The sequence below is a fragment of the Marmota flaviventris genome, chromosome 9, assembly GCF_047511675.1.
Source record: "Marmota flaviventris isolate mMarFla1 chromosome 9, mMarFla1.hap1, whole genome shotgun sequence".
Lineage (NCBI taxonomy): Eukaryota > Metazoa > Chordata > Mammalia > Rodentia > Sciuridae > Marmota > Marmota flaviventris.
Window position 1 is genome coordinate 123,475,107 of NC_092506.1, and position 144,179 is coordinate 123,619,285.

The 144,179-nt window shown below is 37.1% G+C and overlaps 1 non-coding gene across 1 annotated transcript; it reads left to right on the forward strand.

Annotated features, from left to right (window-relative positions):
* Positions 1-90,902: 90,902 nt before the first annotated feature.
* Trnaa-ugc (transfer RNA alanine (anticodon UGC)) lies at positions 90,903-90,975 on the forward strand. Its single transcript has one exon. It is a non-coding gene; the product is annotated as a tRNA-Ala (tRNA).
* Positions 90,976-144,179: the final 53,204 nt, after the last annotated feature.

The following is a 144,179-nucleotide window of genomic DNA, read 5'->3' on the forward strand; positions in this document are numbered from 1 at the left end:
GCACACTGAATTTGAAGCTTGGGTAGCGTGTTCGATTTTTGTTTTGTTTTCTCACCATTTCTTGCAACATCTCTTGAGTGTGATGCTTTTTTTTCTCTCTGATCCTCTAAGCATACTGATTCTTTTGTTTAAGTCTCTATCTTTGACTTAAAGCCTATTCTACCTTTATGCCCTATCTTCTAGGATCTTCTCTTAACCTTTAAAACTGGGTGAAGAGCCTTCCTTCAAGCCCCAGAAGATCCCCATGCTTGCCTCTGTGTTCACGTGTGAGGCCCACAATTGCTAGGCCCTGCTTGCTCCTCCTGTTTCTCAGGGGTATATCTGTGCTCTTCTATCCCTAATACCAAGCCGAGTACCAGACATAGCAGGTAAACATTATTTATTGAACGTTGAATGACAACCGTCTCTTAGGATCTCATAGACTCTCATTCTATAATCAAACAGAAAGATTTTTTTCACTTGTCAAACTGGACAAATGATCCCCAACTTAACGACTGTTCAACTTACAAATTTTGATCTTTACAATGGTGCAAAAGCAATATGCCCTCAGGAGAAACTGTACTTCAATTTTTAGAACTATACTTCCTCTTTTGAAATATGCTTCAAATTCTGAATTTTGAACTTTTTCCAGACTAGCAACATGCTGTATGATACTCCATTGTGATGCCCATTGTATTCTACTGTAAATGTTTTGAGCACACTTAAAGTAGGTGAGTGTAAGATATGGTGCTTGATAGGTTAGGCACATTTGATGCATATTAGACTTATGATTTTTCCAACTTTTATTGTGTGTGTATGTGTGTGTGTGTGTGTGTGTGTGTGTGTGTGTGTGTGTGTTTTAACCCAAGCCTCATGCATGCCAGGCTAATGCTCTACCACTAAGCCAAATCCCCAGCCCAATATTTGCATTTTTAATAGGTTCATCAGGATGTATTCCCACTATAAGTTGAGGAGTATATGCATTTAAATTACCCCAGAGAATCAATGTGATTGGTAAGCGCTTGGAAGCAGGAAATAATTCATAAAGATAAGGAAATTGTTTTTTTCTATGATACTTAAAAATACATTAAACTTTCACTTTTCCTACTTTTGTAGGGTTGCTTATAATACAAAAAAAAGAGAAGTTTCAAAGATCTATTTTAAAATTTAAAATGTTACTAGAAGAAAAAGATCATGCTATTAAACTTTAACATTTTTTAAATGTCTGTAAAACAGAAAACACGATTTCCCTTTCTTATTGTCACACTCAACCTTCTCAATGGAGCACCTTCTCAATGGAGAAGCACATGAAGATAGCTGTCACAATCGCTAAAGGTTACCCTTTGATGATTGGAAAAATACTCTTTCACTACAGGAGTTTAGGTTCCTGAGCAGCACTGCATAAATGCAATTCTCTGTGGTCAAAGGCACTATCATTTCTCTGTACTATTCGGGTTTCCTGACCCTGAGGACTTTGGCATCTCGTTTAGCCTTTGGTTTACTCTGGTTAAAGATTTTCCAATCCTTCATTAGGAAACAAGGCTATGAAAACTCTGCTACTACCCACCCCCAATGCTCACAGGAGCTCACCTCCCAGTCTCCATGTTTAAGCCCTGGAACAAGGCTGGGGTCACAAGAGTTACACATCACTGTTTTAACTAATGCTCTTTTGGCTACTTCTGAGTAGATTTTAAAGCTTTTGGAGAAGTAGAAATGGTATTTTGTGGGTTACCATAATAGTGGAAATGCCAAGAAATAAAATAATGTGTGTGTAAGTGTCAGAATAGGTAATAATGAAGACGTGGCCATCTTAACTGTGAGCCATTGAAACAGAACTGTTTGGTCAAACCATGAATATCAGGTTCAATTCACCCCTCTTCACTCTTCAGTCCATCTGGAATGTCCCTTCTCCATCCTCCCCTCAACTCCATCTCTGTCCCCTTATCCATATTATACAAATTCTCCCTGTCCTCAAGTCCTAGGTCAAGGATTATTTTTCCCTTCTCATAATCCCTCAGTTAGATGGAATTTATTTCTGCTCCATGGCCCCCTAAAAACTTCATCTATATTTCTGTTTGCTCACTTATTTATTAATTTAATAGATCTTTACAGAAGGCTTAATGCACCAATTCTTATTGCTTGCTTCATACTTTTATATAGACACATGTTTTAATCTCCTTTATCAGACAGACAGCTTTTGAGGGCAGTTTTCATGTCTGTTTTTTTTTTTTTTTTTTTGAGCATCACCAAATATTTTTGGTAGGAATATTGTTAGTATTAGTTTCATTCTTTTTCCTCTTTTCCATCAGATTCTAATATAGTTTAGGTGTATCCTCCACTGTGTCGATTTCAACAATGCCTCATGGAGTTACACAATCCCTTTCTGCCCCTTCCTTTGATCTCTCCTTCTCCTGTCTTCCTTCTCTCCCTCCCTCCCCACTATTCCTCCTCATTCATTTCTTTCCTCCTTCAATTTATTCAACAAAATGACAAAACTTTTTCCTGGATGTGATGATAGGAAAAGGAACCCGAACAAACAGCCTTATTCTTGACGGATCTTAGGTTGAGATTTCTAATGAGTCCTCCAAAACCCAAACTCACCTCTTTATAAGGAAATTGAAGGCTTGGGATTAACTGACATGTCAACTTTCAGAAAGCAAGTGCCAGGACAGAGCTAAAAGAAAGGTGTACTTATGTATGTGTGCTTGCACATATATGTGTGTAAATATATTTTAATTTAAATTAAAATCTATAAAAATGAAAAAATTTGACACAGTCCCTCTGCGAACTCTTGTGGGAGGAGGCAAACAGATTCTTAATTACAAACCTCATGTCAAGCACCTTATTGGAGGAATGGAGGAATGTATGGGCTGGGGCATAGAGAGGAGGGGGCGTCCCTGACTCTGTAGGTGAGGGAGTAAGCTCTGAAACAGAGTTATAGAGCAGATTATTCTATAGTTGAATCCTAAAGGATGAGTTGGAAAGACAAGAAAGGGAAGGAGGAGTACTTCAGGCCAATGGTCTGGAGCCCTGTGCAGATCTGGCAACCTCTGGGTGTAGCCGGAGAACAGGGCTGGGCTGCCTGGTAGATGTCTGTGCTGCAGAGTGGCAAAGGAGGAGCTTGGAGTGGTGGTGTTCAGGTCACAATGTGTTTCTCATGTCAGTCTAAGTAGGCGTTACCTTATCCTAAAGATGGTAAAAAGTCTTAATGGGTTTTAACCAGGGGAATAATTAGATTTTAATTTTAGAATATTTTTCTGATAACTGTTGGAAGAATAGCCCCCGAGGCAGGGTAAGCCCAAAGATAGTAAGATTTGTTAGAAAGGTGTTTTTTGATTTATCTTAAAACAACAACAACGACAAACAACACTCAGGCAAGAAATAGTGGAAACAGTTAAATATACGAAAAGAACCAGGTTCATGAGTGAGAAGATTGTTTTTTTTTAAAACATGGCCACAGCAAAATTACTGAAAAATAACTATAACTACAAAAAATTTGTTGAGATATACAATATCAAAAGGTATGAATTATGACATCACAGACAAAATGTGGGGGTGAAGAGGAATTGTAGAGTCATTTTTAAATATGTGATAGAAATTATCAGCTTAAAGTAGATTAATAAAAACTATCCACATAAGCGTTACGGTAATTACAGAACAATACCAGGAATACACACACAAAAGAGGAAGAGAAAGTCAAAGCATCTTTCTACAGAAAACCATCTACTCACAAAAAGAAGAGAGCAGAGAGGAAGAAAGGAATTTCTTCCTTGTTTACAAACAAAGAGAAAGCAATGAATAAAATAGCAGTAGTAACTCTTTACCATCTGTGACTACCTTGAATGTAAATGAGTTAAATTCTCCAATTACAAAATATAGAGTTGCTGAATGACTAAATAAACAAGATCTAACTACATGTTGCCTGCAAGTGAGCCATCTTACCTTTAAGGGCATCCATAGGTAGAAAGTGAAGTAATAGAATATTCCATGCAGATGGTATGCGATGCAATAATAGGGGGCTTCAATACCCCACTTTCAACAATGGATAGATCATCCCGTTGGATAGAGGGAAACATGGGACTTGGTGGACACATTAGACCAAATAGACCTAACAGATATTTAGAGAACAGTGTAATATACATTCTTCTCAAGCACACATAGAACATACTTCAAGATAGACCATATGTTTGGCCACAAAGAAAGTCTGAAAAAATTTTAGATTTAATCACAGCAAGTATCTTTTTCAACTACAATAATATGAACCTAGAAATCAATAACAGGAGGAAAATTCATAAATACATGCAAACTAAGCAACATGCTTCTGAACCAATGAGTCAAAGAAGAAATAAAAAGGAAAAACTACCCTGGGCTGGGGATGTGGCTCAAGCGGTAGTGTGCTCGCCTGGCATGCGTGCAGCCCGGGTTCGACCCTCAGCACCACATACAAAGATGTTGTGTCCGTCGAAAACTAAAAAATTCTCTCTCCTCTCTCTCTCTTAAAAACAAACAAACAAACAAACAAACAAAAAACCAAAAACAAACAAAAAAACTACCCTTGAGGTAAAGGAAAATGAAAACACAACACATCAAAAGCTAAAGGTTGCAGAACAAGCTGTTCTAAAGGGCATATTTTAGGGTGATAAAAACCTTAATGTAGAAAGAAGAAAGATCTCAAACACTCTAACATTATAACTCACGTAAGCAGAAAAAGAAGAAGGATGTGAACCAATATAGCAGAAGTCAAGAAATAATGAAGACCAGAGTGGAAATAAATGGAACAGAACCTAGAAAACCTACAGGAAAAAAGTACTTGGGTGGCGGAACATACTAATAATCCCAACCACTCGGGAGGCTGAGGCTGGAGAATTGCAAGTTCAAGGCCTGCCTGGTCAACTTAGAGAGACCCTCAGCAACTTAGGGAGACTCTGTCTCAAAATTAAAAATAAAAAGGGCTGGGGATGTGGCTCAGTGATAGAAAAGAACAGAAAAAAAATGAACAAAACTCAGCAAACTCTTAGCTAGATTTTTTAAAAATGAGCAGATTCAAACAACGAAATGTGGAAATGAAAGAGGAAACACAAAAACAATTCTTCAAAAATTAAAAGGACCCTCAGTGAATAGTATGAATAATTATACACCAATGAATTGGATAACCTAGAGGAAATGTGCAAATTCCTAGAAATATGCAACCCACCAAGATTGAGACAGGTGGAAACAGAAAACCCAAGCAGACCATAACAAATGAAGAGTCAGAAGTAATGAAATTTCCTGACAAAGGAAACGGACTGGACACCTTCATTGATTAATTCTACCAAATATCCAAAGAATTAATACTAAACCTTCTTAAACTCTTCCCAAAAAACAAAAGTAGAGGAAATACTTCCAGTCTTAACAAAGAAAAACAAAGCTGAAGACATTATACTTCCTAATTTAACATTAAACTTAAAAGCTATAGTAATCAAAATAGCATGTTACTTGCAGAAAAACAGATATTGAGACCAATGGAACAGAAGAGAGAACCTAGAAATCAACCTATACATGTGTGGTCAACCAGCTTTTGGCAAGGGCACCCCATGGGCACCACATAGGCACCAGGAGAGGAATGAAGATGGACTCATCTTACACTGTCTACAAAACATAACTCAAAATGGATCAAATACCTCAATGTCAAGCCTGAAACCATAAAATTCCCAAAAGAAAGCACAGGGACAAAAGTACCTCAACACTGACATGAAAGGCAAAACAAGCCAGTGGGATTAGGTTAAACTAAAAAGCTTCTGCACAGCCAAGGGAATAGCAAAACGAAAAGGGAGCTTACACTAGGGAGATGGTGTTAGAGAATCACATGTTTACAAAGGGTTAATAGCCAAAACATATCTTTAAGAAACACATGACTCAATAAACACACACAAGGGAAAGAAAAAAAAACGACTGGCATTATTTAAAAATGGGTGAAGGACCTCAGTAGATTCTTCCCCAAAGATGACAAAAAATGGCCAACATACATGAAATGATGCTCAAAGTCACTAGTCACCAGAGAGATGCAAATCAAAACTACAATAAGTCATCACCTCATACCTGTTAGAATGGCTGGTATTGAAAAGACTCCCAGGCTCATTGCAGCATTATCTACAATAGCCAAGATATAGAAATAACCCAGTGTTTATGGATAAATACTTAAGAAAATGTGAAATATACATATAATGGAATATTATTCAGCCTTAAAAAGAATGAAATCCTGCCATTTGTGATATCATGGATGAACCTGGAGAATGCTATTATGCTAAGTGATATAAGCCAAATATGGAAAGAAAAATATTACATGTTCTCATTTAAATATAGAATGTAAAAAAGGCTGTTATACAGAAACAAAAAAAAAAGTGGGATTTCCAGGGGCAAGTAGGGTGAGGGCAGCATAGAAATGGGGATCCGTTGGTCAAAGGGTGTATAGTTGCAGCTATGTAAGATGAATAATTCCAGATATCTAATGTATAGCAGGAAGAATATAGTAAATAATATTGTATCAAATACTGGAATTTTGCTAAGAGACTAGATTTTAGGGGCTGTTACCACACACACACACACACACACACACACACACACACACACACAAAGGTAACTTTGTGAAATGAAGGATTCTGAGTTACATTTCACTATGCATGAATACATCAAAATACATTATACCCCTTAAATAAATACAATAAAAATAAAACATTGGTTACATAAGGATCACAACTTCACACTTTTCTACCATATATATTTTTTAATTATTTCTTGGAAAAACTAAATAGTATTTCTGTTAATATGCAGTAAATAACTAGCTGGAGTAAGGAGAAAAGCCATTGAAAATCCTAGAAAGCATATACAGGATAGAGTACCACATTAATATTCAGTACACAGAACTTTTAAAGGAGAGGATAAACATAAAATAACCATGTTGACAATTATTCAATACCAAAGGTTCATGTTAGAACTTGCAGTCAATTTAACTTCTAGTTAAGTATCTATAAGTCACCTGGCCTTGACCAAAAACATTCACACCGAGTGAGCTTTATGTGACAATGTCCTGAATAAGCAAAGCTGGAGGCTATTTATAATAGCTAGCTTAAAGAGGTCCCCATCCTGCTGAATTGATGAAGTTTCCATTCCTGACTAACTTCAGGAGACAGAGGAGGCACAGAAAAATGAACTTGTATTTTTGCAGAAGGAGGAGAAATAATGATTTTTCTTTTCCTTTTTGTCATAAGACCTATCAGACTCTTCAAATCATGGGCAATGTGTACTAAGTCCAGAGATAATTTAATTCTGCTTTTAAGTTATAGTACATTAGGTTTGACCAAAATGAAAGACAAGACTTATAAAAACTCATCTCTCTGGTTAAAAAAAATCCCAGAAAGCTGACATATGGCAAGAAAGTTATGATATGAAGTACTGAATAAAAATATCTTCTACAAATAGACGTGAAGATCAATGAAGCATTGCTCCTAATGGTAAGAAGCTGAGATCCAAGTTTATCAATTGGAGAAGGGATAAAATGTTGTATAGTCGTACAATGAAACATTCAACGGGTTAACATAAATAACCTGAGGTATCAGGAGAGACTGAATGTACAAATGAACAACAGCCAGACCATATATAAAAATAGTACTTTGACCCAGGACCTGCAGCAACCTGCCCAGGAAACCAATCCCTTTATCTCCAATAAACAGCTCAGGAAGCCAGTCTGCTTGAATTCAAATCTGCAGGAAGTCAGATTTCTATCACCAATGACAGTGAGGAAGCTCAACAAAAATCCTCCCCAAACAATCAGCTCCAAATAGCCAACACTTGATTATTACCTCCCAGCTTCCTTAATTTTTGTCCTCACTCTCAATTTAGAACCAAGAAAAGTCAAATATGCCTCCCTAACTAATTATATAAACTGCCCCACTGATAGTTAGCCTTTCCTGCTTCCCCAGGACTCTCCCTTTTAATCTACTATAAAGTAGCAATGTTTTTTTATATATATTTATTTTGTAGTTTTCAGTGGACACAACATCTTTTATTTTACTTTTATGTGGTGCTGAGGATCGAACCCAGCAACCTGCGCATGCCAGGCGAGCGCACAACTGCTTGAGCCACATCCCCAGCCCCAAAAGTAGCAATGTTATACTCAACAGCACTACCACAATATGTGAAGCACACCTAGAAGTGCAAAGTTTGACAAAGCTGGATTGTGGGCACATGGCTATTTTATTTTTCTCCTTAATTTCCTATGTACTCAAATCTCTAATGATATGAAAAAGAGATGATAATAGTAGCTATACAAATTATAAGATAAAAATATTTCCTTCTTTTTTGGTGGGGGGCACTGGTTACCGGGGATTGAACTCAGGGGTATTTGACCACTGAGCCACATCCCCAGCCCTATTTTGTATTTTTAGAGACAGGATCTCACTGAGCTGCTTGGTGCCTCCCTTTAGCTGAGGCTGGCTTTGAACTCATGCTCCTCCTGCCTCAGCCTCCCCAGTCACTGGGATTATAGGCCTGGGTGACTGCGCCCAGCTATAAAATAAAAATATTCCTTATGCAGAAATTGTCATCTCTACTTGCCAGAAAAAACATCTGTAGTTTTGTTTGGTAGTTGGTGACTTTTCAGAGATCAACAGAAAACAAGTACTTTTTGTGATTTGACTTACTTTCTATGCAACAAGGGAGGCAAGATATTGATAACTGCTCCCCTTTTCTTGGCTTTACTCTTTCCATGCTGTGAATGTGAGTGTGCATGCATGCATGTCTTCCTATGATCCCTTGGGACCTTACCACCCCTCTTCCTCATCCATATATTTTCTTCATGCATATTTTTATTCTTTTTTTAAAAAAAATATAGGTTAATTTTTTCCCAAATAAAAGAGTGGTATGTTCATTGGAGAAATGAACCTGAGAATGAATCTGACCCTTTAAGATTCTTCTCTAAGAAACACTGGTATCATGGTTAATTTCTATATTTCTTTATAGATATAATATATTTTTGAAGATACTATATCTATAAAGAAAGACAGACTTACAGTCATACCATTCAATAAACATATTAGTAATTCTAAGGTATTTTTCTAGTAATTGTATTTATATAGTACATTTAAAACATAATACCATGATTTTAGATTTCATTACTATTTTAAAGAGATGCCAGCCTCACATAATTTCTATAGCCAAATATGGCCCTTAGAGTATCTATAATTGTTACCTGGAAGAATAACTTAACATAGGAGAATATTAGGAATAAATACATGAATAAAATATGTGAATAGAGCAATGAGGAAGCATAGGAATATCATTATCTACATCATCATTGATAATTAAAGTATAATAAATAGATATTTTTCCCATTAGCTCTCTAAAGCTCATCTATTTATCATAAGAATTTTTGACAAAATTCCTTAAGAAGGAATTGTTACAAATTACCATGATACCAGTGTTCCTTAGAGAAGAATCTTAAAGGATCAGAATCATTCTCAGGCTTAGCATGAGTAACCACTGCATTGTGGAGACATGTTTCCAAGTCCAATGGAAACCTTCTGATCGTTGGCAATGGTGTATCTTAAGAATTTTGGCACAGATCCAATGTAATTCCCCTACCTATAATTTGATTATTTTCTGAACATGACCTGCCCTATAATTTTTTAAGTCATTAGAAGAAAGAAATCATGAGAGTTCTTTATATGACTCAATGAAAGTCATTTTGATTCAGTGTTACTTTCATAACATTATCTGATATGTCTGTGAGATAATTATGTTTTATGGTTTTAGAAGTTATAGAAGCTAACACAGCTCCAACATAAAATGATTTAAATCAAGAATATATAAAATATAGAGTGAAGGCATTGACCAGGGCAAAAAGTCTGTGATAGAAATGTCTTTTATTACAAATCAGCTACATCAAAGGAAGAACCTGCAGATTTATTCCATATTTAATGCAATACTTCTGGGCAGCAAATCTAATCACCCTGAAGCCTCGTGTGACATGAGATACAAGAATGACCTAAAAGGTAGAGTCTATCACAGTCTAAGTTTCAAATATTGAATTGACTCAAGCATTAGTCCATTTAGTCCAAGGAATAATTACTGTTGGTCATTCATTTTTGTATACAGTGTTGATCAACTCTTGCACGCTACAACACAGGCATGTGGCTTTGGGATGCAAAGGTGGGAAAATCTGGGTCTATCTCTGACTTCTTTTTTTCCAGGTCAGCTACACAACTGCAGATGTCTTAGAGACACCTCCCTCCAACTCAGGGAGCCTGAAACTGAAGGCATTATCTCTTCAAACTCTGCCTTCCAATCTCAATCAATGCCATTTACCTCTTACAGTTTCCCAGCCAACAATGAAATAAGCCCTTCTCAATTGCTCTGATGAGTCCTGTTCCTTTAACTCCCCCAACTTCCATTCTGTCATTGCACATATTAACTGACCTATTAATCAATCAATAAAGTGCATAAACGTCCTTCGAACCCAGGCCCCCCTCAGCTTCTCAACTTCACTTTCCCTATCTCTTCCACAGCCTTAGGTCAGTTCCTGATCATCAGTGAGCTAATCAAGGGCAACAGCTTCCAACCAGCTAAGTGCCTGAAGTTGTCTTTTATAAAAATTCATCTGATCATGAATTAAATATGTCTGTGGGCTCCCTGTTGCTAACTGGCAGGAGACACCAAGCTCTGCATCGTTTGACCCAACCTATCTCCTTAGCTTCATCTTCTGCATGAAGCCCACACTTTACAGTTGTGTGGCCTGGGCCATAGTAGAAATGGATCCTATGTAGGAAGATGAAAATTGACAAATAAAACTTATAAAGCATTAAGTATGCTCCAGTTTTCTGTCCTAGCAAACAAAACTGCTTAAAGTAATTGGAGATCAGGAGTGAATTTACGATTCTTAGAATTCCCAGAGTCCCACATGGGAAATAGAGACACAGGGAAGGAAGGCTCAGTGCTCTGGGTCTGCACCCTACCCACCTCTTGTTCCACCCCTGAATTCCCCATGTGACCAGTCTTATAGGCAATACTGTGGACACCCCTGTCTGATGTCAGAGCTCAGTCACAACATCCTGCAAAGGGCCTCTGACCCCACTTAGGGATTGAAGATGCTTCTGTTCTCTGTGCATTCCCACCCTGCAGGAAACTGTAATGAGGAAAATGCCAAGAGAACTGCCAGCAGAGAGCCAGGGTGTCATCCAAGCACAATGTTCCAGGAGACCTAGAGCATGGACTTCAGGTTGGCAGGTCCTTGGTCCCATAATCCTCTTGCCAGAGTGACACCCCCTAAAGAGCTGGACTCAAGACAGGAGTTCCTATCACCCAAGGCTAAGGCAGTAGTCGTCTCCAGCACAGACAACACACCAGAAACATAGAACACCACATCATTTCTTCTGTTGTAAAGTTTTTCACAAGGAAACTTAGACACATAATTGTCATCTACTTCATTTGTTTCCTTGTTTATTTTTGTTTCTTTAACCCTTGGCTTCCTTAGTGGACCTTGATTCCTCTTTTGTGAATCCCCCTTGCCTATAAAAATGCCTGGTGTCTCTTGATAACAGTCTGATAAATGAAGAGATTAATTAGTGAATTTGTCAATCATTTCCCTATGTACATCCCACTCATTCTTCTCTTTCTCAGTTTCTGTTCTCATTACTCAATGTCTAATCTAACAGGGGTTTTAGGAAGGAAAAATAAAGTTAAATCCTTCTCCATTGGTGGGAGGGTAACAGGCTCTCCCACCTGTTAGGCAATGGAGGGGTAAGAAAACAGAGACAATAAGTTAGGGCTCTAAAGACAGCACTATGAAGAAATCACAAGAATGAGACTTATTCCTGTAGAATCATATTATCATATTATCATAACACATACTTCTTAATTCTCCCATAGGATTAATTCTAGAATAGGGCCAAGTAAAAAGATTGCTTAAATCTTCTTTTAATTTTTCAACATCCCTAAGAGTATACAAAGTATTCATTCCTAAATGAATGGCATAGCATGGCATGGCAGAATTTGGAGGTATATGGCCATCAACCCAGAGTATTACATTTCTGAATTTATACAAGAGAAGTGATAGAGGAACCTTCTTAGTCAATGTAATCCAAACACTTAGAACAATCTGAAACATCATGCAATACAAAAGGGTCAATACCATCCAGTGTTTAGAACAATGTCTGGTACTCCTAAATATAGCTTACCTTATTTTCTTTATGTTATTCTATTTTTTCTTCCCATCCTCCTCTATTTCCTGATTATTATTACAAACATTTGAAGGTGCACTTTCAACACTGGCACTTACACCATACTTCATGAGTTCTTATATAGAATTGTTTCAGGTTATAAAAAAGACTTTAAATTGGAATAACCATGAACATTAAGATGATAGCACGCCAATCATTAAAATCCTCACCAAAGATTATGATGCATGTAAAGAATTTGATGATTCATGTTATAACCATAAAGAGTAGTGAATATTTCTGTTGTCATCTGAAATAAAGGCTCCAAGTATCAAAATCACAACTGCTTTACATTTTGCTTTGCTTGCCAGCTTTGAAATTTATATAGATTATTTTAAAATTAGATATATTTATATTTTAGTTTTTCAAATTTTACACATCAAATGAGATTCTACTAATATTTACTAACATTTAAGTCACACTTTTTAAATTCATATAACTTAAAATTCATAAAATATGATGAGATTGTATATTTTCAGATTCTTTCTTAAATTCTCAACACTTAGGTTATACTGCCAAACATTTCATTATAGAAATAAAAAAATAGAAAGGCACAGAGAGGGTGTAAAGGAAGAAAGAACACAATTTTGGCAGTGATAGAATAATTACTGACCACAGCTGTATCCTCTTCCCCATGAGCACATAGCTGGACACCAGTCTCAGCTTCCTTGCATGTGACTGGCCAAGTCATAAGTGATGCGTGCCACTTCTAAGACTGGCCCTTGAACATGTGCAACTTTTCATGTCCTTTCCCTTTCCATGGTAATGGTGAAAGCCTTGTATCAAAAATGACAAAGTCACAAGATCAAAGAAAGCTGGCTTTCCTAATCATTATTTGGATGATTAGTTATCATTAGTTCATGCCACCCACTAAATCAGGAATACACATTATATGATTGAGAAACTGATTCTTATTGTGCTTTGTCCTAAAGATTTTCAAGTTGATATACAGCTCATGTCTGTTGTACAGTGGCCAGGTTATCTTATCTAATATACACACAGGATCTCATCAGGAAGCATCACTACACTTTATGCACAAATTAATGGCTTATATTGAAGTAATAGGCTTTGGAGTGTTCGGCAGCAAGAGCATATTTTTTTTTCCAATTCTATTTTACTCATGCTAATATTGAAAGTTTACTCGCTTTTCCTTAATCAAAACCTGTGGGATAATGACGTGGTGCAAAGGTGTGCTATATGAGAAGAAATAACAACTAGGTTCTAATACTTACTGAGGAAGCTCTACAACTTGGGCAATTTAGATTAGGAGAGAGTTTCTTCAACCTGAAATACATGCTAGAGGCAAAGATGTGCCATTGGAAACATGCCTGAAGCAGATCTAACAATGACTTAGGAATCATATCATGACCACTCCTGGTAGCTCATTGCAAAAGTACTTTAGCCCTTGCAAAGTACACTTCTTCACAACTTCCAAGAACTTGTGTGGTTCTATCAAAGAGTTGAAAGGAGAGAAGTGTTAATCACCAAAAGGGGTGCTGGGTTGATGATATGCTAATTTATGATGTCATGTTAAGGGGGTACCTTGAACTTGACTAGAAGTACTATTATAAGTAGTACTGTTATGGGCAGCCACACAAGGTGACTTGTATTCTTAATTCCATCATTAAGAATTCCGTGGTAATAGGCAAACAGATATGCCCCTGGGAACCACAGGAAACCAAATGTCAATCTACACATAGAATCTACTCCCATTTCCTCGAGAAAATTGGGAAGACTTACACATCATGGAGATGCTAGAAACAGTGATGATTTAGAGGAAAACTATTATCACCTCTCACAAAGACCATCAGAAACTACGTTTTTAGGTTGATAATACAATACAGTTATATTATCTGAGGTCTCTTCCACTCTTGGGGGTCAACATAGTGACATTTGATACTCTATTTGAAGTGGTGTGTCACCAACTCCTGCTTTTTCCCCCTTCTCTCATTGCCACTGAGCTCATGAATTTTACCTACCAGTGAGTAGTAGGTGAAAACTGAGCGTAGGCGGAAAGGATATTTTAAGTAATCATAATGTTTGAAACAACTAAAGCTTAAACAACAGGGATAGCAAGAATTATAACCCATCCAGTGTACAACCACTTAAGAAAAGGGATCTGCACATTTTAGACCAGTACCTGACACAGAAGACATGAAAGCCACCAAGTAGAGAAGGATTTGGAGCACGGTGAGAAAGATAGCCCTATAGCTCCCATAATTATTAACAAAGTATAAGGTGCACATCATATTCCCCATGTGCAATGTTAGAATGGTTCCCTCTAGTCTCCAAAGGGTCTCTAGTCTGTTCAGAATAAGAGTATCTTCATGGACTTGCCATTATACATGGAGAGAAGAAAGAAGAAAAGCATTGATTGGTTACCAATTAATTAGGTTTGATTTTTCAATTTGGTTTCTGAAATATAAATGCCTATAGTTAATTTCTTATTAAGCAAGAAACCAAATTCCAAGATTTGTACTGATTTCACATGTCAAAGCCAAATCAAATGTGTTCTGAGTAGAGTTTCTTAGACTTTCAGGTAATTGAGGCAAAATCTTTGAGAAAGTTGAAATGAAAGAATGATGTAGTAGCAATTAGTCCTACTCCTTTGATAAAAGACATCTTTTTGTGTCATCTACTTGGTTTCCATAACCCTAAGTCCTACCAGATTTGTGAGAATGGGGGCTGTGCACTAGTCATCTAAGGACCCCCAACCCTTTGTGCGGGGCCAATGTAGTGACATTTTGATAACTCTTTTTGAAGTGGTGTGTCAGCAACTCCTGCTTTTTCCCCTTCTCTCATTGCCGCTGAGCTCATGAACTTTACCTACTAGTGAGTAGTTGGTGATAAATGAGCAAAACAAGACAAGATCCCTGCTCTCCTGTAACTTTCAGTCTAATAGAAGAGAAAATGATAAATAAAGCATGGAGATAAATATACACTTAATGCTCTGAAATGCAAGAATAGGTTTAGTATATGATGAAAGAATAGAATTGAAAGACTGTATTTGGATTGAGAATTCTGGGGAATGTTTCTTAAGAAAGTAACATATCAACAGAGCAGGGGTTGGTGGGTAAAGAGTTGGAAGTGCCAGGCAGCAGAAATATATAGTCCCTGAGCAGGAAAGATGCTGGTGTACTGGAGGTGAAGGTTCACCTAGAGCTCTGGTTCCCAGTTTCTCGAGTATGCTCATGCTTCACCTCCAATGACTCCTGCACTTTCCACCTCTCCCTCAGCCTTTCCTTCTGTGCATACACCTGTCCTCTTCCTACAACTTCCACTGATGCTGAACCAGCTACCTGTGGCCCCGGCTTCAAAAAGTCAATGGCCAATTTTGAAACAAATTGCTTGATGTATATGTAGCATTTTGGCATTTTAGAAATTCTTTTCCTTTGATCTTATCCCTCTTCTTAATGCATCAATTAAATACCACTGATTAAGGCTCACAAATAAAAAAATAGAAATTTTCATTTAAGAAAAAATATTGAAGGAAATGTACAATGTACCCTTGATCTCCTTTCTCAGAGGATGCCCAGAGATTAAGGAAAAATGGTAAAGCAAGAAAAGAGCATTTAGAAATCTAACTGGCTGACCGGCAGGACTCAAGAGCCCCCAAGAAAAGTTGGAGGGTGACATCAGGAGAGGGAAATGTTATCCTTGAGACACAGAGACTCAAAGGATGAAAGTGGTAGAGAGAGAGCTAGTTGGAGACACGGAGGAGTGGTCTTGGTAATGGCTGCCCCTTGGTCTGCATTGTGACCTGTAGAAGGCTGGAAAGGACAGAACATCCTTCAGGATTTATCCAAAGTCATAACAAGAAAGAGAAAATGTCTGCCTCTCAGACAATGGGGAAAAACACTAACAAGAAGCTTTGAGTTCTAATAAAGCTTCATTCTAAAAAGAATGTGTGAGACAGTGAAGAGTCGCCATGTTTCCTTTTAGAAACATGAATGGGATTCGGCCTCTCTCCTTGGAGTTCCCCCTTTGACCTGATTGTCACTGGCATGAGCATGCTTGTCCTATGCTGTTGTTTATTGTTTAGCAAATATCGAGTGTCTCTTAAATGCCAGGGACTGTACATCCTGAGGATTCTGAGATTTAAAAGCCAGCGGCTCCTCCCTAGGTGCTCACAGCCCAGCAGGAAAGAAACTCAGGGGACAGCAGAGAAGAGTTAACTCTAAGGGGGAAAGAGAGAACAGTGGGTAAGCTGGGGAGATTCACAAATGAGGACATTTTAGAGCTGGGTCATACGGGTAAGCAGAATTTGTCAAGGACTTAAAGGAGTTAGAATTACCAAAGTCCAATGACAGAGTTTAAAGTGAGACTATGAAAAGGTCCAGATCTGTGATTTCCTCTATATTCTGAAAAACAGATATTTTAAAACTTAGATGGATTGTTATTTTAAAATCTCCTAATCATTTTTCTTTGACCAATTGTTGAGATTAGTTTGGATTTTGAACATATGGCATTTTCAATATTTGCAGCCATTAAAAACAATTAATTCACTTATTATTGAAGAGGCTCCCATTCCATTTTCTAGCATTCATCTAGAAACTGTAAGTCCATATAAATTTTGCTTCAATCAGTGGTATTCCTGTTCCCAAATGTTTTAGAGGAAATGTTGAAGAGAGTTGGGTTCACCAAAACATATGCAGGCCACAGTGTTCCAAATCCAGTTCCTAGCTTGCAGCCTGTTGTCTAAAATTATTAAGTTTTCTAAAACTATTATAGCTACAGCTCTGACTAAGTAACAGGTGAGCAGCTGTTTGACTTTTGACTATGTTTACAAGCAAATGCACAGTTGAAGAAGGTCTAACATCTATAGCATGTTATGATATAAAGTTCTCAAAGTGTTTCTTTTTTTATTTTGTAAATATGTTTTTTTTATTAGTTGTTCAAAACATTACAAAGTTCTTGACATGTAATATTTCATACATTTGATTCAAGCGGATTATGAACTCCCATTTTTACCCTATATACATAATGCAGATTCACATCGGTTACACATCCACTTTTTTACCTACTGCCATACTAGTGTATGTTGTATTCTGCTGCCTTTCCTAACCTCTACTATCCCCCCTCCCCTCCCCTCCCTTCCCATCTTCTCTCCCTACCCCATCTACTGTAATTCATTTCTCTCTCTTGCTTTTCCCCCCTTTCCCCTCACTTCCTCTTATATGTAATTTTGTGTAACATTGAGGGTCTCCTTCCTTTACCATGCAATTTCCCTTCTCTCTCTCTTTCCCTCCCCCCTCTCCTCCCTGTGTAGTGGTGATCTTCTCATGCTCTTCCTCTCTATTCTGTTCTTAGTTGCTCTCCTTATATCAAAGAAGATATTTGGCATTTATTTTTTAGGGATTGGCTAACTTCACTTAGCATAATCTGCTCTAGTGCCATCCGTTTCCCTGCAAATTCCATGATTTTGTCATTTTTTAGTGCAGAGTAATACTCCATTGTGTATAAATGCCCCATTTTTTTTATCCATTCATCTATTGAAGGGCATCTAGGTTGGTTCCACAGTCTAGCTATTGTGAATTGTGCTGCTATGAACATTGTTGTAGCTGTGTCCCTATAGCACACTCTTTTAAGGTCTTTAGGGAATAGTCCAAGAAGGGGAATAGCTGGGTCAAATGGTGGTTCCATTCCCAGCTTTCCAAGGAATCTCCATACTGCTTTCCAAATTGGATGCACCAATTTGCAGTCCCACCAGCAATGTACAAGTGTACCCTTTTCCCCACATCCTCGCCAGCACTTGTTGTTATTTGACTTCATAATGGCTGCCAATCTCACTGGAGTGAGATGGTATCTTAGGGTGGTTTTGATTCGCATTTCTCTGACTGCTAGAGATGGTGAGCATTTTTTCATGTATTTGTTGATTGATTGTATGTCCTCCTCTGAGAAGTGTCTGTTCAGGTCCTTGGCCCATTTGTTGATTGAGTTATTTGTTATCTTATTGTTTAATTTTTTGAGTTCTTTGTATACTCTGGATATTAGGGCTCTATCTGAAGTGTGAGGAGTAAAAATTTGTTCCCATGATGTAGGCTCCCTATTTACCTCTCTTATTGTTTCTCTTGCTGAGAAAAAACTTTTTAGTTTAAGTAAGTCCCATTTGTTGATTCTTGTTATTAACTCTTGTGTTATGGGTGTCCTATTAAGAAATTTGGAGCCTGACCCCACAGTATGTAGATCGGAGCCAACTTTTTCTTCTATCAGATGCAGAGTCTCTGATTTGATATCAAGCTCCTTGATCCATTTTGAGTTAACTTTTGTGCATGGCGAGAGAAAAGGATTCAGTTTCATTTTGTTGTGTATGGATTTCCAGTTTTCCCAGCACCATTTGTTGAAGATGCTATCCTTCCTCCATTGCATGCTTTTAACCCCTTTATCAAATATAAGATAGTTGTAACTTTGTGGATTAGTCTCTGTGTCCTCTATTCTGTACCATTGGTCCACCCGCCTGTTTTGGTACCAGTACCATGCTATTTTTGTTACTATTGGTCTGTAGTATAATTTAAAATCTGGTATCGCTATACTGCCTGATTCACACTTCCTGCTTAGAGTTGCTTTTGCTATTCTGGGTCTTTTATTTTTCCATATGAATTTCATGATTGCTTTATCTATTTCTACAAGAAATGTCATTGGGATTTTGATTGGCATTGCATTGAACCTATAGAAAACTTTTGGTAATATCGCCATTTTGATGATGTTAGTTCTGCCTATCCATGAACAGGGTATATTTTTCCATCTTCTAAGATCTTCTTCTATTTCTCTCTTTAGGGTTTTGTAGTTTTCATTGTATAAGTCTTTTACCTCTTTTGTTAGGTTGATTCCCAAGTATTTTTTTTTTTTGAGGATATTGTGAATGGGGTGTTTTTCCTCATTTCCATTTCAGAAGTTTTGTTGCTGATATACAGGAATGCCTTTGATTTATGCGTGTTGATTTTATATCCTGCCACTTTGCTGAATTCATTTATTAATTCTAGTAGTTTCTTTGTAGACCCTTTTGGGTCTTCTAGGTATAGAATCATGTCATTCACAAATAGTGATAATTTAAGTTCTTCTTTTCCTATTTGTATGCCTTTAATTTCTTTCGTCTGTCTAATTGCTCTGGCCAGTGTTTCGAGGACTATATTGAATAGAAGTGGTGATAGAGGACATCCCTGTCTTGTTCCAGATTTTAGAGGGAATGCCTTCAATTTTTCTCCATTCAGAATGATGCTAGCCTGAGGCTTAGCATAGATAGCTTTTACAATGTTGAGGTAAGTTCCTGTTATCCCTAGTTTTTCTAGTGTTTTGAACATAAAGGGATTCTGTACTTTGTCGAATGCTTTTTCTGCGTCTATCGAGATGATCATATGGTTCTTATCTTTGAGTCTATTGATGTGGTGAATAACATTTATTGATTTCTGTATATTGAACCATCCTTGCATCCCAGGGATGAATCCTCTTGATCATGGTGCACAATTTTTTTGATGTGTTTTTGTATCGGATTCGCCAGAATTTTATTGAGGATTTTTGCATCTAGGTTCATTAGAGATAATGGTCTGTAGTTTTCTTTCTTTGAGATGTCTTTGTCTGGTTTCGGAATCAGGGTGATGTTGGCCTCATAGAATGAATTTGGAAGGGCTCCCTCTTTTTCTATTTCCTGAAATAACTTGAAAAGTATTGGTTTTAATTCTTCTTTAAAGGTTTTGTAAAACTCCACTGTATACCCATCCGGTCCTGGGCTTTTCTTGGTTGGTAGTCCTTTGATTGCTTCTTCTATTTCATCCATTGATATTGGTCTGTTCAAATTGTGTGTATCCTTCTGATTCAGTCTCGGCAAATCATATGACTTAAGAAATTTATTGATGTCTTCACTATCTTCTATTTTATTGGAATATAGGGTTTCAAAATAATTTCTAATTGTCTTCTGTAGTTCTGTAGCACCTGTTGTTATATTTCCTTTTTCATCCTGTATGTTAGTAATTTGAGTTCTCTCTCTTCTTCTCTTTGTTAGCATGGCTACAGGTCTGTCGATCTTATTTATTTTTTCAAAGAACCAACTTTTAGTTTTGTCAATTTTTTCAATAGTTTCTTTTGTTTCAATTTCATTGATTTCTGCTCTGATTTTAATTATTTCTTGCCTTCTGCTATATTTGCTGTTGTTTTGTTCTTCCTTTTCTAGGGCTTTGAGATGAAGTGTGAGCTCATTTATTTGTTGTTTTTTTCTTTTTTTGAGGAATGACCTCCAGGGAATGAATTTCCCTCTTAAAACTGCTTTCATTGTGTCCCATAGATTCTGATATGTTGTGTCTGTATTTTCATTTGTCTCTAAGAATTTTTTGATTTCCTCCTTTATGTCTTCTGTATCCCATTGATCATTCAGTAACATATTGTTCATTTTCCATGAGATGTATGATTTTTCCTTCCTTCTTTTATCGTTGATTTCCAGTTTCATTCCATTATGATCAGATAAAATGCATAGTATTATCTCCACCCCTTTATATTTACTGAGGGTTGCCCTATGGCATAATATATGGTCTATTTTTGAGAAGGATCCATGTGTTACTGAGAAAAAAGTATATCCACTTGATGATGGTTGATAAATTCTATATATGTCAGTTAAGTCTAGGTTATTGATTGTGATATTGAGTTCTATTGTTTCTTTATTCAACTTTTGTTTGGAGGATCTGTCCAATCGTGAGAGAGGAGTGTTGAAGTCACCCATAAGTATTGTGTTGTGGTCTATTTGATTCTTGAACTTGAGGAGAGTTTGTTTTATGAACGTCGCAGCACCATTATTTGGTGCATAAATATTGATAATTGTTATGTCTTGTTGGTGAATGGTTCCTTTTAACAGTATATAATGTCCTTCCTTATCCCTTTTGATTAACTTAATCTTGAAGTTGATTTTATTCGATATGAGGATGGCCACCCCTGCTTGCTTACAAGGACCGTGAGCGTGGTATGTTTTTTCCCAACCTTTCACCTTCAGCCTGTGTATATCTTTTCCAATCCAGTGTGTCTCCTGGAGGCAGCATATTGTTGGATTTGTTTTTTTAATCCATGTTACCAGCCTATGTCACTTTATTGGTGACTTTAAGCCATTTATGTTTAGTGTTACTATTGATATATGATTTGTACTTCCAGCCATGTTTGATTATTTATCTTTTTTTTTAAATTTGGTTTGTTTCTCCATGATTAGCTTTCCCCCTGCTCTCTGGCTTACTGGGGTACTTCCAGGCGAACGGGAGCCAGAATTCGGCTGCTCTGGGCTCGGTGTGTGTTCTGATAGGAGCAGGCTATTCGCCCCAGATCCACGTTAGCTCAGCAATGCCTAGTGATCTTGAACAAATGGCATTTAGATGATTTAAGACTCCCTATGCCCGCACAGCTGGAGAGGTCAGAGACTTGATACCTCCGTGCCCACCGCCATGTTGGATCTTCTCAAAGTGTTTCTGTTAACAGGAATTTAGTGGTCATGAGCTTCTTGAGGTACAGATGGCCCCCTAATCTTTCTCTGAGGATGTTCCTTCTACCAAGTTCCCAAGTGATGACCATGGACATTCTGATTATAACCAGTATCCCTGGATCTTCCCTCCATTTGTGTTTGACATCTCCTCTATTGGCGCCATTTTGTTTGTTTGTTTTCTTTTCTTTTGTTTTTTAAATCAAATCTAAAATCTTTCTGAGATAGACACAGAATGCTTTCTATACAAAGATTTGAGCTCTCGCAAAAAACAGGAGCCATTAAACTGGAGAACCAAAGTACATTGGGTTCCAAAAAGAGAGCACCAGAAGAAGGTAAAGAGGCAGTACGTGACTCTGTGCCTTGCAGGGGTAAATAACTATGCATGGACACAGGAGATCCTAAGAAGCTGAGAGGCAAAATGTCATCATAAGCTTTCATTGTGCAAACTTGCTAGAGAAGCATAAGAATAATCTAGATGCTTCAGTCAATGTCTAAGAATTTTCCAAGTAAGTGCTCAGAGAGGTCTGCTAAAGAGAAAGGGAAATTTGAAGATATGGCAAGGGTGAACAAGGCCCATTATGAAAGAGAAACAAAAACTTATATCCCTCCTAAAGTGCAAAGAAAAAAAGTTCAAGGACCCCAATGCAGCCAGAAGGTATTCTTTGACCTTGTGCTATTTTGAGTATTGCCCTAAAAGCAAAGGAGAACATTCTAGTATATCCTTTGGTGATGTTATAAAGAAACAGGGAGAGATGTGGAGTGACACTGCTGCAGAGAACAAGCAGCCTTATGAAAAGAAGGCTCCTAAGCTGAAGGAAAAATGGAAATGATATTGCTATATACCAAACAAAAGAAAGCCTGATATGGCATCATGGGAGATGTCAAGGCTGAGAAAGTTAAGAAAAGGAAGGAAAAAGAGGAAGATGAAGAAAACCAAGATGGAGAAGAGGATTATGAAAATTTGATTCAAGTTCAGGTTTTCCCCTTTGTCTTTAGAGTATTTAACCCCCCTGTGTACAACCCACTTTTTCTAAGAAAAGAAAATGAAATTTATGGTTGTGTAAGATTTGTTTCTGAACTGTACACTACAGTTAACATACCACTCCAAGTGTCTTTAGGTTGTCCTGTCCTGGTGGTATTGTCTGCAGCCACTTACCTTGCCTGATACAGTATGGGGGTTGTCAATTGGCAGGGAAATTTAAAGCAGGCTCTTGCTAATTATATATGGGGATGGTAGTTTTTGTAATCTTCATTTGTTCCTGATATAGCTTATATGAAATAACTATTGTTCTGTTAACTGAATAACATTTCGTAATTGCAAATTTTAAAAAGTTCAAATATTTCTGTTGACATTCTGAATACTTGTAAACATATACTATTCTTTAATTTAAAAACAATAAATAAGCAAAAACTGGAGAACAGATGTGCAGAGCATCTAACACTAATTTCAAAGACCTGTAACCCCAAATCCACGAATTGCTATGTCTGTGAATTTGAGGTGGGTATCTTCTTTGTGCCTTAGCTTCCTGCTGAGCAAAATGGGGATGGTAATACTTTGTAGGGCTCTTTTAGGGCTTAAATGTGATCATGCATATAGCTTAGCCCTCAGTACAATACCTGTTTATTTGGTTTTACATGCTTCTTAATTTTTAGTTAGTGAAAATAAAAGAGAATACCATATGTAGTTATTTTAAGTGGACTCAATGTCAAGGTGCTTTAAAATCGACAAATTTCAATTCTGCAGCATCCAATTAACATATGGATTTAAGTACAATGTTTTTCCATATAATTCAAATCAATAAAATCCACCCACCTTTGGGGCTAACAAATAATTTAGTCAATGATTTTCACTTTTAAAAATAAACTTGTTTAAGAAACACATGTGAAGTATAAATAAAAGGTAAAGATATTAAGAACCAAAATAAAGAGAGACAGAGTTAATAGTATGCTAATTCATTGCCTCATTCCTCCCACACAACATGATACTTCCTACTTGCTAATTAATGACATTCTAATTTTTCAGAAACTGATGAAAATGTTCACAGTGAAATTCAACCTTTTTAAAAAAAATATTTATTTTTTAGTTGTAGTTGGACACAATATCTTTATTTTGTTTATTTATTTTTATGTGGTGCTGAGGATCAAACCCAGGGCCTCATACGTGCTAAGCAAGTGCTCTACCACTGAGCCACAACCCCAGCCCTCTTCAGCTTTTTTTTTTTTTTTAATGAAAACTACTTTGGACTTGACCTGTACCACAGGATAACTGAGTCACTATAGAAACTGGTATCCAATTGGCTCTAGCAAGGACTCACTGATACCCCAAACTGCCCCTGTCATTCCTATAACCTGAGGATGGATGGCTCTAGATGTGAGATATAGAATCCATTGTCAAGAGAAAAACAAATAATAACACACCAGACCCACTTTGGGTTTATAAAAATAATTCTCCAAAAATTTTGTTTAAAAAACAGTAGACAATGAAAGATGTCTGTTGGTATTCCCATTAACATTTTCAAAATCTGAAACTAAACGGTCTCTCTTCCCAGTTACATTGCTCATAATTAGTCATAAGTATCTTCAAGGCAAATGATTTGACAAGAAGCTGCTGAAGATGTCTCAAATATAGTAATAGAAGCCAGTAGGATAATTTTTTTCTTGCACTTTTCTTCAACTAGATTTCTAAACCAAGGAAACTATATTGATTTTCAAGACCACTAACCACAATCATAAATTAATTCCATCAATCATAGCAAAATGGGCTAAAAGTTAAGTTTTTTTTTTTTTCATACCAAAGATAAGTTCAAGGGGACTAGGGAAGAAATGGCATTTCATTAGATGAAAGACATGACTCACATGTGAGGCAGTAAAAACCATAAGACACATTTTCAACATGCATTTCTAAGTGGTTCGGCACATATGATCCACACTGATTTTAGTGATAAAAATGTATGATTGAATAAATTGCCCAGAAAACACTGGTGCACAGGATACCCACACAGTACCCTGGAGAACACCTCTGGTCAGCATGTCATGAGCAGGAGGGACATAGTGCATGCCTGATGATGAACCACTACACTTCACATTTCTCCAAGCCATGAAGGTACTTGACCACATTACGGATGACCGGAAACAGGACCAACAAAACCCTGCTAATGGACTGCTCCTGTATTTATGCCCTCAGTAGTCAGTCACAGCTTCTCATTCAAGTTCTTTACTAGTCCTTCATTAATTTAAGAAGTCTATTTTTAGCCAGTGTCTATAAGTTAGAGCTGAATAGAGAGAGGAGTGGTAAGAGCTGGAGCAGGGGAGGTGAGGATGGGCTACGTTTTGAAGGGTTGTGCATTCCTGGCTGAAAAGCTTAGGCTTTTATCAGGGCAATGCATAGAAGTGGAAGGGTTTTAAGCAAGATTTTCACTTAGAAAGATGACAGTTTGGATATTCAGTTGGATGGAATTAGGAGTAGTTTTAGTCAGCGTTTTTGACACTGTGACAAAAAGACCTGACAAGAACAATTATTGAGGAGGAAAAAAGTTTATTTGGTGCTCCTAGTTTCAGTGGTCTTAGTCTATAGAGAGCCAGCTTCATTGCTCTGGGCCCAAGGCGAGGAAGAACATCATGGTGGTAAAACTCACAACTGGCAATCAGGAAGCAGAGAGACAGCGCCACCCACCAAGGGCAAGATATAAACCCTGGAGGCATGTCCCAGTGACCTACCTCAAACCACACCCTACCTGCCTAGTTAATCCATTCAAGTGGATCAATACATTGATTCGGTTAAGGCTTTCAGAACCCAATAATAACACTCTAAACTTTCTTGCATTGTCTTATGCATCAGCTTTAGGGGAACACCTCATATCCAAACAATAACAGAGTGGATATCTGGAAAGTAGTTCAAAAAAGGATTGCAGTAACCTAGGTAGTACGTGTCGATGACCAGCAGGCCACTGTGGGAGTGGAGCTGGAGAGAAGTAGACAGAAGCAAGATATTTAGAAAAGAAAAAGGGAAAAAGGAATTCAGGAGACAAAGCAATTTTAGGAAGAAGATGGTTGAGAATAATGTACTCAGTTTCCAACAGGTTGAATGTGAGGTCAGGAGGAGCCCCTCAGTGGCAGTGGCAATCAGCACAGGGCAGTGACGTAACTGTTGGGAACTCACCAGCAAGCCTGAGGTGGATCAAAATTTGGATGACATCTCTTTCCCCCATTTTTGTTTTGTTTTGTTGTGTTGTTTTTCAGTACTGGGGATTGAACCAGGGGTGCTCTACCACTGAGCTACAGTCTCAGCACTTTTTTATTCTGATATAGGGTCCTGCCAAGTTGTCAAGGCTGGCCCTGAACTTAGGATCTTCCTGCCTCAGCCTCTGGAATAGTTGGGATTCCAGGTGTGCACCACCAAGACATCCCTATACAATGATCATTCAAGCCCCAGGACTGGCAGAGCAAGCATAGGTAGAAAGTATAGAGTCAAGAGAAAGAGAAGCAAAGGACTAGACATTAAGGAATACCAATGTTACAGAAATAGGTACAGATATAGGAAAATAAAGAGAGACTAGAGTAAGAGAGGAAGGGGAAATTAAGAGCATAAGTATGAAGAGAGTCAAAATCAAATATTATAATTTGGCAGTGGTCAAAATTGGCAAATGCCGCCAAGTTGTCAATTGAGATGGAAAACAAAGGAAGATGGATAGTAGGACTAGGATGTAGATTAGAGGAAGAGCGCTTGCCCAGCATGTGCAAGGGCCTGGGTTGGATCTCGAGTGAGGAGGAGGATGAAAAGGACCAGGATGAGGAAAAGGATAAAGACTATGAGATTTTCCTTGTTAGCAGGAGAAGGAGGATAGATAAGTTGGGCAATTGGATTGAGTTAGGATGTGCCTTGGAGATGAGGAATTGGAGACAATAGTGTAAAGAATATTTTTATAAACACTCACAGTCTACTCCTGGAAATGCAAGCTAATGAAAACAAAATGTCAGCTATGGCATAAGCCAGGTGATGGGAAGAAATTAAGAAGGGCATGGGTGTGCAGCCTGCAGGCACCAGCTAATTGGCTTTAGGTTGGCAGCAGAACTCATCCTGGACATGCAGGTTCTAATTAATGGAGCTTCTCCAGGGAATCTAAGCATAGGACACAATGGTAACTCAAGGGAACCATGATGGCTCTCATTACCACACCAGCCATGGCCTAATTAGATCATGGTCCTTGGGAATCTGGGTGCAGAACAGCCTAGAGCATGAGGTTACAGAAGCAGTCCTGGGTACTGAGGGAAAAGCTAGATCTTTTGCAAAGGGGATTGGAATTTTGAAGAAATCCACTCTTGACCTTGTTCTCCATACCTTTCTAAACTTTCTTTCTCTTTTGGATGCATGGCTTCATCATGACCTTCACTAAACAAGAATGTTCCTCCAGGATCTAGGCAAGCAATGTGATCCCTTAATTGTCTACCATGGTCTGAAGAGTCAGCTCCATCCTGACGGTCCTGGCCTTGCTCAAGATCCTCAGTTTCAGCTATACTGGCAAGGCATTTCCTTAAAGACCACCGTCTTTATTTACCTTTTGACTGAAACCCTCCCCATCACTCGTCTTCCGAAAGCCTTGGAAAGGGAACCAATCACCCTGGATCAGAAGACCAAAAAATAAAAGGTGCATCTTCATCCAAATCCAAGAAGAAATAAAAACACAGATACTTCCTCCACCATCTCATTACTTTATCTTTTATTCTTCAAGACTCTTCTGTCATCTCTCCTCCAGGCTTCTTGTTTCTACCAAGTTTCCTGTGCAGAGACTCTAAGAGGTCTTTTTTCCTTGCCAAATCTTTTGAATAGATCATATTTCTAGGAGATGAGTGCTGTGCAAACTATATGAATGCTTTTCAAATCAGATATTCTTTATTTTGTTTCATTTTCAAATGAGATCTACTCAGGAGGCAGGACAGTCTTCTGGGCCCTAAATAGTCTTAACTTCCTTCTTTTTGGATTAGAGGCTTTCTGCCGGTTTTTCTGATTGCTTCTCCACTTCTTCTATCCTTTTACCTATCTTCACACCCATGGAGCAGGCAACCCCTTGGCATGCTTTATTTGGACCTTCCATTGACATCTCCATATACTTCCCTACAGCAGCTGCCAGAAAATGACTCCCAATGCCCACTTCCCCTGGCCCCACTATTGATGCATATAAAATCTCTCTCAAATTCTAACTTGAACAAATGTGGCCATCCCAGAAAGAAAGCTGCACACATGCCTCTGCTCCAAACTTGTATCTGGAAAGTCAGCTAATGGAGGACAGAGAACATAGTGAAAGGCACTCAGTGCAGTCTTTGGAATAGCATCTGTTTATAAAGGGTGCAAAATAACAGGGAAGTCTGAACCACCGAAGGAAGATAAGCCTGGCTTAGTCTTCTCTTTACTTGGTTGCAGACACCATCGGAAGCAGATGTTTTTATCTATCTCCCTTTGCATTTGCACCCACTGCCTATGAACCTCCTCCTACTGGTCTCATCCCACTGTGGTTAGCCATCCATTCACAAGGCTGCAATTTATCACTCTTTTACTGTAGGCTCTGTGAGCCCTTCCACACCTGTCAATCTTGTTTTCCAAGGCTACAGATTATCTGTGGGCCAAGTACAGTTACAAATAGGCTTCACAAGCTTTGCTGGTAAAGAGAATAGATCATCTCTCTTTCTCTTTCAAAGTGCTATAATGTATACACAGGTAAAGCAGCTAAAATTGCTCAGACTGCTCATTAGTGATTCTCCTGAGGGAGAACTCCTCAACAGGACAGAGGACCACTCGCTATTGAAGTCTGCTGTCATTGTCTTCATGGTAATCAATGCTTTGAAAGAGTTAAAATTTCTAAAGATGCTTAATATATGCCCAAGGAGATTCAAGGTCTAAATCAGACATACTGACCAATCATATTATGTTAGCACAAACATTCCGGATAGAGATAACTAGCATGTCAGATAATGTATATCCAAACAAATGAACTCAAATGTTTATTCTATTATTTACTTATTTATATAATATTTCATGAGCACCTACTATGCACCAGGTAATCACACAGATACCCGAGGATGCAGTAACATGAAAAAAAAAATTTTTAATTCCCCATGTTTTGTTGAAAAAAAGACAATAAGCAGATATTGCATTCTAATAGGGAATCCTCCTTCTACCTCAGTCTTAGGGTAGGGTTGTGAAGAATAATATGTGTCAACTTGACTGGAACATAGTGTCCAGATTGACTGGAACATAGTGTCCAGGTCAAACATTGTTCCAGAAGTTTCTATGAGGGTATTACTTTGGATGATAGATACACTTAAATCAGTGGACTTTAATTAAAGCAGCTTGCCTTCCATAATATGGGCAGGCCTCACGCCACAGTTGAAGCCCTTAAAGGTAAAAGCCTGACTTTCCCCAAGCAAGAACACTGCCAGCAGACAGCTGGCTTTTGGCTTGAATCACAACATCAACTCTTTCTTTTCTCTTCCACCTGCTGTTTCATCAAGCAGCCTTTGGGCTATCCAGCTTCTATAGTCATGTGAGCCTATTCCTTAAAAAATAAAATTCTCTCTCTATGCATGCACATCTACATTCTTTTCAAAGTCCACCTGTCACCTGGGGTCCGTCAGGAGGCAGTTCTGTTTCTCTGGCAAATCCTGGCTGATAACAGGGGTAGATATTTTTAATAGCTGATATGAATGGACTATTTTCCAGTACTAGCAGAGTCATCCACAGGGATTTCCATCATGACATCTGTCACATAATTTCCAGAGTTGGCTTTGGAGGGACTATTCATATCTGCCTTTCCCTGGCACCCTTCACGAAATACTCAGGTGGGGCCCTGCCTGAATTAACAGTGATCAAGGAAGTCTGTCCTTGGGAAGCTACAGCTTTGGCCCTTACCACTGGCACCTCCCCAGCTTCCCAGTTCAGGGCTCTAGGGGTCATCACTGTCTGTTCTGGACCAAATACTGATTGATCTCTAGACCTGGCAACAATAGCTTGGATCTTCTACCAGGGTCATGCAATGTCAAAAGCACTAAGAAAGTACCACAGTAGAAAAGGGCACTCAATCCTGCCCCAGGAACATCAGGCCACTTAGTGGCTCAGATAGTTACTAAGAGAACCTACAGTCAATACAAAGGCCTCCCTCTTCTTAAAGACCTGAATTCCAAGGTTGCCATTTTCCATTTGGCCTTGGTCTGTACCCAAGCCTGCCAGGCATTCTGTGTGGCCCCGCTGTTGCTCACACTTTCCCTTTGCATAGAGAACTTTTCTATGAAATGCTTTTCTCTCTCCTATCAGAAAATGAGCCATCCTTCCAGCCTTGCCTTCAAAGACAGGAAGCCTTTACTGACTCCTGCCAGGAAAAAAAAATGTTAATGACTCAATTGTGTTCCCAGAGACATTTTTATTTATTCTGAAATTTAAAAGGACACATAAAAACAAAATCACATTAACCAAATAATCAAACATTGGTCCAATGAGAGTTGTTCTAGAAAAAACTAGTCCAAATAGAAGAAGGTAGGAATTTTATTGGTTTTATTCTAACCTGCCATGAGCCCAGGTATTTACAAATGTAATTTGAAAATAGAAGTTCCCAGCATTGGAAAGCTCAGAGAGATAACCCACAAATGTAAGAATTCTAAAATATAAAAACTTGTTGTCCATTTTCACTGAGAAGGATGGTGGTCCTTTCTCTCAACAGAGCAAGGTACGAGCTCCATAATTATAATTGTTTAACATCAAAAATACCTTCATTTTCTCTATTCATTAGCTCCTTTATCTCTAAGATTACAAATGTAATTGTACAGCTCAAGTAACAATCAATTCATTCCAGTAAAATGTTTTAATCAAATGGCCCCTCTTGCTAGAAATTTCCAGAACTAGCACATGTCAAACCCATTTAAATGCCAGAGAACTTTTTCTCCCTCAAGTGGATTTTAGCACGTATCACATGCTCAGCTTAGAGGTGATTTGCAAATGAAATAAGAAAGCTGATCTAATCATGGAAATAGGTGTTAGACAGGATTACTGACCAGACTGTGGTAAGAACCACCATAAACTCTGATATTTTTTTTCAAAGTTCATCTGTCACCTGGGGCCCATCAGGAGGCAGTTTCAATTTTGTACTTAGGTCAAATTTCAGGTTTCCTATGCAGGCCATATTCAAACACACCATAAAGGGGATGCCAAAATAATCTTAGGGAAACTCCCAGCAATCTGTGTGTTGCTCCCTTCCCCTCCCCACCGCTTCAGGAATGTCAATTTTGGATTTTATTCCAGGCAATCAAACCTATCACTTTTAACAGTTCTGTGGGGGCAGGAATGGGTTGCAGTGGTTTCTGCATTTCCTATTCTTTAACAGTGGGCACATCAGAGGCCATGGGACAAATGGTCAAGAAGCAGTTCCTCTCTAGAGCCTCTTCAGGCACTCCCAAATCCTAGCTGTGAGGTTGTAGGATAGTGGCGGACCCAACAGTCAGTTCTCAGACCCTGCGATTCCTGGTTGCTCAGCAGTGTTCTATATAGTCGATTCCCCTCCTCCTGAAAACCCTCATGCATGTGTTTCCCAAGATGTTGCTCTCTCCTAGAATTCTGCTTCCTCTCTCCAGGTTAGTCCCACTAGATGCCTTTTCTTCTAGACCTTTCCAGAGCTCAGACCTCCATCTTCTCTTATTTCTCTCTACACTCCCACATGAGGTCCTCTCATCCAGTGTGATGGGTTTGTTTCATTTTTAAAAATTTTAATTTGTTGTATACATTGTGATGGTTTTAAATTCATCTTACATGTCAATGACTTTCCCCTGTGTACCCGCACCCTGGCCTCTTCCCTGAGCTTCAGGCTAATCCAGGTACCTCCTCTCTGATGTCTAGTGACATCTGAACACAACAGCTCTAAAATAAAACTCCTTCACATCCTAACCTGAAATCTGATCCCAATTTTTCCTATCAGTAAATGGCACATTGACTTTACTCTGGCAAAAAACTTACATGCAAAACTTATATCCTTGACTTTTATCATGTACTCAGACCCCACAAACTATCCCGTCAGCTGATTCATTCAGTTTTACCTCCCACTCTTGATGACCCCCGGTTACTATCCCACTGTTTCTCACCTGGGCTGCCATTACATCAGCCCCTAACTGCTCCCCCGGCTTCTCCAGTCAGTTCTCCATAGAAGACTTGATGATGTTTTGAAGAATAAATCAAATATCATTATTTATCCACCCCAAATCATCCAAAGGCTCTGGACTACACTCAGAAGAACTTTCGAACTCCCTACCATACCATGGTACTTGAAGACCGAATAGGACCGGGCCCTTATATAATGTTGATGACAACTCTTGCAGTTTCTCAAAGACACAAGTTCATTCCTAAAGCTTTATGCCTTCTATCCTCTGCCTGCACTCCACTTCCCCAGATGGCCTCAGGCTTATGCACTGTCTTCATTCTGCATCATCTCAAGGTCACCCCCATAGGGTGGCCTGTCCTGTCCATAATGGAACCCTAGTTTCTTCCCCATATGGCCAGTCTCCTACCTGGCTGTATAATTTAAATTAAATATTTACTTTTTGATGTCAGTCTCCCCGACTCAATTTAAGGAGTAGGGAAACCGACTTTTACCAACTCATTCACCACTCAAATCACCTAGAGTGGGCTCTGCATGTTCACACCCTGTGCTTACAGAAAAGCATCCAAAAACCACTTATTGATGCCAGCTCTGAAATACAGAAGGGAGGGCAGTTAGTGAAAGAAGCATCTAAATATGCTTTCTTTGTTCAATGAACCACTTGTGAGGATTTTTATTTCCCTTGCTGGGCCTGAAGGATTGTGTAGACATCAAATTAGTAAAAAAAAAAAAAAAATCATTCCAGTCAAAAACTAACAGAAATCCAATTCAAAAAAGTATAAGTGGGAAGGTAGGCAGAAATGAAAGAGAAGAAGGAGGAGGAGGAAAGAGATGGGGAGGGAGGAAATCACCCTACAGGGGTTTCAGGCATGGCTAGATCCAAGAATGTTGTTAAAGTACTATGCTATCTCACCTCTTCCCTCATTTTTCCTCTTCAGGAGAGCTACATTTTCTCCTCCTATGTTTTATATATATATATGCGCTTCATCCATGCATCAAGGGACTGACTACCTGATGAATGGGTCCTTGATCCCAAGCACAAAATGAGATGTTTTTTCATCTCAACCTGCACATAATCTTTAGGTATAGAAGAATCTGATATAATTTTCCTATGGATGTGTATGAATACACCACAAAGAATCTCAACATTGTGTTCATCCACAAGGCTGGGATCCTAATTAGAATAAGATAGATCCTGCATGTGTATAAATATACCAAAATAGATTCTAATATCATTCATAACTAAAAAGAACAAACAAAAAATAGAAGAAAACTCTGGAATGGCACTAAGTGACAAGGTGAGGACCGTCCTCCCTCCCAACCTCTCCTCCAAGCCAGAACTAGATGGATCTTCTACATTCAAACAAACAAAATAAAACAATCCGACATGTGCTTATATACACATAACCCACAAGAGAAGCCCAAATAATCTCCCAGAATATCTGGGAAAACAAAGATCAAACCAAACTCAAAAGTGAATTAAACTGACGAAAATGTCAACACACTTATATTTTTTTTAATCTATACTTTTTCCCCTGGTGTCATCTAAAATCATTGTTTCAAAAATCATTTAGCCACTGATGACCCTCATCATGTATTCAGTCTTAACTCCCCGTTGGGACATCCAATTGCTTATATGTCACCTCCACTCACATGATTAAGAGGCATCTCCAGGATAAGACCTATAAAATGGAACCCCTCAAGGTCTCCATATCTGATGTTCCCACAGTTTCCCTGTGCAGAGGGTGGCAACTCCCTCTCAGTTCTCATATAAATAGCTTTGAACTTGCCCCTAAATCCTTGCTCCTTCATCTGACCTATGCTCCATCCAGTCATGTTAGCTCTGCTTCAGAATATGTCTAGAGCTCACCCCTTGGCATATCACAGCTACCATCTGGCCCAAGACACCAGTCTCCATCACCTGAATCACCTTGGCACCTCTCCTCTGGCCCTTACAGTCCATTCCTAACCCAGCAGCCAGAGTGCTCCTGTACAAAGGTTAAATCGCATCTCCTCCCTGCCCCTAACTCCTCCATAGCAACCCCATATCCTGCAGAGAAACACCAACCAAGAACCCCTGTATGTCCTGGTCCCTGGTGCCTTTCTGAAGCCACCTCCTATGTCTCAGCCCAATACTCACTCTGCTCAGGCCATCACTCTTCCCACATCCCTGACATGCTGCCACCAAAGCCTTTTGGACTAGAAGTTTCTTCCACCTGGAATGTTCTCCTCACATATCCTTACCTTCTTTGTTTTAAAATCATCACATGAACCCCCATTGAACATTTTTTCCTTTTCCCAGTTTATTTTTCTCTTGAGCACATTGCTCCATCTCTTCTCTCTCTCTCTCTCTCTCTCTCTCTCTCTCTCTCTCTCTGTGTGTGTGTGTGTGTGTGTATTCCCTACATCCCCTCTGCCCTCAGTAGAATCTAACCCTCCATGAGAGGACAAAGTTTTTTGCCTGTTTTGTTCACTGCTCTGTCCCCAGTGCCAGTGGGTCAGTGACCAGATCATAGTAGGTGCTCAATGGTATGTTCTGGATTAATCAGTCATCCATTTCCAAATTCCATCTGCCCAAGAAATAAATGACAGACTATAATGGTTTAAAATAAAAACTTCCTGTTGCTTTCTCAAACTCCGACTTCAAGACCTAGGGAAAAAATTTAAGACTATTCACTTCTTGAGCCCCATGAAAGAATAAGAACAAGTTGAAATAAGACATAATGTAGAAAAATTATATATATATATATATATATATATATATATATATATATATATATATATATATATATATAGTGGCTGAAATAAAATCAACAGGCATACGGAAAATCAATGCATGATTGTAGAAGATGAACTTGAGAAGCATTCTCAGAACAAAAAACAGATGAATTGCAAAACAATATGTACAAGGCTATGACATATTTGAATGACAAATCTCAGAAGAAAACCCACCAATAAAATCACAAATGCATGTGTAAGGAGCAATAATCAGAGATGTGAGAGGATAAAATATTCCAAACCTCATAAAACAAACTTGAGATTAGAAATTGAAAGTTTAACATCTTCCAAGAAATTTAATGAACAGAAATAAATATTAAGACACAGCCTCATAAAATTTTAAACTGAAAGAATTTTTAAAATGAGTCCTGGAATTAACCACCAGGATAGCTATTATCAAAAAGACAAGAGAGGGGTTGGGGTTGTAGCTCAGTGGGGAGCCCAAGAACCTAGGTTAAATTCCCAGTACCTACACTCCCAATAAAAAGAGAACAGGAGATAACAAATGCTGGTGAGGGTAAAAGAAAAGGAAAGCCTACCACACTATTTGTGGGAATGTAGACTGGCACAGCCATTATGGAAAATGGAATGAAGGTTTCTAATCAAAATAAAAATATAACTATTTACAAATTCTTCTTTTGGGTATACACCCAAAGAAAATTAAATCACCCCCTTGTAAAAATAAAAAATAATTTTAAAAATCTACACTCATGTTAACTATCTACAATTGTCAAAGGATCAATTGAACCAAACAATTACACACACACACACACACACACACACACACACACACCCCAAAGCACACAAAGTAGAAAATATAAAGGATTAACAAGCTGTAATATCTAGCACACAGCAGATTATAGGTAATAATAGTGCATGGTATTGAGGATTTCTGCTAAATGAGTAATTACAGCAGCTCTTCCACAGGTGAGATAGTGGGTAAGTATAAAAAATGATGGATGTTAATTTGTTCCACTATAGTAACTATTTATATATATGTATGTGTGTGTGTATATATATACACACACACACACACACATAGGTACACACATATATATATATACACATCTATACACACAAACATAGATACATCTCTTTTAATACATGTTGAATATGTTATGTACAATAATTTTTTATTTTATTTTATTTTAATTTTTGGTACCAGGGTTTGAACCCTGAGATGCTTAATCACTAAGCCATATCTCCAGCCCTTTTCTATTTTTTATTTTGAGGCAGGATCTCATTAAGTTGCTTAGGGTCTCACTAAGTTGCTGAAGCTAACTGAATTTGTAATCCTCCAGCCTCAGCTTCCCAATACACTGGGATCTCAGGTGTGCACCACCATGCCCAGCTGCACAATAAATTTTTGAAAATAAACAATTAAATGAACAAATAAATAAAATTAACCAAACTGGGGGGGAAACAGTTTTCCCTAATATCTTCTCTGTTATAATAAATGACAGACAACAAGTCAGTTTAAAGAGCATAGAGGGGGAAAGTTTATGATTCAATGATTTATAAACATATCTGTGCTGTTAATATGCTAGGACAATGTTTAATAACTTATCATGCCTACAAATGAATAATGTTATAAAAAATATAACTAGAAGATGAAAATTTCTCATAAATTTGTGCCCAACAGGTTTTCTACAAATTTCATTAACAATATATTCCAGATCACCAAGAGATGAATAAAACCATGAATTAAAATATGGAACTATATTACTCAACAAAGATAAAAATATCTGTCAACAGGCATTAAAACTGGTTCACTACTTAAAAGTAACTAAATAAATATTTATCACTGAGAAAAAATAATATATTCTCACAAACAAATGATTTTAATTATTACAATAATAGTAATGAAGAATGAAAAATAATACATCATTGAAAGAGAACATTTTGTTTCAACATAATTGTGTAAAATTCAAGATTAAGTTGTTGGGAGAGTGATAAATCCTTGGCAGCAGTGAGGAGAAGAGCGATAGGAAGAAAACAGTAAAGCAAAAGACTAGATTCCATTTAAAATGCTAATATAAGTCCTGTAGAACTTAAAGCACTTTATCTTCTGTTAATAGATAATATCCGGTAATCCATATACAAGGGATAGGCTAGACATGCATGAAAAAACTATAAAACTCTTTGGAAAGATATTAAAGTTTCAAATAAAGAAAGGGTATGTTCCTGGGTCAGAATACTCAATTTGAAAAGATCTCAGTTCTTCTCATAATGATCTTTGAATTAAATAGGATTCAATCAAAATCTAAGAATTCATTTTTAAGCAACTGGACAGACTAATTCTAAAATATATGTGAAAGAACAAAGGTCAAAAATAGCCAAAAGCTTCTGAAGAAAAATAAGGAGGTAGAGCAGGAACTTATAACACAGCATTTAGGATTTTTGTTGAGGTGATGAAATATTACAGTGCCATATTGGCTTAGAGGTAGACAAACAAAACACAATACAGATGCATACAGTGAGCCTCTCACACACGAAAATTTGATGTATGGCAGAGTTGACACTGGAGACAACATGAGAAAGGGGGAAACTATTTGATAGATGGTCCTGAGACAGTTGGTTGTACGTAAGGGGAAAAAAATGGACCTATATATCACACTATATTCATTATACGACACATACCACACAAAAAAGGATAAAGGATTTGAACATAAATAGCAAAACATAAAGAAATTTAAACATACGAATGAATGTCTTTATGGACTCAGGTAGAGAAGAATTTTTAAATAACATGGAAAAAGAGGTAATAAAATAAATGATTAATGTATTTGATTACCTTAAGATTAAGAACTTCCGTTCATAAAAAAAAACCATGAAGAAATGCTTGTACAGGGCTAGCTGGGTTATAATATGGTATAACCACTTTGGAAAACAGTTTGGCAATTTCTTAATACTTAAATACCTACATACCATACACCCAGCCATTTGCACACTTGTGCATTTATCCAGGGGTGAAGGAAATACATGTTTACAAGAAAACTTTTGGAAGTGCTAGACATGTTCATTATTTTGATCATGTTGGTGGCTGATGCTTCATATGTATATATGTCAAAATTTGCTTAATTGTACATTTTAAATATAACTAGTTTATTATATATCAATTGTAACTCAATAAAGCTCTTCTAAAGTAATATCATAAAGAAAATGAAAAAAAAAAAGCCCAAAACTGGAAGAAGATATCTGCAACACATAACCATCAAGGGAATAGTATTCATAATATATAAAGATCTCCTTAAATCTAAGAAGAATAAGGCAAATAATCTAATAGAAAAAGAGGCAAAAACAAATTCACGTTTCACAGAAGAGGGAATGGCAACTAAACATACAAGATGCTAAGCCCTCATTAAACAGAAAAATGTAATTTTAATTTTTAAGAATCATTCTAATATGTCATTATACTTTCATAGATTTATGAACATTAAAAACTCTAACAGTATAAAGTATAGACAAGTATTCAGATCAATAGTCTCACACGTTGATGTAGAAAGTTAAAATGGTGTGCCTCTTCAAAAGGCATGGACATGATGGCACACACTTGTAATCCCAGTGACTGTGGAGGCTGATGCAGGATTGGAAATTTGAAGTCAGACAACTTAGCAAGACCATGTCTTAAAATACAAAATTAAAAGTTCTGGTAATGTACCTCAGCGGTAAAGCAACCCTAGGTTCAATCCCTGATACAGGAAAAAAGAAAGAGAGTAAAAATACAACACAGGGGCCAGTACCTCCATGGTAGAGTATGTGCAGAGCATGTTTAAAGGCCCTAGGGTCAATCTCCAGGACCAAAAACAAAACACAATGCAGCTTTATGTATAAAAATCAAAGCTCAGTGAGTTTTATAACCCAGTAATTCTATTCCCAAGAACATATTTTAGATTAAGTCTTTCATATGTACATTAGTAGACAAGATACAGCAATGTTCACAACAGTATTATTTATAATAGTAAAAAATGGGAAAAATTCAAATGTTCATCAACAGGCGAATGAATGGATGAATAAATTGTGATGTGTTCTCTCAACAGAAAATTTATCATGATTAATATGAATAAATTGTGTCTACATGCAACGTAACTCACAGAAATATATTGTTGCAGAAGAAGTAACAAATTGCAAAGACCACAGAAGGTTATAGTTTTTAATTAAAACATAAAGTAAAAAAAAATAGGAATTAAATGCACATGATATATTTTTTTAAATAATTTCAATGATAACTCTCCAAGTAGGAATAGTGCTTACCAATGAAGGGAAGATAGGGGAGAACACATAGGTGAAAGAATTGTTTGAGGTAAGACATAGGAAGTTGGGAGGTGATATTCTCATGAAATTGCCTTCCAGTTAAGTTGGGAAATTCCAGTTCAGTTGGTATTATGATAATAGAGATTTATTTTCATAACTTATGTGTCTGGTTAATGTTTTGTGTTAAATGCTACATGGTAAAATATTGGAAAGAAAAAAAGTACTGACTTAATACTCAATCTTACAACCAAGAGGCTGTAATTGAAGCAGTAAGTTATTGTGAATTAAATTAATGCATTTTTAAATATTCAGTGTCAGCCACTTTATAACTAACGGAGGTTACTTATAAGACTACAAATGCCATATACTACTGGAACACTATTGAAGAATGAGTTATCAAAACATTTTAGCAATCTAAAATTATTCTTAATATTTTAATCCAGATACCCCACTTTTAATAATCATTGTTTCTGTAGTTTATTCATAAATGTAAAAAGTAATGTATATATTAAATATAACATATACTGAATAAGCCATCATATATCTCCAAAGATATGGTTTATAGGAATTACAGTTGATAGCTCTAAAGATACTATAAGAACAAAAAAGGTCATATTCAAGTTTTGGTTTCCAGTGCAGTATGTAAGAAGTTTGTGAGATACAGCAAAAGCTGTGCTTAGAGGAAAATGTATAGCTTTGAATGCAATTGCAGTCACACATCACTTAAGTACTGGGAATGCATTCTGAGAATGCTTAGGTGAACATCACAGAATATCCTTACACAAAGCTAGATGGTATAGCCTACTGCACACCCAGGCCACAATGGTACAGCGTAGTGCTCCTAGGCTACATACCTGTATAGTATATAGCTATAGTGAACACTGAACACAATTTTTAACATGATGGTAAATATTTGTAAATCTAAACCCAGAAAAGACACAATAAAATTAAGTTACAAAAGATAAAATGTGGTACACCTGTATAGAGAGCGCTCTTACTATGAATGAAGCTTGCAGGACTGGAATTTGCTCTGAGTGGAAAGAATGTGAAGATCTAGGACAATACTGTCTACTACTGTAGATTTCTGTAGATTAACCCTGTGTACTTAGGCTACACTAAATTTATTAAAAATATTTTTTTTTCTTCAATAATAAATTCCAACATTTAGTTCACTGTATCTTTTTTACTTTATGGCTTTTTAATTTTGTTTAACTTTTTGACTCTTGTAATAACAATTTGAAACTAGAACACATTGTACAAGTCTACAAAAGTATTTTGTATTTATATCCTTATTATATAAACTTTTTTCTACTTTTAAATGTTTTTATTTTTACTTTTTAACTTTTTTGTTAGGAACCATGACACAAATGCACACATTAGCTTAGGTCTACACTGGGTCAGGATCATCAATATCACTGTCTACCTCCTCCACATCTTGTCTCCCTGGAAGGTCTTTGGGGACAATAACACACATGGAGCTGTCAACTCCTAGGATACAATGCCTTCTTTTGAAACACCCCCCGAAGAAACTTGTGGTGAGCCGTTCCTATAGACCGTGGCCGCCATTAGAAGATGGCGCCGGCTTCCACTGTGGCCTGTGATAAACAACTCCTTTTATGGAGAGATTGGCACGCAATCCCTTACCACCCTATGAGAAAGATCCACGTGGCAGCTTAAGATTGGTATGTGGGAGGCTTTATTAGGCTATGCTTGGGCGCTCGGCGGGGGGGTCACTAGAAGATGATACTTGAATCAAGGCCTGAATAAATTGCTGAAAGAAGAATCCTGTGTCGTGTCTTCCTTGCTGGCGAGGGGACGCAACAGAAACTGTCTGAGGCTGTTTTACAGTTAAACACTTTTTTAAATAAGAGGAAGGAGCACACTCAAAAATAACTATAAAAAGCATAGTAAATACTTCAACCAGTAACACTGTCATGCATCACCATTATCAAGTATTATGTACTACACAAAATTGTGTGTGCTATATTTTTACATGGCTGACAGTGCAGTTGGGTGTTTATACCAGCATCTCTATACACATATGAGTGAGGTCCAGCACTGTGACATTATGATGGCTACGATGTCACTAGGCAATAAAACTTTTATGCTCCCTTACAATCTTATGGGGTCAGTAAAAAGATCAATGGTTGCCATGAGTTGGGTTTGGAGAGATGGATAAATAGCATAGAGGATTTTTAGGACAGTTAAAATACCCTGGATGATCATCCAATTATGATGAATACATGCCATTATACATTTTCAAATCCACAGAATATCCACCAGGAGTGAGCCCTGTGTAAATTATGGACTTCTGGTGATAAAGGTGTATCAGTGTAGGTTCATCAGCTGTAACAAATGCACCACTCTGGCAGGCAATGTTGATACCAAGGAAGCTAGGCATGTGTCCAGGCAAAGGGAATCTGGGAAATGTCAGTACCTTCCCCTTTGTTCTATTCTGAGCCTATAACTGCTCTAAAAAATGAAATCTACTTTATAAACAAATATTATTAAACATTAGATGATAAATATACAAAAATATACATATATCATGATGACAATTACATTAATAGAAACAAGCCTATTTACAAAAATGGAATTAAATACCCCAAATTATAGTAATAGTATGAGTAAGCTAAAACTGTAATATCTTTTTTTAATTTTTTTTTAATTCTCCATAGACATCACTTTTCTTTCTTTTTTTTTTAAAGAGAGAGAATTTTAATATATGTTTTTTAGTTTTCGGCGGACACAACCTCTTTGTATGTGGTGCTGAGGATCGAACCCGGGCTGCACGCATGCCAGGCGAGCAGGCTACCACTTGAGCCACATCCCCAGCCCCTGTAAGTAATTTTTAAATTTTCTTTATTTTCCAAGCTTTTCTTTGTGAGTTATAGCTCCTTTACCATTTAAGAAAATTAGCAAGAAAATGAAAACCTCACGCTCAAATATTAGGCTTACATATCACCAACAAATTAGTTTTGCTCTCCCCAAAATTCTAGAAAATTTATTCAAGTTGGTACTAAAGAAAAGCAAGCATAGAGAAAAATTAAGAAGGTGAATTTTAAAATCCTATGAATACTAAAAAAGAGTGAAATCTAAATTTAGTTGTAAGAGTGGGAAAATGTTAATAGAGAAATATTCCCCAGAAATCATATAAAAGGACAACATGAAGGGAAAAACTACAAATAACCATTTCTTCCCACAAAAAAAAAATAGTGCATTTTTTGGGTGAAGAAAAAAAAAAACACAAAATCCTAAAGCATAATTTTCAAATTGAAAAACTGCATCAATTTGAACTTGATTGTTGAGGTTCAGACAACATTTTAAATAAGAGGACACAAAGGTAGGGGTTTGATGTACGTATCTATTAGCAGACAGCTGCTTATAATTTTGGTTTAGAGCTGGAACACTATTCTTGGAAAAACCAGTCATGTTCAATTTATAACAGATGTAACCAAGTGTTTATTACAGCAAAATGCTGGTTTCTGTAAGTCAAAAGTTCAATGAATAAACAAGCCATGTACACAAGCAAAACAACATTTATTGTTCTGAACCAAAGAATTCACTCTAATCAGTGGTGAGCATTAATTATTCCATCAAGTAGAGCGTTCTATATTTTATTCACTTGGAAGAAAGGGGGCAACTAGCTCATTTTGCTGTGTTATATTTAATTGCCTTATTCTCACTGATCTGATACATAATTGCAATCTTAAAGTTAAATTTAGGAAAATAACTAAAAATTACACATGAATCAATATTCACTGAAGTTATTGGTATTAAAACTGAAAGGGGGGGAGCTGGGGTTGTGGCTCAGCGGTAGGACGCTCGCCTTGCATGTGCAAGGCCCTGGGTTCCATCCTCAGCACCACATAAAAAAATAAATAACAGTTATTGTGTACAACTACAAAAAATAAATATGTTTTTTTTTTAAAAAAAACTAAATGGGGGAAATGTGCAATTCAAGATATGCAGGTCATGGTCTTTTGTCGCGACCCCTTGCCCGCAAGGAAGACGCAACACTCGGGAATCTTCTTTCAGCAGTTTATTCAGGTCCCTGATATTTCTTATTCTCTCTTCTTCTTCTCCTCTCTCTTCCCCCCGGATGCCCCTCCCAGCCTTAATAAAGCATCTCAAGCCCCAATGCAAAGCTGCCACATGGAGCTTTCTCATAGGGTGATAAAGGATTACGTGCCAACTCTCCAAAAAAGGAGTTGTTTATCACAGGCCACAGTGGAAGCCGGCGCCATCTTCTAATGGCGGCCACGGTCTATAGGAATGGCTCACCACAGTCTTTGTGTAGTGCTTAATAATAACAGCAAATCATGTAAATCCTCCTGGCAAACTGGTATGTGCAGTGCAACTGGTGTGCCCATCTCTGTAGTTCCTCATGTAAACCCATCCCACAGAACGCTCACAGAGCAAGCTACCAGAAAGATCCATGGAATGGGTTGAGCCACATACACAAGGGTGCCAAAGGCAAGGCAGCAGTAATCCAAAGATGGTTTAGAAGGGGGAAAAAAGTAAAAGCAGAAAAGCAGCACACATAAAGACATAAGAGGAAAGGGAAACGGGGAGAAGAGCAAGCAGAAGAGCAAGTATTTTTCTAGAAAAACTGTGATAAAGTATTAGATGTAGAAGGGGTCCTCCTGAGTGGAACTGAGGTCAACCAATGGCTGCAAATAACCAGCAGAACTGGAATTGGAAAGCTTCTCATTTACACGGGAGCAAGGTCATGCACCAGATACAAGACCTCCTTGGTGTGGGAATATGGTGGCAAAGCCATCAGACAAACCCGGCATGCCTTCCTGGAATATCAGTTAACTCCATGACAAATAATTAAATCATAACTCATATTAAAATAATTATATGCATATCATAGAGTGAAATAAAAATTTTACATAAATATTTAAGTTGAAACATGAAGGCTCAAAGAAATTTTTATGGGTTTGGGGCAACCATTTAGGGCTAACCACCCCAAAATCATGGGATTATGCCTTTATTCTCTTTTACCTGTAGGGATACTTAGGGATAAAATTTGAGAGGAGTTGCCAATTTATCCACAATCTTGCCCACATTTTAAACTTATCTACTGCTGCTGATAAATCAGCACCATTGTGAGAAACATTTTTGACAACATCTGTTTTTGTCAGCTTTTTCATCGCTATGACTAAAGAACCCAACATCTGAAACTGTGAGCCCTCAAATAAGCTTATTTGAGGGAGGAAAGGCTTATTTGAGGGCTCACAGTTTCAGAGGTCTCAGTCCATAAACATTTAGCTCCATCATGGTGGAAGAGTATGGCAGAGGGAAACAGTTTACATTATGATCAGGAAGCAGAGAGAGAGAGAGAGACTCTACTGGCCAGATACAAATTATATACCCCACCTCCTCCAGCCACACCCCACCTGCCTCCAGTTACCACTCAGTTAATCCCATGAGGGATTAATTCACTCATTAGTTAAAGGCTATAACCCAATCATTTTCCCTCCAAACCTTCTTGCATTGTCTCACCTACGAGCTTTTAAGGGACACCACATCTAAACCATAACAACACCTTAAAAAAAACAGAGCAAAGTGTATGCAATGCATGATTTAAAAGTTAAACTAAGAGGTGTAGAAAATTGCTTACTAAATGCAAGTAAAACTTCATAAAAGGAAAAATTGAAATCAATAAAATGAAAATGCAAACAGGAATAGCATTGGAAAGTTAAAGGATAGAATCATTTAAAGGATAGAATCATTATCATTTTGAAACACAGGAATTATCAAATCTGATAAAAACATAGTATGCAAAGCTTACATTTACCAATGTATTCATTTTCACATATTAATTTTAATATTTTTTAAAAATCAGCAAACAGCAAAGCTATCATGTACAACCACATGGATTTCTTAGCAAGGATCTCTAAAAAACAACTGCTAAAAAGTTTAATTTTACTAGTTTCATAATAGCCTTGAAACATATAAAAGTATTATACATTCTTTTTTGTAACTTTAAATACAACTAGAAGTGACTCATGAGTAATTCTAAACTATTAGGAAACTTGAGAATAAGCAGTAAATGCACAGCAATGAATCTGAACAGCAAAAAAAAAAAAAAAAAAAAAAAAAAAAAAAAAAAAAAAAAAAAAAGAAAGTTCTATCTGCATACCTTAAGACTCATGCACTGCTTTTCTTAGGACAAACCAACATGCCATGATTATTAGCCTATTTTTAAATTTTTATATAAAGTTCTAATAAGGTAATGTTTTTTTTTTTCATTTTCCCAGGGCACAGCAGCTAAGCAACACATAATTAAATAATCAGAGGAGGAATGGAAATACTGCTGGGAACAAGCACACTAATAGAAACTAGAAGGAGCAGCTCAGTGACAGCAAGAGTTAGAGAAATTGTAATGAGCCAGACAGTCATTAAAAATCATGGCAGCACAGGGCTATTCAGAGCCAGCCAACTACAGCATCAGCGGCCCTAAGGAAGCGGCATGCTGCAGGAAAAACAGGATCAGGGAAGGTGGATTCCTCAATCTCCATATGACCCCCGAATCGAACTGAAGTTCATCACCCTTGCTGTCCAGAAACTGGTTTAAGAATGGGTGTGCAAACCCACCCTGATCAACAAGGCAAAGGATAAAACCCACAGAAGAGCTGGTTGATGACACTCAAGAATTACTCCAGCTATTTGCCACCTGTTTAAGAATGAGACCAAGACACAGGTTAGGGAAGAAACAAGGGAGGAAGAGAGGAACAGCTAGACAAGAGTGAAGGCTGAAGCCTACTCCTCAGGAACTGGAATATGTGAATTATATTATTTCATCGTTGAAGCCAGTTTGAATTTAGATTTCTACTACCTACAGGCCATAGGACTAAACTCAAATCTAGGTTTAGCACTATGTGACTCAAGAGAAAGGTACTTGACTTCTTTGAGCCGCCATCTCCTCAATGGTGAAAAAAAAGTTTTCTCATTGATAGTTGTGAGCTAATGAAGATAAAGTACATTATCTGGTCATGGGGTCTGGGGTTGTGGGTCAGTGGTAGAGCACTTGCCTAGCACATGTGAGGCACTGGGTGAAATCCTCAGCACCACATTAAAAAAATAAATAAATAAAACAAAGGTATCTGGTCTGCTACTCCAAAGGATACGATATATTAAAAACCAAGTATATAAATAGACTATATGTAAGAAGCGAGGTATTTTGAGGAAAAGATTTTTATCCAAAATTATTTGAATTCTAAAATAATGAAATATAAAAGCAGGATTTTTTAATTTGTTCTTTTTAGTTCTATGTGGTGGTATATTTTTACATATTTATACAAACATGCAGTACATCTTACTCTAAATAGGATCCCAGTCTTGCAGTTGTACATGATGTAGGGATTCACTGTGATGTATTCACATATGTACATAGGAAAGTTATGTCAGATTCATTCCACTGTCTTTCCCGTTCCTGTTCCCTCTTTCTTCCCTTCATTATCCTTTGTCTAAGTGACTGAATTTTTTCTTTAACATAACAGTCAAGTATTTTTTCTAATCTAAGAGCTTATGATAGATTTTATGTAAAACTGCTGGAAACCATTCCTTTTATAAAAGCGTAAAATGTACATATCTTAAATGTTCAAATTTTTAAAATTTTGGCAAAATCTGTATCACACAAAATTTGCCATCTTAACCACTTTTAAACATTCGCTCCCATAGCATTAATATATGCACATGGTCTTGTTACCATTATCAACGCTCATCCACAGAACTCTTTTCATCTTGCAAAACTGAAACCTGACTCATTAAACGATAACACTTCATTCTCCCTTCCTCCAGCCTTGGGCAATCCGCACTCCACTTTCTGTCTCTAAATCTGACTACCAGCTACCTTACATAAGTGGACTGATAGAGTGTGTCTTTTTGTGACTGGCATATTTCACTTAGTATAGTGTTTTCAAGGTCCATCCATGTTTGTCGCCTGTGTCAGAATCCTTTCTTTTTTAAGGTGGAATAATTCCTCATTGCATGTATACACCTCATTTTGTTTATCTGCTCATCAGTCAATGAACCCTTGAGTTGCTATAGCAAAATATTTTTAAAAGCAAAAACAATAGGAAATCTGGATGGAAACAAAATACAGGAAATCCTGTGTACCTGGTTCGTTGGAAAAGCAAAACTTCAAAAATTTTATTAGAAACACCCATGTTATGTGCTTGAGGCACTGAAGTTGATTTAAACTCTGAACAGGTGTGCTTATGTTAATTTCTTCCATTGTCTCAGAAGTCAAATAATACAACTCCTAAATGAGGGAAAATTTCCTGGGGGGGGGGAAACTTTCTGGAAAATTTTAACATTTTATTTATATTGAAGGTAAACATACGCAGAGAACATTTTTAATTACTTTTATTAGTTCGGATTTGTTTATATAACCAAGAACATGGGTTTATTTATTTATTTATACTTTTATAAGCACCAAAGAATAGTATATGTCAACTGCAAAGGCTATAGAAGTTCATCGCATGTTTTCAAAAAGAAGAAATAGAATGTTATTTATAATAGTAATCTTGATTTCAACAGATTATAATGTTTTACCTATTATTTTTACCTATGTGTTATACAATGCAATGGGTCTATCAGAGCAATCAAGTAAAGGATGATAGCTCAAAGACATTAAATTAAAATGATACTGAGAGCCTCACCTGCTTTCCAGTTTACCCAGTGGTTGTACTTCTTGGGCAGAAGTGCAGACGTAGGTTTTGATAGCAGCTGGAAATTCTGAGAGCCACTTTGGAAGTTACATTTGACTTTTCAAGGACACTCACTCAGGGAAACTGGCTAATTTCCGAGATGTTTTATGAAGTCCTCACATTTTCTATTCTAAAAATGGTTTTTAAATGGGCCCAAAAAATAGGACTTAGAAACTACAAAAACCTCTACAGAATCAGGTGGGTTGAAGCTATTATTAACGCCATGAATGTAAAAATATTCTTAGGGTCTTAGGTGTCAGTGGGATGCATACATTTTCATTTTCATTTTCTAAGCAAAACCAGACTCACAGATTTTTTCATCCCTTAGGGAATGTGAGCTACTTCCATACAGGTGACCTATGAATGTTAGTAGAATAATTCTAGGTTAAAAGTAGTTAATATACTTACACTGAGTTTTTGTAGATGAAATTTAGAAGGATTTTCCCTATTCCAGGAAAGACTGTTCTTACAGTAGATCCATGATATAGTGATTCCAATACACTTTTTGTTTAGCCAATTATAAAATTTAGGATGTGGTAATGTAGTTCAGTGGTGGAGCACTTGCCCAGCATACCCAAGGCCTTGAGTCTGATCCCCAGTACAACAATAACAATAAAATAATAAGAAAGAAAAGAAAAAAATAAGCAAATTGTTTAGAGCAGGTAAGTACAAAACAGAGAGAAGGTTACCAATTTTTGGTTTCCTGTTACCACTGCTTTTATTTTCAGGTAAATCCTTTCTGTGACCCTAGCCTTTGGGCCAGCACCTCTGTATATCCTTACCCATTCAGTCACTTCCAAGCCCCGTTTGTTCCATCAGCCAACTCAGCTCAGTCTCAAAAGCCTCACAAAACTAAATTTATTAGTTTTATTTGAAGAAAAAGAGATTTATTTAAATAATCCCTCAATACTCTCACAGATTTTTAACTCAACATTGATCCAGGATTAAAACATGTCATTATCATTTATTGTATGTGATTACAAAATCTTGGCAAGCCAAACACTTTTTTAAATTTTAATTTTATCCAATAATGCACATAATTTTAATAAGTCAAATATTATTGCAAAATTTTAAACAAAAATACCAGGATGCAGTCCCATTCCTCCCTAGTCCCATATTCTTTTGCCCTAGAAGCAAACACAAATCTTCCAGCCACTTAATCAGGCCTTTATATATTCACAGATTTGCACATAATCTATATACTTATGTCTTTAATAATTTGAGGTGAAATCTATATAACATAAAATTAATCATTTTAAAGTGAACAATCCCTGGGACTCAGTACATTCAATATGTTGTGCAACCAGCCAGCCACAAGAAGGGGAAAATATATTCCAGGTTTGTGTAATATGTCAAAATACACTCTAGTGTCATGTAGATCTAAAAAGAACAAATTTTTTAAAATATTGTGCAAGCACCACCTCTATCTAATTGCAAAATATTTTCATCACTCCTGAGTAAAACCCCCATTAAGCAATTTTTCCCCATTCCACCCTTCCCCATAGCTCTAGGCAACCACCAATCTGCATTTGATCTCTATGGATTTATCTATTCTGAATATCTCACCTAAGTGTAACCTTTTGTGTCTGTCTTCCTTCAACATTTCAGCCATTATTATCTCATGAGATTGTAGCATGAATCAGTACATCACTCCTCCTTATGGTTGAATAATGTTCCAATACTTTCATATATACATTTGTTTATCCATTTGTCCACTGATTGACATGTAGGTTTTGGCTTTTGTGAATAGTGATGCTATTAATATTAACATGGGTACACATAGGCTCATTTGAATATCTGCTTTCACTTCTTTTGTTAATACACATAGAAGTGGAATGGCAGGGTCATATGCTAATTCTATGTTTTACTTTTTGAGGAACTGCCATATACTAATGTTCTGCATTCATGAGCAAACAACATTCAAAAATAAATTAAGAAGATAGTACAACACTATCAAGTGGGTTTCATCCCAGGGATGCAAGTGTGGTTCAACAAACACAAATCAGTAAAAGTAATTCACCAATTAAATAGAATTAAGGACAAGAATCACATGATATCAAAATATCTCAATAGATGCAAAAAAAAAAGCCTTTGAAATTCCAGCATTCATTCATGTTAGAAATGCCAGAGACACAAGGGATAGAAGAAACTTACCTCAACATTGTAAAGGCCATTCTATAACAAATCAAAAGTCAACCATCATACTGAATAGAGAAAAGCAGAGTATTCCTTGAAAACAGGGAACAAGACAAGGGTGTTCACTCACACTATTACTGTTCAGTATAGTTCTTAAAACTCTAACCAGAGCAATCAGGCAAGATAGAAATTAAAGGGATACTAACTGGAAAAGAAGAAGTTGAATTATCTGTTTGCTGATGACATGATCCTTTATGGAGAAGACCTCCCCCAAAACCCTAGTGTAATTCTAGAGCTGATAATCAAATTTAGCAAAGTAACAGGATACAAGATCAACATGTAAAAGTCAATATCCAATAGCTTCCCTATACTCTAATAATGAATTCACTGAGAAAGAAATCAGGAAAACTATTTTGTTCAACAATAACCTAAAAACAAACAAACAACAACAAACTTAGGAATAAATCTAACCAAGAAGGTGAAAGACACTTACAATGAAAACTATAGAACACTGAAAAAAGAAATTGAGGATGACCTTGGAATATGGAAAGAACTCCCATTTCTTAAATGGTATCTTGAAAAGAAGTCCTAGTATTCAATCAAGTTTGCATTTTGCTCTTTCTCTTTTCTTTTTCTCTTTCTTTCTTCTAAAATGGTCCAAAAATACTTATTAAGTAGTTACTTCATCTATATAAACCTGAGGCTTCTACAAGAAAACATTGTAAAGAATACAATCCTTTTGAACAAAGAGAAACCCTATCATTTATCTTCTTTTACTCAACAGATCTGTTAATTTCTTTTTTACTTTTTCCTTTCTATCTCTGTAAATTTATTCCATATCAAACAGTCTTAATGTTTCTCCACCCACATACTCTTTTCCCCTGATGAAGAATTTATCAGGAACTAAAAATGAATGCAATTTTAAAACAGTTTTAAGCTGTGGTGCATAACAAAGCAAGAAAAAGCAAAAAAGAAAATTACTTAAGCACGGGGAAAAAAATCTCGAGACAAATCCTGAATCATAAAATATTTCCTTTTAACATAAAACTTGCTTATAAACAAATGGCTCCTCAAAATATTTCTATCCTATGAACCACATTTAAGTATTTGCAAAAAAAGAAAAATGAGAGGGCTGGGGATACAGCTTAGTTGACAGAGTGCTTACCTTGCATGCATAAGGCCGTAGGTTCAATCTTCTTCAAAACACACACACACACACACACACACACACACACACACACACACGAGAATTAAAATTGTTCTTATGAGCAGTAAGGTATGACATAGGTGAAGGATCATTTCAGAGCACTCACTCGTTGTAACTGCTGTGTCCCCACTTTCTACTGAGGACATAAGTTGGGGAGGAAGAGAAAACTTATGTTTACTTTGCACTTGTTGACTTATAAACTAAGCAGACTACCATGGAAGTGAAGAGGACTGTGGCTGACCAACAGCAAAGCCTGAGCAGAAGCCTATGAACTGCCTTTTCTTAAAGAAGTAACTTTCAAGGTGAGGTCCAAAGTGGTCGTTAACAACACAACAAAAGTGGAGGTGAGAAGATAAAGAAAGGAACATAGGCCTGTTGTGAGGATGCAAAGATACTGTAAGGAAATAAAAGTAGGGATTTGGTACCATACTGTGGATTTTAGGTTTTAAGAATAATGGGAAGGGCTGGGGATGTGGCTCAAGCAGTAGTGTGCTTGCCTGGCATGCGTGTGGCCCGGGTTTGATCCTCAGCACCACATACAAACAAAGATGTTGTGTCCACCGAAAACTAAAAAATAAATATTAAAATTCTCTCTCTCTCTCTCTCTCTCTCTCTCTCTCTCTCTCTCTTTCTCTCTCTCTCTCTCTCTCTCTCTCTCTCTCTCTCTCTCTCTTCTCTCTCTCTCTCTCACTCTCTCTTTAAAAAACATGAAAAATAATGGGAAGCTTCATGTATTAGTTTGCATTCACCCGGTTATGCTGTGTAACAAGCATGGAAAAAACAAAAACAAAAAAAACAAACAAACAAAAATAACAGCTCAGTGGTTTCCAGTTACAATTTTTTTTTTCCGACTCATGTTACACCTTGACTCTGAGACAGCCACAGGTGTGCTCCTTGAGTCATTTTCACAGTAGGACCTGGCTGAAGCAGCATCTGGAATCTGGATCATGTTTTCCTCACAGAAGAGGCAAATGAGCCACCACCACACCCTGAGATGCTCCAGGCATAAACCCCTCTGATCACATTCTACTGGGTAAAGTGTCATCTGGCCAAATCTCAGGGAAGGGTGGTAAGGTGGGGGGTTGGAGGTGGGCAGTTAGAGAGGGGCAGAGATAGTTAGGACTAGAGTTCTTTCTATGAGCCCTTGAAGAGTGTGCATGGGGCTGGTGGCAACACAAGAAATCCGTTTTGAAAAATAAAGCAACTGGATGAAGTGGGCCCCCAAGGAGATGGTGAGGTGAGGACGGGGTTCATGTCCTAGTCCAGAGTGAGATGATGATTGCCAGGATCAAAGAGGCAGGGATAGAGATGGAAAAGGGAGATTTGAGAAATATTTTGAAGTAAAAATAAACAACCTGATAATAAAAAAGGAAAAAAAAAACTCAATGAAAAATTGTTTGAAAGATGCATGTATTTTAATAGGATTTACCTGCAATCCTCTAAGATCATTGCTATAAGGTCTCAGGTCTCATGATCAGGATTAGCTGTACTTTTCCTAAGCAACTTGTTTAGTTTTAGGGTTTACACAAAGGGAATCATGAAGATAATGTTCCATCTCCACATGGGCTGCTGGTGAGGCTCAGAGTGCAAATTGTCAGATCCACATTGCGAGGGGAGAGGATTTCTAGCATACATTTTATATACTAATTTCATTTTAGGATCCTTTTTTTCCCTCTTACCTTTTTTCAACTCTCATTGTGTATATCTTTTCAGCCCCAACTTAAATTCTATAGGAATAATACAGGAACATAAAGAAATAAATCTAACTATGCCACCGTCAAGTAGAATGCTGGTTTTAGAATTCTAACCCTAGTTCATGTTTTGCCAGCACTATATAATATTCAAGATTGGGGTGCTCCCAGAGTGGCCCATATTATTGTACTTAAGAATACAGCCATAATTTTCTATGCCTCATTTTCCTCTGTTATCTAGTGAGCAAAATTCCTGCCTCCTTAGGTGAATGCAATGTATAAATTAGATAATCCATATGATGAGCTTAGCATATTGACTAGATAGTAAGTGCTCAGTAAATATTAACTTCAATATTATTAGCTTTTGCTTTACAACAGCTCCTTCTATGAGCTACATTTAGAGCAAAAAACCCCAAAAATCTAAAAGCAGAATTCATTTTGTTTCATTGAAAATCCACTAGCACAGAACAACCAAGTGTTTTTGTTTGTTTGTTTGTTTTTTGTATTTTTTGTTAATACCAAGAAGGATTTTTAAGTCCACAGAAACCTAGAGGTGAAGATAAAGTAAAAAAAGTAAAGATAACAAGTTCAGGCAACTTTTCAAAAAAAAAAAAAAAAGCTATAAAGAGAATGGGCAAGCTAGGGCGGAGGCTTAGTGTTAAAAAATAATTTAATTTTTGTGTGTTGTTTTTGTTTGCCTCTTATTTGTTTAACAATGTATTTCTGTGTATCTTTTTTTTCCTTCTTTTTTTAAAATGAGTGAAACATGAAAATACACCATGACGGACAGGTACACGGGGTGAGGATAAGCTTAAATAAGCCCTCTATATAAGGAATTTAAAATGTAAGGAAATGAAAAATTAGGACCTAAAAGGACAATGGATGTTGACAAAGAAAAAAATGTTAGAAAGTACTTTAGGTTCTGCCTTATAAAACTATCATTTGGAATATTTTTTTTCCTTAAAGAAGTCTTTAATAAATAAAGTCACATAAATATTTCTTTCTTCTTATGTACATATAAATATCTTTTAATATATATAAGGGATACAGGCCTAAAAAGCTGTTCCTAGTAACCTGGACCAACTTTCCCACTGATTTACATTATAAAATTGTTCAGTCTTCTGTGGTTCAGTCCATGCTAGAGGTAGGGAGAGGAGGGAGTCTCCAGATGGAGTAGTTAGTTATAAATATAATATTTTAGAACCCTACAATTTTAATTTTATCCCAGGAAAGACAAAGCAACTTTACTCTGTAAATGCAGGTGGACCCAAATGTGTGTATCGAATTTATGTCTTAATTTATGCCTTGTAGTCCAACTTTTTTTTGCTGATTGCATTTATTTAGCACAAGGGAGCAACACAGTTCTCCTAGGAAAAAAGAGAACTATGTTGATTAGTTTGTCTGTTTAGAACTATTAGAAAATGTTGTGCCTAGGAAACCAATACAAAGGGAATTCAATGATCCAAAATGAAGGCCTATATTGTAAATCAGAGCTTTGTTTCAGATGGATTTAAATAAAGCCATTGTTTGTTTATTTTATAAAGAGAAACTTTCCAAATGCCCTGAGCACAGTTTTGTTTCATTTTATGTGCACAGAGTCTATTATGTTCATATGTTTTAATGACATATTCTCATCTAATAAAAGTATGAGCATGAATTTCTTGTATACAGCATTAGTCAGAATGTTTCCATAAAAGCTTAGTTAAAGAATAAAAAGTGATAATGCCTTTCAAGATCAAAACACACCATTCGTATTATTTGTGCCTCAATTTCTGATTCCTTATCACTGGAAAGGCAAAAATTCAGCCATTAACTTGCAAATTGGAGCCAAGCATTTCCCTTTAAAACAAAGCCATTGACTTTTTAAAGATTGTGGCTTTTAAAGGTCATTTTGGTGAACCGAGGAATGACATTTATTTTTTAAATAAAATGTTGTAAAAAAAATTAAAGTGTCATGTACATTTTGCTTTTCTTTCATGGACAAGTTTGATTTTAAAAATTAAATCGTGTAACGTGTTTTCTTCCTTTAAAATCAGTTCTATTTAATTTTGAAGAGTATATGTGTAGGGAACAAAAAGAAAATATTTATAGCTGAAGGGTTGGGGCTGTGGCTCAGTGGTAAAGCACTTGCCTAGCATGTGTGACTCATTGGGTTCAAACCTCAGCACCATATAAATAAATAAAATAAAGGTATTGTGTACATCTACAACTAAAAGATGTATTTAAAAAATTATAGGTGAGAGAAAATGAATATATATGTAAAACATATACTTATATTATTCATTATATATAATATATAAGCCATATATTATATGTAATATATAAAACTGAAATTCTGAAATTTGCATGTTATCTGCTTAATTCTCTCTTGTATATATTTGAAACTTCACCTGGTAAATCTTTAAATAAATGTAAAATCGTATAGCTACATCAAAGAGACTCTAAAATTGATAGAACTTTTACCATTAGGTTACATAATAGTAAGGAAAGGATAGGATAAAACAGGTTTTATTTACATCACCTATTCTAGTAAACTCTCAAGGTCCTAATAAATGAAATTATTTAAGATGTAATATCTACACATTCAGGTCCTAGTATATTCATTAAATTCATCAAATATTTTTTCCCTTTTCACTCACTTCATTGACTCAACAAACAGTGGACTAAACACCAAAGGGATACAAATGAAAATAATTTTCTCTTTCTTCCACCATCCTGAGCAAAGGCAGACCTGCAAGCAACCTAACAATGCAGAGGAGTCACTATTACGATAGAAGTCAGTGCACTGTGCTGTAAGCCGTATGGCAGAAACCACCATCCACACACCTTATTGAATTAGCCCCAAAGGCATCACACGAGGAGAGTTGGAAGAGAACTCTGTAGCCACTTTTTGTCCAGAAGTCAAGTGAGAAGAAAATGGAAGAAGAATATTTCAGGTCAGGGGACCAGCAAGTCAAAAGGTAGGAGTCTTAAGGAGGCATAGCATATTCAAGAAAGTGCAAGTAATTATATATGTATGTATGGAGCAAGAAAGGACTCAACTGAAGTAATAATATGACTCCCATCTACAGGATCAGGCAGAAGCTACCCTCTTCAGAACTTTGCCTGTGGGTCAACCTTGCTTGCCTTCTTCTCATCCCTAGTCTTCTTTCTTTCCCCACTCTTCAAGTGTGTCCCCTAAGAGCAATTCCTTAATAAATTCCTGTGCATAAATTTTCCTGTTAAGATCTGCTTTCTGGAGAATCTTCCCTAAGTGGTTAACAAGAACATCTTCAGCAACAGTTCCAGATGAAACATCATGAGCAATACATTACATCTGTAATGTATTGACAGAAAGGACAGAGAGAAAAGGAAGGGGAAAGAGGTATTTAAAAGGTACTGATTAAACATGGGAAAAGGTACAAGAAAACAAACCTAGGATAAGTTCAGTTATCAGACTTGAATAATCAGCTGCCATCAATCTCTGAGCCAGGAAATATAGAAGAAAGAGCAGGTTTGGAGGAATGGAAGAAGATCTGCACATATTAAGTATGAGGCATCTATGAAATAGCTGGGTTGAGCTACTTAATAATCAGTGTGTGTGTGTGTGTGTGTGTGTGTGTGTGTGAGAGAGAGAGAGAGAGAGAGAGAGAGAGAGAGAGAGAGAGAGTGAGAGAGTTCAGAAGCTAGTTCTGAGCTGAACAATTTTGAGAGTAGTTTGAATAAGGGATATAAATGAAATTTCCCAGGGTGCCAGAAATAGGCAATCATGAAATATTAATTTTGCTGGACAACAGAGTACTCTTAAGTTGACATTTTAGAATGACTTCACCTCCAGAGTTATATCACAAATTCTAGTAGAAATTAAAGACAACCTTTATTAGAGATACTGAAGGGTTTTAATGGATTGTCTCATTTAATAATAGCTAATAATGATAATAATAAATCCATTCAAATTAGTAAGGCTCCTAGACAAAGAGAAATTAGACAGAACATTAATGATTACACTACACAAGAGCAGAATTTTCATATTAACTGATCATGTGATGGGTAGGATGGTTCCCACAATTGAAATCATCATTCCATGAGCCTGGTAAACATGCACAGGGCTATGGAAATGTTTGCAGACATGCAGTTTTTAAAAGAACCTACCTTCTTGTCCAGGATAGTTCATCTGTCTATGACCTGGACTGATCCATTGGGAGGATTAAAACAAGATCTCTGTTAAAATACATCTGAAGTGATTGATAGTTCACCTGGGAACTGACCCCACTAACTCTTGATTTGGACCTTATTGTCTTAGAAATGGAGAAATTACTCATTGATAGTAGGGAGTGGAGTGTAGAGAACCAAGGGCAAACAGTTTATCAGACCAGAACCTAGGCTGGGTAGGCCTGAAAGAGACAGTCAAAGGTCTAAGCAGATAAATGCAGTCCAAAATATGATAGATTCAAGCAGTTTCTTTCTTTTTTCTTTTTCTTTCTTTCTTTCTTTCTTTCTTTCTTTCTTTCTTTCTTTCTTTCTTTCTTTCAGTTGTCTATGGACCTTTATTTGTTTTATTTATTTATATGTGGTACTGAGAATCGAACCCAGTGCCTCACACACACAAGACAGGTGCTCTACCACTAAGCCACAACCCCAGCCCCTCAAACAGTTTTTCTTTAGTGATTTTCTAGCAATTTGCTCCCTGAATTTCTATCTTCTGATTCTTAAATTAATCTATAACACATCTCTCCCTAGCTCTTTAATAAACCCTTTGTTCATGACCTAAAAACTTGGGTCAACTTGTCTTCTCAGTTTTTAGAGATACCTACTGACCACCTGGTGTTAACTGCAGCTGTTCTGCCCTAATCCTCTGAGACACAAACTGCAGAAGATACCTGCAAGCTGCATTCCACCCTCTGGGCTGCTTTGAGTGGACCAGAAGTAATTCTACATACTCTTAAGAGGCAATTAAAATTTGAATAGGTAATATATAAATCTTCTGAAATTACTACATTGAGAGCAAAATAAGAAAGATGGCATACTGGGTTTATTATTATTTAATTAAATGGTATTATTAGTCACTAATAATTAGATAACAGTGGCATGAGAATCTTCATCATAAAAAGTAGAAATAATGGCACCATAATGTGATTTTTCACAGTAAACACAGAAGTTTCAAGTCCCTCTAAAAATAAAATTCAAATGTCCCTGACATTTGTAATGCATATTAATTTGGCTTTAATTATTTGTTAAAAGCTTCAAAGAAAAATTGCCCTTTAAATAAAGTAGGTTCAAAATTGATGCCTGTAAGTTACAGGTAAATCAATCACACCACAATCATTTTAAATTTACCCACTAATACTCAATCTCACATCTATCTCCTATCTGTTCTGGACAGAGTGGACTGTTCAGCTCTATAAGATCTTAAAGGGTTTGCCAAGATGTTTGGGGCTCTTGTGATGGTGACTGAACCATTATGGATCCCCCATGGGTCAGAGAGAACATAGGATTGGGGATTGCAGGGAGGGATGATAATGTTCCTCTTTCTACCTTCTTTCTTCAAATTCTAAAAAAGCAAACTTCTACCACAGCTTTACCTCTGTGCCAGATTGCATCAATACTGTATCATTTGTCCCTTGACCTTTGGGAGGAAAAGTCTAGAAACTACATTTCTCCACTGTCTGAGGTCCCCAGGAGCCCACCATTGAGAGGTCCTCAGGTGAGATATGAAAGGTGAAAGTCCTTATCCTCCCACGGTGACTGTAGGCTCATGGGTGTCAGCAGACAACAGAAAGGAGGTTTCAAATCTAGGTTTGTTCTCCTCCTGACTCACCTAGTAAGCAGCTTTCCCTGTAATTTCCACACTTCACATTTTCTGAAAGCAGTCATCCTGGGCTTAGTTCCCCTGTCCTCCTATGGTTGTAGAATCCTCCAATTTCTGAGGTTAAACTGATTCCCACCAAGACACCTTATTGAGTTCTGTTTTCCCTCACTCACTCCATCCCAGCAAAGGAGAGTGGTTGATTTGGTTTGTAGAAGCTTGACAATAACTGGACCACATTTCCTAGTGGGCAGGGTTTTCTCCTTTCCCTTTCTGGACTCAGACCTAGAGAATGTTTCTTAGTGTCTATATGTTTTTTTGTTGCCTATAGTAGGCGCATCTGGGTAGGTCCTCAAACCTTCTGTATTAGTTTCTTATTGCTGCTATAACAAATTACTGTGATCACAATCCTTGGCTCATGGCTTCAATCAGCTTGACCTCTGTTTCCTTCATTCCACCTCTACCTCCTGCTATGACTCTCTTGACTCCTTCTTATAGGAACTCTTGGGATTACATTGGGCCCACATGGACAGTCAAGGTTTATCTCCCCATCTTAAGATCCTTAATATAATCACATGTGCTAAGTCCTTTTATCCACATAGGGTAGGACATGGACATTGTATGTGGCAGGCATTGCTCTGCCCAGCATGCCTTCCTTCTGGAACTGGTCTTCCAGACTCATCCACATTTAAGCAGGTGGTGGTGAATCAGCACTGAGGATCTGGTCCCATATTCCTCTCCCCCACTGCAAGCACCCCTGAGCTGTGGGGACTCAAATCTAGATAAAAAGTAGGAGTAAAACCTCTGACTTTGGATAAAGCCTAAAGTATATATATTCTAATGTAGATTTGACAGAGCTCTGCACTGAGAATTATATGAACAATCAAACCCACTATTCATATCTTCTATCAAGCCAGGAATCCTGCTTGGTTGGTTTGCTTTATTGATCAGATGCCAGAGAATGAGAAGGGTAGATGGTGACCCAGTCTCCTGGATTCATTGTTCCCACTCCATAGATACATGATGAATTACCTGGAGATTCTTTTGTGATGGAGTTTGTTTCTTATGTATCTATTCTGTAATTCAGATTTTGGGAAGACAAATTTTTCAAAATCAGGTTACACCTACATAAATCTATACTGAGCAAAAGTTCAACACAACTTGAACTGTCTGCAAGATATAATGAATTTTCCAAAAATACTTTCACCACTTGACACTAAATACAGTAAAATCACAGCATCCAATATTTCTTAACTTCATATCAGCACAGAACAAAAAGCCTTGTGAATAATGATCAATGAGGCTACTCCTTTTAATTCATGTTGGATGAACAAGTCTGTACTGTATTGTTCAGATTGTCATAATTTTTTTGAGCAAATATAATCCTCATTAGCTACAGATAGTTGTCTTCATGGCATTCATAATCAAATATGTAAATCAATATCAGATAAAGAAATGTCCTTGGTGACAACAAAGTAACTGTGTTAAAGAGCATAATACCTGCCAATGCAGACGCTTCATCATCTGAGAATGGCATTATTTGATCAGAACACACCAAAAGATTAATGGAAATTTTTAAAAAATATGATGGCAAAGCCAGATATTGCACTGGCCTGAATTAGAATGCAGCTCAGGGACGCTGTGGCCTAGAAAATGTGCAGCCTCCATATGATAACAGAAGGCCCCATTCCACTCCTGTCACTTGCCGTCCATCATGCCTCATCCATCCATCCATTCCTTCACTCATTCTGCATCTATTTTGTATCAAACACTGGGGATTTGAAAGTAAGCAACACAGTTCCTTCCTTCAATGTGTTCGTGGATTAGAAGCAAAAGAAAATCAGCCATTCTGTCCAGAGAGCTCCCAGCTAAAGAAAACACAGAGTAGTGGCACCCAGATGGCCTCTTTGTGACCTTGGGAAAATTGCTTAACCTCTCTAGCCTTCATATCTCTGTTTTTTTGTTTTTGTTTTCTTTTTGGTGCTGGGGATTGAAGCCAGGGGCACTTCAGCACTGAGCTACATCCCTAGTTCTTTTTATTTTTTGTTTTGAGACAGTGTCTTGCTAAATTGTTGATTTGACCTTGAACTTGTGACCCTCCTGTTTCAACCTCCCAAATTGCAGGGATTATGGTATGTGCCACCATGCCTGGCTCTCGTGTATCAAACAGAGATAACCATAACATTTTAGACATAATAAGGAGAACATAGCACAGTAAAAAGTTTTAGTGGGCTGGTGTTGTGACTCAGTGGTAGAGGGCTTGCCTAGCATATGTCAGACACTGAGTTCAATTCTTAGCACCACATATAAAGAAATGAATAAAGCAAAAGTCCATCAACATCTAAAAATATATACTTTTTTAAAAAGTTAGGTGGGTATAATAAATGCCATGTACCTCTGTAAATAACTTGATGGTTTCATAGAAAAAGGTAATATTTGAGCCAGACTTTGAAAAATAGGTAAACATCTGTCCACTAATAAAATGGAAAGTTATTCTAGGTAGACATATTTTTTTCTCTTTGTGGTGGGGCAGGGGTGGGGGAGGCAGGGGCAAGGCATTGCTGGAGATTAAATCCAGGGTCTCACACATGTTAAGAACATGCTCTATCAGTGAGCTATACCTCCAGCAGGATTTTTTTTCTTTGAGAATTTTTTCTCACTATTCCTATAGTCAGATACCTTGGAGGAAATAAGCAAAGTGTCACATGGACACAGGCTGGTACAGCAATATCTGGTTGAAACATCTGCAGGTTAAACCATGGATACCTTAACTGAAATTTCACTCATCTCAGAAGCTTATGAAAGAGTCAATATATCTGCATCCAGAATAATCCACCTGTCTAGAAGAGAAGCCACACTACCCTTTCCCTCTAGTTTAGGCATATCACATTTCCTCTTGGAATTCCCACCAAAGTTTAAAGGTAACATCTCCAAGTTCTGTTGATTCTAACTCCAGAACAAACCTCTAGGCTGTTCCATTCTCCTCACCCATCTCACCTTCTAGAGACTTATGTCAGACTCTTCACCAATGCTCTGGCCATATTTAATTTGCTTTCCACAAAGCAGCAAGAATCATCTTCTTAATACATAAATCTTTCTGCAATGCTCCCTTCCTTAAAACCCTTCAGACTGTACTTGGAATACACCTGCTGACCTTACCAACTACAAGGCTCTGTGACTAGGCCCCTCCCTAACTCTTCCACCTCATCCCCACTGTCTCTCCTCACCACACGGTGCTCCAATAAGAGGGGCATCTGCCATGGCTGCTACAAACTCGTTCCTGACAACAGGCCTTTGGATATCTGTCCTTCTCCACCTGAAACCTTTACCTCATTCCTCTTACCTGTTAGAGCTCAGCTTGAGTAAGAGTCAGGGCAGCGGAAAGAGTGCTCAAGAGGGACATAGGAGGATGGTGCTCATGTTCTGGTTCTGCAGTCCTGGCTAAGTGACTGGGACATCACCCATAGTATCTGAGCCGGACATAAAATTAGGGGACTGGACCAGATGTCCATTTGGGTTCCTTCTAGCTCCCATTGTTCCTTTCCTACTATAAAATAAATATAACCCTGGTTCCTTGCTTTTCTTCCTGGCTTCTCTCTATGACCAGCAAAAGACAAAACTTTTTAATTCCCCAATCCATTCCATTTCCCTCTTGTCTCCATTTTGAGTCTCATAAAAGTGAAAAAAAAAAAAAAGAAAGAAAGAAAAAGAAAATGGAAAGAGAAGAAATAGTGAATGATATTTCCCTTCTTTAAGTAAAACCTGAAACAGAAATTAGACTGGTGAATTCAGACAAAGAATTTTTAAAAGTGAAAATCCAGTGAGCTAAAGACAATGATGCAGAACTTTAACCCAAAATCCATGCCCTGGGTGGTCTGGCTCCTCCTCCCTGGCTCCATCCCATCATTCCCCTTTCTCTTGCTCTCTGCACTCCACCTGCACTGGCCTTCTATCATTTCTTCCCAAAGCATGACCATACTGTCTCCCCCAGAATGCCAGCCAAATCCCCTTATGACAGGCTCTCAGGCACCAGGAAGCTCACCTTCATCAAACATCACAACTATAACTTTCTAAGTAATCTGTAATTATCTTATTGTGTCTGTCCACCTTTAACCTGTGTTTTAATAGGACACGAATCACATTCATTTAAGCTTGTTAGTAATAAATTTACTTCTTATTGCACAATAGGTAATCCATAAAATATTTTAATAAATACATGTATATAAAGAGCCAAAGAGAACACATCCTTTAGATAGAATACACAATAACAGGCCCACCACCTGCTGCCCATGGGGCAACCAAGAATCCCATGTCTTCTGAAGAATCTACTTGAGATCTTCCTCCCATATTCATACTGCTGCCTGGGACCCAATATGAGTCCTTTACTCCCTCTTCTCATATCCTCATAACTGTGGTAGTCCCTTAAGTGGCTAGGACAAAAGTATATAAAATAATAGAAGGGAGAGGTTACTATTACCTTGATACTCAAACCAGACAAAGATGAGATTACAGACAAATATCCCCACATGAATAGACACAAAAATCCTCAACAAATACTAACAAACTAAATTCAGAAAAAAAAATATATGTGTGTGTGTGTTTGTGTGTAATATATATATATATATATATATATATATATATATATATATATATATATATATATATAGAGAGAGAGAGAGAGAGAGAGAGAGAGAGACTTATACAACACAACCAACTGGAATTTATCCCAGCAATGCCACGTTGGTTTAACATCTAAAAATCAACTAATATGATATAACCCTATTAATAGAATAAAAACAAATATATATGGTTATCTCCATAGACATAGAAGAAACATTTAACAAAAATCCAATACCATTTCACATTAAAAACCCTCAACAAAGTAGGGAGAGAAAAGGAACATCCTCCATCTGACAAAGGGTATCCATGGAAGACTGACAGCTAATATTGTACTAAATGGTGAAAATAGATGGCTTCCCCATCGAATAAGGAAAAAGACAAGGGTGTCCATTCTGGCCTCTTCTATTTAACATTATGCTACAGTACTTGCCAGGGAAATCAAGCTAAAAAAGAAAGAGAAAGAAGAAAGGAAGGAAGGGAAAGGGGAGGGAGTCTAGATTTAAAAGAAAGGGGAAAAAAACTATCTCTATTTGCAGATGACAAGATCTTATATAGAGAAAATTCTTTAAAATCTATCAAAAAGATATTAAAACTAACAAAATTTCAGTGAGGGTCTAAGACCAATATACAAAAAGCCATTGTATTTGTACATATTAGTAATAAATAATTCAAAAATAAAACTGAGAAAAAATTTTTGTTTACTATAGAATCAAAAAATAAATAAAGCAACTTCAGAATAAGTTTAATAAAAGAAACACAAAACTTGTGGTCTTAAAACTAAAAAACAATGTTGAAAAAATTAAAGATATTCTTAAATGGAAAGCAATCTCATGTTCACATAATAAAAGAGCCAATACCGTTAAGATGACATGACTCTCCAAATGTATTTACAGACTCAACACACCAAAATCTCAGCTTTGCTTTTCTTTTCTTCAGAAATTGACAAGCAAATCCTACAATGTATATGGAAATTCAAGGAAGCCAGGTAGCCAAAACAATCTTGCAAAATAAGAGTAAAGAGAGAGGATACTTTCCAATATTTTCCAATTTTAAAACTTATGACCAAGCTGCAATATTCAAGAAAATGTGGCACTAACATGAATATAAAGATCAAAGGAATAATATTGATAGTCTAGAAATAAGCACTCATATTTGGTCAATTGATTTCCACAAGGGTACAAAGACATGTCTATTCTTCTCTACAAGTGAATACCCACATGCAAAAGAATAAAGATGCCTTCCCATACCAGGGAACAAAAACTCATGTTCAAAATAGATTATAGGCCTTATTTAAGCAAGAGTTGAAACTACAACACTCTCAGAAGAAAACAGGAATAAATCTTAATCAAATTGGATTTATTGCACAAACAATAAAAGAAAAAGAACATAAATTGTCTTTCATCAAAATATCAAAACCTCTGAGTTGCAAACTAAACCATCAAAGGTGAAAAACAAACCACAGGAAGGGACCTGTCTGACATGTGACTTGTATCTAGAACATACACAACTCAATGCCAAAAAAAAATAAAAAATAAAAAAATAAAGGGACAATGAATTGAAATGAACATTCTCCAAAGAAAATATGCAACTGTCCAATAAACAAATGAAGAGATGCTTAGTATCACCAGCAATGCTAATCAGAACCATAAGATACTACTTCTGGGGCTGGAGATATAGCTCAGTTGGTAGAGTGCATGCCTCACATGCTCAAAGCCCTAAGTTCAATCCCCAGCACCGCAAAACAAAACAAACAAACAAACAAAAAGATACTACTTCACACTTATTAGGACAGTAATAATAAAAAGAAGACAAAAGCATTAGTGAGGATGTGGGGAAAATGGAACCCTCATACATTACTGATGGGAATATAGGATGATACACCTGCTGTGAAGACCAGTTTGGCAATTCCTCAAAATACTAAATATACTTACCCTATTACACCAAAACTCCACTCCCAGGTGTCTACACAGGATAAATGAATACATATCTCCACACAAAGACTTGTACAAGCATCTTCATAACCGCATTATTCATAAAAGCCAAAATTTGGAAACAATCCAATTATCCATCAATTGATAAATGGACAAATGGTATCTGGCATATCCCTACAATACTGTCACTGCAGTCTATTATAGTCTACATAAAAAGAAATTAAGTGATGTGCACTACGACATGAAGGAAACTTGAAAACATTATGCCAAGCTTAAAAAAAAAAAGCCACCACAAAAGGCCACATATTGTATCTAGTCAAATGAAATGTCCAGGATAGGCAAATCCACATAGACAGAAAGTAGATTAGTGGTTGCCAGGGTGGGGTGGGAGGGCGATGGACTGTAAAGAAGGTGTGGTGACTGACTGCTATTGAGTGTGGCAGTTTCTGCTGGGGGTGGGGGAGGAAATGTGATAGTTGCACAATTTTATGAATATATTTTTAAAGAACTTTACACGGATGGATTTTTTAACTCTGTGTTTTGTTTTGGTACAAGGGATTGAACTCAGGGGCACTTTATTACTGAGCCACATTCCCAGCCCTTTTCTATATTTTACTATTTTTAATTTTTATTTTTAAAATATATTTTTATTTGTCAATGGACCTTTATTTACTTATTTATTTATATGTGGTGCTGAGGATCGAACCCAGTGCCTCACACATGCTAAGCATGGAGCTACAACCCCAACCCCTGTATGTTATTTCGAGTCAGGGTCTGGCTAAATTGCTTAGGGGGCCTTCACTAAGTTGCTGAGGCTGGCTTTGAACTTGTGATCCTCCTGCCTCAGCCTCCCAGGCCATGGGGATTACAGGAATGAGCTGCTACACCTAGTTCAGTAAAACTATTTTTAAAAAATAAATGAGAAGAAAAAATACTACTTTGTGATCATATTCTTCTTATTCACCACTGAGCTCACCATCCTCAGTGTCCTCACACCTTCCCATCCCAACCCCCACAGACCTCATTGTCCCCACAGAGACCCAAGCCTGTGTGGAGTCTACAGTGAATGCTCAGAATCATCTCATTCATTCTGGACTTTTTCTCTGAAATGCAGAAACCCACACACATTATACCAATCCTCTGAAATTCGGGTGTCCACTTTAAATCATCTGTTTCAAAGATCAGCAATTTAAGACCCCAGACTCAATTTAATGCTCAACCAGTTTTTTTGTTTGTTTTTGAACAGTCTTTTAGCTAAGAATAGTTTGTACATTTTTGAAGCATTGTTTTTTTAAAATGTGTGACAAAAACCAAATGTGGACTGCAGAATCTAAAATATTTATTTACTCCCCGACCCTTTATAGAACAAGGTTGCTGACCCCCTGATCCATAACTTATTTTCTCTATATTTATCAACTGAAAACGGGCAATGGAAGAGAGAGAATTGGAGGAACTTTGCCTTTCTTTTATGTAATTGTTGACAATAAAAATAGTAGAGGATAGGGGAGAGCTTGCACAGATTCATGATAGCCAACTGCTAAATTTTGAAGAGTTTTGCAAGTCAGTTGATGGTGTGGTGGAATTGGCTACTGTAAAAAATACTTACAGCACAGAAATTGACAAACCCTACAAATCAAGGCTGTTTCCTCCAATAGAGAGTCAGCACATCTCTAAATAAAAACCTTCTCATCTTTGTACTTTTCAGAGGCAGAAGGCAGGGAAGAATCTTTGAACCAGATTTTTGATCCAGTGGGAGTATGCAGATGGAAGCCACAGTGCAAAACTAGGGATGGATAGGGAAGTGCATGGGACAATGTCTGAGTCCTTTCTGATGCTCACTGTGACTCTCTGATAGTTCCCGCCCCCCGCCGTACTTTCTTTGCTAGGGTTCCCATTCTGTGCACATCAGTGACCAACAGAATCTCCACTCCTCCATCTCTGGAGACTGCTATAAGGAGAAGCAGCCACCAGACCTCATGCTAGGACAGCAGCAAATGAAACCTAGTTGGGCATTAACCAGGACACGGAGGGAAGATTTCAGGATCACCACTAGGGGGAGAACTGGTCATACTTTCTATGAAGGCATTAAAAAGACCAGAACACAGAGGTCAAAATGTAGAAAACCAGAGAATGAGGCCAAAATGAAGAAGAAACAAAGTAGATCAGCAAGAAGGAGGGAAGGAGAAATTAAAAAAAAAAAAAAAAGAAATAAGCACTGCTTTGTCTCTACTGAAAAGGGGTATTGCATCTAACAGCATCCAACAGGTGGGACAGGAAACTAGAATCAGAACTCTCAGCAAGTTTCCAACAGGCTAAGCACCTTTGTTCTGTGCAGAAAGGGTCCAGCAAACCGACTTCCTTAATAAAACCCCTAAAGTGCAAGAAGTAAAATCAGTAATCAATAAATGGGATGGCATTAAACTGAAAAGTGTCATCAAAGTGCAAAGGAAAAATCAAGAACATGAAGAGAGAGCCTAGAGAATGGGAGAAAATCTTAGCCACCTGAACCTCAGATAGAGCACCAATTTCCAGGATATATAAAGAAGTCAAGAAACTTAACACTTAAAAAAATCAATAAATGGGCAAAGGAACTAAACACACACTTCACAGAAGAAGAAACAAATATATGAAAAAATGTTCAACATCTCCAGCAATTAGAGACATGCAAATTAAAACTACACTGAGATTTTATCTCACTCCAGTCAGAATGGCAATTATCAAGAATACAAGTAACAATAAATGTTGGTGAGGTGTGGAGGAAAAGGTACATTCACATGCTGCTGATGGGACTGCAAATTGGTGCAACCATTATGGAAAGCAGTATGGAGATTCCTCAGAAAACTTGGAATGGAACCACCATTTGACCCAGTTATCCCACTCCTTGGTATACACCCAAAGAATTTAAAATCAGCATAATACAGTGACACAGCCACATCGATGCTCAATTCACAATAGCTAAGCTATGGAACTAAACTAGGTGCCTTTCAATAAATGAATGAATAATGAAAATGTGATATATATCCATAATGGAGCGTTACTCAGCCATAAAGAAGAATGACTTTATGACATTTTCCAGCAAATGGATAGATATGAAGATGATCATGCTAAGTGAAATAAACCAGTTCCAAAAAACCAAAGGTCAAATGTTTTCTCAGATATATGGAAATTAACTCAAAATAAGGGGGTGGTGTAGGGAAGAACAGAAGTGCAGTAGATTATACAATGGGGAATGGAGGGAAGGGAGAGAGGATAGGCAAAGGAAAGAGAGTGGAGTGAATCTGACATATTTTTCCCATGTACATATATGAAAACCACACAGTGAATCCCACCACCACATATATCCATAAGAATGGGACTCTAACCAGAAAAATATATATTTCATGCTTATATAATTATATCAAAATGGATTCTGCTGCCAAGTATAACTATAAAAAGCCAATAAATTTTAAAATATACATATATACAAAATAAAGAGGTCCTAGCAAAAACCACAGGTGGGTGGCGAGGAGGGCATCCCATGCCCTCTTAGACCATGAGTACACTGATGGATGTATAATGCTGAGATTTGCCTTATAGTGGTCTTAATTCTCAATGATGTCTATCTATGAACTTAATGTTGATTTTATTTATTTGTACTTTATTAGTTTAGTATCATTGTATAAGCTTGCTTGTAAAAGATAGCAAATAAAAGGAATCCAACATTGTGTATTTGGTAGAGTACCTATATTACATTTTAAGTTCTCATCATACAGATATGTGTGTGTGTGTAGGTGTGCATATATGTATATATAGATTTTCATTCTTCGATTGAACAAATCAGCAAGGAGAGAGATTATATACCAAAAAAAAAAAAAATGCCAATCTAGATCATGGTATGATGTGATGGAAATTAGGGTTTTATTAATTAATTTATTATTTATTCATTAATTTTATTTCATTAAGATTTGTTTTTCCATATGAGGAAGCAAACTACAGTGTTATTTTTTTAATGCTCAGAAATTAATTAAACAGGCTTATCCCAAGGCAGCTGGGAACCTAAATTCCACATGCAATGTTGTTTCTACAAGAAAAAAAAAAAAAAAAAACCTTCCAAACAACCTACTTATGAAGAACATTGAGGACAAAATGTGTTTGTGAACTAGATAGGGAAAAAAATGTGTACAGCAGTTGTTTGGAAAGCTAAAATTCACCTCCTCTTTCTTTTCATTGTTATGATAATTTGTGTTTCTACCCTAGAGTACAGATTCCATCTCATCCCCAAATCTCTTTCTCTCCACTCCCCTCATTCTCTCTCTCTCTCTCTCTCTCTCTCTCTCTCTCTCTCTCTCTCTCTCTTTCTCTCTCTCTTCCCTAAAGAGATGTTTTGGCCTCATCTCTTTTACAGTTAAAAGAAAATAGATTTCTCATGGATATAGTTCAAGGTTGTTGGCCCCATTTTTGCTGCAGTGGTAACTTTTCCTGGCTCCAGAAAAGTGACTCTAAACTAATGGAAATTGGACAAGGTTACAGAGCATGCTAAGAACAGAACTGGAAACCTGAAAGTACTACACCCAAGGCTCTCTTCCTATTCCTAGAGTAAAAAATGGGCACAACAGAATGCTCTTCTCTGGTGAGGTCAAACTATTATGAATCCACAGAGCTGAAAGCACTATCTGTTGAGTCCATTTTTTTAAATGTGACTGCTTTGAGTTCGAAGAAATTGCAAGCTGTATAGTTTAGTGTGGTCATTTATATGAAAATATAACAGGGTGCCGAACTTGAACCCGTAAGGACAATATCCTGGTAGAACCATAAGAATTTTCTGTCATCACTTCCACAGTGCACTTAAACAGGTAGAGCCCATTATTAAGCAATTAAGAACTTTTTTATTTAGCACATGGGTCATTCCTACCCTAGGGATGAATTTACAGAAGCCATTTTATTTCATTTTCATTTGTTAATGCAATGCTTCATTGGTTAATTGATATGGCCTCACAACTCCTCCTCAGCTAAAATTTGCCAGGTCTCAGCTAAAAGGAGTTGCTCATTGGAGGCAACCAGTTAAAACATTTGTGTTAAGATAAGCAAAAGGAAAACTCAACAGCAAGGGACAGGAACATGTGTCAAAATCAAGTTAGGTGGCCAACTAGCTGATCCAAGAAGACTCTCTTCCTTTCTCCTCCCTCCCATCTTTCTGTTCTTAATCCTAACTCAACAAGGTAACTTCATTAACAAGTGATGTTCTAAAAATATCCGTGTGATTTTACTTAGGCCATGATTTTCACCTTTGGCCTCTGGGAGGCCACTATTCCCAGCCTCCCACTTCCACTACCATTTAAGAAATGGGATGTGATCTCTTAGGAGAAGAGGATCCTTCCCCTGCTGGAGAAGAACTTGCATGAATAGGTGAGACCCTGATGTTCTTGCATCCCAAGCTTGCTACTTCTCTGTTTTCCTCTCAGTAAGTGACAGATACTTTTATTTGGGCCAAAACCCCTGCACTAATCCTTGATTCCTCTTTTTCTCCCAGCTAGCATTCAATCTATTAGCAAATTCTGCAAAGGAACATTTATGATATATTGCAAAGCTGACCAGTTCTCACGAAAATCATGCTTGCATGATTTCTCAGGATTATTGCAATGGCTTCCTAACTTCTCTCTCTAATTTTTGTACCACCTCACAGTCTGGATTCCACAGACACTGGAGAAATACCGGAGATTTGACACAATGTTCTTGTCCCTTGCTGTTGAGTTTTCCTTTTGCTTATCTCGTGGTGAGAATGTAGTACTTTAACTCAAGGACAAAATGTACAAATGCAACTTTCCAAAAGCCCCAGGACAGAAGGACTAGACTAGATCTTGAAGAGACGATTTAATCTAGCTCTTAATTATTTCCAGAAGCACATAAGGGTTCTTCAAGGTCATTTCCAAAAATAATATCTGAAGATTCTGGAAGAGTTTTGCCTCTGAATACAAATCTGATCAAGAGAGGAACTAACAGGCCAGAAGATCATAGATGATATCATCCTCCTCCTCCTCCTCCTCATCATCCCCTATACTAATTAAACATGTGCCAGGCACCCTGCTAAGCCTCAACATGCATTGCTTTATTTGATCTAACAAGACCCTAAGATACAATTTCCACTCTATATCTATTTATTTTTTCAACAAATATTGGAAGAACACCCACTATCTGCTATACATTTAAAGCCCTAGGGATACATGAATGAATAAAACAGATAAAAATCTCTTCTTCATGGCCTTAGTGGAGGAGAAAAAAAAACTTAAGTAAAATGTATATGTTTTTAATTTCAATGTCTAAAAAGATCATTTTTGCCAGAAAGTAGAATAAAGAGTTAGAAGATATAGTTTAAAATGGATTAGCCAAGAAAGACCTCATTAAGAAGATACATTGGAGAAAAGATTGGAAGGAAGTGAAGGAATCAGGTCAAGCAGGTATCTGGGGAAAGAACATTCCAGATCAAGGGTACAGAGAATTGAGAGTTGCTTACATGAGAACAAGTGTGGTATGTTACAGGAACAGGAAGGAGGTCAGTGTGGTGGACTCATGGTGATTAAGGAGGATGTAAAAGAAGAACTCTGAAGGACTGGAAGTGGCCAGGTATTATAAAACCTTACAGCTGGGGGTAAGGTCGATCTCTTTCACTGTGAGAGAGATGGGAAGACACTGTAAAATGCAAGCAAAAGAGTCTCCTGGTCTGGCTTGTGTCTTGGCAGTATTTCTCTGGTGTCTATGGAATTGAGACTGTGAAGTGGTACAAGAATTAGACAGAGAGAGAAGTTAGGAAGCCATTGCAATAATCCTGAGAAATCATGCAAGCATGATTTTCGTGAGAACTGGTCAGCTTTGCAATATATTGTAAATGTTCCTTTGCAGAATTTGCTAATAGATTGAATGCTAGCTGGGAGAAAAGAGGAATCAAGAATTAGTGCAGGGGTTTTGGCCCAATTAAAAGTATCTGTCACTTACTGAGAGTAAAACAGAGAAGTAGCAAGCTTGGGATGCAAGAACATCAGGGTGTCACCTATCCAGAAAATGACGTTAACAAAAGGAACATTATGGAGCATCAGATATAGAATCTGCGAAAGGGTGTGGCTCTTGTGATTAAGATTTGATTTTTCCTTCAAAAATCATTCTTTTACTCATTCACTCACTTGTTCATTCATTTCTTCATTCAACAAATATTTATTTAGTGTGCACTGAGTGCTAAATTGTGTGCTATTTGCCTCCTGTGTAAAATATATGATCTAGAGCTTAAAACTTTATGATCTAAAGCTTAAGCAAATATATATATATATACCTATGGATAGGCAGTAACCTATAAAACAAGAAAAAAATTACTAAAGAAGCAAAGGTGTTGGACAACTTAAGTAACTTGCTCATGATTGAACAGCTAGGGAGAGAGAGGGTTGGAACATGAACACAGGTTGCCTCCTTCAGAGCCCACAAGCCTATGCTATAGCCTAATTGAATGTTAGTGCCGCTCACATGCCATCCAGTAGAGACAGAAAACACAAGCAACCAATGGGAAAAAAAAATACAATCCATGCAATTTCCCACAATGGCTGTGATGTGACTGTTGCAACATTTCCTGGACCAAGTTTCCTCATCTGTAAGATGATGGGTTTGGATTAAGATGATCTCAAAAGCCCCTTCCGGATCTGAAACTGTGGTTCTTTGGTGCCTATTAGTGTCCAAATGTAAGGACGGTGTGGGGATCACCCACCCAAGCTTCATTTCCTCCACAGGTGTAGGACCACATCTATGAGTAGACTAGGAGCCATGGACCCTCACCAAGTCCTTTTCCCTCTGTTTTCTGAAGGACCTAAGAAGGCAGCAGGAGCTGTGAGAATGAGGGGCTGGCAGCTGGGCAGATGGTCCTTTCAGAGATGAAGACAGGTGCAAAGGATAAACCTTTAAAAAATGACAGAAAAGAAGCCTAGCATGTGTAAGACAACTGGGTTCCATCCCCAGCACCAAAAAAGAAAGGAAAGAACAAAGAAAAGAAGAGAGGAAAGGAGGGAGGAAGTTGAAGTTGAAGTCCAAGGATAGCAAGTCCATTAAATTGCTCCTGGTTTTAGAAACCCTAAGGGTCTGAATTCCTCCCAAGCCTACAATTTGCAAAACAGACAACTCTTACACATTTCAATGTGATCCTGAGAAACACAGAACCCCCCCACCCCACACCATTATAGACCCCAGTTTTCTCATCTGCAAAAATAAAGTTAAATAATTTCCAATCTTGGCAATTCATGACAGTATACTCCTAAAAACCTCAGCATTTCTGTACTCTAACTATATTTCCTAAATATACTTCTTTCCCCCAGAAGATACTTTCTACCAAATCTGTAAGACTCATTCAAATGGCCATTTGATCTAACAGTGCAGTTCTGGAAATAGTCCAAATCAAATATCTACAACAGAAGAAACATTCCAGAGTTTAGCTACCATTTATGAGTATCTCTAAAATATTTTTACATAAAATTTCATTTTTAAGCCACCATAAATCATCTATAATCACAATACTTATCCTAGAACTCTGATAATGTCTTAAAATACCTGCAAAATCCTTAATAGTGGAACATATAGGATTTTTTCTATTCATTGATTACACATTTCTTGTCAATGTTGGTATAATAAATTAATATTACAGAATACAAAGTACCAAAATAAGTAGTACTTTACATTGATATATTCTGAATTTCACTATCTAGTGAAATCACATAAGTAAAATCATCTTATTTTATAGAGAAAAAAAGGTTTACAAAAATTCTACAAATATCCCTGAATCACATAAATCACATAGCACTGAGAAGGTTCCAATAACTAAAACCAGCTTTACTGCCTATAAATTCTTGATTCAAATTACTGAGTTGTAATATCATTGATAAATATCAAAAAAGCAATGAAAAGTAAATAGTTTTGTTTACATGAACTTTAGCTTTCTGGTAAACACACACACACACACACACACAAATAAAATGAAATTAAGGAGGGAGAAAACCCTCATCAGTCACCTAGGAATTTGCTACCTTCTACCTGAAAACCCTAACTTGGGCTCCATTCATTAAACCAAGCAAAGTCTTGCATACATGTGTTTAATCTTCATGGGTAAAATCTGGATATAAATCTTTTAATCCAGTTTAAATTACAAAGGGTGGAAATGTGCACATTAAGTATATTATTAGACGTGTGAAGGAGCTGTTTTTGGTGATTCTAAAATATTTTTTCCAATCTGTCCCATTATGCTAGACACATCCAACTCATATTATCAACACATCCATATGAGCATTGTTTTATGACCTCTTCATGGCAAGTTAACAGATAAACTGCTCTAATAAATGTTATCTATAATCTGAATATCTGCAGAGATGTAGGCATTTCATAGATAGGAAACGGAGTTGGCTGCTGATAATGTCCATTGTTTGAAAACGGAAAACAAAGCTTGTTTGTTGAAGAATGTATACTTTCAAATAGTTAAGAACCCTGTCTTCTTTCTCCTCCTGCCCTCTCCAGTTGCCTTTACTTCTTCTCTTTCAGCTCATTCTCTTCCTTCTTATCCTGTCTCTCCAGCATGAAACCTTTTCTATGACACTTTGAACTATGATTTATTCATCCATCCATTCATTCATTTAAGTCCATCCATCCATTCATTCAGTACCACTGTGTGCCTGGCACAGTGTTGTTCTTTGGGCTTCAAAAATGAATGACAGTTTCTCTGCTTCAAGGAGAATGCAATCTAGTGGACATTGGGCCACACGATTAATGAGATGGAGTGAGTCCTTGTAGTTAAAACCAGTTAACACCTGTCCCTCACTATGGCACATGTATTTTTTTTTTCCATTTGCTTTCCAGACCACGTCTTTCATGGACTGCAAGCCCTCAGAGTGCTGGGACCACAGAGCAGTCATTTCTGTTGTCCCAGCATCTAACCCAATGCCTACCAAATAGTTTGGCCCTACAAAGTGTTTAGGGTGGATGGATAAATGGATGGATGGATGGATGGATGGATGGAAGGAAGGAATTGAGTGACCAGTATCTGTTATGAATGACTTTTTTTTTTAAATTTTTTATTGTTGGTTGTTCAAAACATTACAAATTTCTTGACATATCATATTCCTTTAAACTCACTGGAATCTAATTTGTGAGTTTTGACTAATTGTCTCCCCCTTTTTCCCAAACTGGCATCCTTGGTATCAAAAGCTAAGTGGATTTCCAATTCCTAGGCACAGACAGTTCTCCCAGAGAATATGCTTTCTCTGCCTTCCTGGAATCATTTCATCGCATATAATATAAATTTCCCAGAGACCCCTTCTTAGGTGAGACCAGGGTGGCTTATCATACCAATTCCTAGCTTCCCTGCCTTCTATAAGACTCTGACCCTAGAAGGAGCGCAGCTTTCATGAACTTTTTTTTCTTTTTAAACCATTTAGAAGTTTGTCAGTTAAGGAATAAAATCTCCTTGGGGAAATTCTGTTACAGAAGAAGCAGCCAAAAAGAGCTCATCATGCACTGAGGACAAGTCAGCAGAATGCCCAGGGTTCTTGAGCAGATCCGGTCTTGCCCTGCTCTTGCAGTCTGAGGGCTCCAAGGGACCGGTGGCAATGCGGGAAGAGCAGCGGGCAGGAAGGGCAGCCTGAAGGCTCGAGGCCCCTGCCGGTCACTCAGCTCTCCGGAGCTCTGTCGTTCTCAGAGAAGCCGCCCAATTACAAGAATCAGAGATTGAACCCTGAAAGGCGCCCAAAATCGACTGCAAGCACCCGAAGTATCACATTTGCCTTCTTCCTAGATTTCTATCGTCCTGGTGGAGACACTGGTGCGCCTCAAAGGGCCCTGACCACCCACTCGACTCTGAGACCCTGGGTCCAGACTCCTCTGCATCCCCACCCTACAGCCCTGCTGCCTCCAAGCCAGCTTCTCCTCTTGTCCTGTCTTCCAGCTGTCACGAAGCACGACGCCTTCAGCGCAGCCCAAGAAGCAAGGCAAGAACCTAATCGCACCCGTTTCCAGCCTCCCCTAACCCCCTGGCTCGGCACTCTAGGGGGGCATGCCAAGGTCACCAGAAGAGGCATGACAGTCTCAACCTTAGCTCCCCCCAAACAACTATCTGGGATCCCGGGGACGAGTTCTTCTCCAGTCCCTCAACCCAATTGAGGGTCTCCTCCTTTGATACCCCATGGTTCCACCAAGACCCCTCCCTCCCTTCCCTCTCCTGGTGCTTGCCCCCATCGGGAAACGCTCACTTTCTCTCCTGTATAAGGCTCTCTTGTAAGTCTCCCCTCAGTTTCCTTAGAGAATGAGGGGAGGAGACGTGCCTCCCACTCGCGCAGGGGGAGCAGCAGGGGAACCGACTCAAACTTCTGCTGCACTTACTTCGGGCCGAGGCTGCCGCCCCCTAGCCTCTGCTCGCTCTAGCACCGGCTGCTGCTCCGCGGCGACATGAAGCCACCACGCTCGCATTCCCCACACCAGCGCAGCTGCGAAATGCGCAAGAAGGGAAAGGAGTCTCTCTCCAGCGAGCGTGCCCGGGGCCGGAGTGCGGGGCAGAGGTCTGGCCGCAGCGCTTGGCTGCTAGCTGAGCAGTGGCAGCCTTCGCCCCGGGATGCTGCGCTCAGCGCCGCGCGCTCTGCTCCTCTGCTGGGTTGTTTCTGTCCGACTTGCAGTTTTAGTGCATGCCAGGACTGCAGCACCCTCTCCGTCCTCCCCGGGAAACGACTTTCAATTCACCTGGTAGCTGGCGAGGTTCTGCTGAGGGCGAGCAGCGTGACAGCGGGTGCAGAGGAGAGGGAGGAGCGCGGGAGCAGCGGCTGCCCGAGTGCGCCTCCAGCTTCCTCGGCTAAGAGCGCGCAGCCCTCTCCAGCCGCTCTCCTCGGGACTGCAGTCCTGACGTCACCTACACCCCCCCTCCCCGCTCCCCCAACCCCAGCGGAGGAGCGGCGCGCAGGGTGGGGTGCAGAGAGCGAGGACGTGTGAGTGTAAGCGGGAGTGAATGTGTGTGTGTGTGCACGCGCGTGTGCCCCGCAGGGCCGGGGACGGATTGGAAGGGCTGCTGGAACCTGAAAGAAGCCTGAAACAGCTCTCTACAAACAGTCGCCAAGGGTTTGCCGTGAACAGCCGGGGGCGCTCGCTTTCAGGTTGGGGCGGGAATACTAGGGAGGTTGAGTTTGGATGAGGGAAAGGATTAACAAAGCCTGGGCGATGGAAGTGCGGGAGTTGGGTACTCTTTTCCCAAAGTTGGAGGATGCACAGAACGCTTTTCAAAAAGCTGCGCTAGAGGTTTAGGAGGAACAGGGAGTAGACCTTATGGGAGAGTTGATATTCACGCTCCTGTAGCAGGGGATCGGGTTGGAGTTGGGATGTTCTCAGGATCCTCTTGGCCTCCACTAGTGCTTGCAATTCCCGAGAGGAAGGAGCCGAGCGAGTCCTTTGAGGAGTCAAACGAGTCCTCTTACCGCTGACTACTGTCAAGTTGCTGCAAAGAAAGCAAAGTGGCTGGCTTTCCGCACCCAGTTTCTCCCGGTTTGAACCTGAGGGAGCGTTTCTGCCAGAAGCTGGATGTAAGCACCCCTAGCCAGCAAAAGGGATCAAGGCCAAGGCAGGGCTCCAGGTGCGTGAGGCCCCGCCCTTCGGTCCTGGTCTGAGGCCGCGGTGGTGAGAACTCCAGGAAAGATTCCCTTGAGGTCATCAGGGTGAGGTCACCATTTGAGTCTTTGCCGCTCTCCAGGACCTGTGCTCCAAAGGTACTTATCTACGTAGCCACCCAACTTTCCTCATTCTCTGAAATTGTCCTAAGGGCCAAAAATAAAAGAGACTTTCTGCAGAGGCGCCAAATGAAGGCTTTAGGTGGTGCTGGAGTGGTTAAAGGTTGTTGTTCTTGGAGCGTTTGTGCCTTACCAGCAACCTTGGAGAAGAGTGCTTGGCTCCGTGCACCTGCAGCGCACCCCTCCCGGCTACTGAGTGCCCAGGCTGGAGCTGCTGGCCCTCTGCCTGCCGCACCCTAGCGGGAGAAAAATGTGCAATGCGTTGCAGCACAGGCCAAATCGGCTGCCAGCAGCAAGGCCTCAGGTGCGCTCTGCAGTGACCGCCAGCATAGCCAGCGATTTTTTGCCCCTGTTGAGTGACATTCGTTTTAACTGCAAGCGTCTTCCTTCTTTAATACAGACACCATTTAATCGCCGAGATGCTCTTATTCATTAAAATAACTTTCTGAAGGGTGGAACTAGGATGAGGGACATAAAAGGAAGAAAATATTCCCAGTTCATAAACAATGTTCTTTATAACTTGAACTTTCTAAAGTGACCAGAGTAGCATCAGATCTGAACAAAACAGCTGAAAGTTTTATTACAATCTCAATTCTCCAGTGGAAGTTTAATTAAAAAAAAAAAAAAGAAGCAAATCTGGAATCCTGGTCTAAATTGTTGTAGATTTAATAATCTTAGGAGTTCCCACATTTGAAAATTAGAATTTTAGCTAATTGGGCAAAAGTACAGATACCCTTAACTGTGATCTGGATTTCACAAATAAATAGTAATTAAAATGAGTAAAGGTACACCATGTTCCTAAATAGAACAAGGGAAATATTAGACAAGGACATGGGGTCATTAGGTCCTTCTGTAACCATCCTATTTCTTCAAATTTGAAAGCACTCTGACATCATGAGCAATTATATAACTAGATCTTAGTTATGCATGTTTTGAAAGCAGTTAATTCCTCAGTAGGAGTCACTGTTCCCTGAAAATGCTAGTTCAGATTAATAGTGTGGGAATCAGCAAGTCATTGACAAATTAAAGAAATGATTTGAAAATAAAATTGTGAAGTGGCAGCTTCAAGTGTTCAAGGCAATAAGTTAGTGACTCTCTATTAGCAAGTATGACAGCCTGGCTGACATAACTACAGTAAATAATGGCTATCTGATGTGGCAGGCCTAAGTGCTCCTGCTCCTTCCCTTATTTCCCATTGCATTCTGTCCACATCTCCAGAATGACTCTTTTTTTTACATTCTAACCTGATGGGTTGTTTTCATCTGTGCCTTCCTTCTAAACTTACAAGCTCCTCCAGGGCAGGAATTTTGTTTGCTTTTCTTAGGACCCAGGCCAGTGCCTGGTCAATGGTAGGCACTTAATAAACATCTGTTATTGGACTGTTTTATAAAGAATACAAAATAACCACATTTAAAAAATCTGTTTTTACAGTATGGGACAAGCATAAAAACAGAAGCACAGACCAATGCAACAAAAATCAAAGCCTGGAAATAAACTTTTTTAAATGGTCAACTAATTATCAACAAGGACACCAAACGCTCACAATGGGAAACAGTCACTTTAATAAATGGTGCTGGGAAAATTGGATCCTACATTAAAAAGAAAAAAAAAATGGAACCCTTTTCTTATGCTGAAAATGGACAAAAGACCTAAATGTAAGGCCCAAAGCTATAAAAGTCCTAAAAGAGAACAGAAGGGGAAGGCTCCTTTAAATTGACTTTGGCAATTAATTTTTTGGATATCACATCAAAAGCTCCGGCTACCAAAGCAAGAATAAATACAGGGACCACATCAAACCCAAAACCTTGTGCACAATAAGGGAAACAACCAACAAAATGAAAAATATTTGCAAGCCACATATCTAAAAAAGGGTTAATATCCAAAATTTATTAAGAACTCTTAAAACTCAGTAGCAGAAAAATAAATGACACAATTAAAAATGAGCAAAGGACCTTCTTTTATGTCCAAAGAGGACATAAAAATGGCCAGAAGGTATGTGAAAAGATAGTCAACATAATCAATCAAAAGGGAAATGCGAACTAAAAATACTCTGAGAAATCACTCACACCAGTTAGAATAGTCATTATCAAAAAGACAGATAACAAATGTAGATATGGAAATGGAAAACAAGCAGACCTTTGTAAACTGTTGGTGGAAATGTAGATTGGTACAACCATTGTAGAAAACAGTATGCATGTTCCTAAAGAAATTAAAAATAGAACTACCCCTGTGATCTATCAATTTCTCTTCTGAGTATATGGACAAAAATGAAATCACTACCTTGTAAAGAAATCTAGACTCTAATGTTCATTGCAACATTATCCACAATAGCTAAGTAATAGAAACAACCTAAATATGAATGGACAAAGAAATAGTGGTATTTATACAATGGAATATTGTTCAACTTTTTTTAGTTGTTTTAATGGCATTACATGGAAAACCCATAAAAAAGTATACACCTTGGGAATATTGTCATTCCCAAATATTTTTAATGCTTGTATTGGTTCATAAATACAAAAGAGTAGGAAGTATAGTCTTAAAACTTCTGAATCTGATAACTTTCCCTAATTCAACCTGTTTAACCATTTCCAAGAAGACACCTTCTTTTTTCTTTTTTTTATTTGTTCTAATTAGTTATACATGACAGTAGAATGTATTTTGACACATTATACACAAATGGAGCATAGCTTCTTCTTCCTCTGGCTGAACATAGAAGTCAATCTTAAAAAAGGAAATTCTACCATTTTTCACAACATGGATAGGATTGGAGGATATTATGTTAAGTTCAATAAACCAATGGTAGAATGGAAAATATTGCATGGTTTCACATATACAATAAGACATATTCACATGAATATAGTTGAAGTGCATTTGTGGTTTTTTTTTTTTGTTTGTTTGTTTGTTTTCCCCAAAAAGAGAGCTCAGTACAGAGAATGAAATAGTGGTTTCCATGGATGGGGAAGGGGAGAGAAAATGAGATGTAGGTCAAAGAAAATAGCATATGTGTAGGCTGAAAAAGTTTAGAGATTGAATATACAATATGAGGATAAAATTGTATAATATTAGAGATTTTATTAAATAGTAAATTTTTGGCTGCTGCTGTCACAAAAATAGCAACTGGGTTATTGTATGTTATCTGCCTCACTATAGTAACCATTTTACTATCTATATGTATCCAGTCCATCATGCTACAAATCTCAAATATAAATGATAAAATTTAATTTAAAATGATATAAAATAAAATACAATATTTTAAGCTATATAAAATAAAATACAATATCAATGTTACATATGTTTACATATATGAAATGGAAAAGATGGAAAGGAGAAGAGAAGAAAGGGAAGGATAGGGAAAAAATCAGCTTTCTAAAGGATAAATATTGATGGCCCAGTTTATCACTAGAATTTCTTTCTTGTTCATTTTGACATTTACATGTTTTAAAGATTGGTTTGGGAAAATCAGAAGCACTATCCAAAATGCATTACACATACTTTTCTCATTGTGTATAATGCAGCCCATCATTTTAAATTGGGCATAGGCATTGCTGATAAGTTAAGAACCTTTGTTAGTTCAACCTACCTGGACTGTGCCCTAATTAGTATGAGAAGAACCAACATTCAGGCACTCTCAATACAGCCCAACAGGCCAAGCCAATGTGACATGACTGCACTCAGGCTACCTATGTCCAAGCAGTTTAATTATCAGATAATTACAGGGACCCCCTCCCCAACACACACACACACAAACCTGTATCAATCCACAGCTACCAAAGAGCCAGAGCACCATGGTCACAAAGAAGAAACAGATCTGCTCTGTTGGGGCCAGGGTAGGAGGTTCCTGTGTTGGAGCAGGAGGTATACTTCAATACAGTAGTGGCTCTTCTTCACATACTCCATTGCCATTAAAGCTCTGAGCCAAACACAAATACTAGGTAACACAACCATGGAGAATCATAATTCTGAGCTTCTAGAAGCTATCTCCACCATCAAAATAAGCTCCCTCCATCTTTGATGTGGCTTCTCATTTTCTGCAACAGGAAAAGTAAAGAAAAATTAAAAAACAAAACAAAACAACAACAACAACAACAACAACAAAAAAAAACAAGAATAAAAATTATTTCACATAGTACTTAGCTTCCTCTATGTCCCCTAAACACCAGTTTACATATTACTTGTACAACTTCTAGCATACTTTTTTTGTGTGTAATGTATACCTATATTTATCCAGGTAGGTAAATAAATATGCAAATACACATTACTTAAAGATGATAAAATGATTTTAATAGATCTATCCAATTATGTAGGTATTTTTCTAGAGAGACATTTGAGACAAGCCTAAATTAATTCATGATAGAGAAAACCAGACCAAAAAATTTTAAGCACTTATTTTTAGAACATAGCAAGTTTGGTATAAAACACTGGAATTTTCCTGCAACTTCTCTCGGGACTTAGGCTGGCTCTTAATATTTTATGCTTCATGATATATTAATAGCTTTGTATTTGAACTGCTTTTCTAGTGCCGAATAATCCTGACAAAGTTAACCCCTCAGTCAAAAATCCAAGTGGCCAATTTCTTTCTAAGAAATTAAAGTCCTAAACTGATACATTCAAATTTCAGAAATGTCATGATTGAAACAAAAAGTTGATATAATACATTTAAACATGGCATTCACAAAAGTAATTTAGAAATTTTATACTAAAATGTTAATGAGGAAGCATAATAATTATACTTCACCAAGATTTTAAAATAAGTCTGCCTTCTTATGATTTATAGAACAGACTTTCTAAATGGACTCTATTTACAGCAAGGAACATCTGTCTATTCATGTCATAAACCTAATTAACAATAGCAAAGAGACAATTCGTTGTTTCCAATTCAAGTTTTGGGAAGAGATACCTGACAGGTAGGTTGTTCAGTGTTGGGCATGCTCCTCTAAGTAGATTTACTTAACAAGTGAAAACAACGTTGCAAGTAGAAAGTTCTCATTTTTCCACATCACTGGTATGAAGGCAAGAGAAGTCTCAGCCAGAATGGATTTAGAAAGTCAAGTACTTATCAGACTGGATTCTTGCCCTTAACAACCCTATAGTCTTGTGCCCTGCCATCTCTGCCTTTCCTTGTGAACTGCCTTTGAGTTGTGCTCAGGTGAACATTGGAATCCACCTTAGCAAGTCAGAGAGCCCTGAATTTACAGTAATATTTAGAATTTCTTTAAAATACTCAGAAAGTATTTTAAAATGGATTTAGTGACACTACTTTGATACTTCTTGCCTTGTACAGAGCAGCTTCAACCTAGGTTGAAAAGAACATTTGCTTTTATCCATCATTTCTTCCCAAACACCTATTTCTTTAACCCTATTTTCCAGCTGATCTCCTCCTACTTTTGCAGAGTAGTGTTTTTTCATTTACATTGTCTAATTCAGGCAATTAGAACTTAGGCACCTCTGGGTAGAGCCCTTGTCTGCCTACGTGTTTCTGAAGCATTATGTACACTTACTGCACTCTATAAATAATAATAACAGTAATCATCCTCTATACAAAATTAGAATGTTAGCATATTCAACCAGTTTAGTATGCTGATTTGCTTTAGTGCTTCATAATTATCTCATGAAACCTATGGTATAATGGGCACTACATTATACAATCTTCCAAAAATATGTGAAGCTCCATGAAGCTTTTCCAGACCAAAAGGTCTATGATCAGAAGGAAAGATCAGAGGCTGTTAGGAGGATTGCAAGTTGGAGCTTAGGGAAACCCTGTTTATATAAATATGAAGTGCTGGAGATGTGGCTCAGCATGCATGAGACCCTGGGTTCAATCTCCAGTTCTGTGTGCAGTGTGCGTGTGTGCGTGCACACACACACACACACACACACACACACACACACACACCACAAACCACCTAGAGGATTTTGGCCTGGGGCTGCACTCCTCCAGGATTTGAGGAAAACTGCTCCTGTGGTTTGAATGTTTGTGTCCCTCCTAATCTCAAATTGAAACATAATCCTCCAGGCAATAATATTAACAGAGGTGATTAGGTGATTAGGTCCTCAGGGCTTTGTTCTTAGGAATGGGACTGGTGCCTTTATTAAAATGGCTTGAGGGATCCTGTTTGGCCCCCTTTTTCCTCTTCTGCCATGGGAGGATGGAACAACAAGGGGACATCTTTGAAGCAAAGAGCAAACCTTCCCCAGTCACTGAACATGCCACCATCTTGATGCTGGGCTTCTCAGTCTCCAGAACTTTTAGAAATAAACTTCTGTTCTTTATAAATTGCCTAGTCAAGATATTTTGTTATAGCAGCAGGAATAGACTAAGACAAATGATTTATAGGTGGAGGACTAAAGACCTTTAATAGAATTCAATACAGGATTATATAAATACTTTGTGTGTGTGTGTGTGTGTGTGTGTGTGTGTGTGTGTGTGTGAGAGAGAGAGAGAGAGAGAGAGAGAGAGAGAGAGAGAGAGAGAGAGAGTTTATCTCTAACAAGTCCCTGCTCTGTAGTAGTCTAGAGAAACAAATTGCATATTTTTAGACTATATCTACATAAAGGAGCATTCTTTAAAAATCCAAGACACCTATGAAGAAATGCACAATTCCTTCAAAGCTTACCTGCTTATTTGCTCTACAAGACTGCCATTAATGGCTTAAATTATAACAGCAATATTAGCAATGACACTGATATATGAAATTTTTTTTCCTGGAACTTCTGAAATCTTAAAAAAAAAAGAAATAGCCTTGGGAAAACAAGTGAGGGAAAACTGTGCCCACTAACTACTTGAGAAATATTCAAGGAGGTGGCCATATGTCCATATGCTAATCACAGGGTCCCCCTACTTTCTCCATTTCTCTGAGACTTCCTGGGAACCAGGATAGATTTAGGCAAAGGGAAATAGGTAACTTCTCAGATGTTTTATGAAAGCTTTCTGTATCCCTTTGGCTGTTTTGTTGTTGTTTATTTGTTTATTTGTTTGTTCATTTTTATTTTGTATTGTACCTTCCTGACTAATCTACACACACTTTTCAGTACTCCTTTTCAAGTGAATATGAAGAAAACAAGAAGGATATACATCCTGGATTAAAACAGGTTTTTCTTGTCTTGAGAAATAGTGAAAGGACCCCTACACTTACAATCTGGAGAGTTTTTTTTTTGTTTTTGTTTTTAATAAGCTAAAGTCCCTTTGTTGTTGTTGTTGTTTGTTTGTTTGTTTTTTGTGGTGCTGGGGATTGAAGGTAAACCTCACATCCAAACCACAACATTCAGTAAGTTATACCTTTTCAAGATTAAAAAAGTAGATGTCTCACTTAACTGGTAGCCTTGCAAAGCCAAGCACCCGAGGGTATTATGGAAGCATCTCCCAGAGTAGCTACAAAAGCCATATTTTCTTCTCAAGCCAATTCTCTGGTATGATTTAGATGTATTAGTAGAATGTTAGCCCTGAGCTTATTTTTCCATTTTGAGACTATCCTGAATCTACAAACCAAATTAGAGAGAACTGATATCTTAACAATTTTGAGTCTTTCAACCCATGAACACAATATATCTCTCCTTTTATTTAGATTTCTAAGGAGAGGTTTGGCATATTGCTTGTCATGTCTACCCTAAATATTTCATAATTTTGCTGTTGTTATAAGTGATAAGATTTTTAACTTCAATTTCTGAACATTGAGAGCTAATAAAAATGATCTAAAAATGATAGTTGATTGCTAATATATTGAAACTCATTGACTTCTGTACATTAATATTATATCTTGTACCCTTTCTAAACTTAGTTCTGGTAATTTTTGGAAACATTTCCATAAGATATTGCTATAAGACAAATCAAGCTAGCTGTGAAAAAAAATGTTCCTTACTTCTTCCTTTCTGATTTTGGCGCCTTCTAGTTCTCTTCCTTGCTTGTTTGCACAGGATAGAGTCTATCTGATGATGAATGGAAGTGGTGAGAGTGGACAACTTTGCCTTATTTATTACCTTGGGGGAAAAAAACATTCAGGCCTTCACCAATAAGTGTGATGTCAGTCAAAGATTTTTCATATTTGTTGAGAAGAAAATTTAATCAGGAGTGGATTTTAGCTTGTTCCAAATGTTTTTTTTTTTTTTTTTTTTTTTCTGTATCTACTGAAATATTCATATGGGTGTTTGCTTTCTTAGTTTGATAATAAGATCAATGATATTGATAGGTTTTCAAATGTTTTTGTTTTGAGGAATAATGAAATGAGGTAAACCTCAGTGAGTCATACATATTATCTTTAAAAAATACACAGTTGTTGGAGCTGAGGTTGTAGTTCAGTGGTAGAGAACTTGCTTTGCACAAGTTAGGCACTGGGTTTGATCCTCAGCACCACTTAAAAACAAATAAAAGTATTGTGTCCATCTACAACTAAAAATAAATAAATAAAATATACAGTTATGATGGTGTATATTCCAATACATCCATTGAAAATTTAAAATATTATAAGTTGAAAATGCATATAACACACCTAACTGCACATTATTGCTGTTATGGTTCAGATACAAAGTGTCCCCCAAAAGCATTGCTGTGAGACAACACAAGAATTTTCAAAGCTGAAAAGGTTAGATTATGAGAGCCCCAATCTAATCAGTGGATTAATCAACTGACATGAAATAACTGGGCAGTAACTATAGGCAAATAGGATGTGGCTGGAGGAAGTAGGTCACTTCACCTCCCCTTCCTGGCCATCATGTCTTGAGCTGTGTTCCTCATCAAGCCCTTCTGCCATGATGATGTACCTCATCTTGGGCCCAGCACTATAGAGTGAGTTGACCATGGACTGAAACCGTGAGCCAACATAAACTTTTCCTTCTCTAAAATTGCTCCTGTCAGGTCTTTTGGTCAGAGCAACAACAATAACAGCAACAACAACAACAACAAAAAAGCAGACCAAAACATGGCTTACTAACACAGTAGCTGTAGAGTTTCTGCTGTTCCCCTTGTGATCATGACTGGGAGCTGCAACTTGCAGCCTCTGCCAAGCATTATGAGAAAGTATCATTACAAGAGCACATTGTTGATGCAGGGAAAGATCAGACTTCAAAGTACAGTTTCCTCTGATTGTGCATCACTTTTGCACCATCATAAAGTTGAAAAATCGTAAGTTGAACCATCCTGGGGGGGGAGACAACTGTACATTGTTGGATTCAATTTGCTAAAGTTTGAAGAAGAACTTTCAATCTGTGTTCATGAGAGGTATTTGTCAGTTTTCTTTCCTTGAATTATATACCTGGTTTTGATTTAAGGGAAATGTTCACATAAAATGAGCTGGAAAGTATGCATAAAGCTGGAATAAATGAGTTTGTAATATGTCTTTATTTTCTATTTAATATCTGTAGAATCTGTAGTTAGGTTAGTTTCTTAAGGTAGAAGTTGAAGTCAATAATTTAAGACCACTCTTATCATACTGACATTTAATGCTGTACATTTCTTTCTAATTACTGCTTTAATGGTATCCCACAATAATTTATGCTGTTTTCATTTTCACTTAGTACAAAATGTTTTCTGATTTCTTTATGAACTTTTATTTGTCCCACAGTTTTTTTTAAATGTTACAGAGACTCCAAATACTTAGAAAATTTCCAGAGATTTTTCTGTCATTAATTTCCAAATTAACTCCACTGTGTTAAGAGAACATTTTGAGAATTTTCTATGACTCAAAATATGATCTACCTTGACAAATATTTTCATGCACAATTGAAAGGAATATGTATTCTGCTGCTACAGGATATTCTATAAATATCAATTAAATTATTTAAATTAAAGTTAATTTACAATATTTTAAAGGTTTTCTACATGTTTACTGATATTCTGTCTACTTGTTATGTGACTACATTTGTGGATTTGTCTATCCTTGCAGTTCTTTATAGTATTTTCTTCATGTATTTTGGAGCTCTTTGATTGGGTACATAAAAATTTAAGATTTTTATGTCCTCTTGATAAGTTGAAGCCTTTATCATTACAAGATCATATTTTTCCTAAATAATATTCTTTTCTCTAAAGTCTACTTTGGTATTGATATATTCACTCAAATTTTCTTTACAATATTATAGCATGGCATTTTATTTATTTTTTATCATTTTACTTTCAACTCATTTGCCCTATATATATTTAAAATGAGCTTCCTATAGGCAGCTTATAGTTGAGTCTTAGTTTTTAATTAATGTGAAATTTTCTGCCTTTTGGTTAGAATATTTAAACCATTTAAGTTTGTGATTAATTACATAGCCAGATTTAAAACTACTATCTCATCTCATCTGTCCTTTGTTCTCCTTTTCTTCTTTCCCTGCATGATTTTGAATAAATTGAACATTTATTTTATCTCCTTTGTTGGTTTATTAGATATAACTCTTTGTTTTGTTATTTTTGCAGTTGCTTTAGGGTTTTCCTTTAACATCTTTAGCTTACCTTTACCTTTCAGTGATGTTGTATCATGACATAGTTTGTAAAAGAATCTCACAATAGTGTTCTTCCATTTTATACCACCTACCTTTTTTGTCATCATTGTTGTATATTTTATTTCTACATGTTTTAAACTCCATAATACATTGTTATCATTTTCTCATTAAATAGTGAATTATCCTTTGCTGAGATTTAAATAAATGGGAAAACATTATTTTATACTTACACACATAGTTACCATTTCCAGTGCTTTTTAATCTTTTATGAACATCTTTATTTCCATCTGGTATTTTCATTCTGTCTGAAGGACTTCCTTTAGCATTTCTTATAGTGTGTGTCTGTTGGTGATGTATTCTTTCAGCTTTTATATGTCTAAAAAAGTCTATTTCAAATTTGTATTCAAATGTTGTTTTCATTGAGCATAGAATTTCCAGTTGATAGGTTCCTTTCTTTCTTTCTTTTTTAATTTTTTTAGTGCTTTAGAGTTGTCCCACTATCTTCTTACTTGCATTGTTTTTGTTGAAAAATATGCTGTAGATCTTGTCTTTGTTCCTCTCTCTTAACATGTCTTTTCTCTAGCTCTTTTTGAGATTTTCTTCTTGCTACAGTTTGGAGAATGTAATTATGAAGTAGGCTGGTACAGTTTTCTTCATGTCTTTCATGCTTGGGCTTCATCTTGGATCTAGTAATCCCTCTCCTGAGGGAGAAATTAAAATAAAAAAAAGGTATTTTCATACAAAGTTCTCTATGCAAATGTTCACAGCATCTTTATTTATAGTCACCAAAGACTGGAACTAAACCATATGTCCTTCAACAGGAAATTAATGAACAATATGTGATACATCCACATAATAGGATACTACTCAACAACGACAACAACAACAAAATGAGCTGTTGATAAATGAAACAGGATGGATGAATCTCAAATGCATTATGCTAAGTGAAAATAACCAGATGCAAAAAAATAAAAAATAAAAATAAAGAACAAATGAGTCCATGTATATGATATTCTGGAAAACAAGAATCATTGGGATGGTGAAGAGATCTGTAGTTGAAAACTGTTAGATCTTGGAGGAGAATTTGAAAACAAAGGGCAAGGATAAGGGCCTTGGAGTGGGGGTGGAGACAATAGCACTGTTGTTGTTATCGTCATTGTGGTGGGGATTTGTGACTCTTTGCATTTGTCAAAACTCACAAACCTCTAAGCCAAAAAGAGTGGGCCTTATTGTATATAATCAAACAATAAAATTTGAAAACCTATATACAAAATATTGAAACACCACTTTTCCATGACTCAGCTAGGTGTATTCACCAAGGTTGGAGACTACAGAATTATTTTCTTGAGATATAAAAAGACTATGAGTGCAGGATGAGAGGAATATTTGCATATATTGACATTTACAGAAGCGCTCCTGAAACAGCTGGGCCTCTTGCTGGGAAACTATCACAAAGCCCTTTTTTGGTGTGTCCTGCTTGTACACACACATTCCAAATAGCTTCTTAGCCTAAACTGACATAAAAAAAAACTTCATTTGAGGAAAATCCCTAATACAAAAGACAATACTATACAAACACCAAAACGAATACAAACACAGAAAGGGCTAAAACTCAGTAAAAATGAGGCGATATAGAAATTTGAAGAAAATTTTAAAACATTTATTTAATATCCTCAAAGGGCTAAGAGAAGAAATTGAGTCTTTTTTAAAAAGTGTAAAAAGGATATAGAAAACAATTAAAATTTTTATGGAATTTAAATGTAGGGTAGAAAAAAAATAAAACATATCAGAAGGGCTAGATAAATTCAGAAATATCTTCCAGGAAATAGAACTAAGGATAAAGAGATAGTAAGCAAGAAATTAAAATTCTGGAAAGTTGCATGATTAATTCAAAACACCAAATCCAAATTATCTGAGTGGTTAAGAAAAAGATACCAGAGGACAGGAAATTTGACCAGCAAAAGATACAAAGTAATTCCTAGACTTGAAATTATAAGCCCAGAAAAAAAATGAATGAGAAAGGTCCCAACCAAAGTGTCAGTGTGAAGTTTCCAGAGAGAAAAGTTTGGTTGCATGTTAAAGAATCAGAATGACCTACTTCTTATGAAAGACATTGGCAGTCAGAAGACAATGGAACAAAGGCTTCAGAATTGTGAGGAAAAAATAGAATTCATATCCAGCTAACCTATCAAAAGTATAAAATTGATAAAAACATTTTCTTAGACATTCAAGATTGTAAAATTGTTACTTGCCCATGAGCTATTTCTCAGAACGTTACTGTAGAATATTATGGAGAAAAATAAGAATATATAAGAAAAACAAAGACAGTAAATCTAAGAATCAGGGGAACTAATACAGAAATAAAGCAGAGAGGAATCTCAGGATGTCATCTCTGCAATAGGCCAGATCAAGCCATTCAGATTGCAAAATGATATATTGTTATATTGTGTGTATGTACAAATTTGTAACAATGAATCTTACTGTTATGTACAATTATAATGCACCAATAAAAAAGAAAAAAATTAAAGTAAAATGAAATAAAATGAACAACAACATAAAAGTGCAAGAAATCTGTCTCTACAGGAAAACAAACTGGAATCAGTAGATTATCTGCTATATTTGGCAAGTAGAAAGTGGTATTAAAATAGTATAAAAGGTTTTAGAGTTCTTAGGAAAAGTTTGAGAACAATTCATTATGGAAACATTAAAAGAAACTAGCAAATAAAAATGAAGCCAATGCCAACTCCAAGGAAAACATAAAGTCTCATATGAAAAAATAATGTAGGGCTGGGGGTATAACTCAGTTGGTAGAGTGCTTGCCTTGCATGCACAAGGCCCTGGGTTCAATCCCCAGCACCACCAAATACACACACACACACACACACACACACACACACACACACACATAATTGTATAACAGTATTTTGCTCAACATTGCGTAAAACTTTCATAGTTACAAAACTGCAACACTGATTAATGATTCATTAAAAATTACAAGTGTATTGGGATGATGGAGGAAAGAGGATGTATGTTAAGGCATGGGTGATCTCATCAGAATTCCAAATACTTTCTTTCACATCTAAGACTCAACAGACAATGACTAAAATTGAAATATAAGTCCATATTTAAAATTATAGAGGTAATAATCAGAAGAAACAACAAAAAGAAGTGAAGATGTTACCTGTGAGAAACCCAACTTGGAGATGGGGGCAAGAGAGAATGCTATTTTTTAGATGTCTTAATTTATATTAAAAAAAAAGTCATGCATGTTTTACGTGGATAAAAATATAACTAAAAATTATAATTGCAGTAACCTATTATGAGAATGTTAGAGTGGAGGACTGCCTAATAATATTTTTGGAGAGAAAGGAAACTGTTTTCTGTTTTCCAAATCTGCCTAGGCATAGAGCTCACCATGTTAGTTCCTAGGGAAGAAAAGGGGCACAGCATGATTCTTCTTTCAGACCTTGTTATGGCGTTGTTTTCTTTAAAGAAGCAAAGGTAAAAACTCCTATATTTTACAATTTTATTTTAACTCTATTTTTTGTGGTCATTTAAAATAGATTTTCCTTTTTGCCATTATAAATAGTTACCCAGGACTTTAATACCCGTAATAGTTGGCAGCCTTGGACAGCCAACTTGTCTATGTAAGATTGCTCCTGACGTTATGAAATTGACATAAGTAAATGTCACCATAGACAGGAAAATATGGAATCAGATTTTAGCAAATTCAGCTCTTAGACTCTGTAAGAAATAATTCAGGCCTCTGAAAATGTCCCAGGATGACATCTCAGGGCTGAAGTCCTATGCCAAGCTCCATGAAGCTCTACTACTGAAATGCTTTATGCAAGTTTTGGTCAAGTGGTGAATTTCAGAAGATCTATAGAGATTTCTTAGGGAACTCCAGGACAGTCTTAAAATACCTCATAGCCTCAGGACAGTGACTAATAAAATAAAAACATACCTCTGAAGATCTCCCAGAACCTTGGAGGAGAATTAATTTTGACTTGTGTCATTTTTTTTTGGCTCAGCCAACTGTGAATTTCTATTGTACTAGGCATGTTAAGTATACAGACAATGGACACAATTATGATAGTTCAACATAAACAAGCCATATGAAGAAAAATTCCATGAACTTTTCCTTGTAAGATGTCTATAGATGAATTCTTTAAAAAAGAAACAGACTATTGATCTATGTTGTTGACAGTCATTGTGATTCTTCACATACAGGGCCTATTTATTCTCTTTTATTCATTTTCCCCCCTGAATTCCACCCTTCTTCTTTCTGGGCTTCTGAATTGATTTTTTTTTTTTTTTTTGGTATTGTTCTCCCCTGTACTGATTCAGAAGATACATTTTTTTTTTATTTCTAGTCTTCAAGTAGTTGTCCTTGAAATTTTAACATGGTTACATTTAAACTCTAAAAGATCAGTCAACATCCTTACCTGTCTCTTGAATAAAATAAGAGCATAAGATGCTTTAACCCAATCACCTATCTTGAAGCTTGCCTGTTGCCATCTCCTCTTTTAATTAATTAATGGTTTATTGTCAGTGTTTTTATATATTCTATTTTCGTACATCAGTAACTTATGTGTGTGAACTTGCCACCCAATCTAAGAATGAGGATATTAACAATACTGCTGCATCCCTCTGTAAATTTCATTATTCCATTATATATGACTCAATTTCATCCCCAAAGGTGAAAACCATTCTGATTTTTGTTTTAAACTCCCTCTCTCTCTCTCTCTCTCTCTCTCTCTCTCTCTCTCTCTCTCTCTCTCTCTTTGCAATTTTAAAAGTAGTTTTATCATATATATGTGTGTGCCCAAAAAGATGTACCATTTAGTGCTAAGAGCCATAGCCAAGTAGTATGATGCATGGAATTTTTGGTTGTAAGGTGACTCCAGCAAGCCATTGAGATGATATGATTATGTTAAGATCTGCATTTATATGGATATTAGACCCCTGCTGTCCACCTCGGCCTGCTACGGGACTCCTGGAGAGTTCCCATTGGTTGGGGAAGTGCGGTAGGAATTCCGGAGGAGGGACTTCCTGTTGGAGTGTCCGGGAGAACACTGCTTGTGTTGGTCGGGATTTTTCCCGGGAGCATACGGGGCATTGACGGGGAGTTTCAAAAATATAATTTGTTCCTGCTTGAGTGGCTTGTGATTTTGTGCCCAGCCTGACTGCGGCAATTTAGTTTTGTGTATTTTTGTACTTTTTTTTTCTTTAATTTTTATTGTTGGTTGTTCAAAACATTACATAGTTCTTGACAAATCATATTTCACACTTTGATTCAAGTGGGTTATGAACTCCCATTTTTACCCCGTATACAGATTGCAGCATCACATCAGTTACACATCCACTGTTTTACATATTGTATTTTTGTACTTCATAAAATTTTCTAGATGGTTCTCTGGAACTCATTTTTTTTCTATTTGATTTTTGTTTGTTTGTTTTCTTATTTTAATTTAATTTACTTATTCTAATTTGTTATTGATGACAGCAGAATGCACTTCACTTCATTTTACATATATAGAGCACAAGTTTTCACGTTTCTGGTTGTATTCATTTGATTTCTGATAATTGAAAGTCATCACATGGGACTAGGTGGTAAAGCACTTGCCTACATGTGGTAAGGCCCTGTGTTCAACCCCCAGCACTGAAAAAAAAAATTGTCCACATTGTTGTGCTCAATTATTCCTGATAATTTTTTCACTGTTCTATAGTATGTAATATGGTCCTTTCAGAATTTATTTATCTAGGCTCCTATCAATGAGCATTTGATTTGGGGTAGTTCATGGAGGCCTTCTAGCATTCAGATCTCCCTTCAAGAGAATGTACTGCAAGAAGTGTGGTTGGCTGACATCTACCAGTGACTGAGGATCAGATGCATTGCAGTGTTCACACAGAGGCTTGGTCTTCCTGAGCTGCTTCTGAACAATGCCAGAATAGACAAGGGTACTCAAGCCAGATTATTCCTGTCCAATGCGGGTCTCCTCTGAAGGTCATCAATTGGCCTAGTAGAGATTTTCTGCAAGCAGCACTGCATCCAAGGCAATTCCTACCTCTTTCCATCTCCTTCCATAGCTGTCAGACCTGCATTATAGTCTGATCTCTTTCCCTGTCTGTTCCTGAAACCTCTTCACTTTATTCTTCATAAGCATTGTTCCCCCAAATCTTGCACTTCTAGTTTTATTTCCACATCTGCTTTCTAGAGGACCCAAATGAATACAGGACTGCCTCAAGTCTTTTGCTATCATAATATTACTGCTATGAACATTGTAGTATGCAAGATTAGTATTTGTGTGCAAGAGTGGAGTTGCTGAGTTGTAGTGTGAGTTTAATTTTTCACAATGCCAAATTACTTCCAAAGTGGTTTGCCAACTTGCATTCCTACCAGCAATAGTTAAAAGAGATTCTTTTACATTACTGGAAGAGTTGATTTTGTGTGACTTCTGAATTTTTGCAGTTATTTGGTATAAAATGATACCAAATTGTGTTCTTGACTTCCATTTTTCTTAATACTAATGACTGAGAATTTCTATTTTTATTGACCATATGCATTTAATGTTCAGTGAAATGCACATATATAAAATCCCCTTGGTCATTTGTATTGCAAATGACTTATAGCCTTGTTAAGTGGCTGAGGCTGACCTTGAACTTATGATCCTACTGCTTCAGCCTCCTGAGTCACTGAGATTACAGGTGTGGAATACCACACTCAGTTGATAGTATTTTTGTAGAATATTGTCTTTACCTAATTTAAGTATCCAGATTAAAGTCACCTTGCAAATTTGGGATTATCCCTTCCTCACCAGTACCTAGGAGAGTTACTAAAAGATTAGAATCACCTCCTTCTACTTCTCTTGCTCCTATTCTTTTTGTTTTCAGGAGGGTGGGGGGGAAGGGGCAGAGCTGGGAACTACACCCAGTGCCTCATGCATGCTGGACACACACTGTACAGCTGAGCTATAGTCCTAACCACTGATTTGTTCTTCAAAATTTCATAGATGTTTTACCTATGTGTGTGTGTGTGTGTGTGTGTGTGTGTGTGTATCACAGTACACTGTTAATCTGCACACTTTTATAGTCTTATGCATCAGTAAAACACTAAATTTAATTTAAGTTAAAATTTATTTAATGAAAAAAGAAATTCTAAATTGGAAAAAAAAAAGTTTTGGTAAAGCTCATCTGTAAAACTAACTAGTCCTGAGAAGATTTTTAACTGTTACTTTATTTAATGCCCAGTTATCATGTGATATTTTTCTAGAAATTTTTCCACTTCATCTAAGTTTTAAATTTTTTTTGAAAAATGTTATTGTAGTATTCTCTTATTACCTTTTAATCTTTGCTATATTTATAGTTATGTATCTCTTCCATTAAAAATATTAATGTCTTCATTTTTTTTAACATTTTCAAGAGGTTATCTATTTTTTTGCAAATTAAAACTACACTGAGATTTCATCTCACTCTCATCAGAATGGCCATTATCAAGAATACAAGTAACAATACATGTTGATGAGGGTGTGGGAAAAGGGTACACTCATACATCGTTGGCTGGACTACAAAGTGGTGCAACCACTCTGGAAAGATCTTGATTGATTTTTACTGTTTATATCTAAGTGGGTGTGGCCAGAAAATGTGATTTACTTAATAGTTGCTTCCTGAAATTTGTTCAAATTTGCTTCATATCTTAGTCCATAACCAGCTTGCAAATTTTATATTGTCCATTAAATAAAACTTGACAATATGTTTTGTTTAAATTTCCTGTATTTTGCTATTGTTCTTGACCTAAGAGAGGTGTGTTGATATTTCTTTTATGTCAATTTATTCTTGTAGTTTTTTTTTCCTTTTTTAATTTTTTTTTATTGTTGGCTGTTCAAAACATTACATACTTCTTGATATATCATATTTCACACGTTGATTCAAGTGGGTTATGAACTCCCATTTTTACCCCATATACAAATTGCAGAATAACATCAGTTACACATCCATTGATTTACATATTACCATACTAGTGTCTGTTGTATTCTGCTGCCTTTCCTATCCTCTACTATCCCCCCTCCCCTCCCCTCCCCTCTTATCTCTCTACCCCCTCGACTGTCATTCATTTCTCCCCCTTGTATTATTTTCCCCTTTCCCCTCACTTCCTCTTGTATGAAATTTTGTATAACCCTGAGGGTCTCCTTCCATTTCCATGCAATTTCCCTTCTCTCTCCCTTTCCCTCCCACCTCTCATCCCAGTTTAATGTTAATCTTCTCATGCTCTTCAACCCTACTCTGTTCTTAGTTACTCTCCTTATATCAAAGAAGACATTTGGCATTTGTTTTTTAGGGATTGGCTAGCTTCACTTAGCATAATCTGCTCTAATGCCATCCATTTCCCTGTAAATTCTACGATTTTGTCATTTTTTAATGCAGAGTAATACTCCATTGTGTATAAATGCCACATTTTTTTTTATCCATTCATCCATTGAAGGGCATCTAGGTTGGTTCCACAGTCTAGCTATTGTGAATTGTGCTGCTATGAACATCGATGTAGCAGTGTCCCTGTAGCATGCTCTTTTTAGGTCTTTAGGGAATAGACCGAGAAGGGGAATAGCTGGGTCAAATGGTGGCTCCATTCCCAGCTTTCCAAGAAATCTCCATACTGCTTTCCAAATTGGCTGCACCAATTTGCAGTCCCACCAGCAGTGTACAAGTGTACTCTTTTCCCCACATCCTCGCCAGCACTTGTTGTTGTTTGACTTCATAATGGCTGCCAATCTTACTGGAGTGAGATGGTATCTTAGGGTGGTTTTGATTTGCATTTCTCTGACTGCTAGAGATGGTGAGCATTTTTTCATGTACTTGTTGATTGATTGTATGTCCTCCTCTGAGAAGTGTCTGTTCAGGTCCTTGGCCCATTTGTTGATTGGGTTGTTTGTTCTCTTATTGTCTAATTTTTTGAGTTCTTTATATACTCTGGATATTAGGGCTCTATCTGAAGTGTGAGGAGTAAAGATTTGTTCCCAGGATGTAGGCTCTCTATTTACCTCTCTTATTGTTTCTTTTGCTGAGAAAAAACTTTTTAGTTTGAGTAAGTCCCATTTGTTGATTCTAGTTATTAACTTTTGTGCTATGGGTGTCCTATTGAGGAATTTGGAGCCCGGCCCCACAGTATGTAGATCGTAGCCAACTTTTTCTTCTATCAGAAGGCGTGTCTCTGATTTGATATCAAGCTCCTTGATGCATTTTGAATTAACTTTTGTGCATTGCTAGAGAAAGGGATTCAGTTTCACTTTGTTGCATATGGATTTCCAGTTTTCCCAGCACCATTTTTTAAAGATGCTATCCTTCTTCCATCGCATGCTTTTAGCCCCTTTATCAAATATAAGATAGTTGTAGTTTTGTGGTTGGTTTCTGTGTCCTCTATTCTGTACCATTGGTCCACCCGTCTGTTTTGGTACCAGTACCAAGCTGTTTTTGTTACTATTGCTCTGTAGTATAGTTTGAAGTCTGGTATCGCTATACCGCCTGATTCACACTTCCTGCTTAGCATTGTTTTTGCTATTCTCGGTCTTTTATTTTTCCATATGAATTTCATGATTGCTTTCTCTATTTCTACAAGAAATGCCGTTGGGATTTTGATTGGGATTGCATTAAACCTATAGAGAACTTTTGGTAATATCACCATTTTGATGATGTTAGTTCTGCCTATCCATGAACAGGGTATATTTTTCCATCTTCTAAGATCTTCTTCTATTTCTCTCTTTAGGGTTTTGTAGTTTTCATTGTATAAGTCTTTCACCTCTTTTGTTAGGTTGATTCTCAAGTATTTTATTTTTTTTTGAAGATATTGTGAATGGAGTAGTTGTCCTCATTTCCATTTCAGAGGATTTGTTGCTGATATACAGGAATGCCTTTGATTTATGCGTGTTGATTTTATATCCTGCCACTTTGCTGAATTCATTTATTAGCTCTAATAGTTTCTTTGTAGACCCTTTTGGGTCTGCTAGGTATAGAATCATGTCATTCACAAATAGTGATAATTTAAGTTCTTATTTTCCTATTTTTGTGCCTTTAATTTCTTTCATCTGTCTAATTGCTCTGGCCAGTGTTTCAAGAACTATGTTGAACAGAAGTGGAGAGAGAGGGCATCCCTGTCTTGTTCCAGATTTTAGAGGGAATGACTTCAGTTTTTCTCCATTCAGAATGATGCTAGCCTGAGGTTTAGCATAGATTGCTTTTACGATATTGAGGTATGTTCCTGTTATCCCTAGTTTTTCTAGAGTTTTGAACATAAAGGGATGCTGTACTTTGTCGAATGCTTTTTCCTCATCTATCAAGATGATCAAATGGTTCTTATTTTTAAGTCTATTGATGTGGTGAATAACATTTATTGATTTCCGTATATTGAACCAGCCTTGCATCCCAGGGATGAATCCTACCTGATCATGGTGCACAATTTTTTTGATATGTTTTTGTATCAAATTCGCCAGAATTTTATTGAGGATTTTTGCATCTAGGTTCATTAGAGATATTGGTCTGTAGTTTTCTTTCTTTGAAGTGTCTTTGTCTGGTTTAGGAATCAGGGTGATGTTGGCCTCGTAGAATGAATTTGGAAGTTCTCCCTCTTTTTCTATTTCCCGAAGTAGCTTGAAAAGTATTGGTATTAGTTCCTCTTTAAAGGTTTTGTAAAACTCTGCTGTATACCCATCCGGTCCTGGGCTTTTCTTAGTTGGTAGTCTTTTGATGGTTTCTTCTATTTCCTCAATTGATATTGGTCTGTTTAGGTTGTCTATATCCTCCTGACTCAATCTGGGCAGATCATATGACTTAAGAAATTTATCGATGCCTTCACTATCTTCTAATTTGTTGGAGTATAAGGATTCAAAATAATTTCTAATTATCTTCCGTATTTCTGAAGTGTCTGTTGTGATATTGCCTTTTTCATCCTGTATGCTAGTAATTTGAGTTCTCTCTCTTCTTCTCTTCGTTAGCATGGCTAAAGGTCTGTCGATTTTATTTATTTTTTCAAAGAACCAACTTTTAGTTTTGTCAATTTTATCAATTGTTTCTTTTGTTTCGATTTCATTAATTTCAACTCTGATTTTAATTATTTCTTGCCTTCTACTTCTTTTGCTGTTGTTTTGCTCTTCTTTTTCTAGGATTTTAAGATGAAGTATGAGATCATTTATTTGTTTTTTTTTTTCTTTTTTTAAGGAATGAACTCCAAGTTATGAATTTTCCTCTTAGAACTGCTTTCAATGTGTCCCATAGATTCCGATATGTTGTGTCTGTGTTTTCCTTTATCTCTAAAAATTTTTAATTTCCTCCTTGATGTCTTCTATAACCCATTGATCATTCAGTAACCTATTGTTCATTCTCCAAGTGATGCATGATTTTTCCTTCCTTCTTTTATCGTTGATTTTCAGTTTCATTCCATTATGATCAGATAAGATGCATGGTATTATCTCTACTCCTTTATATTGTCTAAGAGTTGCCCTGTGACATAATATATGATCTATTTTTGAGAAGGATCCATGTGCTGCTGAGAAAAAAGTGTAACTGCTTGATGTTGGGTAGTATATTCTATATATGTCAATTAAGTCTAGGTTGTTAATTGTGTTATTGAGTTCTATAGTTTCCTTATTCAACTTTTGTTTGGAAGATCTGTCCAGTGGCGAGAGAGGTGTGTTGAAGTCTCCCATAATTATTGTATGGTGGTCTATTAGACTCTTGAACTTGAGAAGAGTTTGTTTGATGAACATAGCTGCACCATTGTTTGGGGCATATATATTTATGATTGTTATGTCTTGTTGGTGTATGGTTCCCTTGAGCAGTATGTAGTGTTCTTGTTTATCCCTTTTGATTAACTTTGGCTTGAAATCTATTTTATTTGATATGAGTATGGACACTCCTGCTTGTTTCCGAAGTCCATATGAGTGATATGATTTTTCCCAACCTTTCACCTTCAGCCTATGTATGTATTTTCCTATCAAATGTGTCTCCTGTAGGCAGCATATTGTTGGGTCTTGTTTTGTGATCCATTCTACTAGCCTGTGTCTCTTAATTGGTGAGTTTAAGCCATTAACATTTAGGGTTATTATTGAGATATGGGTTGTTCTTCCAGCCATATTTGTTTATTTATGTTACTAAACATGGTTTGTTTTCCTCTTTGATTATTTCCCCCCCCCCTTTACTGTCCTACCTCCCACTGTTGGTTTTCATTCTTATTTTCCATTTCCTCTTCCTGTAATGTTTTGCCGAGGATGTTTTGAAGAGATGGTTTTCTAGGTGCAAATTCTTTTAACTTTTGTTTATGGTAGAAGGTTTTAATTTCATCTTCCATCCTGAAGCTTAATTTTGCTGGATACACAATTCTTGGTTGGAACCCCTTTTCTTTCAGTGTTTAAAATATGTTATTCCAGGATCTTCTAGCTTTCAGTGTCTGTGTTGAAAGATCAGCTGTTATCCTGATTGGCTTACCCCTAAATGTAATCTGCTTCCTTTCTCTTGTAGCTTTTAAGATTCTCTCCTTATTCTGTATGTTGGGCATCTTCATTATAATGTGTCTAGGTGTGGATCTCTTATGATTTTGCACATTCGGTGTCCTGTAGGCTTCTAGGATTTGGGATTCTGTCTCATTCTTCAAGTCTGGGAAGTTTTTTTTTCGTATTATTTCATTGAATAGATTGCTCATTCCTTTGGTTTGAACCTCTATTCCTTCCTGTATCCCAATGACTCTGAAGTTTGGTCTCTTTATGTTATCCCATATTTCTTGGATGTTCTGCTCATGGTTTCTTAACAGTCTTGCTGAGCTGTCTATGTTCTTTCCAAGTTGAAATACTTTGTCTTCATTGTCTGATGTTCTATCTTCTAAGTGTTCTACTCTGCTGGTAGTATTCTCAATTGAGTTTTTAAGTTGGTTTATTGCTACCTGCATTTCTAGGATTTCTGTTTGTTTGTTTTTTATAACCTCTATCTCCCTGTATAGTTGATCTTTTGCTTCTTGGAGTTGTTTACGTAGTTCATTGTCGAAGTGATGTTTCATTGTCTGATTTTGCTGTCTGATGTCTTCCTTGAGACTCCAGATCATCTGAAGCATGTATATCCTGAATTCTTTATCTGACATTCCATCTGCTGCAGATATTACCTCTTCTAACGTTGAGTTGACCTGCATTGCTTGTGGTCCTTTCTTTCCTTGTCTCTTCATACTGTTCGCGTTTCTTTCTGCTTGGTGAAACTGTTGTGCTATTGAATTTTCCTCCTTTATATTTATATTGCTCTTGTATAGTTGCAAAGTCTCCCTTGTAGGCGTGGGCAGTGGCTCTGCCCCTCCTCCAATTGGGGCAATGTGCCTACCACGCCGGCAGGCCACTGGGCCTGTTCTGCTGGTCAGTAGCAGGTCTGCCTACCTTGCAGGCGCGGGTGGCGGCTCTGCCCCTCTGCGGGCCGCTGGGCTTGTTCTGTCAGTGGTCGCAGTTCTGCCTACTTTGCTGGTGTGGGCAGCGGCACTGCCCCTCTGCAGGCCGCTGGGCCTGTTCTGCCTGTCGGTTGCAGGTCTGGCCTGTTCTGTTGGTGGTCGCAGGTCCGCCTACCTTGCAGGCGCATGGGGAAGCTCTGCCCCTCCACGGGTTTCTGGGCTTGTTCTGCTGGTTGGTCACAGGTCTGCCTACCTTAGAGGCGCGGGGGTTGGCTCTGCCCCTCCGCTGGCCGCTGGGCCTGTTCTGTCGGTGGTCACAGTTCCGCCTACCTTGCAGGCTCGAGGGGAGGGGGCGGCTCTGCCCCTCAGCAGGCCGCTGCACCTGTTCTGCTGGTGGGTCGCAGGCCCACCTACCTTGCAGGTGTGGTTGGCAGCTCTGCCCCTCCTCGGGCCACTTGGCCTGTTCTGTCGGTGGTCACAGTTCCGCCTACCTTGCAGGTGCTGGGGGAGGGGCTCTTGTAGTTCTATTAAGTTTCCCTTCATATATTTCATTGTCTCAATAATATAAATATATATACATATATACTTACACACACACACATACAACTATTGCAGTTTTCTAGTGGAATATATTTACCTACCTCCTAAATCAGTTTATTGTTTTATTTCCAATAATTGTCAATTCATCTTCTAGCTTACATCTGATTTTGTCAAATCTTTTGGCTCTATAGTGTTTTTTTAACCCCCCAAATTAAGCATTATTTCATGAAATCTTTGTAGATTAGATTCCGTAAGATATTTATCATCTTATTTATACATAATTTTTTCCTTACAACTTAGATATTCTTTTAGAGATTTTTTTTCCTTCTACTTGAAAAACACTTTGGAAATTACGTATGTGAGAGTTTTTTGGTGGTAAATTACCTCAGTTTTATCATAAAGAAACTATTTCTTTTGTGTTTGTTAAAGATAATCTTTTTTAAGAATGCAATTCTTATTTTACAGATGTTTTCTGTCAGTACTTTGAAGATTTTAATATCTTATCACCACCAGTCCTTGTGTTGCTGCTTTCAATCTAATTACTACTTGTGTAAATTCCTCTTGTGTAAATTCCTCTCTGAGTATTTGTGTGCAAGAATGGAGTTGCTGAGTTGTAACTACTTCTCTTCTGCATTCTACAGGTTCAGTAGGGTGATTGTAATTGTGGCTTTTTAAAAATGCACCAGGTCCATGTGTTTTCATCAGTCCTTGGAATTCCTCAGGCACTTGACGCCTCTCTTTTTTTATTTCCCTCTCTCAGCCTGCTTTCCTCCTAATTGTCACTTCAGCTATGTCTATTAGTTGGTCATTTATTTTCCATTTAAATCTTTTTTTTTTAATTTCTCGAATCCCAATTTTGTTCTTTTCCAAATTTACTTTACTCTTTGAAAATTTCTCTTTTGTTTCTTTAGTTATAGTAATATATATCACAACAATGCTTCAGATAACAAGGGACCTCCGATCATAGTGGTCCCATAAGATAATAATGGAGCAGAAAAAGTCTTATCATCTAGCATCCTTACTGTTCCTTTTTGCCTTAAGATATGTTTAAATGCACAAATACTTACTATTGTGTTACAGTTGCCTGCAGTATTCCGAATGGTATTCTGTTGTGCAGGTTTGAAGCCTAGGAGCAACTGGCTACCCCGAATGGCTTACATATGTAGTAGACTATTCTATATAGTTTTGTGAAGTTGCATTCTATGAGGTTCACACAACAAAACTGCCCAATGGCACACTTTTCAGAATGTATCCCATTGTTCAGTGATACATGACTTTATATTAAACTTGGTTATTTTATTTATTGCCTCCAATACTTTGTTGGTCCAGTTCTGTGTTTGTTATTTCTACTCTTTCCTTTATACTGGATTTTTTTTTTTTTTTTGCACACATGCGGTTTTTGTTATTATTTGGTGAGGGTTTATAATTGTGGGAATTTTTTTGGGGGGGAGAAGGGTGAAAGCCTAGGTAGAGGATGCATTACTTGAGAAAGAATTGGCGTTAATTCAGAACAGGCATATCCAAACAAGAACTCCTTTATCTTGGGATTGTATGTATCACACAAATAGCTCATGTTAAAAACCTAACTCCCTGGTCATTGTTGGTGACCTTGAAATATAGGGGGAGACTTTCTCACTCCCACCCAAAATTGAAGCTCAGACAATCTTTCCCTATGTTTGAGTCTCTGAACGTTTTTCTTCTTATTTATTCCTTTTCTTAGATATTAGCTCTTCCTAAAACTCTTCTTGAGAGAACACAAAGAATGAAGCTCTCTGGCAATCCCAGAGGTTTCAGTAGCTTTTTGGTCTCTCTACACACCTTGGGATGGTTTTCTGACTTTGCCCCTGATCCCAGTGATCTTCATTTGGGGAGTGAGTACCAGGGATTGAACTCAATGGCACTGGACCATTGAGCCACATCCCCAGTCCTATTTTGTATTTTATTTTGGGACAGGGTTTCACTGAGTTGCTTAGCACCATGCTGTTGCTGATGTTGGTTTTGAACTTGTCATCCTCCTGTCTCAGCCTCCTGAGCCACTGGGATTACAGGTGTGTGCCACCATGTCTGGCCCCAGTGATCTTCTTGACTTCCATTTATATAAGTTTTAAAAATATATAATCCTCCTGATATTTTTAGATGATTTGTTGTTGTAGAATTTTGACATATGTAGTTTGCCATATTACTGTACATATTTTTGACACTCTAATTAGTTTTACACATATGCCCATGTGGTAGAGTGGGAAGTTGAATTCAAATATCATGAACTAGTCATATTCTTCTAGCTTGAATTTTATTAGCATTAGTATTAAATTTTTGTATGAATTATATTTAGATTATCATTTCAGATTTTCCATTTTAAGATTCAGAGCTTACCAGCAGTCTCAACCACAATTTCATATCTCAGGGGAGATTTTCTAGTCTAGCTTGGGTGATGTCAGGTATCCACTCTAGGTCCAGTCAGATAGACCTTGGAGATTGTTCTACAGCATCTTAGTCACAGGTGGGGTTGTGCAGATGCTGGGAGAGGATTTGGGATGGGAATCAATACCCAAGGAAGGGAGTGGCAGGAAGCAGGACTGGGCAGAGGGACAAGTCACAGTGCCATTCAGGCAAGACAAAACCTTCCACAGAGGGACAACTGCCATGATTAGTCACAGGAGGTGGGCCTCCCCGAGAAGGAGTTTACTTGAGTCAGGGGGGCTCTATAGCTGGAGAAGCCACTAAATTAGCTCAGAGCCTTCTCCACAGCAAGGGCAACATGTCCCCTTGAGTGAAAGTTGAGGGGCATAGTCCATGTTGTTCCTAGTCCTTCCATATATACCTCACAGCACTTACCTCATTGTTAGGGATAAAACATGAGTTGAAAAATGGAAAGTCTGGTACGTAAAAAAGACTTGGCCAATGTTGCCCTCCAATGGCATCTTTTCCATTTGTGACTGCCACTTTATTAGTTTTACCTAATTTCAGCTGGACTCAAATGTTAGGCATGAAGAAGCTATGTGGTGTGGTTTACCTAGGACCTGCAGGTCCTCAGCATGGACTGTCCCTTCAGCATCTGGGGAAGGGATAATGTATGAACATGGAAGGCCCAGGCTAGGTTTTGTAGGGAACAGGATTCTGGTAGGTCTGAGACTTGTCTAGGTTAAACAGAAGGATAGGGACTATTGTTAAGCAGGAAAGACCTAAGGCCCACCCATGAGTAAAGACCCATGGCAAATATACCTGGACAAGGGGATGGCAAATGGCACCTGCTCAGGATTACAATGACAAGAAGGGTAGCAAGGTCTGAGGTGAGCTCTCAGAGAGGCTTATGCCAGTGGAAAGGTTGGAGTGATTAGTGCTTTAGTTTGTCAACCCAGGCTTCCCCATCAGCCCTGCCCCTTGGGCTTATCCTTTATGGCCTTAGAGGAAGGGTCAGCTTCTTGCAGTAGAATTGAGTCTCCTGTAAAGAACACTGCATTCCATTTTAATCCAGAAACCTTTGGTGCTTGAGTCAAATGGTAATTTTTTCACCCTCTCAGTGAAAACAGAGCACAAGAAACAAACAGAAGGATGCACTAAATCCACAATGAGTTGCTTCCATATCTTCCACGATGTGTCATCAGATTCCTTTTCTACTAGGGCCAAACCCTTCGGGATTCGATCAAAGACATCTATGACTAAGCATTTGACAGTTCATCAACGCCAACCTGCAAGCCTTGGAGGGAGACTCGATGGAGAATGTCACCAAACAATGTCACCAATGTTTTGTGAAGGTGAAAGAGTATTCTAATCCAAATTTCCCTCATGCAATAAATATTTATTGAGTGTGTCAGTTGGCTTTTCATCAGTGTGACCAAAATACCTGACAGGAACAACTTAGAAGATGTAAGGTTTATTTTGGCTTATGGTTTCAAGGGTTCAGTCTATGGTCAGCAGGCTCCAAGGGAGAGAAAGTGCATGTCAGAAGACAGTGACAGAGGAAAGCTGCTGGACTCATAGCAGCCAAGGAACAGAGAGAGAAAAGGAGTAGGGACAGACATAGTCCCTGAGGTTATGCCTCCTGTGACCTACTTTCTCCAGTCCTGCCCCATCTGCCTATAGTTTTTACCACCTCCCAGTAAGTCCATTTAAATTACTAATCCATTAAATGTATTAATTTATGGATGAGGTCTGTTTTAGTAGATTTTTCACTACTGTGACCAAAAGAAACAACAAAAACAATTTTAGAGGAGGAAAAATTTACTTGGGGCTCATGGTTTCAAAGGTCTCAGTCCATAGATGGCCAACTCCATGGCTCTGGGCCCAGGTTAAAGCATAACAGCAGGTGGAAGTGCATGTGGAAGTCCCCATGAAGGGAAAGCCATGAAGCTAGGGCCCAGGAGAAGAATGAAAATAGAATTGCTAGTAGCTTATAATATTCAGAGCAGGAAATAGAATTCCCTTGGAAAGTGCAGATGGTGGCAATCAGCTATGAATTTGTTGAGGAGCATGGACCAAATTTGATGAGCCATTAATAGGGGTAACTGGTTTTAAATGTTATTGGGACTAATTTAGATTGTAAGGTTGACAAGGTGAAGACTGAACATTCTCCTCCCATAAGCTCTTCGAAGGCTTCACCAGGCTCTGCCTGACTCTGGCCCCTAGTACTATAGTTATTAAAAGAGCCCCATGACCCAGTGACCCATGACCCATGCCATATGCTGACCAAGATGGCTATCTCAAACTCCTGCGAGGATTCTTCATTGGATTCCTGGGAGGAGCCCCTCTGAGGCCCCTGCTTATTATTCATCTTGGAAGATGCCCACTTCTACTCTGCCTTCTAGTCCCTCATCCCCCAAGCTGGGCAACAGAACAAGTTGTTTATCTTATTGGCTCTTTCTTTCTTTTATTGACTGGTCACAAAATAAATGTATGGGCAAAATCTATTATCAAAGTGTTTGCCAGTGTTTCTATGGGAAAGAAGGGATTTAAGAAACAATAACATAGGGTAGTTGGATGAGTTTGGAAATCTCACAATATCCTCATGGTCAATATACCTGAGCCATACTTTTTAATCTCCATGTTTAATATCTGGAAATGTCAGATAAAACTCCCAGGTTTTTAAGAATTAACAATTTAAACATTCTTTTTTTCTCAGATTTCAGAAGTAACAGGAAACCACTTTTTATTCCCATAGCCCTACTGTCAGAAAGCCCTAGTCTAGGTTCTGGCCTTGCCTTCTCCAACCCATTTTCTAGTTCCGGTCTCTATTCTCTTCTCTCATTCACCTAATATTCCTTTACTTTTCTTACACGTCCAGGCCCCATGTCTGTGGCATGGAGGGACCTCAGACATACATCATAGGTGACTCAGGTGTGCCACCAGAGGCAAGAGGTTCACCTGATTTCCTGACCTACAAGTGTTCACCTCATGAATTTAAAATAAATATCAAGACTTCTAGGATTTTTCTGTTTATTTTAAGAGTGCGCAACAAACCTGAACTGACTTGTGAGATTGTCTTCTTACAAAATCAAATTTTCATGGAGGAGGCAAAAGATCCCGGAGAGTTTACATTTCTAGAAAGAATGAATGGCAACTTAAAGAATATGGCAACTTAAAATGATGATATTATTATTTCTACTGGGTTTCAGTATACTCCTGAGAAGACCTTGAGAGCATGTTTATTGCCTAACCAGGTGATGCTTGTATAACATTCCAATGTGCAGGACCGCACTGCACCCAAAGGAACAGGATCAGCTGTGGGTAGACATGTTAGGAATTCTTTATCAGTTGCAGAAGAATTTTCCTTGAGTTACAGTGCTGGAGGTAGATCCAATTTATTCTTGATGGCTTCTTCATTTTCAGAAAGATAATGTGTTTCTAAGCAGTTGAGTGCAACAAGAAACTGATGTAAGACCAGAGTGTTTTAAAGTAGAGAAGAAAAGTCTAAATTATTCAATAAGAGTTATATCTTTCATTTCTTGGATTTGGATAACTCCAATGGAACCTCACAGGGACATTCTGTGCCCTAGATCAGAATTTGTTAAACTACATCAAAAAGGTACAGTTGCTGAAATATCCACCTGATAAATTATTCTCAGTTGTAAGTATAGTAGTCATATGTCTTAGATTTTTCTGGGGGCAATCCCAAGTTAAATTCATTTTATTCTTTTCTATAAAGGCAGCACATTCAATGTTTAACCAAATGTGATTTTATATTATTTATTCAACTTAGAAATTAGAAAACAACTATTATTGGACCACAAATTCTGGCTTTAAGTTTATAAAATAAGGTCACTGAATCCTCAAAAAATGTTGCACTGTTAGTCCACTACATTTATAATATTCAGGAATCTGAGCTAATTTAGCTTAGATTCACAAAATTATTGGAATGTAAAGGTGCTTGTAAGGCAGTATGATTTATCCTTCTCCTGCAGGTAGACAGCCACACCTGAATCATCCCTAACTAATGAGAATTTGTCCTGCTTCTAAGAATGGTCAGAAAAGCAGATTAACAAATGTCGTCCACTATACTCTCCTCTTCTGAACATATGACCATGTTCTGGATGAGAGAAAAAGTGAAATTCTAAACAGGTCATCCCACACATATGGTGAGAGCCATTTGCCCCATGTCTAACTGGTAATAGAGTCCTAAGATCTAAATTCTATTGTTTTTTCCCTAAAAAAAAAAAAAACAATAGCTTGGGGCCATTTCAAGTCCTCCCCAAAGTCAGCACCAGCAACTAGTCATCAGACTAGGAAATTCATCACAGTATAAAAGACATTGTGAGGGCTCTAGGCTGTCATTTCTCTCATGACTTCCTTTCAAATCTCCACTCACAGCAGTATAACCCTGAGGCCCTTGGAACCCTCCATAACTAGTAAAGAAGCTCTGTGATATCATGAACTTGGTCACTGCACCTTTTCCTCCATAACTGAAGTCTGCCTCTATTCCAAAGGACACTGCTTCAGAACCAGCCCTAGGTATTGGACACAATTCTTCTTCCAAGAGTATTGCTCCCAACACAGGAAGTAGAGTTAGCATAATTTCTCAGTCTTTACCTAGACATACCCTCCTTTTAATGCTCATGCCAATCTTACTATGGCACCTCCTCTTTCTCTTTTATGTTCCTTTCTGAAGTCCTGACAGTGCCTTTCATTCATTAATGACATTCAGGCTCACATTTCTGCTCTTTCTCCCATCTGGTTATACTGTTTATCATTCATGTGCATGATACATCTCCAGTGACTTCCGCCATGAATTTATTACCATGGTCTTTCCATGGTTCTTGGGTTCACATTTATGCCTCTGAAGTCTTCAACTCCAGTTTCTACTTTTCAACCTAATTTATTTCCCTAGGTCTTCCATGACCCCATTTTTTGTTTATCTAAAGTACTCCCTCACCAGTTTACTCAATTTCCTTGCACCAAGAACTTTTGCAGTGAATTCCTGGGACAACCCAATCCTGAACCTGCTGTAATACACCTTCTTCAGTTCCACACTTAGATAGATTTTGGAACTATAGCTTGTGGCCATTTCAAGGCCACAGTCTTCATCCCCAGCTGTGCCCTCAGTCTTACCACCCAGCAATCCTTTTGCTTATTATTAGTCAGCAACCAAAATGTCATTTCAGACCAATTCTACTCTCTACATTTTCCAAGCATTCTATTTGTCTTTCACTCCCTCCATTCAATATATATATATATATATATATATATATATATATATATATATATATATATATATATATATATATATTTCTCTTGCTATGTGCAGAAAATTAAATCTATCTGATAATATTTTCCTGAAACTTCCCTTCCCATCTTCCTCCATTTATAAATGGTAGTTTCTTTCACATACATCCTGATCTCATTTCCTTTAATCTCAGGCATGAGCTCATCCCATGGCCATCTCACCACCTGTGTTCCTGAACTCAGTCTTTTTCAACTACAGGGCCCTGAGCCACCAACCATTTTCAGTTACTCCTTGTTCCCTACAGGACAAAATCTATATTTCCTATCTTGATTTATTCCAATCTCACCTCTTTGCACTGTTATCCACTGGTCTATGTTCTAGAACTTCATGGACCAATATAGTATGCACTAGCCACACCTTAAAAATTTAAACTTATTAAAATTCAGTCAGTTTTCCTGGCCACTTTTCATATGTTCTATGCCCACATGTGACAAGTATTTACTGTAATAGATGCACAGACATAAAAACATTTGTACTAATAAGGGGTGTTCTCTTGGACAGTGCTACTTACCTATGAAATATCTTACACTTCCCCGAAAGGGCCAGTTTCTCATCTCTGAACCTTTGCACAATTTGATGTGCAAAGACTATCTCTATGCCATAGCATTTGCTCTAGCCTTCTATGCATATTATGTGGAACTCACTCTAGAAGCAACCTTTGGTTCTGCTGTGAACAAACATTAAATTCCTTAACACCATATTTAGCATGATGTAATTAGTGTGCCTTTAAGGTATTCATGTATTTTTCTGTCCAGATAAAAGGAAAGACTAGGAAGATGTACTGATGGGAAGATAGAACTTGAAAGGAAGACTTTGATTCCATCACTTCATGCTTTCCAAACCTCTATATAATCAAAAACTAATCTGTAATTATAGATGGAGCGGCCACCTTACCTCCAAACTTAGTATAGATACTCCTTAGGTTATCTTTTTCAATTTTTTTAAAAAGAGAGTCTATGATCAACTTCCTAATCAACTTTGTTGAAATTGTGTACTACATCCAGATGACCGGATTGTCACACAGCAGAGAACCTACTTGGGCATTCAGTCTCAACACAATTTTAGGAGAGAAGTTCAAGAGAAGCTACTGTGAGAAAGTAAAAAAAAAAAGTAAATTGTGTTCAACTCTACATATCTCTCAAATGTGTCACTTGATTTCTTCATTTAAAGCAAATTCTTAAAAGACTAGGAATGGTAACATTTAAATACAAATATAAAGTAGAAGGGGGTTTGGGGAGAAGGTGGAGGGATGGAAAAAGGGAAGAACTGTGGGATGAAATTGGCCAAATTTTGCTACATACATATATGAACAAACCACATGCATTCCACTTTTATGTATATCTGCAAAGCACCAATTAAAATGATAAATAAATTGAAAGAAGACCAATGAGTAGAGGAAGGGGAACAGAGAGGAAGAAAGAACTAAAGGGGGAGTACTAGGGACTGAAATAGAGCAAATTATATTCCGTGCATGGATGCTTATCTAAAACTCAACCTCACTGTTATGTGTATCTATCATGTACTGATAAAAACATTTTAAAACTAAATAAAAACATTTTAAAACTAAAATGAAAAAGAAGTAATTTAGCTTGCTCTGGGCTCAATTATATTTAACAGTGGGGGAAAAAGCATTTTCTATGCCTAAATATCAAAATTATGATAATTATTGATCATTTTGAATGCAATTCATAAATATAAGGACTAGGTGGAGATATTGGAGATTCCTGCTCTGCCATCCGCTGGCCACAAAACTGGGAAGTTTTCTCATCTCTTGGGCCTCAGTGTTACCATGGATGAAGGAATAGAATCAGAGTATATTCTCCCCCAAGTTGCCTTAGTCCTCCAAAAGCAAGAGATCCCTGGGTTCTTAGTGGAAGAAGGACTTTCTTTGGTACAATAAATCTTCTCTCAGTTTTATGTGAAGTAACTCCATCTTTGAGTTTCTCTCCCCCATGAGATGCAGACCCTCTTAATTATTTGTGCATGGAAATTCTGGTTTCCTTTACTTGAAATTAGATAAATAAATATGAGTGCAGAGAATCTATGAGCTCAACGTGCAGACATGGGAAGTGAAGAGGTGTGAGAGGAATAGATTGCAGAAGAGAATCCCACAGGCTAGTGTGACCTCATCAAAACTAGTGGGCATCACCTACTGTTTTCAAATAAGAGGAGTTTCCCCTTAGCAGTATGAAGCGTTTCTCTTCTTTCATCTTGTTTACTGGTGTGCAAGTGATTTGTATTTAGGCATGTTCTGTCATGAAATATTCCTTTTAAAGATTACAAATATGCAAACTCTTCTAAATCTAATTTTATAAGCATTTACTTGTTTCAGTATCTAAGAGTATGGGCCCCAAATACAAGAGCTCATAAATTGCAACTTGATTATTTAAGGCAAGAAGGTTAGACATGAAATGTTGCTTTGGTTTGCTATTTTTCAGTATTATGGTGATCAATGAGTAGAGAAAGGACACACTCCAAGGTGGAGGAAAGAATATTTTTCTTCTGCAATATGAAACTTTTAATTATTTTAAATGTGTGACTTAGTAAACTTGGAACCAGTCCACCTCAAAGTAAAATAAAAATAAATGAAAATTGATGATGCAATGGTTCAGTGACTAAAAAACTTAATGTTATTACAAATAGAGTATAAAAATTTCTCAAATCTATGCAGTGCAATTTCTGAGGTTGGAGTATGTGTGGGAGCATGTGTATTCATGTGTTCAGTTAAAATACCCTTGTGCAGATTATTATTATTTTCTTTGAAGACAAAAATAAAGAATATTTTTAATGTGCTTTATTGATTTTTTTGTTCCCACACATTTATTTAGGGAACAAAATTGTACACAAACTATACCCATGAATACTATATACTCAATTCCATCCTTTCTAAACAAAAATAAACAAAGAAACCTGTTTTGCTTCATTATTCTAAGTTAACACCTTGTAGCAAGTCTAACTTTCCAATCTGTAAATTTAGGCAGCTTCTGTGTTTTGCTAGCCTCTGGGAAGGGTTCACGTTTCAAGAAAAAACAGGTGAAATTTCTACTTTAAAAAAATTAAAACCACATGTCCAAAGATATAAAAAGCAAAATGTACAAACTACTATCTATTAATACTGCATTTGTTTAGCTAAATTATGCTGTCTATCAAAAATGAAGTACTACACCACTATTTCAAAGAATGATGTTATGATTTGGGATTTGAAGTGTATCCCAAAGACTCATGTGTTGAAGACTTGTCCCCAATGTGACTATATTCAGAGGTAGGATTTTTAGGAAATGATTGGATTATAAGGCCCCTAATCCTATTAATGAGTTAACAAACCAACAGATTAATAATTTGAATGGACTACTGGGAGGTGGTGGAAATTGTAGGAGGAGGGACCTAGTTGAAGGGAGTATGTCCTTGGGGACTATATTTTTGTCTCCAGCCCCTTCCTTTCACTCTCTTTCTCTACTTCCTGACTGCTATGAGGTTAGCATCTTTATTCCACCATGCCCTGTCTACCATAATGTTCTGGTTCACCACAGGCCCTTAGCAATGAAACTAGCCAACCATGGACTGAAACCTCTGAAACCATGAGCCAAAATAAATCCTTCCACCATTAAATTGTTTTTCTCAGGCATTTTGTTACAGTAACAAAAAGCTAAATAATACAAATAAGATATTTTGACAGGGGGCTGGGGTTGTGGCTCAGTGGCAGAGCACTTGCCTAGCATGTCTGAGGCACTGAATTTGATCCTTAGCACCACATAAATAAATACAATAAAGGTGTTGTGTCCATCTACAACTAAAAAGGCATTTTAAAAATATGTTTTGACAGGGATAAGTGAACAAATATATTATTAACTTAAAAAATGTACAATTATGTACTATTATTTGTCTTAGTACAAACACTAATAAATTACTCTGGTGAGTAGAAATGTGTATGTGTGTATATGAGGGGTGTTTGATGTGAAACTGATGCTAATGCTTATCACTGGAGGGGAGAGTGGGAATAAGGAAAAATAATTTTATATATTTTATGATATATTTCTTCCATACCCATGTATTATTTTTATAATCAGAATAAATTATATATATATATATATATATATATATATATATATATATATATGCTGGGGATTAAACTCGTGGCCTTGTGCATAGTCAGTACTCACTCTACCATTGAATTACACCTTAGCCAAATAACCAATATTTCTAAAGGAATGTTACCAGGCACTTTTTGAGACATATGTGACAAGGTCTTATTTTTTTCCCTCCTTCCCTCTCCTGTGTTTCCATTGAGGCAAGGCAAGTCTATCAAAGGACGAATTCTATGGTTCTGCCATAGGCCAAGGTATGATGCCAACATCTATTTCTAGGACTGAGGAATTCTCCGAGAGATGTTGGCAGGTGAAAGCAGAGGGGGACACAGTGAGAAATGGGGGGCAAACTCACCTTCTGAGTCTGTTGCCTTGGAGGGAGAGTCTGACAATAAATCCAGGATGAGAAGCTGAATGTTTGTGCACATTCAAAATTCATATGTTGAAATCCTGACCCCCCATGAGGAGGTGGGAGTTTGGGAAGGTGGTTAGGGCATGCGGTTGGAACATTCATGAATGGAGTTCATGCCCTTATAAAAGGAAACCCAGAGAACTCTCTCACCATCTTTCTGTCATGTGAGAATACAATGAAAAGTCAGCATTCTGCCACCTGGAAGAGGGCCCTCAATAGAACCTGACCGTGATAGACTTCTAGCCTCCAACACTGTGAGAACTACATTTCTGTTATTTAAGCTACCCAGCCTATGGTAGTTAGTAATAGCCTGGATGACTAAGAGAGCCAGCCATGAAATGTCCCTTCCCTTCTCACCCATAACCTCACTAACATGGGCCAAGACAAACCCAGAGAAGGTAAAGTCAAATTCTGAACCTCAGTCTCAGGGTGGAAATCACAGGGGGGAAAGAAGGAAGGGAGACACCCCCGTGATTTAAGATACAGAACAGGGAGGTGGAAAATCAATATTTGATTAAATTGGTCAGGGAGGCATCAGGATTGCCCTTGCATACAGGCAGACTTGGACTTTTTCCTTTTCCTCTTAGCTGCTATTATGCACCAAATGACATTTTATTCTATCACTCTGCTCTCCATACCTTCAGCTGGCCATAATAATTCTTTCAAATGAAAATGAAACAACTTAGATAGAACTAGGGATGTGTATTTGACAGACATTTTTCTAAATAGTTCACATGTATAAAACCATTTGATACCTATAAATATTCTGTGAGGCCCCTGTATTATCCCATTTTACAGATGAGGAAATGAGGAACATGGATGGTATGGACTGTCTTTCCCAACATCACACAATTTATAACCGCTCTGGCTCCAGAGTCTGGACCGTCCTCCAGGAAAGTGAGGCCCTGGGCATGTTCTGAGCACGTCTTATTTGTGCTAAGAACAAGGGCTCCAGGAGAAATGCATCCAAGCAAATATTTAAACATGCAGAGTGCCAATGTCTGGCAGGGGACAAGAGCATACTCGGCAACTTGTTTTAAAACCAGGCCCCCTACATAGCTAAGAAGTCATTTCTTTCTTCAGAGTGGGTTGAGTTCCAGGAGAGATGGCTGACATGGAAGGCATTTTCTCGAGGGAAACGCCAGGGTGACCTCTGCCATTGTGAGCCCCGTGCACCTCCACAGTCCCTAAGCTGCACGTGAGGAGTGGCTGCAAAGGCAGTGCCCACAAGTTAGGTTGGGTGGTCTTCACCAACAAGGTCACCATCGTTTCCAATCAGGGGAAACAGCGGGTGCGTGGCAGCCGCCTGTCTCAGGTAGGTAGGGGGGCCTTGGCGGAAACGGCAGTTTCCTACCCGATGGCCTGCAACCCGGACTCTCCCCCTTCTGTTTCAGATTTTTTGGGACTTTCTAAATAGGCCATTTAGTATTTGTTACTACTTTGGAAATGAGTTTTCTGGAGCCAGTATGAGGTGCTAAGCATTTATAGACAGAAGCTTTGGCCAAGAGCATAGAGGGTATTGAATTGGCCTTTCACTATACAGAAGAACTTGAACAGACTCAAGTGCAAATCCAGATTTGTAGAGGGGGCTGCGGGTTTGTGGAAGTGAAGTGTATGATGGAGCAAATCATTTTTTCCAGTATCACTTAGTGATTATTATGGCTGCTTTTTAATCTGACTCACTCAGAGGGAAGTGCCAAAGCATCAGTAGTAAACAATCAGTGTAGTTAAAATGTGAAAAAGACAAAGAAAAGCAAACTGGAGAGATGTTTGAGTAGAATGGGAATTGAGCCAATAAGCCTTACTGGTAAAGCCTTTGGAGGGAAGCCATGAAGTCTGTGATGTTTCTCTAGTTAGAATGAAAAAAAAATTAATATATGTATTTTATATATACATGGTATTGGGTAAAAAAACATGAACTCTTTCCATTAGATTTGAGATTTTACTGATTCTGAGACTCCAAACGGAATGCAAATGAAGATTTTAAAAGGTATGATTAAAAATACCACATGCAAACATGGCATTTGGCAAGGCCTTAGCCTCTCTAAAATGTCGATAGGAAAATATCCAAAATCACTTTTTTTTTTTTTGAGAAAAAGAGAAAGTTGGCTTCTAGCCAAATGCCTACTGAGGAATTCTTAATAGAATTTCTGGAAACTGTACATTTTAAGGTAATCATGTTCTCTATGCTTTTGTGGCCCCAAACGTTCCTGGAGTGAACTTAAAGTCTCATCTATTTGTGCTTTGTTGTTGTACGTCTTTAGACTTCAGTGGTCAAGTTTCACTTTGGCAAGGTGACAAAAGAGAAATGTTGTGTTTGGCACTCCACAGACTTAGAATACTTTAGCCATGAACATGCCAAGGGAGAGTCACATTATGCAGCTTGAATATACTTTCCATGTATGAGGCGTGTGTCTCTTTAGGTTAGACAAATCTACATCAGTGTTTTGCTTTTCCACTAAAATTAAATTCATATCAGATACTTGATACACATGTGCTGTGGTTGGAGGACACAGGATGTGATTTCAGGTAAATAATGAAATCAGCAGAGCTGCGATCTAAAATTAATGTTTAAAATCTTATCAGCATGGTTTTCTAAGGGAGAAACCTTATATCTTTCTGGTATCAAAACTTTAGAGAAATCATCACAGGCCCCATGATGATTCTTTAGTTCAAGTGACTACTGATGTGCTTTTGAGTTAGCTGACAAGGACTTCCATTTTTTTTTTCACATTTTTCTAAGGGAGAAAGAACAACTTTGTCAATCAGAAATGGTCAAGGAAAGACATAGCTGGCTTTCCTGCAGTGATTTGGGGAGTTAATATTCCCATTTTCATTCATTCGTCCCTGTTTAACATAAGTGGTGAAAATGTGGCCATGGCATGGACTTAAAAAAAATCTTGTCAAGTATACATACTTAAAATTTTCTAGTTCAACCAATTTTAAATGTCTCATCCAATGGCACAGAGTACATTCATGTTGCTCAGCAACTATCACTGCCTCCACTTCCAGAATGTTCTATCTCCCCAAGCTGAAACTCTGTCCATGGCACACTAGCTTCCCACTTCCTCCTACCTCCAGTCCCTGGCAAGCAGCATTCTGCTTTATGTTTCCATGAACCTAATTACTTTTTGTAAAAGTAGAATCATGCTCTGTCTGTCTTTTATAGCTGGCTTATTTCACTTAGCATAGTTGTCTTTAATTTATCCATGTTGTAACAAGTGTTCAGATTTATTTCCTCTTTAAGGCTGAATAATGTTCTACTGTACACATCTATCACATTCATTTGTCCAATAGACATGTGGACTGCTTCTACCATCTGCTGTTGATGCCTCCAACCTTAGAATTAGTTGATCCCTAAAACAAGGCATTGAAATCCGTACTAGATTTGGAGACAGAAAAACTAGGATTCAATTCTTTCAGTTAACTTCTTTCTGATTTAGCTTTCTACCCTGCATAAGTGATTAAACTGTCTTTCATATTATTGCCATAGAACTATTGGACACTTACACAACCCATGTGGTGCTGGAGATTTTTATCTATTTTCTCATTGAATTCTGACGGGGTCCCTATAGAGTAGGAACAGTTCCAATTCCCAGAAGGAAGGCGAGATTGTGCCACATGTGGGAGACTGCTAAACAACACCGTGGGTTTTTGCCCTTCTCTCCACCATCCTCAAGGACTCTAGCAAGCTGAGGGATTAGACAGGTTCTGCTGTGTGGGCGGAAAGCCAAGTTGGTCACTGAGCCAGTTGCCCCTTCCCAAGAGACTACTACAGTTGCATTAATACGAGCAGTTACTAAAAAACCAACACAACAAAACCCCAAAGCCCATGTGCTGTTAGGGTTCCGAATATTGCAGCGTTCAGAGTGGGCATCTCATTTCCTAGTGAAGTGAAAGTTTTGTTGTGGGTTTGGGGGCTCAGGAGCTGATATCTTTCTGCTATCAAAATTTTAGAGAAATCATCACAGGTCCCATGATCATTCTTTAGTTTAAAAGACTATTGGTGTGCTTCTGAGTTAGCTGACAAGGACTTCGATTTTATTCCACATGTTTATACACCATGTCAATATTGGATCACTTAGATGCCCATAGTTATGTTCTAATTCTAATTACATGGGCGCATACTCATAATTCCTTAAAAGGTGAACTCTTCATGGCTTTTCAGAGATTTTCTTCCAGTGCCAAGAGTAAATGAGGTGAAACTCCAGGAGAGTTGCTGTGGAGGGTGGCAGGCGCCTCTGGGGGCTCCGCCTGGTGGCAGGCCACTTTCTAGAGTGCATGCAGCTGGGGAACTGATGTGATGTCACGCTGCCTCCCGTACCTGCTAGCAGAGCAACACAGAAATAGCTGTTCTTGCAGTTCATTTCTTAGGTAAAGAGTGAAAAAGAAACTCAGCTTTCTAGACCTTGTCCCAGGGCTGTGAATCTAGGAGTGATTCGATGCATCATATATCCCTTATGGGAGTGTCAGTCATGGGTAGAGATGGAGATAATCAAACACATGTGTAAATTGGATCCTTACAGACAGTGAACATTTTTATGAATAAAACCAAGCACAGTGATGTAATGGAGAAGGATTGGGGTACCTGGGGAGTTGTTTTGTTGGGGTCCCTAAAGGAAAGCCTTCCTGAGAAAGGGGCGGCACCAACACCACCCACCCTGCTGCACCCCTTTGTCACGGTGGGTCACCTTGTCCTTCATGTCTGGTGAATCTGGAGCACCCAGGGCTGAGCCTAACACCAGAGAGGCTCCTGAGCACATGCTAGATGTCATGAAAGGAAGTGCGTGACAATAAAAGGCCTGATTTAAAAATGACAGGTCACTGGAAGAGAAATCAACAGTAATGACACAGTCTGCTAAAGGTCACCAGGCCTGCTTTGCCAAAGGAGATCCCTTCATAAAGACTGCTACAGGATGTCATTTTACCTTCAGAACTCTCTGAGACATATGCCAGGAATCAGGGATGACTCTTGATGAATTAGGATCCTGGGATCATCCAGGTAGTAAATGGTCTCTTCCTAACGAGCAGCAGGTGACCCACACGAGTTGTGTTGTCAGTGACGAGTGTGGCACTTCTGTGAGGTTCTGGTGCTCACGTCACTGACACCGCAGCCTGGACTGGCTCCCAAGTGAGTGGTTTTGTATCCTTGCATTGGTAAACATTCACGTTTACAGACGGGGAAAGAGACTTCGAGAAATTCTCTCTTGATGAACATCATCAGCTACAACAAGTAGAAAACTGGTGCTTTTAATCTAGGGTCAAGCGCTTGGAGTCTTTACTCTCATGGATTTTCATTTAGCCAAATATTTTTTCAAAGATTCATACCTGGTTGCTTTACTTTTTAAAATAATTATATTCGTTTCCTTTTTTTCCCAAAATATGAGCTTTTTTATTGTATAAGATTTAGAAAATACACAAAAGAATAAAACAGGAAGGAGCTCAATGTATGAATAATTTAATTTTTTTCTATAAATTTACCAAGATGATATGTTTTTATTTTCAATAAAGTGTAAAGGAAGATTTGGTTTAAATCTATTTTTAGTGAAGTAATAATAATTCAATACATACTTCAAATAAGAATGTCCATGATGCAGTTTCAAGCAAGATAGCATGAGGAATGTTTTCCCTATTATTTACTTTTTATGTTGATTAATCTTAATTTCACCAACTGCTGCATATTTTATCCAAAAAGAGATGTAGAGATTAGAATATGGACTGGATTTCTAGAAAAGATTGTCAGGTATCCCTGTGTGCTGTATTTCCTTAACTGTGTCCTGGGCCTACCTGTGTGTGCTGTGCCCCGGAGCAGTGTGCTACTCAGTAACACTGGAGCAACGGCAGCTCCTTAAGCAGCACTAGAGGTCCAGGCTCTCCTCGGTGCTGATATCCCTTATCTCATTTAAATATACCAAGACAACTTGGTAAGTACTTTAATCATCTCACATTTACTGATGTAGAAACAGGGGCCCAGGGAAGCTAACTAATTTTCCATGATCAAACAAGTGAAAGGGACAAAGCCAAGATCTCAACTCACGAGTATCATGCAGCACTCATGCCTTCTTTTAGAAATCAATAGTGAGTGAGAAGCAACCCTGTTTAGAAAGTCCTTTCCAACAGCAGCCTGGTGAAGGTGAAAAATGGGATAGAGAATAATGAGCACGATACACCTTGGATTTTAGACTATTTTTTTCTTCTTTCAACAAATTAGAATAAGTGGTGCATCTGTAATAGAGGGGAATGTTAGGAAAATCTGTTTTACTCGCAGCCCCCTACTAACCCAGACTATCAGAGATTCCAGCTTACAACTGAATTCTGGACTGGAACTTTTTTTATTTGGAAGTATCAGATGAGATAATTGAGCAACCTGACCAACACTAAAATTTATCGTGACTGCCTGTGTTATCACCTCGTGGTCTGTGAGTCTTATAGAGGAAGTAATGGCTACAGTCTTCTCCCAATGTTTTGTTTATATATATAAACAATGTTTTATTGTTTCATATGTTTCATCTTAGTTGTAAAGGGTTTCTTAGTGGAAAGAATGTATACATATGGTCACATATAGTCATATTTGGATGTGTGTGAAAATGTGTGTGTGCATTATAGTTATACCTACCAGTGGGGTTCATTTTGATGTATTCATAAATGCATATAATTTATATAATTTCAACAACCCAGTACTTCCCTTTTCTTACCCACACCTTCCCTCTTCTTCTTCCTGAACTCTATGGTTTTTCTTCTATCTATTTATTATTTTTAATTGGTACAGTATAATAGTATATAAAAGGGAATTCATTGTGATATAGAGATGCATGATATAGCAAGTTGCAGAATTCCAGATGTTTGGTGAAAAGCCAATGCTCCTGTTTACCAGGTAATGAAGCACCAGTGGATTACGTAGAGCCATGAGCCTGACAGTATTCCACACAGATTACTGAAAATAGTCTTTGCAAAAACTCAGAAAGGGAGTTGCTATTACAAGGAGCCATGGACTTCAATACAAGTAAATGAAATAAGTTTTAGCTTCTTAATCTATCAACATGAATTGAAAAAGCCCTCTGACCTATTTTTTAAGATTTTTTTTAATACCATAAGGTCTACCCTGTCAGAAGGTCCATACCTTGCCGTGGTTTTTAATACATTCACTGAGCTGCTCATGTTGACCCTTATTTTCTCTCTGTGTGTCCAGAAGCACCTATCTCAGTGAATTGTGCATTGGCGGTATTCTATCAATATTTGCTTAATAATCCAGTTAATGAATGTCAATATGGAGCAGGAGGGGCCAGATAATCCGAGCTGAAACAAGATGGAATAGTTTGTAGAAACGAGGGGAATTAAGTATTCAGAATTAAGTATTCCAGAAGGCAGCAAATCAAAGATAAAAGAAAATAGTTGTTGGTAAAGTGAGCTGACATATAAATTCCTACAAAAACAGCATGGGTTTCTAAGCATCAGGTGAATTGTCAGTGATGACCTTTATCCCTTATATGCATTGAATGACTTTCTGTGTGGCTTACATTCACAGGTACCTCTCAGCATCTTTAGAGGAAAGTGAATTAACATTTAGGATTTAAAAAAAAATATCATCACTTAAGAAATGGCAACATTATACTATTTAATTTCCCCTGAGGCATTAATGATTTAGCAACTCTTAAGGCCAAAGGAAGGAAGGTCTGATTGTTATGTTAGGATCCCTCTTGGTGATTCTCAATTGTAAGTATAACAAGACATTTTCACAGCAGCCTTCTTTGTCTTAAAATTGAGTGGCATTGGGTGAGGCAGCTCTAGTACTTCTGACATTTCGCTTGCTGAGGCACCTACTGGTACCCAAAGGCAAGGCTACCAGGGAGCCTCTCCTATGCTGTTTCACCTGTGCCTCTGAGGAGCTCAGCTCGCAGTGCTGGGGTCTTCCTGACACCCATGGCCATCCCTACACACTTGCCCAGTCCCTGGCCACCTACAGGGGGCCCTGGTAAGTGAGGTTCTCTGGGGCTTTGGTCTGGGAATGTGTGTGTTGCAAACTCTCTGCCCAGTGAGTCTGATGCATAAGCCTGTTAGAAACCACCACATCATTATGCTATGCCCTGGGTTGGCTGGTTTTCACAGGAATGCACAGGGAGGAAATGTTGGTCACATGATAGCTACAATGACCTTGTGGAAGAGCAGCCAACTGCTTCCCAGAACAGCAGACCATGGTGTGTTTCCACCAGCCATGGATGAGGCTACCAGGTTTCTCAAATCCTCTCCAAAATTGCTATCATCTGTCTTTTGCATTATAACTATTCATTCATTGATTTTGATGTTCAGATCCTTATTAACTAATGGTTTGTACATCTTTCATGTGTTCTTTATCCATTCATATGTCCTCTTTGGAGAAAAGTCTGTTCACATTCTTTCCATCTTTCTAAATTGGGTTATTTACTTTTTATTCTTGAATTGTGAGAATTCTTTATGGAGCCTGGATATAAGTCCCTATTCAACACATGATTTACAAATTTATTTTCCCATTCTGTAGGGTTTTTTTTTCATTTATTTAATGTTTTTCTTTGATGCAAAAAAGTTTTATATTTTGATTAAGTCCAAAGGTTAGTCTTTTCTTGCCTCTCTCTCTCTCTCTCTCTCTCTCTCTCTCTGTGTGTGTGTGTGTGTGTGTGTGTGTGTGTGTGTGTGTGTGTTTTCCTAATGAATCTAGATAGATTTCTACCACTGCAACCTGTATTAGAATTTTGGTTTAAGTGATGGGTGCTACAAGATAGTAAATCTGAACACTTAGAATTGGCTCTGATGAGTTTTATATTCTAAGCAGCAAGCAAAGGCCTAAGATATAATGAAAGATCAATGAATTCTTGTTGAACAGATTAGTTCATTCCTTAATACTCTTCTTCAATAAGAACATTTAAAACTACCCAGAACAAAATCCTGAATAATTCAAGAAATAACAGTTTTTGCTCTTTGAATAATTAATTCTGGAAACTTCTTGTTTATCAAAGATGCTGATATACACTCCTTAAATTGAAATTATAATTCTGCAAGCATGCATAAAAGTACCTTTCAACCATAACATCAGGAAAAGTGAGTTCCTGATTTTGCCTTGGAAACACCAGGATAAGTGATAAGAGATGCTTCATTTTTTTAAATTAAATATTTATTTTTTGTAGTTGTAGTTGGACACAACAACTTTATGTTATTTATTTTTTTTTATGTGGTGCTGAGAATCAAACCCAGGGCCTCGCACCTGTGAGAAGAGTGCTCCACCGCTGATCCACAACCCCAGCACCCTTGTTTTTTTTTTCTTTTTTAAAAATGTGTTTGCTGGGGCTGGGGATGTGGCTCAAGTGGTAGCGCGCTCACCTGGCATGCGTGTAGCCCAGGTCTGATCCTCAGCACCACATATAGACAAGGATGTTGTGTCCGCTGAAAACTAAAAAATAAATATTAAAATTCTCTCTTTCTCTCTCTCTCAAAAAAAATAAATAAAAATATGTGTTTGCTGCCAGGTGCAGTGGCACATGACAATAATCCCATGGCTCATAGGGATTGTAAGTTCAAAGTCAGTGAGGCCCTAACCAACTTAGTGAGACCCTGTCTCTAAAAAAAGGAGGGGGGATTGCTGGGGATATCACTTGGTGGTTAAGTTCCCTTGCATTCAATCCCAATGCAAAAAGAAAAAAAAGAATCATCCATTGATGTCATCCTACTGGTGGTGAGGTAGGCACAAGAACATATTGAGAAAGAGTAAGAATGTATTGGACCAAAAGTCAACCATGTTACTTCAAAGTAGTCAATAAACATTTTAAACTAACCTGGTCTTTTCCATGACTCTGAGTCTAACTTCATGTTTTGCATAAGCACAAAGGTGTTGTATCTGATTCTGCACCATTTTTTATTTCTTTCAGGAGAGTACACTTTTTTAGCCATTGAAAGATTTCTTCAACGTGAAATATTTTTAAAATGTATATGATTTTTTGTCATACAGTTTTTCCACTAAAAACTTTAGTTCAGAGTCTTCAGCAATGAGAATTAGGTTAAAAAAATAGCATCCCAAGTGGAAACACCTTTTAAAAAAATTATAAATTTCTTTATTGTTTGTTTCTTTACTTTTAACATTTAGATTTTTTTCCTCCTGCTAGCTTTCTTTTCACCCAGAGTTTATTCTTAGGATTTTCATTACTTGAGATGATTTTACCAGTTGGCAGTTTACTCCAGCTCTTCTCTGCTGCTCTTTATTTGTGTGTGTATAACAATAAAATGTGCTAGTGCAGAGGGCCAATCAGCTTTTAAATCCTCCAGGAGGCATACAGCAAGTGCCGACTCTATGGTAGGCATTACACTACAAGCAAATCTAAATTTTCCTTGTTTGAAACTTCTAAGAGAAGACTTCTAAGTTTGCTGAAATAGAATTTCTGAAGATAATTAATGCACAGAGCACTTTAAAAAGTTTTTATTCTGTCACATGAGTTAAAGATTTTCTCCGAAGACATTTTACCTTTTAGATCCTATAAAAGTGGTATTCATTAATTTTTATGGATGAACATGTGTATGCATTTTCACGTAAATGAAATCTGTTTTAGATTGAGATTTAAAAAAGACCAAAAACTCTACAATGAGATTTTAAAGTTTGACATAGCAGTTTAAAAGTATAAGGGAATAGAAGCGATTCTATTAGTCATGTTTTAATTGCTGTGACCAAAATTCCTGACGTAAACAACCTAAGGGAGGAAGGTTTCTATTCTGGCTCATGGTTTAGAGCTCTCAGTTCCAGGGACAGGACTTCCCCACCTCTTCATCATTTTCTACTCTTTAGAAAGACACTTAACACAGCCTCTGATTGGTTCTTCTTGGGTCAGATATTCCCACTGGCTGCTAATCTTGGCACTGTGTGGGTCGGGCTCCATGTGCCCTGTTTTGAGTTGGACAGATAGGAGAGGTGATGTGGGAAGTGGGAAGTGGAAAGGGGAGGGTCAGGGCGAGGGAACTTAACTCACAGGCACACCACCGAGGGTGTAGATAAACTGTCCCCTCTTGTTGTGACTCTTACTTTAGAGCAGCAATTCATTATCTAAAACACAAAAATTACATAAGATATCTGCTTAATGAATGCATCACTGTGGCCTGTGTACATGTTAGCTATAGCCTCCATAATATTGTGTAATAAAGAGCCACAATGTCTCAAAGTCCCTCAAGGAAACACGTGCATTGAGGTATCACGATCAGGAAGCTCTAGGCTCAGGTGTCACTGGGAAGCTCTGATTTGGGCTGCAAAACTTTCAGCTGGGATTCCTGAACTAAAACTCCATGGTCCTCTTTCTGGAACTAGTGGGCTAGCAGGGCCATATTGTTTTAATGATCGTGACAAAGGTACACAGCAAACACATTTCAGGCCTCTACTTTGTCATATTTCTATATCCAAAGCATGTGTCTTGGGTGAGTTCCAAGTCAAGAGACAGGGAGGACCTTCCACCTTGAGTGGGAGGCACCCTGCAGGTGCTCCAAGGGAGGGGGCAGACTATGGCCAATAATCCAGTCTGTCTCAGCCTGTGGCTTCAGTACAAGTCAAGCAACTCTTCTGTTTTCAGCAGTCTTGATAGAGCTTTCTCTATTTCATCATCTCCAGTATCTATTAAGCGAGGAAAAAAGTAAAGAAAACATTGATGAACTGAGACTACATAGTCAATAACCTCTATCCTTTCCCTCTGCCCATCTCACAGATTCTAACAGATTGAAAGACTGCTATCATGGCCTTTTGGATTGGGCTATAGAAAGAACAAAGCAGGAAGTAAAGCAAAGCATGTGGGAAAAAACTCACATTCAGGTTTTATTTTTAACCCGCCTTTTCCTACTTTTTTTTTTCAATTTTGTAATTTTAATAGCTTTTAAAATTATTTCCATTTTATATTTTTTGATGTTTCCCAATATTTAACTAAATTAAATATATTTTAAATTTTCCTCTGATTTTATCAGTGTGGGTACTATTACTTCCTCCCTCATTTTTTTTCTTTTAAATATGGGAAGGCAAATTAATCTCATTTGCAAATTTTCTGTCATGCTGCTCTGATCATATTATTTCCTTGCTCATAGACTTTCATTGGTCCTTTATTGCTTATTGAATTAAGTCCAACTACCTAGCTTGTTAGAAATCTTGTATAAATTAAATGTAATGTGAGATGTGATCTATTTTGTGGTTCAAGAGGGACCATCGGGTCTAGCAGCAATTATGATTTTATTGAGACTTGAATATAAAATTTTCTTTTATGAGACATGATTATATAATTCTAAGATTTATAATCAGGAGAAATAGTTAATACAGACAACAAATACTTTTTTGGTGTTCAGCCAAAAAGTAATTTTGATCAACTTTGAAAAAATTCAGTAATTTGTCATTGCTAAAAACATGGATCTAACTTTTCAGATCCATGTTATATAAGGATAAGGATAAGGATCTTTTCTTATATTTAATTGTTCTCTACTATTAATTTTGAAGTTATAAAACACTGGTCATATACTTTAGAATAATGATTTCTCCTGTCCTCTGTGTCAAAGCAAGACATTTGCTGAGTTTTGAAATTTTTCTTCACTTTTTATATTTGCTTGCTTGGCGTTGGTGCTGTTTATCTCCACAGCTTTTGTTGTCGTTGTTGTAGAGCTGGGTTATTTAAGGTTTTGATATTGTTTCTGTTTTGATTAGGACTGGAAGGTGATTATGTTCAATCTCTTAAGTGCCTGAGCAACAGGTAAGGGAACCCCCAATTTATTTTGTATTACTCTACTAGAGAGAGCTCCATCAACCTTGGTTGTGAGGGTATGGGTGGCATTGGTGCTCATAAACTCAGGTCACACTCGAGGTTGATGTCACACTGCTTTCATTTGCTTTTCTCTCCAGGGTTTTTTCTTAGGGTAGAGTCAATTGATTATTTCTCTGAGAATATGTATATATGGTACTTAGGGCAAATGGAGTTGGATTAATATTACATGTGTTCAGGTTGCAGTTTTATCTTGATATTTGTATATTGTATGAATGACTTACTATTGCTACCTTTCTGCATAAAATCTGAGAATGTCTTTATTTCATCTTCATTCCTGAAGGACTTTTTTTCCTGGAAATAGGTTTGTGAGTTGTCAGTCTTTTCTTTCAGGCCTTGGTAAATGCACTGCCACTGTTTTTGAGCCTTAATAGTTTCTGAGGAGAAACCCACCCATTAAAGTTGTTGTTCTTTCATGTGTAATATGTTGTTTCTGTTGGGCTGCTGTTTCTGATGGCAAAGGTCCTTTCTTTGCCATCAGTTTCTAGAAGTTTATGTATGATGTGCCTTATTATAGATTTCTTTGTGCTTACCCCATTTGTTTGATGTTTCCTCAGCTTCTGGAATCTGTTGATTTTATCAGATTTTTTTTTTTCTGTAAATTTTTCTTTTGTCAGATTTGGGAAAGGTTGAGCCTTTATTTCTTGAATCCATCACCCTCTTTTCTTTCCTTACTGAACTCATTGACCAGACTATTAGAACTTTTAATGTTGTTCCACAGGATCGAGAGATTTCTTTTTTTCTCTGCTGTTCAGTTTGGATAATTTCTATTGCTCTCTTTTTTTTTTCTATTTTTTCATGGTGGGGTTAGTTTTGTTTTTGTCTTTTGGAACTGGGGGTCAAACCCAGGGCTAAGCGAATGTGATGCAGACGCTTTGCCACTGAGCTACATTCAGCCCTCTATTAATCTCTTTTTTAGTTCATTGTTTCTTCTATTACCTACATTTTGCTCTGGAGCACTTCTAATGAGTTCTTAATTTAGGTTATTGTATTTTTCAACTCTAAACTTCTATTTTTTTAATATTTATGTTTCTTTGATGAGACATTTTATTTTCTCATTTGTTTCGAAGGTGTTTGAAGGATCATTGAAGACTTTTTATACCTTTTGTCTTTGTACTTTAAAAGTCTTGTCATATTTTTCCAAAATCTTTGTCTCTCATATTGGCATCTACTGTGTGTTTCTTCTGAGGTGAGATTTTCCTGATTCTTGGTAAACATAGTATTTTAAGTTGATTGTGGGATCTTTTCAGTATTAGTTTTATTATTGAGGTCTAGTTTCTGTTTAAATCTTGTTACTTGTTACTACCTAGGTGAGACAGTGGTTAGGACTCTACCTATTCCTACCCCGCTGTGCCACTATCTGCACACAGGTGGGGAAGGACCACTGTTTTCTCTTATGGTTTTTGGCTCTTGTCACAAAGATTGTGTTTATTGGGTTTGGCCTCTCTTTGCCTTTGTATACAGAGAGCAGTCTCATCTTGTTATTGTTGTTTTTTTATATTTTTTGTTTTGTTTCAGGAGTGAGTACCACTTCATTGACATTCTGAGCTGTAAGCTGCTTTGCCAGTCTGGGATATATAGGCAGCAAAGAAAGCAAAGCCAGCTGCTCACTACCAGTTCTTTTCTGGAGTCCTGAGGTCTTCATATAGTCCTACTTCATTTCCACTTTTTAGAGCTTACCAATGTCCATTTCATCCATTTTCTCTAGAGTTTTTAGATGTAATAAGCAAGAAGAAGATGAAATGTGTCAACTCCATCTGCTCTTGCCATACAGACTAATTGTAGGGAAGTCAAATTTGTCAACTCCTTTATGGTTTGTACCTTTTTTGTTTTATTATGTTTTCTTGGAATTCCTAGTTTATACCAAGTTTATGAACTCCTGTATTTTTCTTCTGATAGATTTAAAGTTTGTTTTCTACATTTAAATCTTAACTCTTTCCCAAATTTTTTTGTTGAGACCAGGAAGCAAAATTCTGTAAAGTTTTGGGAACCTAGTAGGTAAAACAATAAGGATGGCAAAATAAACATAGAACCCCAACATTTTAATATATTTCAAACTAAAAACTGGGAATTAAAATATTTATCAATTTGACATTTTATAATTTGTTGTTATAAAATTAATTTTAATGTTTTTTTAATCAAGTGACCTGTATTTTCATACATAGCAGATCAGAAACCAGCTTGTCCTTCAGTCCAAGTCTCTTTATGTTACGTATTTTGTCACTAAAGTTGCCATATTTCTGAATTGACTATACTTTGCTCTGGAATATATTGCATTGCTCTATAGCTTACATCTTTAACCCCTTCATCTCTTACCCAGTATTCTTTTTTGTTTTGAAGAGTTATAAAGAAAAGAAATTTAAATTGCTTGTGGAAGTGTGGAATAGAAAACTAAGACATGAGAAAAATGATTTGTAGTGTATCTTTCTATCAGTACAGAAAAATACATTTTAACTTATAGATTTTGTGAAAGTCTCAGCCTCTTCCATTATAACTTAAGTTCATCCAGGATAAAACCATTATCTTACTCATTACAATATTATATACCTCTTTTGTAAATCAGTTATGGATGATTTTTTTGAAAGTTTATTGTTCACCAAGGTGCTTAAGTGTAAATATAGTTTTTAGGGATGAATCTCTTTTTTTGCCATGCTGGGGATTGAACCCATGTTCTCACACACACTAGGCAAGTGTTCTGCCACTTAACTCCATCCCCAGTCTAGTGTAGATAGAGTTTTTAAAAACCAGTTGAAAAACCCAAATTCTTAATGATGAAATATCTAAGTATTCTGAGGCATAAATTTAGTTTAGTAAGTGCCTCATTAACATTTTTGTCAGGCATTAGGATCTGTTTTTAATAGAACAAATTTCAGAATCATAATAAAAGACAGTAAGAATATTCTTTTGTATCTCAGGGGTGAGTCTTGACTTTAATTTTTTAAAGTAACTGCATAAATATGAATTACTTCTGATACCAGTCATGATTTTCAGTTCTTTATTAATCTAAACATTTTTGCATTCTCTACTTTTTTTCTTTTTACATTTCCAATTTTATGTAATTCAATAAGTAAAAACTAATGTGAAAGTTTTAAACCTTATTTTAATTGAGAGTTATCTAAAATTTTGGAATGGAAACTGTGTAAAATTTTATCTCTAAGAAACTTGAATCATTTAGAACAGGTCGATTATGGATTTGTAAATAATGAGTGAAAATCTACCACTTTTAATATTCCCTGATGAAATGTAGATATTACTTGCAAGAACAACTATTTCCTGCCTTGAACACATGCCATTAAGAAATGGTGAGAGTTCTATTTTGAAGAATATCTCATTATTTTTATTAATAAGTAAGTTGCAAATTATCTGAAACCATCCCGAAATTCTCAGTGTTAGTTATTGACTAATTTTAGTTTTGCAAGATATAATAGCTACTTATATATTAAAATACTTTCAATAAAGAAATAAAGTCCTGTGTATAAGTTATTTTTAACCCTTTGTTGTTCTTTGGCTTGGAGGGGGGAGAAAGAACTACTTACTATTTTTGATGTATAAAAAAGCTGTCTAGTGATCAAATAAAAGTCCCTATGGCTTTCCTCATAGAAATAGAAAAAGCAATAATGAAATTTATTTGGAAAAATAAGAGACCCAGACTAGCAAAAGCAATCCTTACCAGAAAGAGTGAAGCAGGTTGTATCACTATACCAGACCTTAAATTATAGTACAGAAGAATAGTAACAAAAACATAATGGTATTTGAACCAAAACAGACTGGTAGACCAATGGTACAGAATAGAGACCACGGATACTAACCCACAAAATCACAGTTATCTCATATTAGACAAAGGTGCCAAAAACATGCACTGGAGAAAAGATAGCCTCTTCAACAAATGATGCTGGGAACACTGAAATCCATGTGAAACAAATTGAAATTAAACCCTTATTTCTCACCATGCACAAAACTCAACTCAAAGTAGATCAAAGACTTAGAAATTAAATCCAGGACCCTGCATCTAATAGAAGAAAAAGTAGGCCCTAATCTTCATCATGTTGCATTAGGCCCCAACTTCCTTAATAAGATTCCTATAGTGCAAGAATTAAAATCAAGAATCAATGAATAGGATGGATTCAAACTAAAATGTTTCTTTTCAGCAAAAGAAACATTCAGTGAAGTGAATCAACAGCCTCCATCTTGGGAACAAATTTTTATCCCTCACACATCAGATAGAGCACTAATCTCTATGATATATAAAGAACTCAAAAAGCTAAACACCAAAAGAACAAATAACTTAATAAATGGGCCAAGGACCTGAACATACACTTCTCAGAAGAGGATATACAACCAATAAATATATATGAAAAAATGTTCATCATCTCTAGCAATTAGAAAAATATAGATCAAAACTACTTTAAGATTTCATCTCACTCTAGTCAGAATGGCAGCTATTATGAATATAAACAACAATAAGTGTTGGCAAGGATGTGGGGAAAAAGGTACACTCATACATTGTTGGTGGGACTGCAAATTGGTGCAGCCAATATGGAAAGCAATATGGAGATTTCTTGGAAAATTGGGAATGGAACCACCGTTTGACCCAGCTATCCCTCTCCTTGGCCTATACCCAAAGGATTTAAAAAACAACATACTACAGGGACACAGCCACATCATGTTTGTAGCAGCACAGTTCACAATAGCTAAACTGTGGAGCCAACCTAGATGTCCTTCAGTAGATGAATGGATAAAAAAATGTGACATATATACACAATGGAATATTACTCAGCAATTAAAAAAATAAAATCATGGTCTCTTGATGTTATCCCATATTTCTTGGATGTTCTGCTCATGGTTTCTTAACAGTCTTGCTGAGCTGTCTATGTTCTTTTCAAGTTGAAATACTTTATCTTCATTGTCTGATGTTCTGTCTTCTAAGTGTTCTACTCTGCTGGTAGTATTCTCAATTGAGTTTTTAAGTTGGCTTATTGCTTCCTGCATTTCTAGGATTTCTGTTTGTTTGTTTTTTATAACCTCTATTTCCCTGTAGAGTTGATCTTTCACTTCTTGGATTTGTTTATGTAATTCATTGTTGAAGTGATCTTTCATTGTCTGATTTTGCTGTCTGATGTCTTCCTTGAGACTCCAGATCATCTGAAGCATGTATATCCTGAATTCTTTATCTGACATTCCATCAGCTGCAGCTATTACCTCTTCTAACGTTGAGTTGATGCCCTTCAATGGATGAATGGATAAAAAAAATGTGGCATTTATACACAATGGAGTATTACTCTGCATTAAAAAATGACAAAATCATAGAATTTACAGGGAAATGGATGGCATTAGAGCAGATTATGCTAAGTGAAGCTAGCCAATCCCTAAAAAACAAATGCCAAATGTCTTCTTTGATATAAGGAGAGTAACTAAGAACAGAGTAGGGTCGAAGAGCATGAGAAGAAGATTAACATTAAACAGGGATGAGAGGTGGGAGGGAAAGGGAGAGAGAAGGGAAAATGCATGGAAATGGAAGGAGACCCTCAGAGTTATACAAAAGTACATACAAGAGGAAGTGAGGGGAAGGGGAAAAATAATACAAGGGGGACAAATGAATGTCAGTAGAGGGGTCAGAGAGAGAAGAGGGGAGGGGAGGGGAGGGGAGGGGGGATAGTAGAGGATAGGAAAGGCAGCAGAATACAACAGACACTAGTATGGCAATATGTAAATCAATGGATGTGTAACTGATGTGATTCTGCAATCTGTATATGGGGTAAAAATGGGAGCTCATAACCCACTTGAATCAAATTGTGAAATATGATATATCAAGAACTATGTAATGTTTTGAACAGCCAACAATAAAAAATTAAAAAAAAAATAATAAAATCATGGCATTTGCAGGTAAATGGATGGCATTGGAGAAGATAATACTAAGTGAAATTAGCCAATCCTAAAAAAAAAAACAATGCTGAATGTTTTCTCTGATTTCAGGAGGCTGATTCATAGTGGGGTAGGGAGAGGGAGAATGGGAGGAATGGATGAACTCTAGATAGAGTAGAGGGGTGGGAGGGGAAGGGAGTGGGCAGGGGGATAGAAAGGATGGTGGAATGTGATGGACACCATTCTCCAAAGTACATGTATGAAGACATGAATTGGTGTGAATATACTTTGTATACATCCAGAGATTGTGCTCTATGTGTGTAATATAAATTTCAATGCATTCTGCTATCATATGTAAAACATAATTTAAAAAAGAAATCAGGTCACAAAAAATACTGTTTAGTGAATGCAAATTATGTATTGTGTTAGTCACCAAAGTTGACATGTTTCTTAGAATATACTTTAAAGTTATTCAAGAAACTTAATTATTTTGATTTCTTTAAAAAATAAAAAAGAAATATTGCTTATTCTGTGAGTATACCTTTGTAGGAAAATATTTTACTTCATAATGTTGGAGGATTGGAGGTAATAACCTATTAATGGTTTCTTTTTTATTTTGTTTCATTTAACATGAACATTTAGTTTTTTATCATATGATTGTTTCATACTCTTATGGACTTTAAGAAAAGTAGAAAAGTAATTAGATAATTTATTTTAAACAAGTTCAAGAATGTTGCTTACAGTGTTTATGGTGCTAACTTAATAAAAGCTTGTTACTTTTTTCTTCTGAGTAATTATATATCTTTTATGATAGGACTGTTATACAATACACAGAGTTCTTAATATTTATGCAGTTTTCCTATAAAAAATGAAGTAAAAATAAAAGTAAATGTCAAATATCTAGTAGTTCCATCCTAAGTCTCCTAGTTATTTATCAAGTTTCAGGAAAACCTTGCCACTAGTATATTATAAGACAGAAACTCACTAACCACACATATTATAGTTTGATTTTGAAAGATTGCTTGTCAAAACAGCCATACTACCGAAAGTACTATACAGATTTAATACAATCTCAGCTTTAAGCATTTCTTTTATCTGTTTTTGGTTGTTTAATGTTATCCTATAGCTTTCAGTGTTGAACCAACAAAAAGAAGTTTGGTATATAAGTAAGTGAATTGGCAGTGAATGACCTAGAATAGATGATGAAGCTAACCAACTTTAATTTTCTCTAGTTACATTGACAAGTCTAATTAGAAAACTGGTCCAAGGGTAATCTGTAATGCTTATTTCTTAATGTTTCCTTTGTGATGTATCATTCTGTAGAGGGAGGTTAGTAAAGAGAAGGAAAATGTCTGCCACATTTCAGAATAAGAAAGTTTTTGGGATTTATTTTAGTATGAAGAGTGAGGAAGGGATCCAACTGCTATTTTCCCAACTGAGTAGCCATAGAACAGATTTTTCTTTTTTTAAATTAAATTGTTTATTAACATACTAATATAATGTGGTGTTTTGATACAGGTGTATAGTGTGGAATGATTAAATCAGGCTAATTAGCATATCTCACTTCAAATACTTATAATTTATTTTTGATTAAAAATAACATCCTATGTTTTGGCTATTTTTAGAGAATGGATCATTTCTCAGATGGTTTGCGCCTATTTCATAACCCCAGTGCCTGCTGGAAGCATGGGGCCCTAATGATATCATCCCATTCTTTTTTGCAGAGGAATTTTTCACAGTTAGGCTAAGGGCAGGTTGTAGCACAGTTTCTCTTGAGTTTTAACCCTACATCAAGGAAGACTGTCAGAAAATAGTGTGGAAGGAAGATATTGTTCAGAACTCTGGAGAATTGCTCTTCTCAAGTTACATTGTAGGATTATGCCTTCTATTTCTTCTATAGATGCTACAAAAACAGCCTTATAGAACCAGTCCACTGGGTGCATTACCTGAAGGGCTACTTGTAGGGCATTGTTTAACTCAGTAGTCCTTTTTGTATTTTTTTACCCCAATTCTTTTCTTCATTTCCTTTTATGTAATTCAGTGAACTTCTGCCCCCCCCCCCCCCACCAACACCACCTTATTGTGTGTTAGCCTCTACATATCAAAGAGAACCTTCAGCCTTTATTTTTGGGTGATTGGCTTATTTGTTTCAGCACTATGTTGAATAGACGTGATAAAAGAGGGCAGCCTGTCTTATTTCAGTTTTTAGAAGGAATGTTTTCAATTTTTCACCATTTAGGATGATGTTGGCTATGAGTTTAATGTATATCAAAGAAGTATATCAAATAGAACCTTCAGCCTTTATTTTTGGGTGATTGGCTTATTTCACTAAGCATGATATTTCCATATCCATACATTTAACAGCAAATGTCACAATTCCATTCTTTTTATCACTGAATGATATTCCATTGTGTATTTATACCACATTTTATTTATCCATTTATTGGTTGTAGGGCACATAGGTTGGTTCTGTAACTGAGCTATTGTTAATTGAGCTGCTATAAACATTGATGTGACTGTGTCAATATAGTATACTGATTTTAAGTCCTTTGAGTATATACTGACAGTGGGATAAGTGGGTGATAGGGTGGTTCCATTCCAAGTTTTCTGAGGAATCTCCATACTGCTTTTCAGAATAGTTGCACCAATTTGCATTCCCACCAGAAATGTATGAATGTACCTTTTTTCCCACACGCTCACCAATATTTATTGTTAGTTATATTCTTGATAATTGCCATTCTGACTGGAGTGAGATGCAATCTCAATGTAGTTTTAATTTGCATTTCTGTAATTAGTAGAGATGTTGAAATTTTTTCACATATTTGTTGGCCATTTATTTTTCTTCTTCTGTGATGTGCCTGTTCAATTCTTTTGCCCATTTACTGATTGGGTTATTTGGGTTTTTTGCTATTAAGTTTTTGAGTTTTTTATATATACTGGAGATTAATGCTATAGCAGAAGTACAGGTGTCTTTGAGAGTTTCTCCCATTCTGTAGGCTCCCTCTTCAGGTTTTTTTATTGCCTCCTGATATTTTCCTATTTATTGATTCTTGATTTTGCTTATTATGCTTCTGGAATTTTGTTGAGGAATTTGGTCCCTTAGCCCACACCATGAAGAGTTGGGCTTACAGTTTCTTATAGTAGGCACATGGTCTCTGATCTGGTGCCAATGCCGTGCCATTTTTGTTACTGTGGCTCTGTAAAGTAGTGTAAGGTCTGGTATTGTGATGCCTCCTGCTTCACTCTTCTTGCTAAGGATTGCTTTGGCTATTATGGGTCTCTTATTTTACCAAGTGAATTTCGTGATTGCTTTTTCTGTTTCTATGAAGAATGTCATTGGGAACTTAATAGGAATTGTATTAAATCTGTATAGTACTTTTGGTAGTATGGCTGTTTTGACAATATTAATTCTGCCTGTACAAGATCATGGGAGATTTTTACATCTTCTAACATTTTCTTTAATGTCTTTCTTCAGTGTTCTGTAGTTTTTATTTTATATTATTTTATTTTATTTTTTTTTTGAGAGAGAGAATTTTAATATTTACTTTTTAGGTTTTGGTGGACACAACATCTTTGTTTGTATGTGGTGCTGAGGATCAAACCCTGGCCGCACGCATGCCAGGCAAGCATGCTACCAATTGAGCCATACCTCCAGTCCTGTAGTTTTTATTATAGAGGTCTTTCACCTGTTTTGATAGATTGATTCCCAAGGTTTTTTTTTTTTTTTAACCTGTTGTGGATTAGGACAGTTTTTGTAATTTCTCTTTCAGCTGATTCATCATTGGTTTATAGAAATGCAGTTAACTTATGCATGTTAATTTTATATCTTGCTACTTCACTGGATTTGTTTATGAGTTCTAAATGTTTTCTGGTGCAGTTTTTGGGTCTTCTAAACATAGGATTATTCTTTTTGCAAATAGAGATAGTTTGAGCTCTTCTTTTTCTATTCATATCTGTTTAATTTCTTTCTTTTCCCTAATACCTCTGGCTATAGTTTTCAGCACTATGTTGAATAGACGTGATAAAAGAGGGCAGCCTGTCTTATTTCAGTTTTTAGAAGGAATGTTTTCAATTTTTCACCATTTAGGATGATGTTGGCTATGAGTTTAATGTATATAGCTTTTACAGTGTTGAAGTATGTTCCTTCTATGCCTAATTCTTCTTGTGTTTTGAACATGAATAGATGCTTTCTTTTGTCAAAAGCTTTTTCTGCATCTATTGAGATAATCATGTGATTCTCGTCTTTTAAGTCTATTGATGTGATGAATTACATTTATTGATCTCCGTGTGTTGAAACAACCTTGCATCCAGGGATTAACCCCACTTGGTCTTGGTGAAATATCTTTAAAATATATTTTTTGTATATGATTTGTTATTATTATATTGAAATTTTTACATCTATATTTATCAGGGATATTGGTCTGAACTTTTGTTTTCTTGATGTGTCCTTGTCTGGTTTTGGTATCAGGATGATACTAGTTTCATAGAATGAGTTTGGAAGGGTTTTCTGCTTCATGGAATAATTTGAGGAGTTTTGGTTTGAGTTGTTCTTTGTGGGTCTGGTACCAATTGGTTGAGCATCCATTTTGTTTTGGACCTTCCTTTGTTGGGATGCTTTTGATGGCATCTTCTAATTCATTGCTTGATATTGATCTGTTTAAATTTTCTGTGTCATTCTGAATCAATTTGGATAGGTCATATGTCTCTAGAAATTTGGTTATGTCTTTAAGATTTTCTATTTTATTGGAGCATAAATTTCAAAACAATTTCTGATCATCCTTTATGATAAAATACTTACATAAGTATTTTTCGTGATAATATTTTCTTTTTCACCACTGATTTTAGTATTTATGTTTTTTACCTCTTTCTCATAGTTGGCTTTGCTAAGGTTTTATGAAATTTATTTTTTTAAAGAACCAACTTGTCAGAGAGTATAATATGTTGTATTCCTATTCTCATTTACCTCTAAGCATTTTTTAACTTTCAACCTTGAATTTTTATGCTATCCATTGGTCATTCATTAACATGATATTTAGTCTCCAGGTGTTAGTGCAGCTTCTAATTTTATTTTATCATTAATTTCTAATTTTATTCCATTATGATCTGATAAAATATATTTATTATATTTGTTTCTTTTTATTTGCTAAGAATTGCTTTGTGGCCTAAGATATGCTCTGTTTAGAAAATGATTCATGTGCTACTGAGAAGAAACTATAGTAAGTCATTGACGGATGAATTATTCTATATATGTTTCGTAAGTTTAAATTATTAATTGTGTTTTTCAGTTCTGTAGCTTCTTTGTTTTGTTTTTGTATGGTAGACATATCTAGTGATGAGAGAGTTGTGTTAAAGTCACCCAGTACTATTTTGTTGTCTATTTGATTCCTGAAATTGAGAAGGGTTTGTTTGATGTATTTAGGTGCTCCATTGTTTGGAACATAAATATTATGATTGTTATGTCTTGAAGATGTATAATTCCCTTAAGTGGTCTGACGTGTACTACTTTGTCCCTTCTGACTAACGTTGACTTGAAGTCCACTTTATCTGATATGAGGATAGAAACCCCTGCTTATTTACAAGATCCATGTGAATGCTAAGATTTTAATTAATTAATTAATTAATTAATTTGTTCTACATGACAACAGAATTCATTTCATAGTACACATATGGAGCACCATTTTTCATTTCTCTGGTTGTACTCTAAGTAGAGTCACCCCATTTGTGTCTTCACACATATACCTAGGCCCCATTCCTTCTCCTCCCATCCTTATTTTGAGTTCCTCCATTACTTGCATGCTCCCTCCACTACCCCCATTATGGATCAATATCCACTTATCAGAGACAAATTCAACCTTTGTTTTGTTTGGGATTGACTTAATTCATTTAGCATGATCTTCTTCAACTAATCCATTTACTTGCAAATGCCATGATTTTATATTTTAATGCTGAGTAATATTCCATTGTGTATATGTACCACAGTTGCTTTATCCAATGAATGGTAAGTTTTTTTCTCATCCTTTTACCTTAAATCTGTGGATGTCCTGCTTACGAGGTCTCTTCAAGACAGCATATTGTTGGATCTTGTTTACTAATCCAATTTGCCAGTCTGTATCTTATTTTTTAGTTGTTGATGGAACTTTATTATTTATTTATATGTGGTACTCAGAATGAAGTAGTGCTTAAAATTTCCCACTGTTACAGTGAAATATTCTGGTTGGCAACCTCACACATGCCAGGCAAGCACTCTTAACACTGAGCCACCACCCCAGACCAACACTCTTGTCTTTTGATTGATGAGTTTAGGCCATTTACATTCAGTTTTATTATTGAGAAGTGATTTTTATTTCCTGTCATTTTGATTTATTTCTGGTTTATAATTTGAATTTGTTTCCCCTATGACTATTCTTCTAGTGTAGTCCCTTCATTTGCTGGTTTTCACTTTTATCTTTTATTTCTCCTTGATGAAATATTTTGTTTAGTATGTTTTGTAGAGCATATATTCTAGTTGTGAATTCTTTTAACTTGGGTTTATCATGATATGTTTTTATTTCATTGTCAATTCTGAAGCTTAATTTTGCCGGGTATTGTGTTTTTGGGGGCATCCATTTTCTTTCAGAGTTTGGCCTTTATTATTACAAAACTTCCTATCTTTGAAAGTCTGCATTGTTATCCAGAATGATTTTTCCTTAAATTTAACCTGTTATTTTTCTCAGATAGCCTTTAAAGATTTATCCTAATTATGTAAGGCATTTTCTTTTCTTTTTTTTTTTGATATTTTAATTGTATTCTTTAATATTTCTTGCTGATTCAAAATGACTATTTTATGGGGCTGGGGATGTGGCTCAAGCAGTAGCACGCTCGCCTGGCATGCCTGCGGCCCGGGTTCGATCCTCAGCACCACATACAAACAAAGATGTTGTGTCCGCCGAAAACTAAAGAATAAATAAATAAATATACAAAAACTCTTAAAAAAAAACCAAAAAAAACAAAATGACAATTTTTTAAGGTTAGAGGAAGTTCTATTCTAATGTGTTATTGCACCAATAAAAATCTATAATTTTTAAAATTTTTTATTTATTTTTATTTGTCTTAATTAGCTACACATGACAGTACAATGACCTTGACATATCATACATTTGAATCAGATGGAATATAATGTCTCATTTTTGTGAGTATACAGGTTGCAGAATCACATTGGTCATGCATTCACTATATACACACAGTAATAGTAGGAATTTTCATGATAATATGGTTTGTTGTGAGTCTGTCTTAATTTTGTATATTTGGGATCCTGTCAGCCTCCTATATTTTATTTTCCATTTGTTTCCTGAGGTTTGGAAAATTTTATGATTTTTATTTCATTGAAAATATTGTGCATTCCTTTGGTTTTATCTCTGAGCCTTCATCTATACTAGTATATCTTAAGTTTGGTCTTTTTGTGTTATCCCATGTTTTTTAGAATTTCTGTTTGTGGTCTCTTAACATCTTTTGTCTGTATTCAGCAGTATTTTCAAGGTTATATATTTTCTCTTCATTGTCTAAAATTCTATTTTCCAAGTGTTCTAGTCTGCTGGTGATACTTTCCATTGAATTTTTAATTTGTTTTATTGATTCTTTTATTTCTAGAATTTCTGCTTGACTGCTTGATTTCTTTTTTCAGAATCTCCTCTATCACTTTATTGAAGTGATCTCTCACTTCCTGTATTTTCTCTCTGACATCTTTTCTTCTGTCTTTCTGTGCTGCACAGATCAGTTTAACTGTGAGCATTTCTTCCACTGTGTTGTATATGGGTTCTGTTATTGGATCATGTTGATTTGTTAGTGCAGTTTGTTCCCTTGCTTTTTCATGTTGTTTGTGTGCCTACCTACTTAAAGATAGGAATCTGAGGCTGTAGAGTTTCTACCCTGTGGACCTATACTTTCCCTGCAGCTTTCCAGTATTTCATAGTTTTGGGGGAGACAAATAATAACAACAACCCATTCAAATAATATACAGCTTTAAACCAAATAGTTCCTGCTACATCTTCTTCTGTGTTCATTGGCACAATGAACAGAAATGATGTGATCAGTTATTGCCCATAGGAAAAAAAAGTACGTTTGCAAAAGGTTTCACAATTTCAAAAATGGGGAGAATTTTAAAAATGGAGAGAACAGAAGAGATATAGGATGTGAAGATTATGAGGGAGCAAGAGAGAAAATATACATTAAAAAATTAAGCCAGGTATAGTGGTGCACACCTGTAATCCCAGTGGTTTGGGATGCTGTGGCAGAAGGATTGTGAGTTCAAAGTCTGCCTCAGCACTTTAGTCAGGTGCTAAGCAACTCAATGAATCCCTGTTTCTAAATACAGAAAAGGATTGAGGATGTGGCTCAGTGGTTAAGTGCCCCTTAGTTCAATTTCTGGTATATAAAATAAAAAAATAAAATAAAAAAATAAATAATAGAATGTAAAATAAAACTGAAATATAGTGATCAAATATCGTAGCCCACAAAAGACTGAGCTATTGATGATAACTGCCTTCCAAAAATTATAGAAGTGATAAAAAGAGACAAATATGTATAAGTGTCCATTAGTCATTCATTCACCATTAATCAGAGAAATGAAGAAGAAGAAACAAAAGGTTCTCAATGGAAATATAAAGAATTGTTTCAGTTGGAGTTGAGAATTTCTTGGCTTCCCTTCTCAGCAGTGTTAGGTGGCATGGGCTGGTGTGTGATGTCTACTCCCCCCTTCGGGGTGGAGTTGCTGGAGTGAGAGAGGAGATCTTGTAGGCAAAGCTCCTGGAGGTGGGATTTAGGCATGAGTAGTCTCTTGTGTTCTTCACTGAGTCTGAGGATTTTAAATCAGCTCTCCTCCAGGACCCAGCAATTGCCTGTCCATGCTGGGAAACCCTGGGTTCCACTCTTGCAGGGAGGAACAAATCATTTATCCCTTTTGTCACCTACAAACTCGGATTCAGGCTCCAAAGTCAATTCACTCCTCCCCCCCACCAGGCTGAGCTTGTCCCTCCCAGCTGGTCCTGCAATAGGCAGGACTGCAGGGAGTTGGGGCTGGGGTTGTCAATGGTGTTTCAATGACCTGTACTCTCCCATGAAATCCCCTTTTTGCATCTGACCTTCTGGTAATTTAGGCACTTTCTATGTCGTGCGGTGAGGGTTCTCCAAGCCTGTACTTTGAACCCAGCTTAAATTTGCCAGAAGTCAGTCCCCAAAGCTGCTCCCCTCCACCCATGGGCCCATGGTGCAGCTACAAAATGGCTCCTTTCTCTGTCTGTGGACAGCCGATATAGTCATGCTTCCTGTCCTGCACAAGGATAGGATACAGCATGGAGTTGTCTTTGATCTCTGATCTCTGCATACCCAAATGTGCCACAGGCCTCCTAAGAATGTGGGTTCCTTATCCCTCCACTTTGCTTACAGGTGGACTACTGTGGAGGTGCTAGCAGTGTTGCTGGGGATTTCCTCCTTATTTTCTTATATCCAACTTCCTGAGTCTCTGATCTGCTTTGAAAGTCCAGTATTAACTCCCTGTAATCCCCCCCTTTTTTCCCCACCCGCCTTGCTGAAAAGTTGCCTATCTGATGTCTTGATTTCATGCTAGGGAGCAGCCAGGAAAACACCCTCCTCTATTTTGCCATTTTGTGCAGGGGCAGGTTTTCTTTTTTAACTGTGTGTCAAGAAAGTTTAAAGCTTTTAAGTTTTATACTCAATCACAGATACTGTATTAGCTTATTCTTTCTCCTTTAAAAAAAACAGTTTTCTAACCCCCATTTTGGCTGTAAGTTTCTGTTAATCCATTTAAAAACCAATAACAAATCATTGGTTTTTTTTTCATCTCTTTTTCAGTATTCTAACTTTGTTAGATTGTAGAAATGGAAGAGAATGTAGAAAAATGCAGGAAAATGTATGCTTTCACTTGATCGTACACTGTCATCACATTGTAAGTAGTGTAGTCCTTGGGCTTGAAACACAGGTAGTGGCAGTTGGCATAGGTCCCTTCTATTGTGGGGTGTCCAGCACCTTACCAGGGAATTCTTGCCTGCTCCAAGGGATAAGCCTCCTGAGAAATTAAAATCTGGAATAATTAACAAAGAACAAGATAGAGTCAGAAGGATAGTTTTAAAGATGGAGGCCTCTACCTCTGAGATACAGGCAACTCAACAGGATTTAGAAATGAATATGTACATACATATGTACTATGTAAATCAAGAAGTGTTATTGCTTAAGAAAAGGAAAATCAGTTCTGTGGGAACACCAAAGGGAAGCAGGTAAGTTTAAGCTAGTTGTCTCAGATTTCAATAGACATTCCAAGGAGAAAAGAAGAAGACCATTAAAGGAAAATACTAGATATATTCCGAGAATAATATCTAGTCATTGGACTATAAGATGCACAGAGGGCTAGGCATGTAGGTTCCGTTCAGAGTACAGAGGACTTAACTTGTATGCTTAGTTATGATGCTATTGAAGACTATTGAAGAACCAAGTTTTGTGATGTGAATTCAAGTGCTAAAAAATGGAATTAATTTTCTCTTTCAGAGAGGAGAAATTCACCAAACCCAGGTGTTCATTTCACATGGCTTACTTTGATTAAATGAGACACTTTTAAAGAAGGGAGTAACAGTGCGATTTTATCCTTATTTCTTCTATTACTTTTAAGTAAATTTTTGTTACAGCAACTTTTGTTCCTGTACTTTAAAATGGATTTTAGAAACATAGAATAGATTTGTTTTGAAAAATTTATACATCTTGTGAAGGAACCATGCTAGTTTTTGTGGGGGGGGAGCATGTTCACTGCAATATTTGAAAATACCTGAGTAGGGGAAGCACTATAAACACATACAAATTAAATATATAATGTTATAAATCCCTGGAGATACAGAAATTTGTAATGAGAAAATTTTAAGTTTAAAATCACATTTCAGTTTTTTTAAATTATTATTTTGATATTTACTTAAGATAACCAGATGAATAAAGAGGATGAAAATTGTAGCTGAGGTTTTTTTTTTTCTTTTTTCTAACCAGGATTCTCTCTGAAATACTAACTTGTTACCATATTATTGTACTGTACTAATAATCAGGACAGAGCATGTGGGAACCAAGACCATCTTTCAAGGGATATATCATAGAACAGAACCTATAGTACTTTCTTTCTCCTAAATTAAAGTGAATAATTAGCATAGCAAGATTCATATACGTTAATCGGTTATGGGGATTAGGCTATCTGTGTCATTATGAATGA